This window comes from Gouania willdenowi, chromosome 15, assembly GCF_900634775.1.
Source record: "Gouania willdenowi chromosome 15, fGouWil2.1, whole genome shotgun sequence".
Taxonomy (NCBI): Eukaryota; Metazoa; Chordata; class Actinopteri; order Blenniiformes; family Gobiesocidae; genus Gouania; species Gouania willdenowi.
Genome location: NC_041058.1, coordinates 19343050 through 19487228, shown reverse-complemented (window position 1 = coordinate 19487228; position 144179 = coordinate 19343050). Strand labels below are relative to the sequence as shown.

General features: G+C 37.5%; 6 protein-coding genes across 9 annotated transcripts in view; 3 read left to right on the top strand and 3 right to left on the bottom strand.

Annotated features, from left to right (window-relative positions):
* Positions 1 to 6458, top strand: part of fam83b (family with sequence similarity 83 member B) — an 11316-nt gene extending 4858 nt beyond the window's left edge. The window contains exons 3-5 of the mRNA XM_028468969.1: positions 793 to 957; positions 1779 to 1903; positions 3948 to 6458. Of these exons, the coding sequence (XP_028324770.1) occupies positions 793 to 957; positions 1779 to 1903; positions 3948 to 5967 (2310 nt within the window). The 3' untranslated portion in view covers positions 5968 to 6458. The remainder of the gene's footprint in view (positions 1 to 792; positions 958 to 1778; positions 1904 to 3947) is intronic.
* An 11145-nt stretch (positions 6459 to 17603) lies between these two features.
* On the top strand, positions 17604 to 45857 carry hcrtr2 (hypocretin (orexin) receptor 2). Its single transcript, XM_028469189.1, has 7 exons — positions 17604 to 17910; positions 38047 to 38225; positions 39634 to 39877; positions 43375 to 43490; positions 43570 to 43790; positions 44803 to 44924; positions 45151 to 45857. Exons 1-7 carry the CDS (start codon positions 17691 to 17693, stop codon positions 45318 to 45320), a joined length of 1272 nt encoding a protein of 423 aa, XP_028324990.1. The 5' UTR covers positions 17604 to 17690; the 3' UTR covers positions 45321 to 45857.
* A 5957-nt stretch (positions 45858 to 51814) lies between these two features.
* Positions 51815 to 60032, top strand: gfral (GDNF family receptor alpha like). The gene is made up of 9 exons (XM_028468968.1): positions 51815 to 51914; positions 52209 to 52337; positions 52723 to 52878; positions 53024 to 53077; positions 53169 to 53487; positions 54260 to 54519; positions 54613 to 54693; positions 54808 to 54886; positions 59969 to 60032. The coding sequence occupies exons 1-9, from the start codon at positions 51875 to 51877 to the stop codon at positions 60030 to 60032; spliced, it is 1182 nt and encodes a 393-aa protein (XP_028324769.1). The 5' UTR covers positions 51815 to 51874.
* A 782-nt stretch (positions 60033 to 60814) lies between these two features.
* Positions 60815 to 78019, bottom strand: hmgcll1 (3-hydroxymethyl-3-methylglutaryl-CoA lyase like 1). The gene is made up of 9 exons (XM_028469563.1): positions 77772 to 78019; positions 75428 to 75505; positions 75015 to 75122; positions 73862 to 73957; positions 73554 to 73702; positions 72699 to 72762; positions 72418 to 72606; positions 61789 to 61914; positions 60815 to 61440 (listed from the first exon to the last, which is right to left on the bottom strand). The coding sequence occupies exons 1-9, from the start codon at positions 77865 to 77867 to the stop codon at positions 61336 to 61338; spliced, it is 1011 nt and encodes a 336-aa protein (XP_028325364.1). The 5' UTR covers positions 77868 to 78019; the 3' UTR covers positions 60815 to 61335.
* Positions 78020 to 93585: 15566 nt separating this feature from the next.
* On the bottom strand, positions 93586 to 105897 carry bmp5 (bone morphogenetic protein 5). Its single transcript, XM_028468373.1, has 7 exons — positions 105013 to 105897; positions 102100 to 102292; positions 99063 to 99211; positions 96254 to 96451; positions 95451 to 95527; positions 95235 to 95345; positions 93586 to 95164 (listed from the first exon to the last, which is right to left on the bottom strand). Exons 1-7 carry the CDS (start codon positions 105524 to 105526, stop codon positions 95015 to 95017), a joined length of 1392 nt encoding a protein of 463 aa, XP_028324174.1. The 5' UTR covers positions 105527 to 105897; the 3' UTR covers positions 93586 to 95014.
* A 5202-nt stretch (positions 105898 to 111099) lies between these two features.
* Positions 111100 to 141525, bottom strand: col21a1 (collagen, type XXI, alpha 1). Of its 4 annotated transcripts, none has more exons than XM_028469036.1 (29): positions 141393 to 141482; positions 132591 to 132718; positions 131906 to 132466; positions 131559 to 131724; positions 131261 to 131489; positions 129317 to 129490; positions 127917 to 127994; positions 126697 to 126780; positions 125913 to 125975; positions 125482 to 125535; positions 125330 to 125383; positions 125203 to 125256; positions 122949 to 123002; positions 122805 to 122858; positions 122661 to 122714; positions 122321 to 122374; positions 119481 to 119525; positions 119350 to 119403; positions 119214 to 119267; positions 118437 to 118490; positions 115728 to 115799; positions 115340 to 115375; positions 115196 to 115240; positions 112930 to 112962; positions 112696 to 112842; positions 112535 to 112589; positions 112266 to 112457; positions 112112 to 112189; positions 111100 to 112028 (listed from the first exon to the last, which is right to left on the bottom strand). In XM_028469036.1, the coding sequence occupies exons 2-29, from the start codon at positions 132685 to 132687 to the stop codon at positions 111841 to 111843; spliced, it is 2883 nt and encodes a 960-aa protein (XP_028324837.1). In that variant the 5' UTR covers positions 132688 to 132718; positions 141393 to 141482; the 3' UTR covers positions 111100 to 111840. The 4 variants fall into 4 exon arrangements, with proteins under 4 accessions (XP_028324837.1, XP_028324839.1, XP_028324840.1 ...); XM_028469038.1 differs by having other exon boundaries at positions 129317 to 129487; XM_028469039.1 differs by having other exon boundaries at positions 132591 to 132611; positions 141393 to 141471.
* Between the last annotated feature and the right edge of the window lie 2654 nt (positions 141526 to 144179).

Here is a 144179-nt window from a genome sequence, read left to right as displayed (position 1 = left end):
CTGATCTAAACCACAAATCTGCAGCATCTTTAACAAAATCCTATCTATAATGCACATTTTTTACAAGTAAGAAAGAAAATAACCATTAAAGATAATTAATTTAATACAAAAACAGTAAATAACACGACTAAGGCACTGACGACATCTGTCATCTGTATTAATCAAATTATTCAAGGGATTTTTGGATTGTCATCCGTGCTCATCTGAGCATGTACAGAACAAATGAATGTACCCGAGCTGCCCGTTAAGCCCTTGCCATGCAGGACAAAGGCTCTCAAGGAGCATTTAGTGATATATAACACGGTCAGGAGGCCTATAACTTACAAGTCTTTCCACAAACAAATGGTTGGAGTAAATCAGAGTACCCAAGGTAAAGCCATGTACGAGAAGATGCAAACTCTCTCCAGAGGCTTAAATCACTGATCCCCATGCATTAATAATAAGATGCTCATTATCACAACATTGGACACAGCTGTAGTATTGTGTAGCAAAGGATGAAAAGGAGACAAACTCTGACACACAACAAATAATCCAATTTAATCTAAATTTTATCTGATTTTTAAAGGCTGCCTCACTTTTGTTTGTATTTTCATGTTTTCACAATGTAAGCCAGAGTAATATTGTAGAAGAGTTTGTGAGTTAGAAGTAGAATACTAATCAAGTGTTGACTTTAGAATAATAAATGCTTGAATTTATTATTCTCTTCTGATTCATGCTCACAAAACTCAAAGGGACACATGTTTTCTATACTCTGTTGGCATTTTCAATAACTATATTTTTTTCCACTTGCAGGTCATCGCCATTGTCATGGACAAGTTCACCGATGTAGATATATTTAAAGAAACGGTGGACGCTTGTATACGTGGAGTCCCAGTTTATGTGCTTTTGGATGACTTTCATTTGAAATGTTTCCTCAAAATGGCTGAAAATCAAGATGTAAAACTTCAACAACTCAGAGTGAGTTTGTAATCCCAGGCACCCATTATTAAATATAGTGCAAATGTCCTTGAATTACAGTACATTAAATATCTTACACATTAAACTCTGTATTGGTTTGTATATTCTGATTAGCTTCAGTACATTTGTTAAAAGATCTGCCTTTACACAAGTCATTAGTTTGTCATTGTGCAATTAATGCATTTAATGAACATGCAGATGAAGCTTAGGATGAAGCTATAATAATGTTTAAGTATTAAAGTTAGATTAGGGTCTTAATGAATTGGTTTCGGGCACTTGACTATTGATCCCATTGATTGAGAAACACTTAAAAAATATATATTTTAATTGCAGATTTTCTACAGTATATATTTCATTTATTATTTAGATTTTTGGTTGGTTGATTGATTGATGTCTTTATTTCGAACATTTAAAATTATAAAAGAACAATAGTTTTAAACAAAAATAACAACAAAAAATGAAAAATTATGAATTACAACAGTAGAAATATACCACCTTGCGAAACTAATTTCTTTACACCTATCTGTTTTTTATTTTTTTTTATTTTTAAACTCAATTACAGTGCGCTATTATGGTTGTACGGTCCAACAAAACACTTCATCAAGTCTTTTGGGGACCTAGTTTCTCTTGTTAGGCAGGTAGTGTAAAGTTTATTGGCCAAGATGACAACAGACACACCCTTAAAAATTCCCCTTGTGTACAGAGAAAGTTTCAACAACAGAATCTGAATCATTGCCACTGTAGTTTTTTCTCTTTGGGGTGTTTCTCCTCCCAGAAGTTCATTGAATAATTGATTGACTTTTATTTCTCCCTAATCACAGAACATGAGGGTGCGCACAGTAAAAGGTCAGAATTACCCCTGTCGATCAGGAGCAAAATTTAATGGCGCAATGGAGCAGAAATTTCTTCTGTTTGACTGCCACACTGCAATCTATGGATCATACAGGTACTTATTTTTATTTTTTAATCTCTGTACATTATTATTATTATTATTGTTTTTTGATGCAAGACATTTTTCCAGGATGGGGGAACACTGCACAATCCATAAGAAACTTAGGGACCCATTTTGATGACAAAGAAAACAGCATTTTTTTGTAGCCTGTCATCACTGTGATTACATTAAAGGTCCCATATCAGGGTCCAGGTAAAAGCCGGAACTCGGAATTCCATCACATACACACACAGTATAGCCTCGGAATTCCAACGGGACACCATGTCTCGCTCGCACACACACACACACACACACACACACACACACGCACACACACACACACACACACACACACACACACACACACACACACACACACACACACACACACACACACACACACAGCTATAATATATGTATGAAAAAAGAATCCATAAAAGTGTAACAATGGCATTTTATTGAAATCACGAGCCATTTATTCAAAATTAGCCTTTCAGTCGGAACTCAAACATTACAGGACGTGTGTCCGTAGGTGCTTTAAGTAAAAAAAAAAAAAAAAAATCAATTTTCATCCATCTTCTGGAGATAAAAAAATATAACAAAATTGTATTACATTTTTTTAAACAGTAAAAACAAAAAATGAAGTCATGAAATAATACTGTGTGTGTGTGTGTAGCGGAATTCCGAGGCTATACTGTGTGTGTATGTAGCGGAATTTCGACGGAACTATACTGTGTGTGTATGTGACAGAATTCCGAGTTTCGGCGGAATTCCGGCTTTTACCCGGACCCCCTATATTATGCTATTTTTCACCCATCTCCATTTGTTCTGAGAACCCCAAAAACATAGTATTTGAAGTTTATTTACCAAACTTGCTTGTTTTCCAGAGTTTTAGCCTCTGAAAAGTCACTATCTGAGCAACTCTACACAAACAGGCTGATTTGCGTCCTACTTATGCATATTCATGAGTAGGCGTGTCAATAGACGGGACACTGACTTCCTCCTTCCCGCATGGTGATGTAGGGCCAGAGGACGGCCCGCCCTCCTGCCACCCACTCTGTAGCCGAGCTCATGCTGCTTTGTAAACATGAGACAGAGCGTGGGGGGGGGGGGCGTTCACCGGTACATACATAGACTGTAGAAAATACATACATAGCACTGCGCGAAGGACGCTGAAATTTTTGGACGTGTCTGTTTACATGTCAATCACGGCTGAGAGCTTCCTGGAGGCGTGGCTTCTCCAGCTCAGTGCCGCGTCAAATTCGTCATCAAAGTGGGAACGTGTCATCAAATTGGAGCGAGGTGTTTGGGCTCACCCTCCAGTAAGAAAGGAGCAAATCAGCCTCTAACTAACAATTGAGGGAATCAATGAAAAAAACACATAGCACTTTATGATGTTTTAAGCACAGAAAAGTCGATTTAGCTTAACATGGGCCCTTTATTGAAAATAATAACAATAATTAGCTTTAAAGCAGTTTAATAGTGGAATGTTGTAATAAAGTTGTCACACTTGGCTCAGACAGTGGTGGAAACATGATTTCTGCTGCCCAATGCCTTTTAAAACATGTTGCTGCAAACATTGACAATCACACATAATCCCCACATCTCTGCATAACAATATAGTTTTACACAGTAGAGACTTGCTTCTTGTTTGAGTTATTCCATGACAGAAAACAGATTGCAATGTTTTGTTGGTCGTATTAAGAAAAAGTTACATGTTTACATCATGTTTAACCCTCATCATGGGCGTTTTAATACTGGGATCCATCTTTTAATTAATAGCCAAAACTCAGTTACTATTGCCATTAATGCATTTGTTTTTATTTTGAGAAATTATAAAAACGTGTTTTACTCTCACGGGCAAAGGGAAATACATGTTTTTAAAAGCACCCAACAAAAAGTTTGTGCATTTTTTTTTTATGTATAATGAATGTATTTATGCTAATAATTGCAAGTTATTACAACCCCACACCGATTATAATGATTATAAATGTGCTGATTTATCGGCACTATTGTAAACATTTGATGAAAATCTCAAATTGTTTTTGTTTGTTTACAGCTTCACTTGGTCATTTGAAAAGATCAATCTGAGCATGGTTCAAGTCATCTCAGGCCATTTGGTGAAATCCTACGACGAGGAGTTTCGAACTCTCTATGCCAGGTCGACTGTGCCGCTCGAACTTTGTCCCCAAGATAGTTTGTTTCAACACAATGGGATGCAAAGACAAATATCTTTAACAAATCCTTGTGTTACACAAAAAATTGATCGCAAAGATCAGCTGAGACATACCCTGGACACTGTCTATCGAAAAACGTGTGAGCAGAATCTTAGCACAAGAGATATCAATGAGAGATTCCTAGAAGAGGAAAATATTCCCCTTAGACCATCCATTGAGAATGATATTTCCAATAAATATCACCTGCCCCAATATTCATCTCCAGAAGCAATGGATTTCCTCAAGAGGCATAGTTATGCCGGGGAGGGACAAGATGGAGGCATATTGGAGAATATTAGGCCGAGAGGAAGCAACTGGAACATACATAAAGATTCAGCATATGGACAAAACAGCTACTCTAAAAGCAATTATTTGCAAGTGCCACAGCTCTACAGGGGTCAAAACATGCGTCAGTCTTATGGTGGCAATGAAAAACCAATTCTGCCGCCACAGTCGAATATGCCAACTTTGGAAAACACCTCCAAGGCATTCATGCGCAACTTGAGGATTGAAGCCTATCTTAAAAACCGGGATGGGCCTTTTGGAGAGTCCTGTGATTACTTAGATCAATATGAAACACAGGAAAATCCTAACTCATTAATGCACGGACGACTGAGATCATCTCTTGTTCTTAGGCAAACCATAACTGAACAAATGGAGCCGAACAGATACACAAATAGCACTTTGCTAGGTGTGTTAAACCCCTCTTTACGCTATTCATCAATGCAGTGGAATCCAGCATCTGAGAACGAAGTCAATAATAAACATTTAGCTATGAGGAGACAAAGTTTTCAGAATTTTGATGAGAGTCGCAGTAATACAGGATACGGTCATGGTCGAAATGCCTACCCCTCTACATATGCAAGCTTAGGCAGACCTAAAGGTACACGTATAAACAACCCTGACATACTGCAAGACAACTGGCAGAAAAGGCATAGTGTGGCAGATCCAAGATCAAACAATGAGAATGCACAGGACCCAGGTCCCACGTATGGAGCCGTTGCAATGACAAATGGGAACAAAAGCACAATTGGGATTCGTGCCCAAAATGAATGCTATGGTTCTCATCTAAATGAGGATCAGAGATCTTTATCTCATTATGATGTCAAATGTATCACAGGCACAAAACACTCCAGTTCACACAATTGGCAGGAGCCACCATCAAGGACATATTCTGCTATTGCTCTAGAGGGAAATCGAAAGGTTATGAATGATTTTTCCAACAATGTAGACTCTCTTCCACTTTTCCAGAGCAGTTCAAAGATTGTAAAGTCTTTGTTGAATATACCAGAGAAAAATGAGGACTCAACCAGAAGCATTGAAGCAAGAAGTCTCAAGTCAGCTGCGAGTCAAGACACATTAACAGGTGAAGATGAGGAAAGGACAATGGGATGGAAACATCATCAAAGTTCAACCAATTTTATCAAATCCTCCACAGAGAGACAAAGACAGATTGTAAACACAAGCACTTTGGAGGACGATCATGTGAAATCTTCAAAACCACGATTTAGAATGGAGGAACACCTCAATCCACCACAGATATCCCTCCCAAAGCCACGAGCACAGATGGAACATGACAAAAGTAAAAGGCCTGGAGAGGACACAAGCATTCATAGCAAGGGTCCAGGAAATGAAAGTCGCCTTTATAACAAACATGAGCCTTTCACACTTTCATTTGACAAGAAAAACAAACGCTTTGGCCACAGTTTCAGAAACACACACTCACTAGAGAAAACCAAAGGCTTTCCTAAAAGTGAAACAACTACTGAACAAAACCTCACGAGAGGAGCGCGGGGGCACCATGAAAATAAGCTGGAGAAATTCATTCAAAGAATGGGAAATCTCATCAACAAAAACAAGTGACAACTGCTTTTGCATCGAACAGATGTTACTTCATGCAGCTCAGATGAGTCAGATAGATTTGTGTTGGTCTTTTTTAGCTGACAATGGCCTTCAAGATTTTCATTCTGTTGTAGGAAAGCACACAGCAGGAATATCTGGCACTGTTATCATTTGATTTCATACTGATGTCCTTGAATTCAAATACTGCAAATACTCGCGATGGCAGCAGATAGTCAGGTCATATGTACTATATGTAGTTTATTGTTAAGGTGTCGGTGCACAACACACATTTATTTCACTGTAAGTTCGTATGACAGAAAAATTTCCTTCTGTGCGGTAGGTGTAATGAGTACTGTGGAGGCTGTGATGATAACACTGAAATACAGAACGTGTTGTTTTGATTTTATATATATATACTGTATATATATATATATATATACAGTATATATATATATATATATATATATATATTTAACTGCATCTCAGGACAAACAAGAATGTACATTTTCTTTAAAAAAAAAACAAGGGATTTCATATTTCAAAGTATGCATTAAAGTTATTTATGTCTGCTGTAAGGGTCATTAGCCTAATTCATTATTAGTTAAGCATACAGCCTCGGTATGTTTGAAACTTTTTCTCTAACAAAACCTTTTATCTTGACAACCAATTTGTTAAAAGAAAGAAATTAACATATTTTATTTCAGGTCTTTATGAAATTCAGAGGAAACTTTCTTTTTAGCAACACAACATCAATATTTCGATGGGAATGTTTACATACTGTATGTGAAGTCAACAATTACGGTACTTCTTCGTTTTGTCAAAGCCAATGTTCTTCCCAAATCTAATGGTTTTGGCAATTTGAGGAGTCAGGCAAAGTAATGATTGTAAAAAGAAAGATACAAACCTTAACACTGAGAAATTATGGCACGTACAGCACATACATAAGAAGAGAAAGACTGCATAATCACAGCCATCTTTAAACACAAGCATTTAAGTATTTTTCAGAGTAGAATAGTCAATTATCCATCCATCCATCCATCCATCCATCCATTTTCAAACCCACTTGCTCCTGTTTTACAGGGTGGCGGGGATAGCCAATTATATTCAACATTTTCTTAAGTTATCCAAAGCTTTGGTGTTTAAAATGCAACAGCAATTATTATTATTCATATTATAAAATCACAGTGATACAAGTGTTACTAATCCATCTCAAATAATGATAAATAATTATATTTTAAAATGATTAACTTAGTGGTGCATAGGCAGCTCAGTGAAAGTGTTTAGCTTATTAGACATTGAAATGTTTAACTGAAATAATCAGAATCAGAAATACTTTAATGATCCAAGAGGGAAATTCAGAATCAGAATCAGAATCAGAATCAACTTTATTGGCCAGGGTTGAATGAATACACACGAGGAATTTCTTTTGGTGACCTGTGCTCTTTCAGGTAGTATAACATTAAATAATAACAATCAACTAGAATAAAGAAAAATAAATAAAATAGAGAAAAATAAAAAGAAAAAAGAAGTATAAACATAAATATAAGAGAAGTTAGACTAATATGTGCAAACTAAATAAAAAATAACAAGATAATAATAATAGTAATAATAATAATAATAATAATAATAATAATAATAATAATAATAATAATAATAATAATAATAATAATAATGAAATAAAATAAGAATCCAATAATAATAATAATAAGATAATAGTGCAGTAGTGCATTGATGAGTAGTGCAAATAGGTGAACATTTAAGTGAAAAAGTTATGTCCATGAACATTCACAGTGACAGGTTGTTCCAGGGTTGATATGTTTAGTTCCAGGTTATTTCACAGTAACAGAAACAGAAATTAATTTCTTTCAGTGACTGAAGAAATATTAGAGATGAAAAGAAGCAACACTAAACAAAGGAGAGAAAGAAAATAAAAAGAAAACGTACATAAGTAAGTAAAAGACTGTTAATTAATTAAGGATTAAATACAAGTGCCACATTCCAGCAAAATATAAAACAAATGCACTTTAACACCATCCAAGTTATTCTCATATAATAGATTATATATTACATATCATTGTTAGTATTATTAATATTATTACATACACATTCTTTTATTAACTATGAGCACTACTTTCTTAATGCAGTGTAAAGGTTATCACAAGGCTACTGGGTTTTCATGCTGATGTGTCACAGCCTTGTTTCCTTTTCCAATGAAAACACTCGAGATGACATATTCAACCGGCTTCTTTTTTAAATATTAGATTATACAAATACACTCTACAGTGGGGCAAAGTACAGGAACTAAAAAAAACAGCATAGCTGCAGGAAAAGATAGATAAACACTTAATTCACCACGGGTTTAAATATTTAAAAATAATAAGTCCCAAATGAACAGCGACAACTCAAAGAGCATGATTAGGTTGTTTAGCTTGTTGAGGCAACGTGAAAACTCCTTCTGTTCATCATTCAACGTGTTGTACACAGCCTGTCATTATTTAAGAAATAACACTTCAATGTTGAAGTGGACATTCAGGTCAGACACACACTTTGTGTTACATAACAATACTCAAAAGTAGGATAAAGGTAAACAATGCTAATTGTACTTTTATCTACTGGTATATTTGCTTCAACAAATGATTTATCAAATATTCAGAAATACAAATGATTATTTTTTTTAAAATGATACGATTCATGTGAGTTTTACAGTGAAATCCAAACAAAAAGGAAGTATGGATTATTTATTAGGCATAAATGTTTAGCAGCTCTGTAGATTAAACTACAATTTGGCAGTATTTTTATGCAGATTCTTAGTCCACTGCAATTTTAATATTGCATTTGTTGGTAGTTTTTACTGGTCACAGATGTTTTTTGGATGGTTGGTCATTTTAATTCTCGCTGCACGTTCCCAGTGTTTTGAGTATAGTTTCACACCAACAAATACTTACTTTGCTTTCAGGTGTTTTACTGATAGTCCCTCATTTGCTTATTAATTAACGTTGATGGATTAGTTGTTTATTTTAATAAAACATGTTGAACACACTGCAGCTGTACATGAGTAATGCTCCGGTTATGCTGTACATTACAAAGTAGGACAAAACACAATAAAGGAATTTTCCCCCGAAAGTTAAATTAATATAATAATATAACTATTCAAAGAAATTATCCGAGCAAGCCTACAAACTGTTAATGTTGCACTTACAAAAAAAAAAATAAAATAAATAAAAAATAAAACACCAGGCTGGGTGTTTTTAATACTGTACTGTAGTTCATAGTTATTTCTTTTTATATGTACTTTTAATACCATTGATTATATTGCTAATTAGATAACTTGCTTTATTTTATCAGAGTTTTTATTTAAAAAAAAAAGAAAAAAAAAACTGCAGATGTTAATGACATTTTATAATAAATGACAAATATTTTACATTATTTCCTTTACTGTACCCAAAATGTAACACCCAACCCCAGCGCTCCACGGTTGCTCTCTGGCCAACGACTTCCTGATGATCGATCTTTTTTTGATACAGAGTTGAGCAAAGACACAGTAAAGTGAGTTCAAACTACAAAAGTCTAATGTTGCGCTGTTGCACCAAGCCTCATTGAAATGCAGCTCACACCTGCACAATGATTACAGCTTGATAGTATTTTTGTTGTTCCCCTGCAGAAAAATAGAGGAAGGTTGAAGTTTATTTCAAAAATCTATTCTGGTGTTTGCGCTCATTAAAGAAAAAAACACATTTAAAAAATAATTGTCCTATTTTATTGCATAATATGTCACTGGGGATCACTTTCACAGAACTTTCATAGAAAAACAGAGATTAACAACAACTAAGAAACTTTTTTTTTTCTTTAATGTTGCTACTCTATACATCTACCTCTGTGGAACCAGTTTGGTCTGCTCTTTACCTTAGTAACGTGTGTAACAAGAAAACACTGTTGCACTTCATAGAAACAGCTCCACAAACATAGTGTTTGAAATGGGAAAAACATACAACATACAAGACATTTTTAAATACGCCTGTAAATTCCCAAGAACTTCAGGAAACTCCATCACCAAATGTATGACAGGTGACCTTTGGCTTTGCTGGTTAAAGGTATTTTGAGTTGTATGTTGTACATGCAGTCAACCTGTTTTCACAGGTACAGGCAGAAACATGAACACAAAGTCTTATAACACCCAAAAAAAAGCAGAACACTACTAAATTAAAATAAGGAACTTTAATTAGTAACACTGTCAACATAAGGACTTTAAAGCCACTAATAAATAACAAAAGGCAAACTTGTACAAACTGTATTTCTGGAATAAAATTCAGAAAATAATAATATTAAAAATTGAATTGCTCAAATCTCAAACAGTAAACATGGATAAATTAAAAAAAAAGGCAAAATGTTACTATAAAAAACATACACACAATTCATGTTAACCTCAAAAATCTTCCAAAGGATGGAACTCTTAGTGCATCTCATTTATCTCTCTCAGACAGCATGCAGATGAAAATGCACGTGTAGATGAATTTTAAACAACATCTACAATTTTAACAAAGGTTTTACAATGTTTAGTTAGAATGTTTGCAAACTGGGTAAATTGTCATTTTTTTTAATTTTTTTTCTTTTTAATCAAACTCATTTATATTTAATTCCTGCCATCTTTTTTATGATATGATTTGCATATTTAAGTATTGACGCAAAATAATTCACTTAGATGGCCTTATTTAGTGCAACTCTGAGGGCCAGTTTCACATTCAGGACTTAAATAAAACATGTACTAAAATATGTTAGATTGCTTTCTGAGTTGAGTTATTCAGCTTCAGATTAACTAGTTCCAGACTACAAGGACCAGTAGATTAATTGTTGGAAGCCCAATTAAATAATTAATAATTTGCACATGGTGCAAAGGTGAGGGTGTTCGGAATATCTGAGGTGGTATATTTCTCATATCGATTTTAGCTGTGTGTGTGTGTGTGTGTGTGTGTGTGTGTGTGTGTGCGTGTGGAATAGGAGCTTGAACCATGAGCTATCATGGAGAAAGGAAAAATAAAAAGTTGGTTCACTTTACTTGAAGTTTTATTAAGGCCGACATTACTCCATCATTATTATGACATGACACCTGTCATTACCATGAATAAGTTGTCATGAAGGCTGTCATTAAGTGATGTTCGTTACCTTAACGCTTCGTTATCCTAACCCCTAAACCTTTGGAGAATGGATGCCGGTTGTGGTTGTAGATACAGACATTTCTTCCATTTCTGACCCCAGTGATTCTATTTACACTCACATAGTCTGCCAACAAGAGCTATCCAGCTAGGAGTGACAGGTTGGTAGTCCATCCCTCTCTCCTGTCCCCTGCTCCGTATTCACCACACTGCTGACATACCATGTTATTGATTACTGCACACTGCACACTCACACACCATACTCAATCCCATTTTACCTTCACATAGTCTATCTCCAGGGCTTGCCAAGCAGGCACAATGGTGACTGCAGTCTACCCACTACTTACATACACTCCATACGCTCCGACACTGATGCACCTTCACAAACTATTTGATGAAAGGTGTATGGAACAGAGAAGCCTGAGTAACATGCACCGCCCCGTGCCCTGCTTTTGACTCTATTCCAAACTGAACTGTCCAGAACCGTTCAGAGGGTTTCATCGAGAAAAAATAATCAATGCACCTAACCCTAACCCTTGACCCTACCTAACCCCACGAGATCCCTCCACCTAACTCAAAACATGCCAACATAGCTCTAAAGGTGTCTTAATTTAGCAAAAGGTGTCATAATTTAGCAAACATTTATTGACTGGCTTCATGACGCGTTATTCATGCTAATGACAGATAATGTCAGCCTTATGTATAAAACCTCAAGTAAAGTGTGACCAACAACTTGGTGAGATTTCATTGTATTTTCTATGATGGCCTGATTGTACTATCACATGAAATGTACAAAATGTTTTCTCATATGAGGTACACGCACACATGTTGCCATATGTCTTGTACAGGTCCTGTGGCAAAACATAAAAATACAGCTGGCAGAAAACAGTCGCAATTGCTCGTAGGGAGAATTTCAAGAGAGGTGGGGGACCCTTAGTTAGACCAGAGATGGATGACCTGGGAGCACTTGTTAACGGGGATGATTGACAGCCAACAACACTTGGAAGATATATCAGATGATCATCTGGACAGATCAGGTGGGGAAGAACTAATACTAATTTTCTATAATGTATATACCTGAGCTGGTGAGCTATAGTGTTTTGCTAATAAAAAAGAATACTAATGTGGCCTCTACTAAAGAGATCTTGTTTCTAATATATGAATCATTTTCTAGAAAAAGAACTAGGCTTGAATCTGGTGTTGGAGGAGCCAGAACAGGGTCAGGCAAATCAGCCCTCGGCATCTGTGGCAGCAGCAGCAGCCAGTATCTCCATCCCAGGCAGCACCACAAGTTTGAAAATCATTATTATTATTATCATTGAGATGAAAAATCTTCATGTTGAGTTGATTACCAAAGAGACGGAGAGAGACTTGATGCGGCAGCAGTAGCAATGCATCAGTGTTCTTTGTAACAATGCCCCTGTTGACCTTCTGCCTTTTGTGAATTAAATAGTTCAACCAAATAGAATGAATGAATAAACCATTTAAATTTTTCACTTGACAAACATATCACTTTTGGATAACTTAACACATGCTGTTTTCTCTTTTTTCCCCCCATTTTTTATTAAAAGAACTGCAAAAAAATCGGTTCCTGTAAGTATGTCCAGTTTTGTCATTGGCAACATCTGCTATGGGAACATGTGGGTCATTGTAATATTCAGCTGGTGGGCCTAAGGTATTTATGACGCACTGCTGTTGCCCCGATGACAATAGCATCTTCTTGGTTCAAAACATAACATTGAAAACCAATATTCCAGATGCCAAACATCTAGCTACTCCACTAACCCTCTGGTGTGAATATGGGCTTTGTTGTAGCATTGCTGCTCGGGTCTGACTGGATGCAGATAAGGAGTAAACAAAAACTACGTCTGTGCATAACCACCGTCACCAGAAATAATTCCACTATGTTTTACTGCTTTAAACTGAGCAAACAATGAGGAGTTTTGGAAAATCCTTCAGTTGTGTGTTGAACTGCTCCGACATGCAACAATGTTGGAAAACTGCGTAATGAAAGATCAGACACCTTTGTGAAAACCAGTTTTTATGATTCCGGTACAGTTCAGCATCTTCTGATGAAGGACACATAATGGGAACATGACATCCATCAATACAGCCAATAACTGCAGGGAAGTTCCCATATTTGTAGAACTGTATCTCATAGGTGGAGTTTGTGGGAGACACCCCTAGTGGTTACAAGTTTTCATTACAGTTTTCCCAAATTAATTTCAAATACAATTCTTAATATAATGTACATAAAATACATTTTTTTTAAGTGTCATAAAATACAGTGACTGTAAAGAAACATATATCAATTAATTTTTTGTTCTTTTAAAAATACAAGTTATTCTTTAGCGCTCGAGTCATGTGACTGTCGTCTTCTTTTATCAAACCATTCTTCTTCACAATGTAAATGATAAAGTAACACTGCCCCCAGCAGTTCGTGTATGGTACTGCAGCAAAAATGACAGAAAGCAGCTGCTGGCCTGTATTTATCATGAATTTACAACATTAAATGACAAGTTGATGCAAATTTTTGCATTATTGTACATGTTACATACATTGTGGTTGCCACAAATCTCAAAACAGTCTATATATATATATTTAATTTTTTTTTTCCTTTTGGACCCCTGGCAAGAATCTCAAACTACGCCCATGCTGTATCTTGTAGGTGGTCTGGTCAACAGCATCTGGGAACTTGATGTAATCCTTCCTCAGTTCACATATTTCTTTGCAGACTTTGTGCACTATTATGATTTACTCACGGTGGACAGTTCCTCATGCCAAAAACCTCAAGGTGATAAGTACTTGTAAGAAAGGAGGTCTAGGAGTTCCTCATACTGAGCCAAATGAAAGATTTGTTTGAAGCAAACAAATAATTTCAGCTACTTTGTCTTCGTACATATGGAAACGGTCACGGAAATCTGTATTATCAAATTCATAAAGCGGGTTACCTCTCTTTCTGAGGATTCTTCTTTCTGGTCTTGGTGGTGGTCTTTCTGCATCATTAAAGACATCAATGCATTTCTTTTTCATCATGTGTCTTGAAGCATTCAGCCTTTAATCATAAGTAAAACCTGCCCCTGGCCAGGTTCATTTTAAATTTTCATTTAGACCTGGATTAGCTCGAGTCTTCGCTCAAGACAGGAGGTTACTTAAATCAAGACTAGGACAAGTCTGAGACCATTTTAATCCATATCCAAGAAAGCTTTTTCAATAAATCCTGGATTAAAATTTGATTTAGTCTTGAACTAGGAACTAATCCCTGTACGGGAAACTGGGGCTTAAAGTTGACAATTTATCCTGCTATTTTTTTTTGCCATTCATTCAGCAAGTTAAACTGCCATTTATCCAGTTTTCTATTCATTCATTGATTCGTCATCTTTTCACTAAGAGGAAATAAGCATATGTGCATTCATATTTAAATTAAGGACAGATGAATAAAAAATTGATTTGGCATTTTTCTTTTAACTGTATATTCAAGATTTAGGTCCCTCTCCACCATCTGGATTTGTTTGTGAGCTTTAGTTTGGCAGATACATTTGAAAACGGCATTTTAAATTCATGTCACATTGTTAAGTTAACACCTTTCCTCAGTCACAAATAAAACATGACTCCTACGTTCTTTGAGAGACAGAGGAGACGAATCATTGTAATGCAGTGAACGAGGGCTTTGTGTAGCTTTTGCTTTTTTTTTTTTATTAAGCGGAATTACTGCAAGAAAGAGTGGCCTTTGAGTGTTTGGATGGATGCAACAAGATCTAAACTGATCAAGGAAATGCAGCTCATAGCCAATGAAATGTCTCAATTCAGTGACAACAATAACTTATCCAATGCCTTAATCAGAATTGATCATGCTTTTTCCCTAATAAGCCAAGAAAAGCCTGGAAAAAGAGCCACCAACTGCAAAATAAGTAAATTATACTGCTCAGACCTGAAGGGAAACAAGATTTAGCATCCAGGGATGTCTCTCACCTGTCATGTTATGCCAGATTGAATAAAAACATGTGTCATCTTGAGTGCATTTTGTATAATGCAACCCATGTGCTTACAGGAAAAATGCTAGACTAAAACAGGACCTGACATAATCAGATGACAGCTTTCAACAGCTTGTCTCCCAAATGTCCACCATGCACCCAAAGCTTTGGGTGCATGGTGGACATGGCAATATAAAAATGTGATTATTGTGTATATTTACATATTGATATGTTGTAATGTGTTATGATGGATCATACTCAAACATGCACAGAAATACTAATTCTACTGGAAGTGGAGATTTATAGTAAGTTTTGTACAAAGTGTTACAAAGTGAGAAAGCAGCTGATCCATAATGTTTCAGCACAGAGAGAGATGCTAGTGTTGTGGTAGTCGAGACTGGTCTTGGTCTCGAGACCAAATTTGAAAGGTCTCGGTCTCGTCTCGGACTCTGAAGCATTTTGACTCGTCTTGTCTCGGACTCGGGCTGCCCGGACTCGGGATTTTACGTCAAGACGGTTCGAAACCAACACTAATTTCTGCTATTTTTAATCCTTTTTATAATGGGATAACACGGAGGAGAACGGGATAAAACAATCTTTTATTCATTCTTTAATCCACCCCGTATAATGACCGCAACCTTCCTTAATGTGACTGAGTGACGTGTGTGACACACTCGTGTGTGTGTGTGTGTGTGTGTGTGTCTGGCTACGGTGTCAGTTTGGACCGCGAAGCGCAAGGGAGATAGAAACTAATCACCGGTAAAAATCTGTGTAAAACTCCAGAAAACAATCACCATGAATAAATATTATCTCCCTGGTAAAGATAGTAGCTCTAACAACTGGTAAAATGATAAACTATGGGGACGCACTTACTCTGCCTCTGGGTCCTAGTGCCAGCAGTCCGGTTTAGCCTGTTCCGTTTACCGAGGTCCGTGTGTGTTTAATAAGTCCATGTCTGTGTGAAAGTCTGCCTCTGTCCATCCACTCTTTTCATTATATCCATGTCTTTTAAGGCTTTTATTACATAGTGTCGGCTGTAGTCTGGGCCGCCGCCATCTTGGATTATGTCGTCTTGGTCTTGTGTTGGTTTCGGTGCATTCTGGTCTCGGGCAAGTCTTGGTCTCGGATAGTGTGGTCTTGAACACAACACTAAGAGATGCTTATCTCATTGTTTCTCAAACTTTTTCTGTTGCGCTATCCGTGGAGGAATTGAAAATTTTCAGCCCCATCAATCAAAATAAAATGTTAACTAAATGTGTAAAAAGTAACCATTGTTGAAAATGGTAAAAAACACAGTCATATTTTTAAGAACAGTAACAATAAAGTTCTTTAAGGGCAAATTCATTCATGAAGTGATGCAACACCAAACCATGAAATAAATAGATTAACAGTAAAATATTTATACTTCATACATTTTAGAATGAAAATTTAATGTATATTTGATTTAATTCATTAGTGACACATTTAATTAATTATTGCCACATTAATTAATTATTGACACTTTTAATTAATTAATGAACAGTGTATTTATTTATTTAATTAATTGTGGCACTTCTCATCCTCCATACATATTCACATCTATCGGAATAAATTTAAAGCGGAATTACAAGATCAAGGAATTATTCCATTTGGAATTAATTTCAGAATAAACCAGGATTTAAGTTTAATTCGGAATAGCCTTATCAAATTTGGAATTAGGTGTTTAAGGTCAGTTTAAAGAGGATTTAACTATTATTCTGAATTAAAACTCTCACATGAACATGGTCATTGTTCAGCAAGACTTCCATACCCTCCTATTTTGGGAACTACTTTAGCCAATAGCTGCCTCCTCCTAACAACACTAATGAATGCAAGTCAAACTAATGAAAAAAAGACCTGTCGTGGTGCTTCCCTTGACCTCACATCCTGGCTCAGTGCTCTGGGTATAGAATGGTGCTGGTGGTCCCATTCTGATGTTTGACTCTGATGCTGATCAGGACCGGCTTTACCAACAGGCAACACAGGCGGCCGCCTAGGGTGCCATCTGCTGAATGGGCGCCAAATTGCACCTCCCCCTTATTTTATTTTTTTTATATAATAATTTAAAAAGGTATAATAAATGTGAAATACACCCTTTACAATCACTGTACATGTTTTCTCTTAATTGAATATTAATAATAAAAACCTGTAACTATACCTGCTAATCTTCTGCCTATATTTATATTCATTTTACTTTAATTCTTGTTGTATTCTATATAATTCTATTGTGTTGTTTGCGCAATGTGTTCTTTGGTTTTAATAAAAAAAAATTTACTGACTAGTGAAACCAAAAAGGAAAGTAGAAATGTCTTGTACTGAAACTTTTATATCTTATTTTAATTTTTGATTCTACTGTTTTACATTGCTTTTGGATTTTGCACCATTTAGGGTCAAAGTCCACTCTTTCCTGGGGCACTGAATGACCTAATGCCGGCCCTGATGCTGCTGCTGCTGCTGCTGGTGGTGGTGCGCATGGTTACAGTGAACCGCGTCACACGGACAGGGAACTGTGGAGCGCTTTAATAGCGCAACATTCTCGGAGACTGTCAGTCAGTTCAGTTTCCCATTTCACTCACACGGTTTCTCCCCCAGCGATTGAAGCATGTCTGGGAACACTGGGAATGTGGATTGTGAGGAATGTTCATCCTCTGCACATGTCATCATCAACAGCACAGAGACGCGCGTGGACTCCAGGTTGGATGATGATGATGAACTTCTGAGATACATTTGGAGAGAGTATTTGCATCCAAAGCAGTACGAATGGGTTCTGATTGTTGGCTATATACTGGTGTTTTTCGTCTCACTTATTGGAAATTCCCTCGGTAAGTTACAATCTTCATCCCATTCAATCTAACAAAATAGTGACGTATACATGTGCTGCGCTTTGTTTGTAACTGGCTTTCATTGGCAGCCTATTTAGGTTATGTGGGAGTTTGTTTGGGAACCAGTGCTATAATGGTGCTATGAATGAAGGCTTGATTACTGACAGTTTAGGAATAGAACAATTTGGCTCTGGCTTTGCAACAGTAACGGAATCCCTTTCTGTGCAATTTACCTTAGTTTTATGCAAATAAAAATAAAAATGAATACATGAATAAATAAAACAATAAATAAAAAAAATTACATTTGCTGTAAGATTAAGCGACCAATATTGTGAAATAAAACAGCAGCTGTTTTTGCTTTAAGGAGCTTTTTAATACTAAAAAAAAAAAAAAAAAAAAAAGAAAAGGCTTATTGTGCTGTGCACGTTGACCCTGGTACAAACTGTACCAGCTTTTAAACTGCAGTGAACACTATTGCATTTCCTATTTTATGAAATGTGACCATAATTGTGTGGGATTTTAAATGATGTACTTTCCATATGCCACCTCAATTTGAAAACAATATTAAGACATGCATAATATATTTTTCTACTTTGAATGAAATGTCTATTGTTCAAAAAACATTATTAATGTATCATTTTAATGATAAAACCATTCTTGCACTTTCTATGGGCGACCATCGCTCTAGGTGGTAAAGGGGTCGTATTGTGATGTAGAGGTTGGGGGTTCAATCCCACTCTATTCCTGTCTATGTGTCACTGGGCAAGACACTGAACCCCAAGTTGGTCCCAATGGTTGATTAGTGCCTTGCATGGCAGTTCTGTCCCATTGGTGTGTGACTGTGAATTGGTGAATGAGGTGATATTGTGAAGCGCTATGGGGCTCTCTCAGTGGTTATAAAGTGCCATACAAATGTAGTCCATCACCATATACCATTTCTATAGGTCACATAGCAACATATTGAATTGTGTCACTGAGCAAACAAAAATGTCTGTAAGGAGTGTAAATTATAAGATGAAAAAGCAGCTTCACTCTGAGTAAGAAACAGGCTTTCTTTAATTTGACAGACTGAAAGTTGATCGCTGCTCTCACACATTATTTCCTACTTGTTTGAAAAGCTATTATTGCAAAGTCTCGTTCTTATTTTTTGGTCCTAAATCACACACTAGATCTGTCCTGTCAAAGGCTTATTCTGTATTGTATGAATCATAATCCAATCATCTTATCACACCTACCCATTGGTTTGAGCACATGTTAAACAAGGTGTCAGATAAAATATGCCATCAATATGATATGGCACTATATTGCAATACGCTGTCCCCAATATGATTTTCAACATCCAATTTTATTTAATGTTTTGGACTCAGGGCCGGCCCTAGATATCTTGGGGCCCTAAGCGGGACACTTTATGCGGGCCCCACACTGCCAATTATGGACAGTTTAGGAACACAAAAGCAGATACCGTTTTCTATTATAAACCAAATGAATTCCATTTTCCCCTTTGTAAACAAAAGTTTACGAGCTGCTCCTCTACTGTCTGAATGATCCTCAGTATCAAACATTTTAAATTTGTTTTTCTTGTTTTTGAGAAGCAAAGTCCTTCATAACATCATCCTAGGAAATCTGCCTCCCAACCTCATGGTTGATACTGATAGTGACGTTGACAGTGTTTTTTCAAGAATGGGGGTGTGTGTGTGGGGGGAGGGGGGGGTGAACTGCGCATGTGTGTCCGTCATGTTGAAAAAAGGTAAAGATCCTTCCAATAATTTTTAGGGTTGGAGTTAGAATTAGGGTTTATCGTAGTAGGACAAGTTAAGGTAGCAAAATATTGTTAGTAAACCTGTAAATATTTACTACGCTATTAGTGCGCATGCGCCTGTAGGAGGCTTCCACTCGTAGGATTATTTTTCACTACTCCGGCTCTATTTGGACTCATTGTATTTCAGTGTCCCTTTCACTGTGTGGCATTACTGTACTGGTGAGAGAGGCACATGAGGAAAAAGTCCCAACCAGAGGCGTTGCAACAGGGTGGGCAACACAGGCAATTGCCTAGGGCCCCGAGCTTAAGGGGGCCCCCGAGGGATGGCTGACAGGCAATTTCAATGACAAAATAATGTAATTACTTTGAGACGCCGCAGAGACAGTGCATCAAAAATCCCCTGCACGGGGCCCTTTCTGAGGAGTCACTGGCTAGTTGCTAGTAAGGGGCCCCGACAGACGGCAGTGACACAACTTGAAACCCCCCCGACTAGGGATGTAACGATTCACTCAACTCCCGATACGATTCGATTCACGATACTGGGTTTACGATACGATTCTCTCACGATTTTTACAAAATGGAACTGTAGACAAATTTTTTTTTGGGAAAAAAACTAGGAAATACTGTATTATTTTCCTTTTATTTTTCATTGTCAAAAGAATTCCTTGATAAACTATTCAAAACAATGCAATTTAACTAAAAATGAATCTTGAATTAAATAAATAAAGGAATAATACAATTGAAAATGAAGCCTATTATTTAAATTCTGGTTCTATAATAAACAATGCAAAACTGCATAATAGTTCTTTTTCTTTTAAAAGTGCAACTGAAAATGTATTTTGTGCCTTAACAATTGGAGTTTAAAAAAAAAAAAAAAACGTCATTGCACTGATTTACGTCACATTTGTTTGGACCAGCAGAGGGCGCTGGTAACCCAGTGGTTGGTTGGCATGCAGATATCTTGCAGTGAAGAAGAGAAGCTATGCTAGCAGACAAAGCTAATAGAATAATGTGACTTTTACAGATATTCAAGTAATATTACAGATATTCTTTCGGTGCTAAAGGGGTAATGAATCATTTATTAACATATTTAAGAGTAGAAGGCGGCCAGAAAGAAAGTATTAGCAGACTCCGCCCGCCGCCAACACTTCTGGATAGCGCCCTCTGCTGGTTAAAAAAAGTACTGCGATTCAATTGTCAGAAAATCGATATCAACCGTGATAACTATGAATCGATTTTTAACTGCCTTACGATTAATCGTTACATCCCTACCCCGGACACATTACAGTGTCGGGAACCTCCCTAATGGGGCCCCACTACTACCGGTCCCTGCATCAACGTGTTGTTGTTATCAAACACACACCGATAAAATGAAGTGGACACATCCCTCAGGGCTCATGAAGAGAAGAAAAAAACAAGAAGAGGATGAAAATAAAAAAGGTGATAGTGGTAAGTGAGAATGTGTAAGATATGAGTGTTTCATTATAAAAAAGTTTGTCCCAGTTAGTCCCAGTCACTTTGACCCAAACTCCCAGTCATCCTACCAGCACCAGAAAAGTTAACTGTACATTTAAGTCTGTGTAAAGTGAATTCAGCCATTTTATTCTAAACACATTCATAAAGTGTGTTTACATGTATATATTAATCATTCAAATTTGACAGTGTGGTTAACAACCAACTTCTGTGGTATGAGCACATATTTATTCTTACTTACTTGAACAGCTTTATGTTAAGAAGTAGTCCAGCTCATAAGTCTTGTTGCCAATGGCTGTGTACATACTGTACATTTATAGCCACACAATAAATTAGTCCTTTGCTGCCAATGATATTTTCTCCCAGAATAGAGTGTTTGTTGTCAAATGGTAAATTCATAAATGTAACATTAAATAAAATGTTAACATGAAGCATTAAAGTTGTTACTGCAAATTAATGTTCATTAGTTATTCCACACATATCTCAAATGTTTAGTGTTTGTGTAGCATGCACATTTCTTTACTTTATTTTATGCAAGACAAACAAATACATTGTGCTCTTTTATTTTTTCTTCCTCGAGGTGCTTGGTTGAAGTTTTTTGGACCACCACCACAACACCAACAACAACATCAGCAGCAGCAGCAACAGCAGACCTATCTACATGAAAGTAGGAACTTATTTAGTTTAACTTTTTAAAATACATTTTAAAGTTTAAAATATATCATGGGATCTATCGGATTGAATATGACCACACAAATTTTTGTCTTAAACAATTGCTTCTTATACTATTTTCTTTCTTGCAATATCAACCTCAGATCATGAGTGGGGTCTTGAAGAAGAAGAAGAAGAAGAGTAGGACATGATGGCACCTTCATGCAGCAGCAGCAGCATGGCAGCACAGCATTACATCACCACCTCCTCACCACACCCATGACACCGCATTACCAGAACAGAAATAATAGCAATTAAAATAATATCAGATGATCCTGAGCTGTAGCCAAATGCTATTGATGACAATGCTCGGTATCAAATTGTGAGAAAAGAACCACTCCAAATAACAGATAGCAGGTGGGAAAACCCACCTCGGGAGATTCACCACAGAAAATTACAAAATGATAATGAGAACCGGTTAGAAAATCAAATGAGAAATGTTAGTTGCTTTCCACTTCAATTCCTTGTTTTTTGTTGTTTTTTTGCTGGGTAGCCTTTTTATCATACTTAAAATTTTGCACATTTCAGTTGTGTTTGTTTTTCTTGCATTTACTGTATATATTGTGTGTAAAGTTTGCATTCAGTTTAGATAGCTATGTTATTTATTTTATATGTTAATTATTCAATAAAGTATTTCTTTCCTGATCCGTCATCCTGGACTTCATTCATCATCATTCTGGGGCCGGGAGGCCCCATAGTCCTTCTTGACTAGGGCCCCCAGGGGGTCTAGAAACGCTCCTGGTGCCAACGTATGCTTGCCAGGTGCAAACTCTCATATAGAAGCAAATGTTAGGAGGTATTTTGGAAGGACAAACCAAAATGAGCTGGACAGAGATTTCACAGTTTGTAAATTTAGTTTGGCTTCTGTCTATTCAAGGAACACAGCAAACCTGCAAGAAATCATGCCAGCACATTAGCTTAGCAGCAGCTCCCGCTGAAGCTTGTTGACAGTTATGGTAAAGTATTTTATTTCCACAACTTCAGACTTTTGCTTTCTTTAGACACTGTTACAATAAAAACTGTGAATTCCATTAAATTAACTTATTTTATCAAAAACTATTATTACTATTACTATTATTATTATTACTGCATGTACAACTTATTTTATTTTAGGCTGCACTTTCATTTTTCACTCAATTATGCATAAATGTCCACTTGAACCATGTGTGGCATTTCCAACCCTATCTTTAGTTTAACGCTTACAAATATTTGGACAATAAATAGTCCAACAGGCAGAAGTAATATTATTGATCAATAATCAATGTAAACATGAAACTATGGCAACTATCAGTGTTTGGATTAACGGCGTTTAAAATAACGGTGTTAGGTAACTGCGTTCTTTTTTTCAGTAACGGGGTAATCTAACGAATTACTTTTTACACTGTTACAACGCCGTTAACGTTACTGAACGTTAAATGCGGTGCGTCACATGCATTGATTTAATAAACTGTGATCCGAAAGCACACCTGGCTTCATACTCAGCTGTAGTGAGGAGGTGGGTTAAAAACAAGGTGTTTCATGGTAGCCAATCAGAGCCAGTGTTTTTACATATGTGCCACACACACACACACACACTACAGATGTGATAAATCAGCAGAGATGGTGAGCGTGGAGCAGTCTGATGAAATGTTGTCATTTTTAAGGTGGCGATACAAACACTACTTTAAATTAATTGTGGTCAAAGGCAAGAACGTGCATGTGAAGTGTTCATTATATCCAGGAGTGAAGACTTTGTCGACATCCGTCGTAAGCAACTCAAATTTAATGAAGCACCTCACGACGACACACGCATCTAAAAAATCTGAATTCTTTGACATGTAGCAACTTTTTTTACTTTCCTTGGTAATGAGTTACTTTTATGATAGAGTAATTAAATTACTAACTCAGTTACTTTTTGGATCAAGTAGTGAGTAACTATAACTAATTACTTTTTTAAAGTAACGTTCCCAACACTGGCAACTTTCCTAAAGGCAACAAGATAAACAGTTCATAAATCAGAATTACAGTTCTGCTATCAATAATTCTATTTTCAGGCATCACATTTTAATTGAACAGGGAAATGGATAATGTGGGATATCCTCCTATTGCTGAATACAAAGTAAAGCTTTGACGACTTAATGATACAAATGGAGCAGCCCTGGTTGGAGGCGACCTGTCCCGCCCGGCAGAGCGCCAACACTCCTGGCTTCACTTTTTGCTTGCTTTGGGCGAACCGTGCACGCTTGTGTGTGTGTGTTTATTTCAGAATTAAATTTGCATTTGGAATTAAGTGTTTACAAGTCAATTAAAGCTCCCATGTAAACATGAGTGTCTCAAAGTGTTTATTAATTCAAATGTATGAAAACCCAATAGTTGTCGCTCTACACATTTCATAACAAACTTAAATGTCCCTGACGTCCCACCTTCAAACACAACCTCATTTGGCCATCCATGAAAAAGCTGCTTAACCTCCCACTCTGTCTATAGCATTACATACTTCCTACGGGCACTGCACTAGTTGGTTTTTATTCAGGTCAGGCTATACTATAAAGTGTGTCTGTGGTGCTTATTTGATGTTGTAAGTGTTTTCATGTATTGAAAGACAACCTCTTGAGAGCTGGGCCAACATTTTTCTATGAATCATACAACATCTTAACTCTGTTGAACTTCATGTTGAAATCAGCGTGTTAACTGCATCCCAACAAGATTTACAGCTCAGGAACAGCATGTAAACAGATGACTCAATGTGCATCATAAAATAGAGAGAATATAAAATTATAAACCTATAGGGGGCATTGGGATCTCAACTGGAGTTACATGGGATTGCATGCTGTTATCATGACAAAACAAACATGCTCCTAGAGCAGGATCACGGAGCAAGCATGTTACACATGTATTTCATATAAGAGAAGCTGTTTGAAAGGCATTTTAAAGAGAAATATCTTTTGATGTTTATATTGTCGCTCTGATGAACAGAGGTCTGCATCTTTATTTTACTCCGGTCTTGTTTTTTTTGCCTAATAAGCGCAAGCTTGTTTTTTAATTGTGGGTATCAATCAGCTTCCATAAGCATGCAAATAAAGTGACTGACAGAAAACCTGGGAAGTTACGAAACAATGTGACTTTCCACTCATCATCACCCAAACACGATAGGCCCTTAAACTTGTGAGACCCCTGGACTTCAGCTGTGTGCGGCGAGGTTTTTCACTTCTTAGCTTGAAAAATGGCTTGTGTGGTGTGTGACTTCACAGAATTGTGTGTGTTTCACGCATTGATGAGAGCCCTTGATTTGTGTGTGACGCCTATGCTTCTATTACCTTTGGAGTAAGGACAGCAGTTTATTAAAGGATTATCCTCATTAAAATCAGAAAAGTTCTTCTAAACCAGGAGTTGCCAACCAGTCGATTGCGGTCTACTGGTACCTCCCAAGTCGACCGCGGGGGGTGTTGGAAAAAATAAAAAAACAAAGTTTATTTTTAATTTTTTTCTTAATTTACACTACAGTCTAGACGTCCACACAAAAAGTATATATAAAAAAGAGAAAAACCAAAAAGGTCACGTTCATTCTGACAGGAAGTTGACAGCTGTTAGCCGTAGCATGCAGCTAGCGATCAGACTCATCAGAGCGGCCAGAGCGCACTCGGAAACTTTAACATGGCTGAAGGAAAACGAGCCAAGAACTACCATTTTCACCCTGAATGGGAGGAAGATTATTTTTTGTGTATTCTCATTTAAAGATGGTTTGTTTAATCTGCAATGCAACAGTGGCGTTGGAAAAGAAAGGGAATCTGAAGCGGCATTTTAAAACTGCACAGAAGTTACGAGAAGGATTTCCCAGCAAAAACGCCTTTACGCGCCACAAAAGTGCACGAATTGAAAGCACAGCTTGCAGCACGGCTGTCAATTTTTACTAAACCGAAGACCCAGGGTAAGGCTGCATCTATTGCTTCCTATCGCGTCAGTCACGTTCTTGCTCAGCATAAGAAGCCATTCAAAGACTTTGAAGTTGTGAATTAAGCCTTTCTCACTACAGCAGATTGCCTGTTTGGTGATTTTAAAAACAAAACGGAGATTGTGAAGGCCATTAAATAAGTCCAACTCTCCCTTAGTAGCACTACAAGACGATGTGAGGGCTGTGGATGTGAAGGAGCAACCGAGGAGATATATTGACATGTGTGAGAGCTTTTCCCATGAGTCGACCGAAGTGGTGGATGTGACGCAATTGTGTGTTTTCGTCAGGATGGTTTTTGAAGACATGATCGCCAAGGAAGAGCAACTCACCATTTTGCCAGTAAAATGACAAACCAGAAGTGAGGATGTTTTTAATGCTTTTACGCGATTTGTTTGCTAGACAAAACTACCGCTCTTCAAGCTGATCTCCATCACGACTGACGGCGCGCCTGCTATGGTGGGCCGCAGCAGTGGGTCCATTGCACTGTGAAAAGAAAGTGAATCTCTCCCGGATATTTAAAACTATCATTGTATAATTGATCAGCCTATCCTTGTGTGGAAAGATTTTAATGATGCGATGTGATGGATATTGCGATGAAGATTGTGTGTTCAGTTCAGGCCAGGAGTCTGCAGAGAAGACTTTTTCATGCTCACTTGGAGGAGATTGATGCTGAGCACACAGACCTGCTGCTTCACACAGATGTCAGGTGGTTAAGCAGTGGTAATTTTTTTGCCAGATTTGGCCTGAAATCAAGGACTTCCTGCGGATTACCATACAAAGCTAGAGGACCCCCAGTGGCTGTTAGATGCATCTTTCTTCACTGATCTCACTGGCGAGCTCAATGAATTGAATTCAGAGCTGCAGGGTATGAATAAAGTCAACATGATGTCTTCCGTGAACACATTAATAAGCAAGCTACAGTTGATGTCAAGCAGACTGCAGTGTGGTAACCTGTGCAACTTCCCTCACATACAAGCAGAACTACAACGTCAAGGTAAAAGTGTAACACAGCTTGACAGTGCACGTTATGAAGAACATGTTTAGAGCATCTCGTCAGAGTTTGAGAGGCGTGTTACTGACTTTTCATCCATCGAGCCTGTAGCCAGCTTTAAGTGTTATCCATTTGGTGCAAGTATTGATGTTGATGACATTGTCGCTGAAGTCAAATCACTTTTCGACTTGAAAAGCTCTGCTCTTGAGGATATGACATTCTGACAATGCAAAAATGACATTGAAATCAAAGCCAGATCGACATCCACATGTAGTGTTCTGGAAACTACTGTTGGAGGAAAAGTATCCCAATCTTAGAAGATGTGCCTTGAACCTGACAGCTCTTTTTGGATCAACTTATTTGTCCGAGTCTGTTTTCTCGCACATGAAAATCATCAAGTCCAAGTACAGATCAACAATGACTGATGACCACTTTGCAGCCTGTCTACGCCTTGCAACTCGCTCCTACACTCCTGACTATGAGAAGCTAGCCTCCTCCTCCCAGTGCCAGGTCTCCCACTAAGGTAGAAAGTGATTTATTTTATTCAAACAACACATTCAATAAATATTCATAATTGGTGTGAGTTAGCACGTTTGCCTCAAAGCAAGAACGTTCTGGACATAGACGGATTACCGCATGGGCAAAATGGGCACGTGCCCATGGCCCTCGAGTTTTTTTTATTAATTTTTTTTAATTTAAAAGACATATTTATATTAGAATTGGGTATCACTATTGACTTGTACAGCAGTGTTGGTGTACTTGGTAAGTAGCTCATCCTTCTTTTTTAGTTTGTTGGAAAAGTGACAAATCTCTTTCAGTATATTGGTAATTTGCTTGTTGGTGCTTAGTGGTAAAATGTCTTTCTCAAACAGCCATTGTGGAATGGCGTCTCCACGGTCTGTAGATGCAGTTATCTTGGTTGCAAGATTCCAAACTTACGGAAATCATACCAAAGATGATACATAGGGTTATAGAGTCGACTGCTGTTATGAATTTCACATTTTATGTGCTTCAGACGACTAACAAAGTGTGGATGGTTACGCTGAAATCATGCAAGATTGCACCGTTAGCCACACAGCTAGACCCTCAGCCACCCGTGTGAAAAAATAACATGGACATGCATGATATAGTCCCAAAACTATATTTTTTAAACCTTTAATTACAGCCAACCTGTGAATCACCCTCACATTTTGCCACCATGGCTCAGGTGGTAGAGGGGTCATCTACACCTTTTAATGTGTTGAAGTGTCCTTGAGCAAGACACTGAACCCTAAGGTGCTACCAGTGGTTGACTAGCGCCTCCCATTGGTCTGTGAATGTGAGTGTGAATGGGTGAAAGAGCTGATGTTGTAATTGAGACTACTTCAGTGTGGCGTCACCAGGTTAACCATTAGTTCAGCTAATACACCATCAGCTAGGCCTGTCTTTGTAAAAGTGCCTTTTCAGATTTGAATGCAGTCAAGATCATTCAGAAAACACTGAGATCAAAATCCAGAAAGATAAACATAAAAACTATAAAAACAACATAAAAGAACAATCCTAAAACTATAAAAACAACATAAAAGAAAACAATCATAAAAATATAAAACAACCTGAAAGATAATCCTAAAACTATAAGAACAGCATAAAAGATAACAATCCTAAAACTATAAAAGCAACAAAAGATAACAGTAAAAACATGAAAGATAACAATCCTAAAATGAATAAATAATTAGTTAAAAGCTAATTTTAAAAGGTGGGTCTTGAGCCTTTTCTTAAAAATATGAACGTTTTCTGCAGCCCTGAGGTGCTCCGGCAGACTGTTTCACAGACGGGGGCCGTAAAGCTGGAACGACGCCTCACTGTGTGCGTGTCCTGACTGTAGGGATAACTAAGAGGCCAGCGGCGGAGGATAAACTTTGAGGAGAAAGCTGCTGTTCCAGCTTAAAACGTAGCCACAATCTTCTTTTCCCTTGTGCTTTCACACTTTTACCTGACATTCTACAGGCAGCTTTAGCTATGATCACCTTCCTCAGAACAATTCTACTTAATCCTGGTTGAAAATCTGTCCTGGACAATGGCTGTATAATTACCTCAGCATGAATGGCTGCTAATTCCTCAGTGGGTGCTCAATGAGTGAAGCTAATACTGTCCTTCAGCTTGTCTATGAGAACTGCTTACAATTATGGCTTTTGGAGGTTTGTAATTAGGTGTTCGTTGTGTTTATTTACATACAAACACATGCAACCAAAGCAGTTTGAGAATTTTTTTCACATTGCATTGCATTCACAATGCAATTTATTTTAGTCACTATATACAGTACAGTATTTGTCCTCTGAGGGGTGGCTCACTCTCTCACATTTTGAAAACCCATGCTTTACACCATCATACAGCATATATAGGACTAATTAAACGTCACATCATTGGAGTAATGAAATGTGTGGCTTTATTATTTTTCATTTCATATCTTATCAATACATTGAAGCAGAGGATGGGTAGAATGCTGAAGCATTACCTACCAGTTGGAGACGTGCTCTCACAGCTGTGTAATTTACATGGATCAACATTTTTAAAGTTCCCTATCAACCCTACTTCACTAAGTAGGGGTCAGCATTATTGCCTTGATTACTCACTCGCTTTGGGCTGTACATGTAAGTGAAACACTCCTTTCCACTGGACCTTTCACTAATAAATAGTCATATTTACAAGTTTTTTCACAATTTCAGTTTTCCTCTTTTCCAGAGAGTGACAGTTATTTGGATCAGTGATCCTGATCATGTTACTATGATCGTTCACACTTTAAAGGTTTGTAAGAAATCTCTGTCCCTACTATTAACAAAGCAGTAGATCCAAATCGTATAGGCAGCTGGAGTTTTTCCAAATAATCACGATTAATTGCGCAATCCAGATCCGATCAAGGTAAAACTCAGTGGGGTAATTGAGGAACCAACCCGACATAAGTTGAGTGAAAGTTTAAAAACTCAAAGGGGACATATTATGCCCATTTTTCACCTTTTAAAAGTTAGTTCCTGTGGTCTAAATTACATATCTGTGCTGGGGTTTGGTCAAAACATAACAAGAATCAAGCAACAGGGGGAGGTTTATGACCCTATATAATCATACTTTTTTTAGAGCGCTCCATTTTGGGGGGTGTGTCCCTGGAGTTGCAAAGACCTCCCCCTCCCCCCGCCCCTCTCCTCCGCAGGGTTGCACACACTAAAGGTGCGTTCACACCGAACACGACTGAAGTGACTAGATTACATTCAAAGTCAATGTAAATGACGCGACTTCAAGCAAACTCCCTTCAAGCGACCCGACTTGCGACCTAGTCGCTCAAAGTTGAAACGTTTTTACTTTTCAAGCGACAAATCCCCCGTCCTTTACTGTCTGTAGAGCTGAGGCAGCAGCCCCTCCCTCCCGCTACAGTGAGGCGGCTGCAGCGGCTGTACACTTCCTCAACTTACCGGGACAAAATTAAAGCGGTTAACTTCTTGAATAAGCCTACATTCTGGGTGAACTCATTCTTCAGTAACTCCATAAGTTGATCATTTAAACTGTGAAAGCAGCGATGTTAATGATAAGGGCTGTAAACGTACGGCTGGCGAACAAGTGATCAGCCCTTTCTCCCCTGTCACCGGCTACACACACACACGCACACGCACGCACGCAAGCACGCACGCACGCACACACACACACACACACACACACACACACACACACACACACACACACACACACACACACACACACACACACTCTTCCCAAGTCATCACGCCACTGGAACGATGAAAGTGATGGAGAGACCAAAAATGTAGTCTACATGTAGTCTACAAAAGTACCACTATGTTCAAGTGATTCATCACGAGCGATTGAAGTGACTGACTGCAGTCGCTACAGTCGCATTCGGTGTGAACGCACCATCACTCCTTCGCTTGCGAGAAAAACAATGGCGGACTTTCGTCAAACTTTTCATCAGGTTGGGGGTGGAGTCCATGGGTGGAGTTACCAGGGAGGGGAGGGGATTTTCTTTCCCGATTTAGCTTGTGGCGTCACAAACTTAGAAAATTTGAAACAGAGCACTTTTCTCTGTGTTGTATGACTTACACAGACCACAAACAAAAGACTGGGTGGGTTTATTTCACATTTTGTTTGTCACTCAAGGTACCTCTGTTCAAAAATACTGCAAAAGTGGATTTTTCATAATATATCCCCTTTAAAGATTGGTAAATTATGAACCAATATTTTTATTTTATTTTTTACTATGCCAATGATGAGAAGTAGGAATTTTTTGAATTTTTAAAACAGATTCAGGATCAGTATATTGATCTGGATCCCCTCCAAAATATAATAACATATTCTATGTTGTAAGGTCTATCATTGGTTAAAAGTTTTTCAAAATCCATTAAGTACTTTTAACGTAATCTAACGTATTACCTTCTTCACTGTGATGAAGCAGCTCTTGTCATCTGTCCACATAGAATCACACCCATAGAGTAATACCGTAAAAACGATAACTAGTAATTGCTGATTTAATTAAAGTTTTCAAATTAAAGTGACTCAGAAATAAAGCTTTCCATTTTCAACCTGAAAAAGCTTCTCTGCCCAACACATTTCTGTCATTGTTGTCCTAACTAAGATTTGCTAAAGAGCATAACTAAGATTATCAACTTTTGAGTGGATTTTTTGAGTGAGGCTGAGAACCTGTGGGAAACCCCATATATGACTGACGCGCGCATGCTCACGTGGACCGTCTGAACAAGTTTAAACTAGACCAAATGGACCTTCAACTGAACTTGAGCTGTGTGATGGTGGTCCGTCAACGTTTTCTGTACCGAAAACCTAAAAAAACTTGACCAAACGTGGCCAAAGTTTAATGTAAACTGGATTTTTATTTTTTTTAATTAAATTTTTTACCATTACGAATTTTCGCCTGGTCTGCAGTGTAGTGTTTGGACATTTTTTGGACAGAAGCGGGAGCTGCGGACCATTTTGCAGGTAAGCTAACTTTTCTACAAGCGCCGTTTCCAGCCCTTCACCCACTTCTATGCTAAGGTTTTAGCCCAGAGCATCGGCCCAGCGTGTTCTATCCCCGCAAAAAGTAATGTTTGATAGTGTTTAATGTCAAACACTGAAATTTTGACAGACTTTCATCACAAAATTACGGTATTTCAGACTGCTTTTTTTTTTTAACTGCACGTCTGCCTGGTAAACCGTATTAGCTTATTATATTAACTTATACAGTTTTGTAATACTTTTTAATGTTATCCTTGCGTGGAGACACAATGTTTGCATGCATTGACCAACAAACTCCCGCTGATGTAAGCAATGCCGGGGCAGGCAGGCGTCGCTTTCATGGCTCGGTGTATGACAGACATGTGCGACAATTATATGACAATGACGTAGGTAACTTGCATATGATCTAGCATTATTTTTTCTTTTTTTTTTAATAGTCAGCGTTTATCCGGTGCTGCACTGTTAGCTTTAAACATTACTGTAAATTATCTTGATGGTTTGACAGCTGGTGTGAGACCTTCACACCAGACATTCATTTAATGACTGTAAATTAATTGTAACATACAAATTAAAGTTGTGCTCTGTGTTATAAGATTGCTACATTTTCAGAGCTTTTTAAATGATGGGAAAGGAGACTGACTTTAAGGAATGACTATTGTGTGTTGTCACATTACAGATAATATTAATTTTTTCATTGTTATTGTATTTTTTATCATAGTAACAAAGACAAATGTTTTAATTAAAATTTTCCTTTATGTTACATGTCATATATGTTATCAATTATATACCTGATATAGTACAAGAGTGGCCATATATAAGTTATATGGTAAATGGACTGTACTTATATGGTGCTTTTAGCCAAAGCGCTTTACACTATATGTCACATTCACCTAATTCACACAGACTTTGGCATGTAACCTGGAATCGAACCACCGACCTTCCAGTTGATAGACGAAGCTAGCTTAATATGATTCAATTCAATTCAATTCAATTCAATTTATTTATATAGCGCCAATTCACAACGGATGTCATCTCAAGGCACTTAACAAAGTGTAATTGAAATACATTTATCCCAACATTCCAATCAGTTAAAAAGTTTCCTATTTAATGGATCCCAGCAGATTGCGTCAGTCATTGGCGAGGCTGGAAGACTTTCCAACCACAGCAATCCTTCAGCAATCCCTCAAACTGAGCAAGCATGTAGCAACAGTGGAGAGGAAAAACTCCCCTTTAACAGGAAGAAACCTCCAGCAGAACCAGGCTCAGTAGGGGCGGCCGTCTGCCACGACCGTCTGGGGGTTTGAGAAGACAGAGCAGAAACACAAAAGGAACAGAAGATCTGATATAAGAGTACTTTCTCTGTCACAGAAAGTAAAAAGATATGCCCTTTCCTTCATGCTGTCAGACACTGTAGGCTAAGCCTTGCACTCTGCGCACAGAATATTTCTGTATCAACGGTATAAATACTTACAGTATGACACAGTGAATACAAAATACAGCTGAAACTTTATTCACATCAGTTAAAAGGCAGGATTATGTCCTTGAGTCAGCTTGTTAGTAGTCAATGCATTGACAATGCTGTGCACTGACACATTGGTTTGACTATGGGCTTTGATCATGCCTTGAAGGGTTGAAGCACTCTTTCTCTGGTAGGTATTAGTTGTATCAGCATATAGCATGACTGTACCAATAAAATTGGTACACTCGTCCGTGTCAATAAGACCATACTTAACCAACATTTAGTTCTTTTAGTCTGTAATCCACAACATTCTGATGGTAAAATGGTCAAAAACCAAAAAAAAATCAAGATTCATATAGTACTTTTATTACATAATTTAAAATCAACTTCATGTTGAAGCACAGTAAGTCGTCTCAAAGCACTAATCACAAAATAGCATTTCAATATGAGTAAGCATCAGTGACGAGACGAAAGAGAACAAACAACTCCCTTTTAACAGGAAGAAACCTCCAGCAGAACCAGACTCAGATGGTTTATATAGTATACAGTATCACAAACTGGTTGAACGGCGAACCCTGGACCAGGAACTGTCAGCTCCAACACCAGGATACCTGAAAATGATAGAGAGAAGAGCTAGGAAAAAGCACAGACTTAGAAAGAAAAAATAACAGCATTGACATTTAAATGCAATATCTTTGAAACCCTATTTAATCTATTTTGGTCTGTAAGATACTGAAAATGTGAATGTATAGATTTAGGTGGAGAGTGAGGAGGGGAGGGTTTTGATGGTTGACTTTTAAATACGCTAGGGAAGTCCAGTAATCCAGCAGACTGGGAGCGACGTATTCTAACTGGTCTTTATTCTGGAGCTTGATCATAAGGAGCTTTGTATGTGAAAACTTTGTAGATAAAAGCTGCATGTTGGAGTTATTTCTAGAGCTGCTGTGTTTAAGAAATCATCAATCACTGATGCAGGGGGCACATTAGCTTCTCTCTAATTAGAATGTTGTTTGTAAAGAAGTTCATGGAGTCGTCACTGCTCAGGTTAACAGGAAAAGATAGCTGTACAGAGCTGTGACTTTTAGTAAGCCTGGCTACAGCTATAAATGGAAAATGAGGATTTTTCTACTTTTTCTTAGTAATAAGATGTTCTGATATAATAGGTTAATAAACTCTCCCTCCAGGCTATGAAAGCTATCTCCTGTTTACACACTTCCAAATTATACCAAAAAGCTACCCTTTTGTTATCATTTTTTTCCACAAAAAACACTAACATAAACAGTCTAGGGCAACAAGAACACTACATGATGAAACACACAATCTGCACTCACGCAAAAATTAAACTTAAAGAAGGGATGACTTAAGTTCTTTAATTGCACTGTCCCACATATTGGTGGTGCTCTCCTTAGGACTATGCGTCTGCGCCGTGGAGAGCTCCAGGTAAGCAATGTCAATAAATGTCATGACCCACTGTCGAAGAGGCAGCAAATAAAGGGGCATCCTCCTTATGGCGACCATCTTTTTGGCAGCCGTAAGTCCGGCCAAAAGGACTCTTTGTTTCGCCCTGTTCAGTCCAAGCAGAGAAAAGTAATTCAGAAGAAGGACCAGGGGAGAACAGGGAACCAGGCATGACAGGAAGACGGACAGATTACCGGCCACCTTCTCCCAAGAAAGAACTAGTGTGTTTAATTGAGCTACGGCTTTTTCAGACAGTGATCGACTGTAGTGAACCCTTCTCTCAGAATATGAGCAAACCGACATTTTAAATTCAAGAGATAACACAAAGTGATCAGACAGGAAAGAATTATGAGGATAAATGATTGTCAGATGATCAGTATCTACATCCTATGTTAAATGTAATTACAAATAAATAAATAAATAAATAAATAACTGTGTGAAGCTAATCAAATCTAACAGTTTGTTTGACTTTGTTCAGCTCCAGATGTCAGAAGAAGTCAGAGAATTGAGAGAGAAACTTGGATGGTAAACTGAGCAGTCCTTAGATCACTGACTGAGAGTGATTGGAGAGATCTATTTTTGTTTATTATTTGTTTTTTTCTCCTCTCCTCTGGGATTTAGAGTTTGCACCACTAAGTAGTGCTTTCTGCAGACTGACACGCTTTGATAGGTTGTAATCTGTGCCTTGGGAGGCTGACTGATCAGAGACATCTGGAGACATTCTGTTGTCCTCAGGTAGTCATGCTTGTGCAGAGGTTTCTAGGGTTGATTACAAGCTGAGCAACCTAAAAGCCCTTTATAGTATAAACTACATGCACACTCACAAACCAATCAGACAGAGCTGCCATGCAAGTTGCTATTTTACCCTTTGGAGCAATTTATGGTTCAGTGTCTTGTTCAACAACACTTCAACACAAGGACAGATTTATCCTCAGGATCAAACCCCAAAACTGAATTAGAGATTTGGTCCTACCTGACTGCCACTTTATATACTTTTTTCCCCTGTAGGGGACTTAGACAGGGTGTGATAAGTTATTATCATTAGTTATTATCATTAGTGTGATATTAGTAATTATAATGTTAATTAGTATTAATATTACAGTAATTTGCCTCAGGAGGAGCCATCTGAAATTGAGTAAATTGTTTCAGATCACTTCATTAGTTATTAATACCTTGTTATCTAGGGTTGTGAACTATTGAACTATAATCAGCTTTGCCTGTTTATTGTTGTGACGCGCGGCCTTGTTTCCGTGCACAGTTCCACATTCACTTTGAATGACAGTCGAAGCCTATTGGCGATCGTTTCCATTTGTGTAAGGGTCTATAGGACAAAGGAGAGACTTATATACATTAATGTATATGAATGACCACCAGCAGTAGACCATAGTAAAAGACAAGTATTTCAAAAGAATCATACATAAACAAAGATTTCTCAGAAACTTCGGGTATCAGCTTTAAGCGTTTCTATTGGCCAACATGTTTTTGGGTTGTGGTTTGTCAGTGGGTGTGTTCATATAAGTTTGAGAGGAACCTTCTTCACAGTTAGATTACAACCTTCAAAATGAGATGAAAGCAGAGGTTGTATTTTTCCGGTTATTCTGACACCAAACATTATATTCTTTATGCAAATTTAATCAGAGATATTCCTTAAGAACATTTCAACTGTAATAACAATTATTCTAAGGGGTTTCCTTGTTTCCTGTGAGTAAAACAATATTGACAGTGTAGAAGAATACTTTTCAAACTTTTATCAAAGGTGAAGGATCCTGCCATATGTTTCACCCCAAGAATATGAACATAGGCAAAATATGTTATTTTATTTATCATCAACAATCATAATAAAATACTTCTTTTATTTCATGATGTAGTTTAAAAGCTTGACGTACAAAAATATGATAAACATTCAACACCAACAAAACTTTACCAAACAAGCTGAAGTTTAGAAAATGAAAATATTAACAAACCTAAGGTTAGTAACTCAACCAAAAACAACCCAAACGTGAGACAAAGATTAACAAAATCAAACTAATCAGCTAAACCTCACTTCATTCAGCTAAAGTGCATGGTGCCAAGTTTAGTAAACATGATTTAAGAGCTTATTTGAATATGATTTGAGAACTTATTTGAACAACAGCGGCTAACTTCCACACTTGGAAACCCGGTTCCCACGGGGGCTCAGGGCGCCTCACAAGAGCAGCATTTCCCCCTCTATGCAAACTCCCATTGATAGCATTTAGCACCCGACAGTACAGCCTAGGAGCCCCGAACACGCAGACGCTACGGCGTGCACACCTGCTTATAATCCTTCTAATCAGAGGGTGCGGTTAAGAAAGCGTCCGGTAGACAGGGATGATGCGTTCACAGGCTATATGACGGTGGGAAACTACCACACTTTAACCGCCTGGTTACATATGACATTAACATTCAGTCTTGTTAAACCATCTTCTGAAAGGTCATTTAAAGTTGTTTTTGTTGTTGTTTTTAATGTACTGTACCTTCTGCTGGGCCTCCTGTGATATGTCATTGTATTAAATCAATGTATTTGGATCTATGTTATTCTGAGATTATTCCAATTTGTTACAGTATGATTGTAGGGAGTGTCCTGGCATTTGTTATTAATACGTTTGATGATTCGCCCTTCTCAATCAAAGGCTACTACTTCATTTAAGGACTTTTTTAAATGATAAAAAAAACATAGTTTCCTTTTATTTATGAAGCAAATGTGTAATCAGTGCTAATAAATTTGGTTATGTTCATCATTGTTTTATCGATTGCTTCATGTTTCTGTCAATATGAATTATCTGAATTGGTTTAACATTCTTAAACAAAGACACAAGACAAAAATGGCAGTTTGTTTATACTAGCAACACTTGCAGATACTTGGCGGTGATACATTTACAACATTTAAGCAAAGTTTAGGAAGTTTTGCGAGTTGTCCCAGAACACACTACTGTCCCCCACAAGCCTTTACCTTTGAACCATGCATAGAGGTGCAACAATATTTTAATGCCGGGATAGCGCCACCAAGATTTTGTGAAGCTGATGTCGTCACCACAGAGTAATATAATATTAAGCTTGCCTATGAATTTCTGTGTAAATATATCCAAATATCACACAAACTTAGTATATATACTAAAAATGTTGTGTATTTCCATTTTTTGTTTTAAACCAGTAAAATAAAAAATAACCACAACGTTTTTTCTGTATTTTCGATTTGGTTTTGAAACGGAATAACCAAAGGTCGAAACATACACGGATTATGGACATGTTGCCTCCATTTCAATAGCCCTGATATAAAGTGCATTTGTAATCAAATCGACGTACAGGTTTAAAGGTGGTGCCTGTTTGTGCCTCCCTGTCAGTTTGTTTTGCAGTGTGGAAAAACCGTCACATGCGAACCGTGACCAACTACTTTATAGTGAATCTGTCCTTCGCCGACGTGTTGGTCACCATCATTTGCCTGCCAGCGAGCCTTGTTGTGGACATCACAGAGACATGGTTCTTTGGAAACACACTTTGCAAAGTTGTTCCATATCTGCAGGTAAGAGATCAACTCTCCTATGTTCCTTAAAAAAGATCAGTCAATCAATTCTACATGTTTTTTTTTTTTTTTAACTCCCCTAAAATCTGCTCTCTTCATGAAGGGAACACATGGTGAACAGGGCACAGGGCTCAACAAAGGTATTACAATGAGTGAATTTCTTCACTCAAAAAATACAGAAATCCCTTTTGGATGATCTGGGATTACTACCGTGCATATAGCATTGCACCTTATGGCTTTAAGTTATTGATGTCCTTAAAGCCACAGGTGGTTAAAAAGAATGTTTAACTGCCTTTTCTGACTGCTACAGCGTTTGGAGGTCCATCCCCAGCTCTGGATTATCGAAAATGGTCTCTGATTAGAGTAAATGCCATACAGAACACAACCATCATGTAATTTTAACAAAGTGCTTCATGGTTTAAACTGCCAGGGGAAACAAGACAAGAGTCAATCTGATGGAAAAGACATGTTTCTGCTAGAAATGGTTTTGAAGCATTTTCTCTCTCTGTAGTTATCTGTTATTATGTTAAACCATTTTTGCTGCAATTGGCATCTTCACATTCCTATAGACCAGAACAAAAATGTGACAGAAACCCAGGGATGTAAACAGCTTACAATAAATTTTTCCTACACCAACACAGTTAGCTCATTGCGCAAAATGGCTACTTAATTTAGAAATATTCAGTTAAGAGTCCAACTATAGAGCATATGCTTTGTATCAGCTGTCTTTATACCAACCTTTTTCTCACATTATTAAGCAATTATTTCTCACTCATTATAGTTTCCATTCCAGCATTGACAACACCTTCGGGCTTTGTTTTTGATTTCTGACAACTATGGTTAGGGATGCTTTTATGTCTATGTCTCAGCATTATTTTGCCTGTCAGAAAAGTCTTTGTCAATGTGTATAAAAAGAAAATGTGCTAGTTCAGGGGGGGAAAAAATACAACACGTGTTTGTAAATTAATATAAACGCAGAAGGGTTTTTTTTAAGGGTTTTTTTTAGTTTACAGGTTGATATAAGCTGATATTTTACACCCAAACTCAATCACATAGACTTCCCTGTGGGGAAGCATTTTTAGTTAGCTTCCAAAGGGGGTTATTACGAGGTGATGAATATAAAGTTGACCATCACAAAGTCTTAAACATTTGCCTGTGAAAAAAACATCAATGCATTCATACTTGTCATCAAGGGTTGAAAAAGTTTAATATAATGCCCGTGTGTTTTTGCTGAATACTTGGGTCTTTAAAATATAGTCGATATTCATTTTCAATTTTACTCCAACTTTCTTGAAAATGTTAACTCGGCATTACTAAGTCAGTACACCAAATCCTCACATATGATGCACTTTCCTTTAAAAAGTGTTTAATCTCTATCTGGGGTATTTCTTATTCACTTTTCCTCTAGACCATTTCCGTTTCTGTGTCTGTCCTGACTCTGAGTTGCATTGCCCAAGACCGCTGGTATGCTATCTGTCACCCACTGATGTTCAAGAGCACGGCCAAGAGAGCCCGCAAGAGCATAGTGGTCATCTGGGTTGTGTCGTGCATCATAATGATCCCTCAAGCTGTTGTGATGGAGTGTACCAGCTTGTTTCCTGAACTCACAAACAAAACCAGCCTCTTTACAGCGTGCGATGAACATTGGGGAGGTTAGTATTTACAAATCAATTTTAAGACATTTCTCTTCAGAATGTTCTCAAACATCCTATATTCCAGAGATGAACAACTTCTATCATATCAGGGACCCAACAAAATGTGATTGTCTGATCCGAGGGCCAGATTATCAACATTTATGTTAGCATTTAGAATAATGACCAATGTGAGCATAAATACAGGAAAAAAAAGGGTTTTGTTTTTGTAGTCTGTTTTTTTAGTTTTTAGATATTTTGTGTGTTTTTTAATTCTATTTTTCTATTTTCTTGTCAATATGATGAATTTTGACGAGTCATTGTGTGTGTTATTGTTGTCTTCTTGTGTTTTCATGTCATTTTGTGCAATTTTGTTGGCATTCTGTAAATGCCAACACAAATTGAAGTCTTTCTGTATATGTTGTTTTTGTTTTTGGAATCATTTTGTGTTTAAGTGGTTGTTTAGTGTGTAATTTTGTACACTTTTGTTGACATTTTGTGCATTTTGCTGTTGTTTTCTGTGTTTCTGGAGTTTTGTGTGTTAGGGCTTTATATAACTTCCAACTTTATGAATTACAATTTTGTTTTGGCGGCCACACAAAATTAGACCGAGGGCCGCACGAGGTCCCCTGGCTGCCAGTTGCCTATGTCTGACTGCTATAGTCATAAGGACAAATGCTAAACTCTCGAGGTTCTTTTTTCTTAACAAAGGTTATGGATGTAAAAATATAAGAAAAAAAGAAAAGAAAAAAAGGCCAACCTAACTCTGATAAGGCAAAACATTTTTTTAAATACATAGGTTGGTTCTCCATTCTCATCAATTTGAAAGTTTGTTTTGGAGGATTTTGGCGTGTAATGTGCACTGAACCAATCAGAAATACAACATTATAAGAGGACTTGGAAGGCAGTTCAGATGATATAGCGCTAAATATATTGGCCCTAAACCCTAATGATCTAACCTAATTTACACTTTTAAAAAAATTACTTGGTCTAGAAGTGAGAAAGTGAGAACAATAATGTGTGGTAAACTGCAGGGGTGTTTTGTGTTGTGATGATTATGCATGCCTCTAGCCTTTAAAATAAATTAATTGAAAACATTTTTTTTTTTTTTAACTAAATTTGTTTTGTACAGTCAATTTGGGTCTATGATCTAAATGCACAAATAATCTTTTCCCCAGGTATAATTACTATTTATTTATTTATTTATTTTTTGGGCATATCTTGATTATTGCCCTTTATCTATTGAAGGACATTCATCTTTTTTGCGGCGTTCTGTATTAAAAATGTTAGAGCTTTTAATGATTCTTTTTTATTTTAGTGAATAGGTGATTATTGATTTCTTGACATTAAAACCTTTCAACACCTTTCCCATAATAGTAAAAAAAAGACAAGCTATTTACTAAATTCTAAATTGCCCCCTTTAATTATTCTGCTCTCATTTCTTTGTAGGATGCAAAAATAAGATTGGCAGCACAAACAAAGCATTGGAAGAGCCCAGTAAATGGTCATTGTTGTTGCAAATAGTAAACCAATGAATATTTAATTCATCCTGTCCGTCTGGTCTCACTCCCATGTCTCATTGTTAATGCATTCTCATGGATTTGATACAGGAATTAGATTTAAATCAATGACTGAGATTTAAGGGCCAGTAGAGCTCCAATGAATCACATAGTTTTCATCTGCAGTTGGCATATGGCTTCTGCTTCTGATAAGCCACCAAAGCATGTCTACGTTGTGTTTTGACCAAGCTCCTTTATCTCCATTGACCTTGCCTGTATGGCGAATGGCAAGATGGAGCTCGCCTCTATATATTAAAATCTGTTCATTATTATTCACAGTATAAGGTTGGATGGAGATAGGGCATGTCCATGAAATAGGCCCACACGGGGGACCTGCTAAATTGGGCCGTTGGGCTTCTTGCGGTAATGCAGTAAATGCAGATTTTATCCTGATTATGATGAGATGAGTTTGATTACAGCAGATATATGCATTATCTGCAGATCAGGTGAGGGCTCTTTTTTTGCAATAAAAGCCTGATCTTGGATTAATATTGCATACAAAAGCAGTCATAAACATGTTACAGTTTTCTCCTTCCTTTTGCAGATAACTCTCCTTATCGCCTACAATATTGATGAATTTGAATACCTTATAATTTGTGACTTGGCGTTAGAATGCACGTGATTTTATTTTTTTCCCTGAAGGACAATGAGTTACTTTATATGAATGCTTCATTTTAATTGAAATTTCAGAAAATAATTTCATCAGGGTGTTGTAAGATACAGTAAGGTTGAGGCAGATGTGATGGTGGAGGACAGAGTAGCAAAAATAAAGTTAATTAAATAGTAAAAACCAAACATGTTGCTGTAAAGTAAAAATGAAAACACACACTTGAACACACACTAAAAGGACATTGGGGTGTAGAATTAAACGGAATCCATTAATCACGATAAAAACACAAACCCAAAAGTTAATAGAACCCATTATTCTAACAGAACATGAACCAAAGCAAGCAAAAACCACAACCAATACTCTATTGAGGTTTAAACTCACCACACTGATCATGAAAATAATATAAGGATACCGATTCCCATAAACATCAATGAAAAGTGGGCAGCACTGTGTTAGCACTTCTGCTTCATGACAAGATTTACATTCTAGAGTCCAAATTGTCTTATGGAGTGTGTGTGTGTGTGTGTGTTTGTCTCTCTGTGTTGACCTGCAACAGACTGGCATGCTGTCCACTACAGGGTGTGTCCCACCTATCACTAAATGTGAGCTGACCCATGTGACCCTGTACAAGATCCATCCAGGGCAGAAGATAAATGAATAAAATCACACCAATTCCACCCTGACTCCATCTTCCCTGTTCCCTTCCCGCTTACCTAGGTGTATCACTGCCCTCTCTATCTATATTCTCCCTTTAATGAAGTGTTTCTTACCCTTCCTTAGGGAGGGCTGGTGATGGTCAAAAAAGGTTGCACTACATATACAGTAATCAGAATCAGAATTCCTTTATTAATCCCAGGGGGAAATTACTTATGTTACAGCCACAGAAAAAAAACAAAACACAAATAAAAACATTAACAAAAACTATAGAAAGAATAAACAATAAATAAGTGTATAATTAAGTAGAAGACACACACACAAAATAAAGTAGGATAGAAAATAATAATAATAATAATAATAATAATATACAGTTAATATACAAATATGATACAGATATTTACAAAAATAATACAAATATACAAATATGATTTAGATATTTACATACATATATAGTGTTGACCTTCCAGAACATGTACAGACAAGGCAATAAGAAAAAAAAAATCACACCAACAATTTAAGTTATTTATCATTGATTTCTTAATTAACTAATTTTTATTTAAAAAAAACAAAAAGAAAACACAACTTTTGACCTAAAAGCTGGGTTTGATGTAAAAATCAACTGTTTTTTTAATTTTTTAATTACTGTGATTGTTATTACACACTGCAATGTATATTTTATATTTGTCCAACAGCGGAGATCTACCCAAAGGTGTATCACACCTGCTTCTTTATCGTCACCTACTTTGCACCATTATGCCTAATGGTTCTGGCATATATTCAGATATGTCACAAGTTGTGGTGTCAACAGGTAAAAGTTCATCCGGTTTGTGTTTTGCTTTTACAATCGTTAGCTGAGGTTATTCATGGGATCATTGTCGCCTGCACAGATTCCCGGCAGCACATCAGGAATGCAAAGGAAATGGAGATCATTCCAGTGTTCTGGTGCATCTGCTGGGCCAGGAGAATCTACGAGGGTCAGAACCGCCACTGTTTGTGCCGAGATCAAACAGATCAGAGCTCGCCGCAAGACTGCTCGGATGCTGATAGTGGTGCTCTTTGTTTTTGCTTTGTGCTACCTTCCAATCAGCGTTCTCAATGTCATGAAAAGGTATAATTCCCTTTGCTGTTCTCGCTCAGACGCCTTATGAATATAAAGCCAAAATATATGCAAACAATGGCAGATCCTTAACCAAGAGACTCCATTTTTTTCATCTCATTTCTTCGCTCTCTGCTTGTGAGTGATTAATGTCTTGGCTGTGCGACCTCACTTCTATTGTATAGTGTAGGGGTCTGCAACATGTGGCTCTGGAGCCTCATGTGGCTCTTTGACTCTTTTGCAATGGCTCCCCATAGCTCAAAAAAACTTTTAAGAGGCTATTAATGATTAATGACAAATAAAATGAAGATATAACAATTTGTTAACCTAAAATAAATGTTGTGTAATGACTCAGCCACCTTCCTACTTCACCTCCTGGCACATCTACAGACCATCAACTTTCCTGCACCAGATAATTAAACCAACAAAAACACTATTCTGGAAGAAAATAGAGATTTTAATTGTGTGGGGACAGATTCATTAAACCACCAATGTGCTGAATCCGTGTATCATTCGTTCATTCGTTTTTTCATTATGTAACAAAAATATGAAAAAACGAAAAAAACACTCATTATTTGATATTTGTTTCCAAATCCAATAGGAAAAAACGGAAAACGCCTTGTTTTTCAAATTCAAACTCTTTTGCTTCGGTACAGAAAACGAAAAACGACAAACACCTTTACTCTCACCCGACGCTAACGGCTATGCTAACGGCAGTTCGGCATGACAAGATCGCTGCTTCCAACTGTGCATCCGAAACGTGTCCTTTTCGCTTTAGCTGGTGTTGGGCACAGAACCTCCTCACGGGCATTTCGGAGGATTTAGAGACTCCTAAGTATTGCAGAGCTAAAGATATCCTGGAATGTGTCTTTATTGAGAAGGTATTTTTTGGCTCAGGGTGAGATGAGGCAAAATGGCTCCTTGAAGCGTAAAGGTTGCAGACCCCTGGTATAGTGAATAGTCTATGAGTATAAAATGAAAAAGTCATTACCGTTTACCACATTTATATTACTTTTACCCTCAGAGTCTTTGGGACTTTCAAGAACACCAACGACAGAGAGACAGTGTACGCGTGGTTCACGTTTTCGCATTGGCTCATATATGCCAACAGTGCAGCAAATCCTATCATCTACAATTTTCTCAGTGGTAAGTTCATCACCTTTCTTATCTCTGTAAGCACAAGACTTAAGGTTTGGCAGAAACAAAGAAAGAGTTTTACCTCAGTGTGCTGAAATTCATTAAATATGTGGTTGGTTACACTGCAGAAGAATGAGAGAGAGATTTTATTCCCATCTACAAATAACCAATTGTCTGTAAGTGGAAATGAATAAAATGTAATGTTTATTCAATATTAATTCATCTGTTTTACCAGGTAAATTCCGTGAGGAGTTCAAATCTGCGTTCTCTTGCCACTGTAAAGGACAAAGTCAAAATCACACCAAAAGTTTAAGAACCAGAGCGAGCACTGACAGCCGGAAATCCCAGACAACCCAAGTGAATAATGTGGACAATTTGTCGCGCATATCAGATCAAGTTGTTTAACTCTGTTGCTCCAGGTGGACATCAAAGAAACCATTACCATGAACACAAGAACTGTGAAAACCAGTTGCTATGACGACATTGTCAGCAAATGAATGCTTTTTGGTTCAGTTCAACAATTAATCTAGGGAAATAGGGAGCTCCCAAGGAACATGTATTTGTACATAAAAGAGATGTCATGAATATACAGTAAGTGGAGTAATAACTGTACAGATTGTGTATAGCTATATTGGGCCTGGCAGAAAGTGTTAGAATTGTAAATTGATCCCTTTGGTAATGTTTTTGTAATTCTAATGGAGCACAGGTTATACTAACAGATCTCTCAGGCCGTTGTAAATGCCCATGATTGTATGATGATATGAGCATGTAAGTAAAACACCCACAGAACTGCTACTGATACTTAATGTATCCTTTATAAGGCTGAGATGCAAAGTATCTTTATCTGCTCAACACAATGAAGGGAGATTATCAGCAAAAAGAATGTATGCTAGCTGCATTTTACATCTTTTTAAATCATTTAAAATGTCTTTCAAGTTAAAGCCACACGTTTTTATATTTAAATTGAATAGACACTATATCACAATTACAAAGTGAGACCAAGATTAAGACAAATGTTCAGCCCATTGTATTTAAATAATGGCTATAATTGAGTTTGCATCTGGATTACAGATTGTGTCAAAATTAGAAACATTTGTAAGTTAATTGTTGAGCAGATGGTGATGCTATTGAGAGGGAAAGATATTTTCACAGTTAATTAGCATCATTTTTTATAGTTGAAGGTTTATTATAAGAGCACACAGTAATAAACCAAACTCCAATAAACAATGAATGGCCCAGCTACTGAGAAGCTGCAAACCATGAAGGTCAAAGAATAATACAACTTTATTTTTTTTCATTTACTTTTCAAAACTATGTTCCGAAGAAATCAATAGCAACACTTTTGGATAGTGGTTGTAATTTTCACCTTGAATCATTTTCCTGGAGTGAAGACTTGGGACCTTTCAGTGGAAATACTTCTCTTTGTGCTTTACATTAGTGTCCCCTGGACTCCAGTTTCCTTCCACAGCTGGAAGTCGTAGCTGCGACTGGCACCAGCAGCAACCTTGAACAGGGATAAGGCTGGATTAGAAGAACATCTAGTGTTAGAAGTGTAAAAAGATGGAGCTGTGCTGCAAAACGAGAGTCCACTTCAAATAAAAAAAAAAAACCCAGAACACTCAGAGAGCGCAAACCGCGCCAAACTCCATATCTCCTCTTTGCCAGATATTGGCAGTTATCTCTATGAATGATCCTGATCATAGTATTATCATCATTCACAATTGATTTCCCAATAATAACAATACAGTAGGTCCATAATTATGGAACCAAATACGATAAAGATGAAACATCACCCAACATAACTGAGTCAAACTTCGTAAAGATTGGTCAATTGTGAACCGAAATAAGAATTTTTAAAATTCCACAAATAATGAGAGATTTTTAGTTTTTCTGAAACTGATCCTGAATTAGTGTATTGATCAAGATCTCCTCCAAAATCCATGTAAAAGTGTCTTTATTAGTCTCCCCAGGGAGAAATCTGTGTTAGAAAGAGGTATCTTCTGCACAGACAATTCATTTATCACAATTCAAACAATAAATCATTCACTTAATAAAAAAGTTAAAATAAAAACAATAAAATGAATTAATGTATGTCAAAATCCGTTAAGTACTTTGATCTCGCTGAAAGACAAATAAATAAATGCCAGTGAAACTAATACTTCCTTGGCAAAGTTAATGTACTACAGTTTTACAAACAAATGGCTGATAAGATACAAAAGATAAGAATTACCATCTGTGATCAAAATCATTGTCATTATATGGTTATCAAAAAAAACCTCTGTGATCCAACTTGAAAAATGTTTAGTATTTGTGATCTGTGACCACAGATGATCATGGATGTTCATGATAATTAGGGATGGGAATCAAAAACCGATTCTTTCTGAGAACCGTTTCCCGGTAATCCAATTCCTAGGAATTGTTTGTTTGCTTGCCTGTAAATTCCACTTATCAGTTCCGCTTACGTCACAAATACGTAACGATAAACTCCTCCAGGTCCTGTATATTGTGTTTATGCTAGCACCAAGTGAAGCTCCTTCCACCATATAGTTGTTTACTGTCCACCGCGGAGAATCCACCTCCTCCACCCGTAGCTGTGCTGTTCTCCGTGCTGTGTTTGTAGCATCTCTGTTGCTACACTACTCACTTCCGAGTTCTGTACACTCGCAAAAGTTGCTTTTTGCACAGACTTTTCTTCTGAAAACCACAAACTTCCGCATGAACACACACCTCGTTGCCAGTTTATGTCCTGATAACAAGTAATCAGACACGGGAGGCGGACTGGTCCTGATTGTTGGCTTTAGTTTGCTCTTTCACATGTTCACACACACGGCTGATGATGTCACACGTAACAACAGGGACGGCGTCTCTGAAGGTCCATTTATAGAAATTAAAAACTAAAGCTTTACCATTTAAATACAAGACAATATGTGCAGCTGTACTTTTGGTTATTATGTTCTTTTTTACAGGAGAATTATTTGTTTTATGGCTGAATTAGTTTTAAATCAAGTTGTTCAAGTTCAGAAGGAGCACTGTAAAGATTCTCAAATGTTTGTAGCGAAAACGTGCCATATGTTGTAATAATAATAGCACGTTTGTATATATTATTATCCAGTGAAAACAATCTATACCTGGTTGATTGAAATAGAGCTGATATCCCTGCAGGAAATTAAAAAGACAAAGATAATATAATAAAGAGTTAAAGCAAACAAATTTATTTATATTATTTCATTCCCTCACCCAATGAGAATCGATAAGAGAATCGGTAAGGAATCGGAATCGCTAAATTCTTATGATTCCATCCCTATAATACCTAATCATTGACTTACTACGCTCTGATGTGTTCAACAAACATGTAAATGTATACTTTTCTTCATAAATGCAAAATCAGTAGACAGAAAAAAAGGAAAAGAGTTATCCTTTAATACAAATTAAATGAACAATGGAGTGGGCTAGAGTTTTTGTGTCAGTTACAGTCATAAAAAAAGCAGAGCAATGAAGCAGATAATCAGTTACTGAAGGTAATTTCTTGAGAATTAAACAAACTGGCACCTACAGCCGCTTTAGGGAGGTATTGAACATTGTGCTAATTGAGGTCCACAGCTGGAAGGCAATGAATCGCTGTGTTACTGTGAGTGAACCAGATGGAGGGAGTGCTGCAGCATCACATGGTGAGAAATTAACATCTGAGTAGGAGGATAAGAGTGGTGAGAGGACAGGAGCGTGTCACCAATGGGCATGTTGTTTGAGTTATCAGCAGTTGCAGATGGATACATGATTCTCTAGAAAATAAAACAAGACCTTCGGCGTTGACGCAGGACACTTCCTGCCTCTTCAGATAGAAGAGATGAACCAGTAAAGTGCCATCATCAGTATAGCAAAGGATAGGGGCCTTTGATACCAATGTGCATTTGACTTGTTCACACAAAGGGAACATGTATAGTGCTGTGAAGAGCAGTGACATCAAAGACAAAATTGAAATACAATAAGTTGAATAATGGTTTAGTCCCTTTGATTAGATGACTCTGGAAACTCTGATATTCTTCAAGGTGTCTTGCAGCAAAGACGAACTTCAAGCCATTTGATCAGGTTCAAGGTTTACTCATTTAGGAATTACTTCTTGTGAACTCGTTTCAAAAGGTTTTTTAAATACACTTGAGAAAATTGTACCTAAAGTAGTTAAGTTTGTGTTTGTATATGTTTGCATTGCAGAGTCCAATAGGAACACTGTGGACTTTGATAAGGCGATCAGGGTTGATCAGGGATCAGAGTTCTGTTTGATGTTTAACTTTACGTTAAGTCTAACAATATTTTTCAAAGTGCTCAATCTCATCATGTGTGTTTTTAATCAGTCTCCAGATGGTGATTAATCATCGTATTTGGTTACTGAAGAGCCATTAACCTTGAACAAGTCTGCTTTTGTACTCTCTCTCTTCAGGGGTGCGTTTATGTTTAAGTGGTGTCCTCAAGCATTATTTTTATGCTGTTCAGATGGTTGTTAAACATGATCTTGATTCAACGTCATCACTTTGGGTGTATTTTAAGAGCTGTTGAGTTAAATAAAATAACATTTAAAAAAAAGAAGAAGAAACAAAATATTTTGTAACACTGCACAAATTGCTGAAAAGTTTTTGCACATCTTTGTTGTGTAATTGTTTTGGTATTGCATTATGAATTTGTAATTGTTATTGCCTTGCTTATAATGTGTTGGATGAATATATTTACTTGATTAATTCATGAGACTCTTGTCTTGCTTTTACTATCTATCTATCTATCTATCTATCTATCTATCTATCTATCTATCTATCTATCTATCTATCTATCTATGGGTTGCACAGAGCTTTTCCACCACTTGAGGGCACTACAAACAACTGATCTGCCAAACCTTTTGAAATGAGGTCTTTAAATGTAGATTTTGAAGTAGCAGTAGTAGTGAAATTACAGCACTTTGATTTGTCCCTGCACACATATTCAAACACTGAGCTACAAATACATCAAGTCCCTCTGCTGTAGCTGTTAGATCACCAGCAGGTTTCTTATATACACCTTCATTACAGATGTCTAACGGAGTCCAAGGCCACAATGCCAGTGTTCTTTCATGTCTTTGGTTGCTCAAAAAATACGAGTACAATTTGTATTTATTTTTACTGAACAAAAATGAAAAATACATCTAAACATGTACAGATATTATGTGAAGAATGGCGGAAAACAATAACTCAAGCAATTTGCACCTCAACCTGCAACAATGTTGCAGGTTGAGGTGCAAATTGTAATGATTATAATAATGTCGTTAACTCTCTCTCTCTCCCAGTCACTTTGGTACATTTTTTGAATCATCCTGGAAATTTGCACAACATTACGTACATTACTCAAAACCATTCGAACAAATATCAAATCACCATGGATTACCAGCAAAAGCCAGTCTCTTGCTCAAAATCCTTCATTCATCTGTCAGAAATGAATATCTGTGTAGTATTCTGCGGGGATGTTTGGTTGTAAACTATGGCGTTCTGTTGATGGATTATGTGATAGTGATAAATAAAGGAAAAGACAACCCTGCATAGCACAATGAAGAAGAAAAAAAAAACTGAAGTAGAAGTGTGAACATACAAGGGCAATCTCTTGAGGGGAAACTACAGGCAGCGTTGTAGTGTTTGATGAAAAATGTCACTAATTGAAGAAACAGTTGTTCGCCCAACATTTGGCTGCACCCAGTAAAGACCACTGTGAGCCCATGATTGAAAACGTGCTCTGCAAGTTTGGCTCTTATCTCATCATCTGTCCTCAGCCACTTCTGTCTCCCAACTCCTCCACTCCAGCCTCACTCCACTCCCTCTGGCTGATATAAGCATGTCCAATTTCTTGTCCTTCTATTCTCAGACATTGTATTATTGTAGTGGTCAATCATTGGTTGACCACTTTTCCTTCATTACAGTTTTTCTCAGTCGTTTTGGTGCATTTTTCAGATCAGAATTGAAACTGTCAAAACTATCTGTTCAGTCACTTGTGCACATGAAAAAATATGTGAATATATAGAATATATATATATATATATATATTCTATATATTCACATATTTTATACACACATATATGCATATACATACATAAACATGAATGTACATTATATTAATATTATACTATACAATTTAGTGTGGCAGTATATATATTAATAATATTCTCTATCACAATATAAACATTTTAGTATTACTATATTTTATACCATTTTATACTTATTATATATTATTGCTGCCCTAGGTAAAATGGTTGCTCTTCTTTTTTATACTTACTAATGATATATGTCTTAAAATGCTTTTTAAACTGGTTTATGTTGGTGCTTTGTATTATATCATCCTTTAGGCAGTTCCATTATGTACCCTTTGTTATTCTTATACTCATCCTTTTTCAGTGTTGTTCTAGCATATTGTATCTTGAAATGTAGTTTTCTTCTTAATTTATATTCCCCATCTCTTTCTAAAAATCTGTTCTGCAACTCTTTTGGGTGTGCACCTTTACTTATTTTATATATCATTTGGGACAGTTTTGACTAGTTGGAGGAGATCTGGGAGATTCAAATCTGGTATTTTTAAGAATTAATTTGATCAACATGACATAAGAAATTGATGATGTAGGAAACAGCCGATAATTGTAGATGATCGTTTGCACAGATGTACAAAAGCATTTGCAAGTTGTTCAAAGAAAATGAGAAACTGCTTTCTTGATGTTTGAAGTAGTTTTGAGAATTTCAATTCTGATGTGAGAAATGTACCAACAAACTATGAAAGCCCCTCACATGTTTCTTACTGGTTGTTTAAGTCACTGTATCACATGGTGCAGCCTCCATTGCATGCACTACAGCCAGTTGACTGTTGGTGGAGTATCCCAGTTCAAGTGCTGACACCAAAGAGGAGGGCAGCAGATCCAATACTGGACAGCTACCCCTTCCTCCCAGTTTGATGCTGTCATGATGCCACTGGTTCATCTGGAAGCCGCAGTCATGTTTGGTGAGTCTCAGTCAACTCTAATTATATCATATTTTAATTTCAATAGAAACATTTGCATTTGAAAATGAATTAATGAGATGTGATGTAAGCTGTGAATTGAAAGTAGGACATGTCATGTAGTCTATAATGAATGCTTGTCATATGCTTCAATACGTTGCTATGACACCCATCAACGTTTTCTCTATAACTATACCTCCCATATACAGGAACAGAAAATAAGAAAAGGAAAGTATTTTTAAACTAAAACCACATTTTTGACATTGAACACCACTGTGTGTGTATTTTTTATCACAGGGATGGTTATTATTACTCTGATAACTGGCATTAGCAGTCTTACATCATTATCCTCCGGCTGTCCAGCTGCGGTGGAAACCTGCATGTCAGATTTGTGCAAACGTGAACCGACTCATTATATGTGTGAAGGTGAGAGGAATACCATACATTTCCAATGTAAAAATTGTGGCGGTAAGTTTCTACCTTTTCACACTTAATTGCATTTTCTCAGGGAGCTCAATTGGATTGCACCTCATAAAATTTGACTCAAATGTAATAAAGTGAGGCCATAGCCTCGAGCAAAGTGTGTCGAGTACAATAAATTGATAATTAATCAATCAGTGACAACCTTTGAACTATTAGCAATGACTCTGAAAAGCTTCCTCCTTAGGAAACCTGTTATATCTATGTTTATATCTGCATTTTTATGAAGGAAACCAGTGAGCTCCAAACCACCTGTTGCACTAACAAAATGAACAGCAGCGCATTGGGAATCCTGTTTTTCTGCTCTCCTCTTCTGTTTGTGATATTCAAGATAGACGGTGCCAAATAAAAGGCTCAGAGGTCTGTAACATGACCGTCCAGGCTATAATGGACCAATTTCCTTCTCTGCGAGGGTGTGTGTGTGCCTGGGAGGAGGAGCTGTGTGGCTCTATTGAAGAACTAGCCACACAATGTCATCAAAAGACAGGTGCAGAGTGCTCACTAGTGACTGGGAGCAGCATTTTGTGGTTAAACTTAATTTGTGTGCTTATTGAAGGTGATCTGATATCTGAACTCTGCTGTTTAATTAGCCGTATAATAAATACTGATTAAATGTCTAATGTTTTTAACAGGTGTGCATCAGGAACGAAGCATAAATTGGCAGAAAAGCAGTTTAGTTAAATATGGTAAAGTTCAAAATAATAATAATGGAAAAAAGCAACAGTGGGGCAACAACATATTTGAAATTACAAATTTGTGATTTTCTTTTTTTCATAGTTTATGATGCTTCTGGGTCCTGCTTGGACCAAATCAAAGTTTGCCTTGGTGATGTGGTGTGCAATAGATTACTTGTGCCCGTCCTGGAAACGTGCACGACAGCGGAGCAGTGTGACAGTGATCGCTGTCAACAAGTCACTCGCCACTTTTATAGCAATATGCCTCAGAATGTTGCAGAGATGCTCATCTTGTGTGAGTGTGAGGCCTCCGATTTCAGCTGTCTGCACATGAAAGCAGGTCTGCACAGCGGCACATGTGGAGACGAGACCTGGATCTGCCAGAATGTGCTCACACTGTGTGTTGAGAACAAGAACTGCAGGTATGTCGACAATGGAGACGTCTTCAAAAAAAAAAGTGTGATTTATTGCTTATTATTCGAATGTAGCCTGATTTACTGATAAACTGGGTAGATTGAAGAAACGTTATTACTTTTTAATAGGAATGTTCGATATTAGCTTTTTGTAGATGTCCGATACGTCTAAAATCAAATTTCCCACTTCCGATATTAAACAATACTATATACATAAACCTCTTCCTGCCCTCCCCTTCATTTTAGGTCACATTATATACTGCATAATTCCATGGAAGGAGCCTATATTTAATGTGATGTGACACTACAGGAACGTGCACAGATATTTTGGAAGGCAGGTGCTCAAACCAGGAAAAAGGGCACCCATCGTGAAAATTATTCATAAAATGATGATTATTATTATTTTTATAATAATTATAAAATTATGATTTTAATAACATTTATATGCCCCCAGCGTCTCAGAGCAGAGAGAAGTTCTTTTTTATCCATGATTTTGAAAACGAATTTGATATACTTAGCATTTTTTTCATCTTTCAAATTTGGCTCAGTGGTCAGTGACACATGTTTCTGTGGTGTGACAAACTCATAACACACATTTATTTCTGCTTTACTGGGACTTTAGGACAAAACTACCCCCACTTGAAGCCATTTAAATGTATGAACAAATAGATTTGAAATGAACAAATTTAATTATTTTATCAATATATTTTGGAGACTATCATGAATCTTAAAAGAGAAACAATGCTGTAAAGATTAATTTAGTCTCATTTCTGACTTTTAGGGCCCTCCTTGAAACTTTCCGTTCCAAATGTTGGAGCCCTGAAGATGGCCAATGTAACGACAATAACCCTGATGTTGATGAGTGTTTCACCCACCTGAACCCCGCTCTCCTCCATGGTGAAGACTCTGAATGTAAAAAAGCCTTTTTAGCCACTTTAGGCACTGTTCTTCACCATCCGTGTACATGCATTGGACTGCACAGCCAACAGCTGCACACATGCAGCAGGATTCATGATGTCTTTCATAATAGGCAGCACTTTAGTGAGTACAGATTATCAAGACAGAGATTAGATCATTTCTATATTTGTTCATGAAAAAAAAGAAGATTTGAAAAATATTGCTTGTGTTTTACAGTCCCAGCCTGGAAAAGTAAACGTGGTCCTTCAAAGTTTCTTGGAATGAATGAACCTGAATCCTCTCACCCGTGGTCTGCTGGTAAAGTTGAATTAGAAGTTTAGCAGATAATTTTGCTGATTTATTTTTATTTCAGGCCATTAAAGTCTTGTGAGCCTGTACTGAGTGTAAATAACTAGTTTTCTTTGTTTTCAGATTATTTACTGTATGCCTGTGCAACTGTATTATTGATCGGAGTCGTTCTGATGCCACTGGCTGTGTTTGGCAGAACATGGTGAGTATATTATATACATTAGGAACATTGAGAAATACATAGTTTCCAAAGATCTGTTCTTTAAGGAAACAAAATAAATCATATGAAAAGAAACTAAATCTGCAGGAAAACTACTTCATATGTTGTTAGGGTGGTCCTTAAACATGTAAAAATAATTGTTTGCTTTTTTTCTCAAGGTCTTACCCCCCAATTTGTTCCTTTGTCTCTAATGACATAACAGAAACAAACAAAAAGATAGATATTTAAGTATTTGCTGGTAGCTCAAGCTCTTCAAAGTTTTCAATATGCAGGCATTTAGACATTTACAAAGATTTCAACCACTATACATCAATTACATGTTTCTGTAATTCCACATGATAATCCAGTTAAAATAAATTATGTCATGTGTTTTCACAATAAAAATATAGACAATTAAAATGTAACATCCAAACACATTGTTGAATAGGGTCAACTATGTGTCTATGCTGCCAGTGATACTGATACTTCTACATCCAAATGTCCAGTCACACAGATCTGCTTCTCTACAACTTTTTATCGACACTTCCCATTGTCCCACGCCTTGAAGTTCAAGATGATGATGAAGAAACAACCCCAGCGACATGTGAATTGTTAACAATAATAATAATCGCTTGGATTTATATACTGGTCATAGAATCATTTCAAGGTATTTATCCCGATAAGTATATGAGACTGGAGTTCGTACTGGAAATCTGGAACAACAAGTGCGAGTGTGGATACTTCTGTGTCTGTGTGTTACTCCACTTGTACACTTGGATCCAATGAGCCCTTTTGGTATATTGACAGAAATGGAAGGAGTCAATTCTTTGCAGTTAACAGAAGTTGGTGTCTTGGGACATTTGTGGTCCAACGCAGTTCCAGTTTGCCCTGTAGCAGGAACCTCAGTTAGTTTAAAGACTGCTGTGCAGATAGGTTTGATCTTTGCCATTCGACTTGCTTCTCTGTAAACTGCTTCTTCTTTGCAGCCACCAGAGCAGAATTTGGGGTGTTATCACAGTGAGGTTTCATATGCCCATCTTCACCACACCTGAAGCAATAACCCGGCTTGGGTGCATTCTTTGTGGCTCGCTCACCCTCAGACCCTCACCAGAGTGACGGCTGGGTGTGGACTTGGATGTAGCTTTGTCGGGACCCAGGTGCTGTCTCATACGCAGAGATTTAGTAGCTTCACTGTCTTCTTCTGTTTGGAACAGCATCAGCAGTTCAGTGAAGCATGACCTTCGCTGCTTGAGTTGGAGTTAGGAGAGCAGGATATTGTCCGCCAGCCTCCACAGAACTGGTTGAGAAGATGTTTATCAATGTTAGTGTGTGTCTTGACTGCTGCATTGAGGGACACTTGCATAAGCTGAAGGTAGGACAAGGGCTTTTCTTCTGCATCCTGGAACGTATCCATGAACTTTGTATAAAGCTCATCACCATCTTGCACCGCGCCGTATGCTGAATCGAGGATTTCAATATAAACTGCTGGAAGTGTTTCAAGTTTGAGATGTTTGGCTTTCAAAGATTCTTATTGACCGCAGTATATCTGAGAAAGATGGGTCCTTCAGCATCAAGTCAACAGTGGAACATCATGTCTGATAGTGAGTTTCATTTTAATTCAGGACTGAATCATAACATAACCTAAGCGCTAGAGCTAACATGGGCTCGTCTATAAATGGTCGCATTTACTGGTTCAATAAACAGGAAGAGATTCAAATCCTAATGTCGCTGGTTATGATTTACAGTCCACAAATACAGGACTGAATCATAACATAACATAACCGGTAGAGCGGACATAGGCTCGTCTATAAACGGTCGTATTTTCAAACCTTGTGGTCTCTGTTAGCTTACCAGTAAACGGGAAGAGATTCGTCACCTTTATAATAAGTGTTAACTAGGCCACTGGGAGTGAGGCCCAAGGCCAAGGCAGGTTGACTTGATAATACTGTATCACGTTTTTCTGCAGTCAGTGCCTTCTCCTCGCCCTTCTCTCTCTTCTCTGATTCAGGTGTCGTGGAGATGGCAGTTTTGTGGTTCACGGCTCAACTCGTCTTGGACACTCTGATGTTCTATCTCTCTATCCTGTTCTGTTCGTCCTTCTGTCCAGTTGAGGCAGATGGCTCCTAAATGCTTGTTCATGTGGATCTTGTTGGGTTTTTTCTTTCTTATTATGAATTTTATATTTTGATAAGCGCATTGATATCACTTTGTTGTAATTTGCGCTATACAAATAAAGTTGAATTGAATTTTGTGGACGGGGCTGTTGACCAGAAAATGCTCTTAATCTTTGAGTGGATAAGTGAACCATTGCATCTTCATTTTTTTACAATGTGTTCAACCACATAGCGTTGGAAAGATAGTGTTGATTGGGCTTTGGGTTCTGACTGGGCACGTGGCAATGCTTCACTCAGATTTGGAACTGAGACCTTTGTGAGCATTAGCGTAGCTGAAGCAGGCACAGGCTCTATGTCTTCAGGAGTCTATGCAGGGACTGAGCCTAGTTCTGAAATAGAGTGCCCAAGTAGAGACATCACATCTTTAAGTACTAAAGCGTTGTTCTTCCCAGTAAATTTGCAAGATTTTACAACTCGGACAGATAAGTAGTCATTTTTTCTTTTTGTACTTCGGCAGCACAAATAATTGAAAGTTCAGTAATCACATACACAACTGTGTTGTTTTGGCTAATTTAAGAGTATGGTAATAACTTACAGCAGTGCAACAACTGCATCTCCAGAGTTAAATTAAATGATAGTCACTAACAAAAGCAAACCCTGGCTCATGAATAACTGTTGATGTCACATTGAGCCATATTCGCACAAAAAGCTAATTACTTCGTCATCCATTTCAGTTTGTGTGACCCCTTCAATCGCCACTGCATTCTCAATTTTTATGCCAAATTTCTCAAAAACATCCATGACTGAATATTTGGACTTTTCACCACTTTTCACAATTACATGTTCAGTACTGCCAACTCTCTCCTAGCTAGCTCGCCAAGATTTATGTAACACATATGATATTTAGATTATTAAGCAAAGTAAACTAATAGCGAAATAATAAGTATATTTTGGACGACTAAATCCAAAGACTAAGTACAACTCAAGGAGAGAGGAGCAGAAACTGAATAAACAGACAAATTGCTTCTAAAGGTACCGTGTATTATGTGAACAAAATACATTTAAATACATCAAACATTATTTTGAATGGCCATTCAGCGCATATGTACAGTGTCAAGTATGATAACTATAAATAATATAAAGTTCCTGAGAACCCTGTTCTAAATCAAAGTATAGAACACTTAGAAAACTATTCAAGATGACAATACTAATAAAGAAAAGTCAAATAATAATTCCTTGGATCCATGATGCTCCAATGTTCAAATTGTCCATTTCATTCACACACAAATTACCAGTAAATCAACCCAGGCAGGGATTTAGAGTCTAGAGATAGATCTTGTGTGTGTGTGTGAGAGAGCAAGAGTTCATGTGCTACAAGAGCCTCTTACCGCCCGGATTAAGCAGGAGATGGGGTTCCGTGCTGGAAGACTCCGTGAGTTACAGGTTCTCCTGGATACAGTGGGCTTAATGCCTTTTCCATAGCTGACCACTTTACTCCTGTTTACCAATTGCGTTGCTTGATCGCGGTGGTAGGCGTTTGGCAGTCTGCTCCTGTTCCTGTTCCTGCTTGCACTCAGAGGAGAAGGATGCTTTTTCCCTCACTCCCTCTTTTTTTTCCCGCTTGCTCTCTTTGTCTTGTTTTAATCTAACAGGAGCCTCTATCTACATCCCAATCCTAAATCTAAATCATGGAATTGATCAGCTGGTCTTTCTTTGCTTTTGGTCAAATTTTTCAACTAGGAAGACGGGCATTGGGAGAGTCCGTAAGCCCTGAGGATGTGGAAGGTACCCACCACCAGATTGAATTATGATAACGGGTCTTCTGCTGATTGGACCTGGCATTTTCCTGATTTATCACAAAACTCGGATTACGTTGGCAGCAATATTGGAAGCCAGTTGTCATTGATGGAGGGGGCCGTATTCTTAGAATTCTCTGATGGATTCCACCGTGGTGAACTCTAAAAGGAGTGGAGAGTTTGTCTTAAAAGAAAATCCAACGCATTATTATTATTATTATTATTATTATTATTATTATTATTATTATTATTATTATTGGCAGTCATGTTGTGGCCAGCCCATTTGAAAACAACTTCTCTTATCTCATTTGGCCCCCCCTGAGAACAGCCTGTCAAGGTCTGTTTTTTTTTCTCCACACTCTCCATGGACTGTATGTTGATTCGACGCTCTGACCTTTCCCTTACTTTCCATGAACACCTTCGATCAGGCTCAGCTAACAAACTCTTGAGATCATCTCTACGGCAACGCTATCCCAAGTCATCGGCTGGAGAACTATGAGAGACTGTTGCAGAGTCTCAGTAAACAGGCTTATCTCAAACGAACACTCTCACTCCCACATTCACATACACAACCTGTTTCTTCACAGTCCCCCCTGGCCCCAACCTCTCCTCCCTCCCTGCAGACATAAGGGCAGCGCCATCCTGTGGCTGATCTGCGAACTACCCATCCTAAAGACCCATTCCCTGTGCAAACATGCTGTTGTATTGAACTGAATGATGTTTGTTGCAATGTTTGCTGTAGAGTCTTTTCATGATCCCTAGCTCCGCCCCCCTCTACAAGGGCCTTGTTTGGTTTTTGCCTTTTTTTTTAAACTCTTCTTCTTACCCATTGTTTCATATTTCTCATTGAAGAAAAGGAGCGCTGCCCTGTTGTGACTTCTCCCCAGTACTCCGGTACCAGTGCATGATGCATGCACTGATTTGACACCCGTGTTACATAATGTTTGTACATTTTTCTTTATCGTTTTTGCCAATTTCAGCTCCAAAAAATACCACACATTTTAAAAACCTTGAACTACCTCTAAATATTGCTCATATTTGGCCAGGAAGTTTGTTTTAGGTATTGGAACAAATTAAGGGGGTGAGACTTGGGTATTTCCTGAACTTCAAAAATAAGGACAACCCTAATATGTTGTTTTTCTACAATGAGTAACGCATTTCTTTTGTTGTTGCAGGATGCTGAAAAGGAGAGATAAAACAAATGCTCATTGTCCAATTAAAAGACACGATGTACTTTAGGTGTAGGTGAAAGTACATTTTGTAAAAATTGAAAAAGGGTTTCATTTAATATATTATTTATTTGTTCTGCTTTGAATTTGATTTCTGTGAAAGTCTGAGTGGTGTGCAATAAACAATACAGAGTTGTTTGGTTTTTATTATTTTTAGTTTGGGTTTTTTTCTATTTAAACTGCAGTCTAATATAATGCTTCCATCTAATTCATAGTTCTCTTCCATCTTTTTCACATTGCTGGCAAATAATGATCTACTTTAGTGTAGACAAGGGGATGAACGATAAATGTAGATATTTTACAGGTGTGCTTTTAAGAATGACCTTTCTAATTCAATCCATTTGGCTCTGATATGAAATCACAATTCAATATTATAAATCATATCATATTAGGTTCATCCCCTTAATCACACTATTTAATCTGTGGTTTACCCAAACAAAATAATTACACAACTGATATCACAGTGTCATTAATTCAGTAAAACCTTCAATATGGTTCCATTTAATCTTTTCTAGCTTACAATTGGATTTATTTTTTAATTCTGTAGCAGGAAAAAGGGTTACATTGTGATATTAAGTCAAACACCAAAAGTTGCAGCTTCTCAACCAAAAATAATGTAATATTTTATGACAATGCAACCTGGATAAAGAAAGACACGAGCTGCACAGCAAGAAAATGCAATGCACATCTACACTAAAAAGAGTACAAAAGACAGAATATGGAAGAAAATAGAAATAATACACCAACTTTTTTTAATTTGTATAAGCATATAGCCTACATATATGTGCACCATCATGAAAATAATACTATATGTGTTTGATTAAAAAAAAAAAAAAGAAAAATGACTACTTGGTTATAGCTTTGCAATCTGTACAGTGAAGGTATGAGAAACAAAGAACAGTAAACTTGACATGACATGATTGATCGGTGGGGAAAACATTATATACTTCTTCTTACATTACGGAGGAATATGTCAACTCTGTTCAGAAGTTTGCATGTCAGCCATCGCTCCACCAAGCAGCTGACTACATTTATAATATTCTTCTGGATCCATAAAGCTTTCAAGGTGATTAAAAATAAAGTGGTGAAAAACCTTCAAAGGTTCATTTGATGTTTTTGCTTTTTCTTAAATGCCAGCTTAAATGATGAATAAAACCAACTAAACAATTATTTGCCTTGAGTTTTTCTTATTTGAAATCGTTGCCAATACTAACCCAACCAGTGATATGTTTAACAAAAATGAAGGCAGCAAAGATACAGGAAGCACAAATAAAGATCCACCGTCAGATATTGAAATGCTTTGCAGGAGATCATCACAGTGTCTTGCTACTCGCCTGAGCAACTTTGGAGTTTGTCTTGCGGCACAAAAAGTTGCAGATAAAGTCACCGGCCTCTACAACTTTGGCCAGATTAACACCCTGTGAAAGAAACAGAATCACATGTTAACTCTAAATGGTGATCTTGTAAAATGTGATAAAAGTCAGACAGGTGATACATACTATGGTGCAGTAAAGAAAACCCACCAGCAGAGGTAGAAATTGTTAAATAAATTGTCCCAGGAACCATTGGTGTAACATCATGGTCTTGCAAAAGTCATGTTATGCCACTGATATTGTAAAACAAACATTTATGGAAGGAGAGTATATTTGCAGAGAGATGTGTTTATGTAAACGAACCCCAAGACTGCTCTGGTTTGGTGTTTTTGGAATAATGACAGAAAATACTGCAGGTCTGTAAAAGTGCAGAGTGAAAAAAAACATACTCACTGTTTCAATGCCCATGCCATGGAGCATGTAAAGCACATCCTCTGTTGAAACGTTGCCAGTTGAACCTTGTGCATAGGGGCAACCTCCCAGACCGGCAACAGCAGAGTCCACCACCCGGACCCCCATCTGCAAAGAAAAACAGGAAGGTTCAGCACCTGCAGCTTCAGCTCAAACTAAAACCCTGAACAATGATCTTTGTTCTTGCAGTGCCTGCACCTTGCCATGCCTGCGGTTGTGTTTTATGGTGAGCAACAAGCTGAAGTCTGGAAGATGAGTGGGCACAGAATGTACCGAAACACAGCTTAGTCATCCTCTTTGTCAGCTTAAACCACTAACACCCCATAATTATGGCCTTGTTGCTATGACGTGGAACATTATGCTGAACAGAACTATTCATGTGTTTCTTATTCTCTCAGTTACTCATGTTTTTACAGGGATACATTGCCCTTAACCAGGGGGATTCACTTTCTTACCGCAATGAAAATACATGTAGTCCTTGACTGGATAGTTTCTCTCTTTCTGTCTCTCAAATTTTCAAGATGTAATATTACCGCTCAATTACCTAATATTAGAGGACAAAAAACTTTTGTCACGTCCATTAGTTCAACAGCTAATCTATGCAGAAGATCAAAAACAGTTCAGAATTGATTGATATCATGTCAGAATAATGTTACATTTGATGGAAAGGCTGCATATCAGAGCTGGGAATTGCAGTGTACCTTGTGATACTGAATACATAGTTCGCGATACCGTTACTTACACAATGCAGTGATTTTATGAGAGTCTAAATATTCCAAGAAAATCACACAATAAATTGCAATATCTCAAAGATAAAAATTTGTTGCAACTCTGTCAAGTGTAAAAATGTTCAAATCATTTGTTGCAGTTTAGTTTCAGTTTGAATGAATTAGTCAATAATGCATAAACTGCATAAAGTCAATGTTTTGTTACTATTAAAAGTGTTGTAAATAAGTAAATTGTCCTATCCTCCCTAACCCCTTTACTCTTTTACCCCCTACTCACTCCTTTACTCAAGTGTATTATAATAATAAATCTAATAATCTATATTTAGACATGGATTTATTTAATTTTTTTTAGTGCTAACATTTAGATTTTTCCATTGCGTGCGGAAGACAAATGATTATCATAATTTTGATTTCCTGTCCCACATCTCGTGCACATGATTTTATTGTTGAACGGCAAGTGTCTTACTTAAATAATAATGAGTTTACTAAACTTTGAGAGTTTTTTTTAATACCTCCTTGTAATGCCTTCGTTTGTATTCATTTACCGACTGGAAGAAAGTAAAAATGTTTAGGCCTCAATAAACTACAATATATGGAGAACTCTGCTGCCATTATCCTGATTAATACTAATTATAATAACTAATAACTAATAACTGTACAGGGTAGAAATCACTTTTTCTCTATGACAGGTATTGTATTCTTTTTACTCTAAAGATACAAACTTACAGTAACTAAGTACAAATACTTTGTTACTGTTCTTAAGTAGTTTTTTCTGGTATCTGTACTTTACTTGAGTATTTAACCTAATTTCCGGTCTATAAATACCGGTATTTCAGACCTTCAAAGATGACACTGCGGTGTAAAAAGACGCAAAATTTTGGTAGTTTGAGCTTTTTTTACGTTCGGCAAGTCCATTCGTTTTATGGTTAAAACATTTTCAAGTCTTAAAAAATATTAAACTCAGCAGCAGCTCTGGGTTTTTTTCTTAAAACATTTTATTCACAAATTTCATCTATAATGAGTGCACTTTTTTTTACTTTATTTACTTTTTTACTTTTACTCAAGTAAGGGAGCAACTTCAATACTTTTACTTTAACCAAAGCTATTTTTTATTCAAGTCTATACTTGAGTACTGAAGACTCATACTTTTGCCACCTCTGCAAACTAGTAAAGGATATTTTCAACAACCAACAAACTAAAAAATACTATTACTTTTTCTGCAATAATAAAGGACTCTGCTGATTAACGTTAGAAAGAATGCAGGGCTAATACAAGGACACCTTTAAACACCCTTTAATTTACATGGGAAACGCAGCAACTCCAACTGATCTAACATACATGTTGCACTGTCGGAGGATGCTGGAGCAGGTAAATGCACCCAAGCACTGGGAGAACACGTAAACTCCCCACAGAAAGATCCTAAGGGGTTATTTTGGGTGTTTGTGTTTTTTGTGTCGCCCTTCATAAACTTTGTTTATTTCAATTAGTTTTTTGTTGTTGTTTTGTGACCATTTTAGAAACGATCCATAAATGGAAACACATGAACCATTGGGTCTCATGTTGTTATCTGTGTCATGGTATACTCCTGCTTGAACTAAAGCATTTCCACATTTTTGAGCTCATTCACTAATTCAGTTTTACCTGTAGTCATTATGAACTACATTTTGTTAAATACACATTAAAATAGGATTATAAATGAATCAAATAAGTTATCTTATTAAAAATCATGTACATTATTCACAATATTGTTGACTCAATGTGACAGAATGGCAATAGGAGATGGTTTCTAAATAGATACTGTGTAGAAAACATTTATATCTAAAATAATTTCCTTTAAACCTCTGAACATACACATTGTGTTCTGATAATTTTCACATCCCTACAGCTTTATTCCAGCTCAAATATAATAGTTGTGGATGAGGGAGGATAAATGAACACAACGCTCGTCTTGGTGACATCGGGTCATGGCAGGGCTCCACCCACTAAGTAGCAAAGCTTAATAAGGAAATCTCAAGTGCCTTTTCACAGCAACACTGCTAATTTGTTGGTTCTCCTCAATAAAAAGGAAAACATTCTTTTCCAGCCAACTGTAATTGATGTTAGTGTTGGCAGAGAAGCAGGGGAGGTGGGAAAAAGGAAGAAAATATCTTGCCTGGTGTGCGCAGTTCACTCCATTTCCAGACCTTGGTTACAGCCAGAGCAGGATATTGTACTAGGCAGGATTTTGTAGTATAAACACTGAGTTGTAATCTGCCATGCCATTCCGTTCACTTCCAGCTGCTCTTCCCCCGTAAAAACTTTGGCGTACCGTTTCCGACTGGAGCAAACAAAACCAGGCCTTCAACGGCGTGCCCCTCACCTCTGCATCGGAACTGGTGGTCAGCAGCGTGAGCTTGCCAACGCTCGGTTATACTCGCGCCGCTCAGAAACCAGATGTGCGCTCGCTGTTATAAAGCCATATTCAGCGAGCTGTGGCTGTATAAAAACAATGCATTCCTCTGTAAAGACACAGTGCATTTTTAAGCTTGCATGATTCGGGATAAGCTTGTTGACATTCTATACTCTGAGTGGACGAGGCTGAGGATGGACATGTTCCCATTTTGGTTTTATAACAGCGTCAGAGACAGAAAGGGAGAGTGTGTATTCAGAGAGGGATATGAAGCAGCAATGCTTTAACCACCTTTACATAAACAGTAAGGCTGAAAGAAACTGTCACGGGTCCACTGTTGACACATATATCACCTCTTTCCAAGAATGTTTAAATAGGTCCTTTGCAAAGGAAGTTAACCTCGGGCATTGGAAGAGATCGAGCGACTAAAATGAAAAAAGAACGTGAGGAAAAAAATAAATGTTTATAGGCCTACAAGGTCAATCTTAGGATTTTACTATTTTTAAAAAGCCACATTGTAGCATATATCTATGTATGAAAACTCTGCTGTTGTTGAAAGAATGAATGCTCACAAATTAAAAAGAGACTCCTCTCTGTAAAAAATCATTTGTTGTAACATTCGTTGAAACTTAGCGGCCCAAAATATCTTCAATAAAATTAAAAGTGTTGATTCCTTCCCCTGGCCATTCTGCAGTATTAGTAATCCGGGCATGACATAGAAAGTGCAAGAAACGAAGAAAGAAATGAAAAGTTTTCAGATTTCAAGGAAAGTAATTATAGGTGCTGTACAGCGGTCAGGGCCAGCTCTTAGCATTTGAAGGCAGATTTCAAACAGCTGTCAAGAATTCAGTTATTTAGACAAAAATAAAAAAAATACACATATTGCATATTCAAGACAACATTGAGATGTTGGTCATTTTTTCTGAACAATGATTTATTTGCTTCAAAAGTTAAAAGAAAATATATATATTTATATATATTTTTCATTTCCAAACATCATCTACCATGACTCCAAAATGTTTTTTTTTAATTATTATTATTATTATGCAGAAAATGTATTGAGTGGCAAGTAATTACAATAGAAAACACTTTTTCAAGGAAAACACCCTCCCTGGGTGAAATGGTGTTCATTTTGGGGTTTTAAAAAAGCATGTTCATTTTTTTCAATCTTTTTAAAACGTTATCTAGAGTCCCAGACGGCCCCTTAAATCTGACAATTTTTCATGAAATTTGATGAAATATGATAATATATGCATGTAGACAACATATTTCAATTGTGCAAAATAGTAAGTAGGTGAAATTGAAGTTTAATTTGGTTTTTTCGCTATCATTGTGTTCCAAAATAGTTGTAGTTTTTACACGACAAATGATGAAATATGGCACGGTGTTAACCCAAATAAGTGTTTTGTTTGCTATAGTGCACCTACCCCACTGTCTGTACTGGTTAGTGCCATCAGGTGATAACTTTACCATGACTTATCATCTCTGCCATAGGGTCATACACCCTTTTCTCAGGTGTCCGTTGGAGATGAACAACTGAGGCCAGTGAGTGTATTCAACCATTCTCTCATAGTTATTGCCAAATCCTACACCCCAAGTGGAATATTTGTTATTTGGCATGTGAGACCCGAGAGAGACCCTGTTTTTGAAAATTTGCTTTTTTAGCGCAAAAGAAACATCTTTTCACCCAGAAAGGGTGTTTTTTTTTTTTTTTTGTTTGTTTGTTTTTGAGCCACCGTAATTTAAACCATTTACCGTGAAAAATGTTGACACAGTCGACTGAGTTTTTTATTTAATCGAAAAATCTGTGTCGATCGTGTGTGTAGGACAGTCTGAAGATGAGCTGTACTTTGGTGTCAATTGAGCAAATCATTGCGAGAGGACATAGTTTTTAAAAGTTTTATATTTTTTCAGGGAAAAAAACTGAGCGATGGACTTCATAGGTTTAAATGTGCAAAAAGTTTCTACAGCATTGAGCCCACTTTTTGTGAAAGTTGCAAATCTCTGTATTGATTTATTGTGAATTTTCAAAATGTTTCACTTTGGAGGCTTCCAGTGGCAGCACCTTTAGAAGAATAAGAAGAAGAAGAAGAAGAATGTTTTCAGAGTCCGTTTTTAAGCTCCTGCCCTGCAGGTTTAGAATTAATTGTGTTAACGTTATTGAGAAATGTGTTTTGTCTCATGAAAGGAGATGAAAAGGACTGCACATGACGTCTATTCTAACAAGCTATTCTGAACTCTCCGGCAGCAGCTGCACTAAAAAAAAAAACGTTGGAGAAAATACCTCCTGGCCAAGTCTGTGAAATTTAAGTACATATATTCACATTGTGTGAGCTGCCAGTGTAGGTTTGTTACAAAGCCCCCCACCTTCCCTCACCATGATAAAAAAAAAAAAAAACCTGGAAAGCTGCGTAGAAAAGGTACAAAGACAGAGGAATGTCTTCACCGGGAACAAAGGAGGTTACTCGGGGCATTGGGGGAATTCATTTCTCTCTCAGTTGGTGGTAAAAAGTTCTGGCACACAGTAATGAAAAACGTTGATAAAAATCATTCATTTCCTTTATGTTTATGGCTGAGCAAATAGAACTACAATTGTTTTCTGTGGTGACATAGCAGCCATGAAAACTCTGAATAAAATGTACTATCTCTCATCGGTTTCTTCTCACATTCCTAAAGTATGGTTAATTGGAATCTCTAGATTGATTGTAGGAGTGAATGTGTCTGTCAGTTGACTTCATTGTGCTGCACAGTTGCAGAAATTATACATTAATTATTGCTAAATGTAGCAATTCCCAACAGTTTTCTGTACATTTTTTAGACATAGAGTGGAAACAATGTTCCAAAGGTTTGCTTTGCAGCTGCAACACTATTCATCATGCACTCAGCATCAAGCTAATCAAAGGATCGTTTTCCACTGGCTTTTAAGCGCTGCATTGTCGGAGAGTTCAACAGCCAAGCGACAGACGAGTCAGGAGCCCCCCAGGGCCCTTCCATCCAGTTGCTTTGTCCAATAGACACTCAATAGGTGAGCCTTTGTGCTGACCCTCTCACATCTGCTGACCCACCCAGCCCCCAATGAGCTTCCTCCCCTATGGTGACAATGCGAGAACAAAGGCGGCCATATCTGTATTACCTCTGTTTTACGTCTGGAAAAGCTGGAAGTCATAGGTGTTGAGTACTGACAGGCTGTGTGGTGAAAAAATACTTCCCTCAAAACTAAAATAACCTTTTTTAAAGTCATGTAGAAACCAAAAGCAGGACTGTTTCTTTCAACAGGCCATGTCAAAAGTGATGAGAGGGCCCATTGGAAATATCTCATGTTCATTAAGATTCAGGGATTTTTTGTCTTTTCTTTAGCAGACAGTTTGTGAATCATGTTTCTTTGTAAGGATGCTTAGATCATGTTTCTTCAGGTTGTCTTCATTTTTGAATGACGGCTCCTGTGTTTCTGTGCGTCCCTTTGTGTGGACTGTATATATAACAATGAATACATTCATAATGTCACAAACTGGTACTGTCTTTACATTTTAAGGGGCAGTTGTCAAATTTTGAAACAGAATACAAACTGTTAGTCTGTTTCATCTGCCAAGAGTAAGAACAGTTTCAAAACAGAGTACTTTTCTGAGATCAGTCAAAATGCTTGTGTGATGCTGTTTTGAGAGTATTACATAACCTTACCAGGACAGAGAAATACTACGGAAGAGGAAAACATTTTGAAATTTCGAATATAAAATTTAAATATCTGCGATGGTTTAAATATAATGTTGAGATCAATGTTGAAATTTCGAAAAAAAAACAATAAAAACAAAAAATATAATATGATAAAAATTGAAGGTCTGCTAATGAAGTCAAATCTACAGAAGCAGACAAGGGCCAATTCACTCCATCAAAACTGGCTCTAATCTGTTGACGGACTGAATGCTCCTCCTTTTCCAAACAGATGAATTTTTTTGGCTAAATTTCTTCAAAGTCCTTAAAGAGATTACAACGCTGTGTTTATGAGCTAAAAGATGCACAGCATTTTGTAGACAGCCACGATCTGCTGTTTGTTGTCATATGGTGAATTGGCCAAATTGGCCAAATTTTGACTTTATTCTTGATTTGCTTAAAATTATTTTCTCCATCAAAATTGGCCCTAATCTGCTTCTGTAGAAATACACCTAAATCCATGTAAAATAAGTAATTTTTAGAAACAATGTAAAGTTAAATTCAATGTTGTTTTACCAGTCCCACTGAGAAAATAAATGTTCATTTTTAGATTTGGGTTTAATTTTTAGCTCTTTGTTCTCTGCAACAATTTAAAAAAGAAAACATGCCATCTGCAGACTGTAACGTGCTTTGAAATTCTTATAAATGATGGACTGAGAGGCTCTTAACATGTAATCATTTCCATCAGGAATGATAATCTAAAACCTTGAAAAATACGTGCGATCTCTACAATTTTGGCAGATACTTAAGAAAGCTGATAAATATCCTGGAACAAGATTCACCATCCCAAATTTGCATACACATCTGGTTGCTTCTCTTGATGTGGCCATGAGTTACTACACAGTTATATACAAACGCTGGGCATTTATCCATAATGGGCTTTTGGTTCACTACAAGAAAAATCATATTCGTCATAAAGGAAGGAAGGAGAATGTGAAGGCAAAAGTGTCCAAATTTCTTTCTGATTCACTTGGAAAGCAGAGGAGAAGCTGTCAAACAAATGAGGGGTGATACATTTGTGGATGGTCAGGGATAGAAGTGAAGGAGTGGTTACCAATTCATAACTAAAAAGTCATGAGTGTATATTCCCACCCAGGTAGTGCACTCTGGTAAAAACAAAGACTTTGTGTGTGCATAGTGTGCATGTTCTCCCTGAGCTTTGTATATTCATACCACACCGATTTCCTCCAAAAGTCAACAAACATGCAAATTAAGGTCTGTGTTTGACATAGCATACTAATGTACAACTCATACTAAGTTTGATGTCAAAATGAGTATGTAGTGTGTTCACAGTAGATAGTAGTAAAAGATTAGTATGCGAGAAATACTCGGATCTATTCCATATTGGGACATTTTTTTCAGTGTGCACGGTGAGTACACTAGTCATTCTCAACCACCCCATAATGCATTGCAAGTGGAACGTAAAATTGTCCTGGGACCGACTTCAAGCTAAAAGTCAAACATCCCCTTTTCCAGTGACGTGCAGTCAGGGTAGGCCTTGCCTACCCAAGGGTGAATCGATATTTTGATTATTTGCATTATAATTATAATTTATTTTTATATTTCTGATAGCCTAGAGCATCTATTAGTTTGAAAGTATCAGCATTTTGTGCTTTTCATAGCCCAAATGACTAAACATCACTATTTCATGGTACAGCAGAGACGCTGCACAGTCTCACTCCACTGTAAGGCAGGAGGAGGCCACACCCTCTTCTAAAAGCACAATGCTGCTCTGCCTCTGTTCCCATAGCCCGTGATTATATGTGTTTGCGCATGCGCAGTCAGTTCCACAAGATGAAAACCATTTATGTGAAAAGGCAGCTCTATACGCTGCCTTTGAACGTAACCGTGCTATGCTAATTGCCATACGTACATTCAGAGTGCATTATTGAATTTATACAGCATGGTTGCTGCTACGTTCTCTAGCTAGAAGCGGGATAAAACTACAGTCAGGGTGACAGCGCTAGAGACAATAAAGAAACTTTCTTTTGAGGAAAAAACGACAGCTTTTAAAAGATGGGAGACCAACACCTGAGCAACCAGACCTTCAGCAAAGGTATGGTCAGAAAATGTTTCGTATTTTCTACAGTGAATGGTACAAAAGGAAGAATTGGCTTTGTGGATGCGTCTCACTAAAGCTGTTCTGAGTTGTTGTTGTTGTTGTCATTTTCTCCGTTTTTCTGTGTTTCCAACACAAACAATGAATGTGCTGCCGTGTCATGAGATATATCTTGTTGGGAGAGTATGGAGGCTGCTATTGAATAATTGTTTATGTTTCTTTAATGTTTTTTTCACGATGTTGATTTTGTTAGATTAACACTTGCCAGCAGAAACATATGAAATTGTCATTGGTGTTGACATTGGTTGTCTCGACTTGCAACGCCCTGCCTACCCTACCCTAGTGCTCACGGCACGTCACTGCCCTTTTCAAAACAAAAGCCTCTCTTCTTGTCTTCCATTAGATTTTTTTTTTAACGCTGTTGTAAATAAGGCTCTTGTTTTGTCAGTAATACAATGGAGGGTCTCCGAAATACTCAAAAATGTCAGCATTAAGTCTGTTTTCGAGACTTTCATGGATCAAATGACCACATGTTGATATTTTACTTGGTCACTTTCTCACTTAAAATTATTTCAAAACTTTCAAAGGTGGCGAATCAACAGAGATACTGTATTTAGTCTCAGGGTGCTTCTGTTTTTTCTTGTAGGATCAAAATGCATCTTGGGAAGCTTAATTATAAACTTCAGTGGGAACGCTCATTAGCCTAATCGTCCTTATCATGCTTATAGTATATAGTAGATAGTATATACTCATTGAGTTTGTAGAGTATAGTACGGTGTGTGCCATTTCAAACACAGCCTAGGTTGTGGAAGTCACACACCCCACTTAGCTGGTATATGATCATTACACTTATAGTGTAAAGAAATTACAGATGGAAATAAATGGAGAGAATAATTTGCGTCTATTGTGGAAGATTTAAAGGAATCATTTTTTGTGTGGTGGTCAGCACTTACTGTAATTCTGCCTCAAAGAGTGTATGTCATGGGTTTAACTCCCCAATGGACACCTGGAATGTTCTCCCTGTGGTTGTTACTTTTCTTTGGACATTGTTTCCTCTCACTGAACAAAAAATATTTACTTTAGATTAGAAAAAGGGGATGGGTGTTACTGTGATTGTCTGGCCTGTCCAGAGTGCACGGCGCCTTAAACCCAGTGTGATCTAAGATGGACATCAGCAAATGGGTGATGGATGGTTTGGTGATTGTATCCAAAGCATATGAAACATCGGAGCACTTGTGGCTTGAGAGCTCATTTTGCCATCTTTACAGATTTCTCTCCAATCTCACCACAAACACGCCAGTGTTTTCAACCAACTTTAAAAACAAAGATGTATGATGCCAGCTGGGATTTTCAAAGAAAGAACCACTTCTCTCCATGGTATATCATGGAAAGTTCAAGTCCTTCACACACATCTTTGAAACGATCTGTTCCACTTCGTTAAATGAATATCGTGACTACAGACAGCAACTTGTTTACACCACAATACCCTCAACACAGCTGGAATATAATTGCATGTTGCAAGCCTCATTTTTACTACTGTGTTGTAAACCAAATTAAATCCATTTCTGGATTTAAACACATTTTCATACAGAATACAAAACAGCCTGACTAAAGAAACATGAATCACATCATCAGTTTTAACTAGTTAAACTTGCTTCATTTACTTTGATAGATAAAAGACTCCAAAGAGTATTTGCCTTTAAAATGACACTAGTGTGTTTACTCACCTGTAATGCAGTTAAGATATTGGGCAGTGCCTGTCCGTAGGTGTCATGACAATGAACTGCGAGAGCACTAACCGGTACTTCCTTCATCACCGTCTGCATCATTTCACACATTGACCCTGGGGTACCAACACCGATGGTATCGCCCAAAGAAATCTCATAGCAGCCCATTTCATATAAGCTCTTTGCCACCTATTAAAATACAAGAAACAGTGACATTTACCATTAATTATTCTGTATCACTATGTGAAGGGTTTTATCCAACATGATGAGGATGATTTCACCTGGGCAACTTTGGAGGGGTCAATGTGTCCCTCGTGGGGACAGCCAAGCGCACAAGAAACATAGCTGAAAGACAAAGAAATCCATGCATTTTCAATTTGGCTCAACTGCAACCAAAGGTAATCGTTTCAGTTATTTATCAGTCTATATCAGTTGAACTATTTATCTGTAAGTCATCAGACTAAATCTGACCAGCTGATTGAGTCTGTAGCAGGATTATTTGCAGATTTTTGACTGGCGCAATTGTTACTACAGAGATTAAGTGGCGTGGACTTATGACTTACAGAAGTCTTAAAACTATTCCAAGTCTGACATACACGTGGCTAGTGTCCAATAATCAGCATGTACTCAAGCATCAGGGATTTAGAAATGCATGAGTTTATTATGATAGATGTTTTATTTTGTGGCTAAGTTTAAAACTTTATCATGGATCCATCTGTTTTCTACATTTAACCAACGTAATTAATCTCACATGGCTGTCTTTTTTTTTTTTTCTTGTTAATTAAACCACATATTTGTGCTTTCCTATTCAAGGATAGCACATGAATACATTTTACATTTAGATTTAAATTGTTTTTTTCAGATTTGATTAGAGATTTACATTGTTCTACATATTACAAGAACATACCATAAAAATAGCTTTTCAGGTTTCTTGTTAGAAAGCAATTCGTGATTGTGGCTGAAGGGCATTCGAATTGTATTTTACATGCGTACTTAATTGTCTATTTTTGGACAAAGAACCTTCGATTGCAGGCACTGTTTTCATTTGGTTTTACTGACTTGTAGCTGATAATGCATTGATCTGTGCCCTTGCTTTATTGTTGGAATATTAAAGACAGAAAATGTGAAACACCAACCCTCGCACTGGAATGTGTTGCCCTTTGGCCAAGGTAATGACTTCCTTAAACCTCAGCATACTTTCATCAACTGAACAATTGATATTTTTTCTGCTGAAGGTTTCAGAGGCGGATCCAAACACGGCCACTTCAGTCGCACCTGCTGCAACCTTTAAGAAAGCACATATTAATACAATAATTATATATACTGTTTATACATTTTTTATATGTATGATAGGCCACTATGCATAGTGTATGACTAAATATGATAACTGCACTATGCATGGTGAGCAACAGCAAACATTTAGGAGAAAAAAATGAATACTTGCAGCATCCTGAAAGCCTTGCATGTTGGGTGTCAGAACAGGGTAGCGAACATTTGGTGCTCTCTGGATTCCTCTGAGTACCTCAGTGTGGTCTGACATCTAGAAGAGCATCATGAAATGTAGAATGCAGAGAAAGAAACATAACAAAGGAATGAATACATCATCCTGCACAGGCCTATTGCTCATATTATAGGGGTGTCAAACTCATTTGCTCAGGGGCCAAATACGTAAAAGTTTGATTTCAAATGGGCCAGGTGGAAATAGAGCAATTTCAACCATTTTACACCTTAGTTTGCAATTCTATGCAAAACTAATCTTTACAGAACTTTAGGCACCAACAATATCCAAGTAATAAATGACAGATATCAGTTTCCGATCCATCCATCCATTTCCCAACCCACTTGCTCCTTTTTTCAGGGTCACGGGGATCTGCTGGTGCCCATCACCAGCTGTCATTGGGCGTTAGGTGCGGGTACACCCTGGACATGGCACCAGTCCATCGCAGGTCAACACTCACAGACAGACAACCACTCACACCCATTCCTACGGGCAATCTAAAGACTCCAACCTAACAGTTATGTTTTTGGATGGTGAGAGTAAACCAGAGTACCAGGAGAAAACATATGCAAACATGGGGTAAACATGCAAACTCCACACAGAAAGGACCCAATTGTCCACCCCAGGACCTGAACCCAGGACATTCTTGCTGTGAGGCAGATGTTCACTCAATGCTAGATCTTCTTTTTAAAATTCCATTATTTTGTGACTCATGTTTGTATGAAAATAGTGATCTATGCAAATATTGTGAGCTTCATTGAATTTATGTATTTGTGATCATTTCCACAATGATTTATGTTATTTTTGTCATTTCTACTTCCTCCTGCGGGCCGATTTGGATGCTTTAAAGGGCCAGATTTGGCCCCTGGACCTTGAGTTTCACACATATGGCTTAAAACATTGTGAACGTTTTCCCTCTAAATGCAAACTAAAAAAGAATGGAGAACATGTGATAAGTTCTAATAAGTTTAATAAGTTCTACTCAGGAGAAATGTGAAGCTAAAAAGGCACGTATTCTTCAGTACTTCATTAATGCAGGAGAGGGTGGCTAATAAATCACTCATCGGTCCCTTTGCTGTGCACAAAGAGGAGTTATTACCTGCGGTACCCACTTTGAAGAGACAAAGCTGGTGGCCTCAATCACAGACAGGCCTGTTCCCGAGAGCATGTCTATCAGCTGGATTTTTACCCCCGTCGGAACAATTTCCTGGGGAAGAAGGACACCGAAACTGGATTTGATTCCATTCAAGATTAAAACAGCAACAAACAAGAACTATTTCTCAAGCCTTGCTGAGGTAAAATAATTATTCCTGTGCAATCTAAAAAACACCTGTGGGAAGAACATGCATAAGCAGCACAAAGTCAGCCATGAACCCTGTCACCTATATTCCATTCAATGCCTCTATCATAGAATGTTATAGAAAGACACAAAATAGACACCCTACATAAGTGATCATCTATATGCATTGAGAAGTCTGTAAATAATAACAGGAATCATGGATGGGAATATACCTTTTCATTCTGAAGTCCATCTCTGGGCCCAACTTCAACAATTTTCACAAAATCTGGATACTCGTGCGCTTTAATAGTCTGGAGAAATATGAAAGAGAAAGGGGATAGATGGAAAAATACCACCTGGCACAACATAGAAGAGTAAAAAGTCATTTATCCTTTGTAGGGGGAGGCTCCAGGGCATTCTATTCCCATTATGAATAACTCAAAGCCATACGAAATCTGAGAACCAAAACATAAGGTTGTCATGCCTTTGGGATGCAAAGTCAGGAGATGTGTAATGGAGCAAAGACTGATCACGGTTAGGGTAAGTCCACACAAACCACAGGGGATATTTTGACCATGTTTTGTTTTGTTTTTTTCACTTTTTGTTTTTCTAAACCATTATTTTATTTTAAAGAACATGTCTTTGTTAAACTAAAAACTAAGGCAGATTTAGAGATTCTTTTTTTTGTCTGCAGCAATATGTCCAAACAGACCACCCACGTGGCTTCTCACAAGTGTTTTGATTTTGTTCAAAGAAGCTCAAAGCTTTTACTCACCGCTGGAAATATTAGGCACATCTTAGAATATCTTTTTCAGTATCATATTGTCAGAGTATGTTATCAAAGTAGGAATAATGGAATGATTACCAGTCAGTAATCAAAGACCATTAAAGTCATATCAGGACGGTTGGTGAAAATAAAGTAAATGTGATTACATCAGCCGAATCAGGTAAAACGAGTAATTCTTTGTTTTACTTCATAACGTTTAACAAAAACGTGCTGATTTTTTCCTTGCTAGGTTTGAAAAAGTAGGGGGTCAGGTGGTTTGTTTTTACTCCTCAGTTGTTTCTACTCGCAGGGTTAGTTATGCAAACTGATAGATGCTGTCATAGCTTTTGTCAAAAAACACAATTTTACCAGAAAAAGAGAAAAATAATTAGGTTAAACAAATGCAGAATGACAAAATATTTTTTGCCGACTAAAAAGAAGACAATAACTTAGATCTCATTTAGCTTTTCAGATGGAGGACAATATAAGTGCAAACATTTGGGACATGATTGTAAATTAAAATGTAAAAACAATTGGTAACCCTTTAATTGAAGTTTTATACATAAGGCTGACATTACGCTGTCATTATTATGACATGACACCTGTCATTAGCATGAATAAGGTGTCATGAAGACTGTCATTAAATGTCATTAGTTACTGACCGTTCGTTACCCGAACCCTAACCCAGGGGTCTGTAACCTGCGGCTCTGGAGCCTAATGTTTGACTCTATGTAATGGCTCCCTATAGCTTTAAAAAAAAACTATTGAAATATTGAAATAAACAGTTTATTTTTATTTTTTACGGACGCTATTAATAATTAATGACAAATCAAGATCAAGATCAATCAAAATCATACTTCACCTCCTGCAACATCTACAGACCATCAACTTTCCTGCACCTGTGACTAACCTTAAGTTTTAAATCCCTGGTAAGATGATTAAACCAACAAAAACACTATTCTGGAAGAAAATAGAGATTTTAATTGTGTGGGGACAGATTCATTTAACCACCAACGTGCCGGTTAAATATGTGTGCTGACCACATGATCATGTGTTATCAACTTCACTTTTTGAAGCCTTTCAAATACATTAATTTATTATCATGTATTTTATTTGAAACTGTTTTTAAGTTTCCATTTACATGATCAATAAAAATCAAGTCAAATTAAATCAAACATTATTCTATATAATTATAACAGTATATGATTTAATACACTGTATTGTCTTCATTGGTAGAAGGTATTTTTTCAGCTCCAGGAGGACTTTAATCCAGGTGAGATGAGGCAAAATTGTTCCTTGTTGAGTAAAGGTTGCAGACCCCTGCACTAACCCTAACCCTATACCTAACCCCACTAGATTTCTCCACCTAACACAAACAATGCCAACGTAGCTCCAAAGGCGTCATAATTTAGCGAACAACACTTAATTACAGCCTTAATGACATCTTTATTCATGCTTATGACAGATAATGGTAGCGTAATGTCAGCCTTACGTACAAAACTTCAAATAAAGTGTTTTTTTTTTTTGTTTTTTTTAATAGTCAGCAATAGCTATTTCATGTCATGTTTACCTGTTTTGATTTTTAAGTTAAAAAATGTTTATGCCTGTTGATCAGAACACTGAAGTTTTCTCTTATCCATAAACTAAAACAATCAACTCTGCACAGATGAAAGATAAAGAGGCATCAGTGGATCATCTCTAACAACTGTTGGGCAGCATCAGTGTTGTCAGCTGTGCAGCCTCCCTGTCAGGGCGCAGTCATGTGGCAGAGCATGTGCAGCAGATTGGAAAGAAGGAAAAAGGACTCCCACCTTCTCCTCCTGCAGCCAGCGTCTCAGCCATGGGCAGTTCTCAAGGAGTTGCTCATAGCTCAGGCAGTGCTTCACTGTGGTGGGTACGTTGCCCATCCGAAAAAGCTCTGGGTCATCCAGTAAATGACCAGTAAAAACACCAACAGGCTCCAAATCATGCAGATATAAACCCGATAACACTGACCTGAGAGATGGAGGACTGTGTCTGCACGAGGGAAATTTAATTAGTAAATGTAGGGATGATTCAGCAGTTGCCATGGCAACATCATCTCTGCGAAGGAGGGGTTTAGGAGCGTTGTAAGGGAGGAGACAGAGAGTAAAAGAGAGGGAATTGTGTGCAACAGATTGGAAAATTGGGTAATATTGGGAATTTGTGCTACACATCAACTTTTATATCAGACAAATATTCTTTTTTTTTTTTTTTAAACAAGGTTCTTTTTAATTATTATTATTGAATAGCAGATAGCATCATTCAGCACAGTTACACTTCACAAGACACTTATTATTGTGTTTAGAGTCTTGCATGGTCAAGCTCCAGCTTATGTCACTGAGCTGCTGAGGCCTTATAATACCAGCAGGTCCCTGAGGTCCTCTGACCAGGGTCTGCTGGTTGTTAAAAACCAAAGGTGACTGTGCCTTTGAGGTTGTGTCCCTTAAAACTTGGAACGGTCATCCCCCAGAACTGAGAGCCCTGACCTCTGTAGACATTTTGAAAAAGCAGCTGAACACCCATCTGTTCAAACTGGCCTTTGTCTAATCTGTCTTTATTTTGCATTGTAATTGTTTTTGTATTAACTCTTTTATTTCTCTGATTGTGAAGCACTTTGTGATGTTACTGCTCTTGAAAGGTGCTGTACAAATACACAAAAAACAGTGATGATCGATACAATTCAATAATAGAAGTACATTTATATCACACTAACAAATGTCATCTTGCGTTAACATTTTCCAAATAAGTCAAAAAAGGTTGCCAGACTTCATACATTTTTTGTACTGATCCACTGGTAGAGTAACACATCTTCTCTATTTGAAGTTATGGAGGTAGATTTGTGTCTTTATTATTTGTCAAAATGAAACCTTTTCAATAAAAGAACAAAAAAACATTTTCAATCAAAAAAAAAAAGTCTTTAAATGCAATATTTGGGTCTCGAATAGTTTGTTTTGCATTTCAACACTTTTTCTTGGATTGAAAATATTTATTTTTGATTGAAGTATACTTTTTTATTGAAATTTTTATTATTATTATTATTATTATTATTATTATTATTATTATTGAATAATAAATACACAAATCTATCTCCATAGTATATGACCTCTTTGACCCAACCTACATACGTCCACTATACACAATATTAGACAAATCTTTAAACAAAAATAAGATAAAATTCCTGATCATTCTCACTATTTCTCAAAGTTGTTATTAAAAACCATTACCACACATTTGAAAATGTATCATTTCTGCTCATGCATGGCATGTTACCCCTGTTAACTCCGGGCAGCCTCACAAGTAACCAGCCATTACTAAAGCAACACAGACACGCAAACACAGTCACATATATAACAGGTTCTGTATTATATTTAGAAACTCCAATTAACATATGATTTAGACAGTGAGAGACAACCAGAGATCCCAAGGAAAACCCACACGTGCTTATTAAGAAAACACCACACAGAAGGACTGTGGCCTTCAAACCCTAAAACCTGGGGTTGCGAGTGAGCGCCGCTGCCCACCACACCACCCATAGTCAAACCAGTCTTACAGATGATATGTTTGTCTTGGTGCAGCAGGATTAGATGAACATTCACGTCCCCTGTCCTGTGGAAAATGGAAAGGTTTCGGGGAAATGGCTTGAAATGATTGATCTCCTGTGACCCAAACCACAAACGGCTTTCACTGCCAGATGTGCCACTGCTGCCAATGTCAACTGCATGCTGTAACGAAATCCCTTGTTAAGCCAGAGCAACATTTACTGGAGAAGGAGCCATTTTGAACCCAGATGTTAACAATAGAGTGGCTTAATGAAGTCTCAGCATTCAACCAGCCCACCACACTAAACTGCACTGTGATGAGAGCGGAGGAAGGTGACTCATGATCAGCCTTGAAAAAAACATTTGTTTTGTTGTCGATTGTAAGGTATAAGTCCATCTCCTAAATTTCTCTTTTTGGTGTCGTGATGCTAATGACTCAGGGATGCTGACGAAACAAAACGCAGCGTTAAAAGTTATTTAAAACAAAAAGTCTCATTTAAAAAACTTTTTTTTTTTTAAGTTCTATCGGTTAAAACTAGTTTTTGCTTTCATAAACCTAAAGACTAAAAATACATATACCTATACTTAAAACAGAAAAAAATATAAGATTTTTTTGTTATTGTCAAATATATTTATTTATTTTGCATAAAGAAAGGAAAATGAATGTTAATGGTCAACTATTAAGCCAAGAGAGCCAGTTTAATATTTGACAGTTATTCCTCTGTGTATGGTTATTTTTCCAACTGCATTTTATTTTTTGTATTTTGTTTACCTTAATATTGACCTCTATCGTTATCATGAGCCTAGTATTGTATACTGTCTCTATCAAACCTTCATATGCATGACTAACCTTCTTTTGCAGGGAAGGCAGAAGCTGGAGGGAAAGGATGTAGACCAGGGGTGTCAAACACATTTTAGTTCAGGGGCCAAATACGGAGCAGTTTAATCTGAAGTGGGCCACAGATTTTTGCGGGAAAATACTTAATTTCCGCATTATTGTGCCATAGTTTACACTTCTATGTATACATAAAATACAAAACATGTATACAACTTACTCACTTTAAATTTCCTTGGTTTTGTGGCAAATTTATATTTCATGAAAGGGAAATATTTAAAATCTAAGGATTTTGTAAGAATTTAGATTTTTTTTTTAATATTTAAAAATGACTTCAATCAAGTGACATAAGGCAAGGCAAATTTATTTGTATCGCGCATATCATACACAAGGCAACTCAATGTGTTTTACATGATCAAAAAGTGCAATGGAAAACATTTAACTGCTTAAAATCAATGAGAACATTAAAATCGGCAGCAAAAATCATTTCAAATCATCAGTAAAAGCATTTAAAATCAGCAGCAAACACATTACATCAATAACATGACCATAAATCTTCCTCTCAATCATACGCAGTGGAGAAAATAAGTGCCTTTAACTTTGATTTAAAAATGTTCACATTAGATGCCAGTGACGTGCCGTGAGCACTAGGGTTAGGTAGGCAGGGCGTTGCAAATCGAGACCACCAATGTTGACACCAATGACAATTTCATATGTTTTGGCTGGCAAGTGTTAATCTAACAAAATGAAGATTGTAAAACACTATTAAAGAAACTTAAACAATTATTCAATACAGCCTCCATACTCTCACAACAAGATATATCTCATGACACGGCAGCACATCCGTTGTTTGTGTTGGAAACACAGAAACTCGGAGAAAATGACAACAACAACTCAGAACAGCTTCAGTGAGGAGCATCCACAAAGCCAATCCTTCCTTTTGTACCATTCACTGTGAAAAGTAAGAACAATTTTCTGACCTTACCTTTGCTGAAGGTCTGGTAGCTCAGGTGTTGGTCTCCCATCTTTTAAAAGCTGTCGTTTTTCCTCAAAAGAAATTTTCTTTATTGTCTCTAGCGCTGTCACCGCCACGTTGTATCACTTCACTAATGCACTCTGAATGTACGTATAGCATTTAGGATAGCACTGTTACGTCCAAAGGCAGCGTAGCAATCTTCCTTTTTACATAAATGGTTTTCATATTGGGGAACTGACATCAAACACATATATACACAGGCTATGGGGCCAGAGGCAGAGCAGCAATGTGTCTTTGGAAGAGGGTGTGACCTCCTTCTGCCTCAGGGCGACTGTGGCTCAGGTGGTAGTGGGTCGTCTTCTGATCGAGAGGTTAGGGGTTTGATCCCAGTACCTGACTATGTGTCGAAGTGTCCTTGGGCAAGACACTGAACCCTAAGTTGCTCCCAGTTGTCGACTAGCGCCTTGCATGGCAGTCTTGTCCCACTGGTGTGTGAATGTGAGAGTGAATGGGTGAATGTGCTGATATGTAAAGCGCTTTGAGACTGCTTCAGTGTGGTGATAAAGCGCTATATAAAATCAAGTCCATTTACCATTTACCATTTACAGCAGAGTGAGACTGTGCAGCGTCTCTGCCGTACCAGGAAATAGCAATGTTTAGTCATTTGGTCTATGAAAAGCACAAAATTCTGACACTTTGAAACGTATAGGTAACATAGGCTATCAGAAAATAAAAAATAAATAATTTACAATTATATTATAATTAAAACAAATAATCAAAATAACGATTCACCCATGGGTAGGCACTGACTACCCTGCCTACCCTGACTGCACGTCACTGTTGGATGCTGACTTCAGCCCTGCTGGCAGTTTGTTCCACTTCTTTGTAGCATAACAACTAAATGCAGCAGCACCATGTTTGTGAGCTCTGGGCTCTACTATCTGACCTGTGTCCATAGATCTGAGAGACCTGCTGGGCCAAACGTATTCACAGATTTATACACCAGCAGCAGAACTTTGAAGTCTATTCTGAGGCTGACTGGGAGCCAGTGTAGAAACTTGAAAACTGGAGTAATGTGTTCTGACCTCTTTGTTCTGGTTCAGACCCGAGCTGCAGCATTCTGAACCAGCTGTAGCTGTTTGATGCTTTTTGCGGGGATTCCTGTCAGAAGACCATTACAATAGTCCAGTCTGCTGGAGATAAAAGCATGGACCAGTTTATCGTGATATTTCTGAATCAGACTCATTAAACCACTCTGGAGATGTTCTTTAGGTGGTAGAAGGCTGTTTTTGTGATAGATTTGCTGTGACTGCTGAACGTAAGATCTGAGTCAATCAGAACACCAAGGTTATTGACTTGGTCTTTAGCTTTTAAAGATTGAGACTTAAGATAATTGTTGACAGCAGTCCTCTTTTCCTTGTTACCAAAGACAATCACCTCCATCTTGTCATGGTTTAGTTGAAGGAAGTTTTCACTCATCCAGCAGTTTACTTTTTCTAAGCAGTCACACAACACCTCTATGGGACTATAGTCATCTGCGTTCAGTGATAGATATAGTTGTGTGTCATCTGCATAGCTCCGAAAATCAACCTTAGAGTTCTGTAAAATTTGTCCTAAAGGAAGCATATAAAGGCTAAACAGAAGGGGTCCAAGAACAGAGCCCTGAGGAACCCCACAGGACATTGGTAATCTGTCAGATTCAAAGTTTTTAATGCTTATAGAATAACTTTGCTCCTCCAAGTAGGACTTAAGCTATTGCATGACTTTTCCATTCAGTCCAACTCACGTTTGCAATCTGTGCAACAAAATTATATGGTCCACAATGTCAAAAGCACAATAGAATGAAAAGAGAATGCATACGGAAAACTGTGAGCCCCTGCAAATATTGTTGAGTTTCATTTACACAATGATTCATGTTTACTCTGTCATTTTCACTTTCTCCTGCGGGCCAAATTGGATGCTCCAAAGGGCCGGATTTGGCCCACGGACCTTGTGTTTCACACATATTATGGAAATCATCTGGTTATATGTTTTGTACCTAACGAGCTACCGTACTCCTAAGTTGACTCAGGTAGCCAATGGGAGCTTTCCTTGTTTGACTAGTAGTTCAAAGTCAAAGTCAAAGTCAGCTTTATTGTCAATTCCTTTGCATGCACAAACATACAAGGGAATCGAGAAGACGTTTCTCACTTCCCACGGTGAACAGATAAAGTGCTCAGGCACAACAGAAAAGACATTCCTATACTAAAGGTAGACATACAATTTTTACAACAGATAAAACATTTACTAATACCAAATACTAAAACGAATACTAATATATAAATACTAAATACTAAAACTAATACTAATATATAAATACAGTGTGTGGTGGGAGTAGCAGCATGAGTTCCTATTGTTGGATGCTAGACACTAGTTATTATGTGTTCCATGTTACCTGCCTGCTACTATAAAAGCTAAGTTTGCACAAGCAGACCTCTGCAACTTAGAACAGGTATACGCGGGTCAGAAGATGAATGAATGAATAAATGAATGAATGAGCACCCACCAGACTCTCACTCCTCCCTATAAGGCCTCAAATGTGAAAGATGTTTAACATGTAAAACTTCTTCTAACATTACATTTGTTGTGTTGCTGTTTGAATTACAAGACAGATTCCAAAGGACTCGATCCATCAATAATGTCCGTAATTACTTTTTTTTTTGTTCCATGGACCTGCAGAAATTCTCACATGCCGTTGTTTTTGGGGTTTTTGACTGTTTTTGGTCTTTGCATTATTTCTGTTTGGCATTTGTTTCATGATGTATGTATTCCATTGTGTTTGTGTTTTTGGATCATTTCTATGTTTGTCAATCGTTGCATTTGCCCATCGTCAGGCACCAAAGGTCTTTGTTTTAGTTACTGATGACATAAGTAAAGTTTCTGAGGGTCACTTTATAGAGCTGACCTTCAGGAGGTTTTATATTTACGGAGTTCAATTCATAAAATTTAAAATATTAATAATTGATTATTTTTCTTGGCCGTAAGTGTTGGAACCACTGAAAGACAACTTTGAGAAAATGAACACCCGCGTACTGATATCTAACTTCTATCCTACACCAAGAGGACTCAAGTAATTTGTTTAACACATAACAGAATTTCCTAGCTTCTTAAATGTTGATAACATTGAAGGATCTTCTTTAAAATGATGAAAAAAAAAAAAGGTTTGTATGTCATACCTTAATTAAAAAAAGGCTCCACACAGATTTCTACTTTTAGCAACCCTGAGATGTTTTCTGAGCAGTCCCCAATCTTTAGAGGAGTCTCGAGTCTACGCTAGTGTAGATTAGGCAAACAGATTTGCCCTGGCAGGAAAGGGGATGTCTCTGGGCTAGTTTGCTAGCATCTCCTGAGAGTAATATATTTAAAACATGAGGATTTTGGAGCTCAAGCAAAAGACAAATGTCTAAATATATTGAATATAATCAAGCACTGCGTGTGTCAGACTCAATTTGGGCGAGTGGAAAAAGTTGTGCATAAAAGAAAGGGATTATTCTCTGCTGAGGAAGAAACAGATGTGAAAAACAGGGTTTTATTTTGTAAGTGTTTCGGCATCACATGAAAGAAGTTAAACATACACTGAAAAGAACGCGGGCAAATGAAAACAGGAATCGGATTAAATCAATCTTTATCCTCCACCTGTCTTTAATTTTAACGTCATGGATTTAACTGAACTGAGGAAGAAAGTTGTGTTGCTCTTCATGTAATATTGCACCTTATCATTGGACTAAGGGTTTACAAAACAAAACAAAAAAACTCACCATTACATACACAAGATATGGGAATGTTTGTAAAAATTACACACCCTGCAGCAACAGGCCTCAAGGTAGTATGAATAAATCATGCAAAAAAAAATATATAACAAGATTTTGTTTGGGTCTCAAACACAAATATTCAAATGTATGCAAAAAACGAATAAATAAATCAACACATCTAAGAAATGCACAACATGAATTCGCGTCGAATCTAGCAGTGGACTCCTTAGTTTGTTCAGGAGGGGCGGCCACTCGGAGCCAACTTTCCAGAGCTTCCCTCAGAGACAGCATGTGTGTTAAAGATTATCTTTGCAGTAATCGCACCACTGAGCGCCCCACGGCTTTTAGTCACAAAAAGCCACTGACCGGTGTGTTTGTTTTGTGTATATACATAGGTTCATACAAAGGACTCGTGAGCATCTCTTTAAAGAAATGTCCTGAAAATAAAATATAAAGGAACAGTTTGGCACATGGAAGGAAAGGTAACAGGGTATAATTACTATCAGAGAAACCTTGTGTTTATTTACAGAGGACAATGAACAAAATATGCCAACGTTTGAAAAGGAAATTGGCTCATGCTTTCCTGTCAAAACAATGTTTCCAGTTCCAAAAACATCTAATAGCAATAATAACAAAAAAATAAATTAAATTGTCTGAAGGCTCTTCTCATATTTTGGGCTTGAAATTTGCTTTTAATTCCCATCTAATTAGAAAGTTATGCTTTTAAAACAAGGCCCAATGGCTCTTTCCAAGATTTTTCACTGCATATATTTTTAAATGTTCCTCACAAAGACATCGCCTCACTTTTGTCACTGATCCATCAAAGCGGATGCAGCTGAATATTTATTGGGCGGACTTTTATATTGTTCCGTGGAGATCTTCGCAGCTGGATTATGGCTTCACCTGGATCATAAAGTATGGAGATTTCCTTCAAAGTATTCTTATCCTTGGGGGAAGAAATTGAATTTCACGGTAAAATATAGAGCAGCCGCACTCCACGTGGAACGGGTTAAGTTGAGACTATGGATATATCTCCATGTGCTTTTGGCTGTAAATTAATAGCGTATTTATGCCCAGTGCTTTCATGGAGGTGTGAGAGGATGGGGATAAAGTAAACTTGCATGACAACACATTTCGAGTTAAAAAGGTTTTCCTGTCTGAATTGATTTTTTATTTTATTTTTTTAAACTTGAGATGAATTCAATTGGTCTATTTTATAATGCATTAATTTGGTAATTCTTTACTATCGTTGATGTTATATTTTCTTAAAAGCTTGATTTTGTTAAATATAAATTCCTATACAGTTATGCTGGGAATGTGCTATAATGTTATACTAAAATGAGGCTTTTAAGTACAGTCAACATGTTAGAATCAGAGGGAAATTTTTAAATCATAACATTTGTCAGGTTTTAAAATAATTTTCTTAGCAGGAATGCCCAAACTTTTCTTTTTTAAGGTTGTGTAATATGAAGAGCGTTGTTTTTTTCTTCTTTACAAGTGTTTTTTATTTCGCCAAACAAAAGCTGCATGTTTATTTTTAAGTTAAGCGTATGTTTTACTGTCTTCCTTTGTTCTTTGCTCATGTCTGTAATTGAGCCCAGATATGGCTTGAATCTTCTGATATACTTTGTTTTTGCTGTACAGTTAACACATGTTTAATAAATCACCTCATTATTACAGGATAGATGTTTGTTTCTAATGCCTCTGCTTTGGTTGGTATTTTCAGTTTCTGGTTTAGCTTTGGTTACAACTTTTTTTTTTTTATGTGTCTTTTAAAAAAAGACAACTTTTAGAGGCATAAAAAGGAAGGGAATGAGATAATTGTATGTTGGCCACTTTCAACAAAAGCGGTAAGAGTGGAAAAGAGCACGACTATATGAGGTTTAAAAAAAGTTTGAACGGGGTCAGTATTTGAAAGAGGAAAGAAAAGCAGTGATTCTGTAGTAATTGTGTCCGTTGATCGAATCATTAGATGCAAACACTGGTTCTGAAACAAATGTGTCAAAGGCTATTGCTAACTGTTGTGTGTAAGAGCTGCTACAAAGGAGATCAAAGGATCAAAGAACCTCACTATACAACTAGGGATGTATATTGATAAGGGTTTAGCGACCTTTACAGACCATCAACTTTTCCTGCACCTGTGGCTAATCTTAGTTAACTCAACTAACAAAAAGACTTCAAGTTATTTTTTTTGTAGCCCTTCAAATGCATTAACTCATAGAATTTTACACTGTATTGGCTTCATTGAGAAGGTATTTTTTTTCGGCTGAGAATGACTGTAATCCAGGTGAGATTAGTCAAAATGGGTCCTTTGAGAGTAAAGGTTGCAGACCCCTGCCCTAGAGGAACAACCAACAAGGAACGGGCAGGGCTGGGCTGATTAAACATTCTTTATCAGAAAAATAAGTATGTCTGCTTTCCCAGGAACGATGCGGGACCTTTCGGGGATTATCGTGTCCCCAGGCTGTGGAGAAGACTCTCTCAGCTGGGGTAGGGTAGAGGACGCCTGGACACAAAGTTACTTCTCAGCTCGACCTGAGAGCAGGGGAAAAGTGTCTCGTTTCTCCCACCACCACTGGGTGGCGTTGTTCTAGGAGAGGATGCAGGGCAGGCTTCTACAAAGCTGTACTTCCTGTCCCACTCTCTCTGGAAGGAAGAGTTTCTAGATCAGACTGCAGCTCATTATTGTCATCCTCAAAGAGTTCCTCCAGCGCAGTCTTCCTCTGCTTTACAGGTGGCGGTGTCTGGAATTAAATAGACAGAACCCTCCATAAAACACAGTGAAACAACATCCTTGCGTGGCCATGTTGTTGACATGAAAGTGATTGTCAAATTCAAATACCAGTGCCCGTATTCACAAAGCCTCCTAAGGCCCTGACAGAGCTCCTAAGGTGAAAAACTGTTGGGGTACGTTTGTTTACAGTGGCGGCGCAGCCCAGGAAAAATTGATAGTATAATCGTAAAGGTTTTTTTTTTAGCGATTCCAAAGACTCGTTTGACTATGACTGGTTAACGATGCACTTACACATCCCTGTACACAACCCATCCATCCATTTTCTGACCCGCTTGCTCCTTTTTTCAGGGTAGTGCTGGTGCCTATCTCCAGCTCTCATTGAGTGTTGAGTGGGGGTACACCCTGGACACTGCGCCAGTTCATCGCAGGTCAATGTAGAAACTAACAATCACGTTTTCAATAGTGGGAGGAAGCTTGTTGTTGTTTTTCTAATTTATGTAGTATTTATTTTTTTTATTATCATATGTTAATGTTTATTTTTGTTGTTTATTTTTGCTCTTATATTGTGTTGATGCCAATGTGAATTTCCACTCTGGGAATCAATAAATGTGTATTCTATTCTATTCTATTCTATTCTATTCTTGCTGTGTGCGGTGCACCCACCATACAACCTTCCTGCCATAGTACAAACGTTCAGCTTTCTATTAACACAATCTTATTCAAATATAGATAATCTGGGACAGATATTTAATTACAACAATACCGGTTAGTACCTTAACCTCATGTGGTTTTGGGATTAGGCTACAATAGATTATTCTGTGCTCACTGGATCAGCAGGAAAAATGTCCTTTTTAATCATTTGACCAACATGACAATAGCACAAGCAATTTTTACTAAAAGATTGTTATGATCTGCAGAGAAAATAATCAGTCCAAAAGTCCAAAATCAGTTCAAAACACGCTTTCTAATGAAACAATATAAATTATTATCTTAAAAATGCAAAACACAGACCTCCTGGTACCCAGACTCTAGTTTTAGAAATACTGGCATAATGGGCAGGTAGGTGGTCTTATGATTAAAATTTGTATTTTCACATGTGAAATCAGTTACCGGTAGACTGAATCCTAGAGACAAAAGTTCGTCTTTTAAATTAATTTAATGGTATGCGACTATGAAGGAAAGAACAGCAAATGGAGAAGATTTAGAAAAAAAAGTATCAGTGCAGAACATCCAGGTGCCAAAACTAATGTTAATAGAAAGTGACAGCTGTGCTCACAAACAAGCTCTCCTAATTTCAAGAGCTACGTCTTTGGATTGGAGGGCTAATGTGCATATGGGAATTACAAGCAAACATAAGCGTGTTCCAGGGCTGCCCTCTGTGAGGACACATTCCTCGCTGGTCCTGCTACAGCCTTGTCATACCAAACAACATGTAAAAATGTGACCCATATGGTCTGCCTTTTAAGAGGAACTGATTGAGCTGTATGGAAGTCACGGCCCACCCACAGAACATAAATAAGGAGAACCATATGTGGGGAGATGAATTAGGTAAACTGCACAACATTTTTATTAGATACAATTTCACTTTGCCTTGTGGATGGACTGCAAGGTGACACTGTGAAAATAAACGTTGGTCTGCCAAAAAGAAAAGAGATCTCAGGAGTAGCAGAACATTACTGATACTTTGAGTAGTATTAACAGGCTTGTATCAGACCTTGACAGAACCAGTAATGGATCACTCCTAACTAATGCACTCATAAATGTTACATTTGATTTGAAGCACACATTTACAATGACTCCCCTCAGACCTTAGTTTCACAGTTTATCAGCATATCACTGCAAAGTTCTGATTTTCTCACACAGACTCATTCATTTTTAATAACTTGGAATCACTTTTTTATGCATTTTTAATAAATAATCAGGGATCAAAGGAAGTGCTCAAGGAAGCGTCAGCTCGTCTGCACTTTCTTTTTCATAAATACATTTATTAATTAACTTCTGAAAATGACCATGATTTAATTCCTATCTTTTATGAACAATTCATTAATGATATTTTCACAAAAGTTATGCTTTGGGACATCTGGGACTCAGATGCTATTGTTACCATCAGTCCTTAGACTTTAAATTGTGTGTTGAAGTCGTGTCGACAACAGTCATTATTCAAATGAAACCAGTAAAATGCTAAGTATTACCCAGAGTTAATGTTGTTGACTAAAAAATGTTCTCGAAATTTTTTTCGACTACATTTTTTAAGTGAGACGTTTCCATCGACTCCCCTCAGACTGAGCAAACGCTTGGTTTCACATTTTATCAGCATATCACTGGAAAGTTCTGCTTTTCTCTCACTGACTCACTAATCAATTTTCAATAACTTGGAACAACTTTTAATTGAATAAATAATCAGTGTCAGCTTGTCTGCACAGTTGATTTTCACATGCAATACATTGAATAATTAACTGCTGAAAATGACCATGATTAAATCCCTATCTATAATGAATAATTAATAATGACAATATGCAAAGGTGACGAAGGACATTTTCACAAATGATAGACTTTGGGACATCTGGGACTCAGATGCTGGTCTCTGATTGGTTACTTTTCTTCTCGCAGATTCAGTCCTTACGCTTTACATTGCAGCGCGTGTTAAAATAGGATCATACTCAGTAGTCATGTCAAAAACATGTCATTATTCAAATAAACCAGTGTATAACCAAAGACTTTGAGATGACTTTTGCTGTATGTAAATAAAGACACGTCTGTTTTTAGACTGTGGGAGAATAGTGACATCCACACGAGCCTCAAACACAACAAGAGGTTCCTCACCATACACAATATGTTTATGTATTGAGCTCAGAAAAGACTTAATATTAGCACGTAAACACACACCCACACATTTTGTAAGTTTCTGCCTGTGTGTTTTTGTGTTGAGAGCATGGCGTATGAATCATTTATAGGAAAGTAAACTAGGAGAGGTTATGACCTTGTTCTCAGCATGTTTCTGAAGTGGCTGCTGGAAGTGCAGATTTGATGAATGTCAAGGCACCTCTGACTCACTGCAGACTGTTTTGGACCACGGGGGTCTCAGAGGTGAAGGGGCCACTGTATTAATCTGCCCTGAGTATGGCAATTGTTAGCCTTTTCTTTTATGTGAGCTGAGCTTTGCTGTTGGATGTGTACTTGAGGGGGAAGTAAACAGGGGCTCATTCATAGCAGACAAGGAAGAAATGTTGCTGAATTGGAGGGAATCCATGATATTTAACAGTAGATGGGATTGTTAAGTGGTGGGAGTAATCATGCCAGGCAACAGACCACAGGAATGCAAATCAGCCGTCATGCCAGGAGTCAAGTTAGCAGGTGGCCTCTTCTATTCACTGAATGTCAACACTCCTCTTAGATGAAGCCCACATAACATCTGGGCAGACCAGCCACTGCTTTTAATTAAGTGAAATACAGTCACTCAATAGTTCAGCCACGTCAGAGAAAAAAAAAAATGTTTCAAACGTAGTTGGATGGGGGTAAAAAAGTGCAACACTACATATCCTGTATTCATAGAAGGTCAACACAGTTGTGTAAATAAATATTAATCCTTAACCTAATCCCTATATTTTCACGACCGTGATGAATCCCTGTTTAACCGCAGCACTTTTCCCGAAATGGCACGTTCTCCTGCACTTTTTCTAGGAGTGATGCCCAATGAGTGCACCAACACTTACTCACTTTTGTTTATAATGGATGGACCTTAGCTTTGCTTATGCAGAAATAACAAAAATAGCAGTTTAGAGGTAGCAATTAAGTCATGATGTATAACGCATATCACACATAGTAAATAATTCATGACATTTTTCCCACATAAAGTGGGAAAAATTGACCTGAAAGTGATACAAAGTTCTGTAGTGACAGCCTCACGGTAGTCACACCTTTGGAGGAAACTTTGGAAGAATGACCACTTTCCACCAGCAGGTCAGCACGCTCAGCAAAGTAAATCAGTTCATTTATATCATACTTTAAACCAGTGATTCTCAACTGGTGGGTCGTGACCCACAAGTGGGTCACAAGTGGGCGACCCACAGCTGGTCAACATTAGATAAACACCTAATGTCTCTCATGTTGGATTTATTTTTAATTTTTTTGACAGGCATGCTGTGAAATGCATGTTGCACATGCAGGAAAATATTATTATTATACATATATTTGTGTTATCAGCAGCTATTTTGGAAACACAAAATTTGGTTGGTTGAATTCTAGAAAAAACATAGGTCGGGATATAATGACTGTGGCAAAAGGGTGAGACAAATTGAGAACCCCTGCCTTAAACATTTATTAATTTAAGACAGTAAAACAACCAAACAGTTCTTTAAAATTTACAGTTGAAAAACGTTAACAAAGTGTTTTTCAACCTTGGGTTAATAATAAATAATAATATAAAGTTAGGTTAAAAAAAAAAAACATTTAAAATAAATTGCTTAAAATTATATTTTGATTTTTTTTTATATTATTCATTTTCAAATCAACACATCACACACAATAGACATCAAACAACTGTTTTGTATACTTAAACTAATCTTGTCACTTAGTGCAGTGTTTCCCAACCAGGGGTACGCGTACCCCTCGGGGTGGAAAAGAATTTATTTCCAAGATAATAAAAAATATTCTCAGTCATTTCACAAGTACGTCAATAAAATGGTACGTGTGCGCTATGACTTGTTTTTAAAGTTTAAATGTCTGTTTAAAGGGGACATATTCAAAGAAGCTCTTTTTGTGGTAAACGCCATAACACTGATACTGTATATAACACAGGCAGGTTAATTATTTGTTTTGTATTCATTTATTTATATTACTTATTATTTTCATTTATTCTTGTTTTTTTCTAATTTCAACTTTATTATTTTTATTTCATAACAATATCATCATAATATATTAATATTAATAATACAAACGTATGACTATAATATTATTTCTTATATTTATAAATGTATTGCCTTGAAGGCAACATAATTTTATGTTTAATTTTAGGTAAATAAGATAAAGCCTGAATATTAATTGTTCAATTTAAGAAGATGAAATAAAATGACTTGCGTTAAATATTCAGTTGTGTTATGTTCTACTTTTGGAGAATCATGAACACCTATGAGTGAGGGGGTACTCATGGTATGACAGAAAGGCTCAAGGGGTACACAAGACAAGAAAGGTTGGGAACCACTGACTTAGTGTACTAATCCTGGCTATTCTATATTATTTAATAAACATGATCAAAAAGTACTTTTAGAAGAAAAAAAAAATGTCTCTGGGGTTGCTGGGCATTTGTGATGTCATAAATGGGGTCACGACCCGAAACGTTTTGAAAACCTCTGCGTTAACCGATTCCACAGAAAAAGACTGTCACAATGTAGTTTCAGAAAACAAATTAAGCGAGAAAAGATTTCTAGTCAAGCAGAGGCAAAGTGACAGATAGGACCTTTCAGTGGGTACATTTATTAAAAATACACAACACTTTACAATAGTATACGTTTCCCAGGATTATCATAGATGTAAATATGACAAAGTGCACAGACTTTATCAAAACTGTTGAACGACACCGATTTCAGAGCAGTGATGAAATGAAAACTAAAACAAACATCATTCCAGACCGACTTAATCATCATTGTTGAAAAAAAAAAAAAAATGAAATGAAGTAAAAATGTGACTTGGTTAAAAAAAAAAAAAAAGCAGCAAGAAAAATAAATGGTGACAGCTTGCTGCGTGCAGCTGGGTCTACATGTGATCCACCCAGCTTCTGTGGTAACACGGTGCTGAAAAATATCCAAACCACAATATTCACGGTGCAGAACAGGGCAGTTCCTGAACAGGTCGCAGGTCCGTCAATGGATCAAAGCACAAAGACAATCATGGACACACGGGCAGTTTTTTTAAGACACAAATTAAACAAATAACATCTTGGTTTTTGACAAATGGGAGAAAATGAGGGCAGTCAAAATAAACCAATTACTGTACTCAAAAGCACATGATCTGATTTTTTTTTTTTTTTTTTTTTTTTAATTATTGTGACTGAGTATTACATTGATACAGTCTGATTTAAACACATACAACTGCCTGTGTAAATAAATTGTGATGTTTGCACTTACTGTAACATTTCAAAATTAAGAATATAACGGGAGAATCAACAAATGACGTTTCTTCAGCCTAAAATGAGCAATAATCATGCTGCAGTGCAGAATTATGCACTACTTAAAGAATCAGCGCTGTAAACCTTTCCCAGAATTATCTCTCAGATCAACGGACACAGGTCAGATAGTGGAGCCCAGAGTTCAGTGCAAACATGATGACGCTGCTTTTAGTTGTTATGCTGCAAAGAAGTGGAACAATGATGTGAAATCCAAGTTAAATGCACTCTTTTTCTCTACTGCGTATGATTGAGAGGGAGAATTTTAATCATATTTTATACTGATTTAATGTTTTTACTGCTGATTTTAATGTTTTTATTGATTTTTAAAACTGCTTTGTGTATGAAATGTGCCATACAAATAAATTAGCCTTGCCTTGTATATTCATAACCACAGCCAAAATTACAAAATGACTTCCCAAATGTGATCTATTGGATTGAAATATTGACAATCACTTTCAACATGGATTGATACTCAGAAAACCAAATGTACAAAAAGTACTCAGATAGGCTGTGGTGTTTAAAAAATGTCTAAATCATAAAGAAAACAACCATTTCCACCAGGCCAAACCATTGATACAACGAAATATAGATTTGTGCTCCCATTTAGTTTAAAATAAATTTGAACCGTTTGGCACTGAGCAGTTTTTTTTAGGTGTTTTTGTTTTTTTTTTTCAGCTCCATCAATTATTTTCCGTCTGCACATCGAATGCACTCAATGAATCCAGTGAACATCCATATTTTACATAATTTAAAACAGAGCATATGCCAACGGACACAGAGGATTATACGTATGATATGTGATGTCATAAAAAAAAAATTATATTTTGTTCTAGTCATTTACATATCACAATATTCATCAGTGCTATCTTTTATAGGAAAATAAATTAGGTAAATAAAACTTTATATACATAATACTGTACATCCCATCATTTCCTGCATGTGTTGCTCAGCAATTCTCTCCCATGTTACATAAGTTAAAAACATTAGCCTGATCATTAATGGCACCCACAGGATCTGACAACCATATTTCTGTACTTCTTCAGTATGACGTTTGAGCTGTCGTCAAAATAAAGCACTGATATGGCGTTCAGCTTGGTTGGGGCGCAGCACGGCTTTGGCACATTGTCAGGAAACATTAGGTGAACCTACAACGAAAAAGGAAAAATGTAAATTACTTTTTTTTTTAAAGTATGGTAACATCATGTGTAGACTTGCCAGGGTTTGCACGATTGCATGATTTGTTGCGTTCATGTGCGCATTGAGAGGAAACGAGCATTCGCCGTCACAGTAAAAAGCCGCGTAACCTTCTGGTGCAATGATCCAGTCCTTAAGAACGAAAAAGGGAAACATTACGTACAATTCGATTTCAAATCTGTCACTCATTGTGGAATAAAAAGAACTGAAATATAATAATACGAGAGTTGTGGTTACCTGCCAGCCTAAGTCTCGAAAGCTGACATAAAGCTCATGCTTCTTACAGGCTTGCTTCTGTTCACTGGTGTTGAAATCTGAAATATGAATATGCTTATAATGAAATAGACCAGCACAATCTCTCTATTTCACTTTCCTCTTGCTGTATATTGTTACACAAAATTTACTGCTTCAGGGGTTCCCCGTGTTGAAGTGGTCGAGCAGCAGGGAGTCATTAATCCGCCCCACAAGGCAACTAATGTGGATTACGGCAACTCAGCCATCAATGTGTTGGAATATTATTCCAACAAATGATTAATGAAACTGTGAGATAATAATAAATAAGATGTAATCTTGTTATATATTCTACTTGCTAACGCATACAAGCGTATTTAATCCTAAGTACAGTCTGTTAGCGTTATGAGTGACACTAGCAGAGAAAATGAAATGGTTGAACAAACAGAAGGAAACTATAGCTTTTACTGGAGTCGGCCTTCTGCGGCTTCCTCCGTAATACAGACAGACAACAGAAATAGAAGAGCACCAGGAATGGAAAAGGAAAAATATGGTATATTATAAGGTTGGAACCAAACGAGAGAAACAAATCATAGAGTGGACTAGATAATCTGCACAGTATACATTATTCTATGCAAACTGAATGCAAAGACAGTATTATTTCCTAAATAGATGTTAGAGTGGCTGCTTTAAAATGCATTGCTCCAGAGCAAACCGACATGAATGAACCATGTGTGCAGATCCTTGGCGTTTAATGGTAATAACATTCATTTGAAAAGCACAAAAGTGTCCCAATAGAGGGCACATACCTCCAGCTTTAGATGCCCTCGATGATTCCTGCTGATTAGTCGATTTATTTCGATTGCTGTTCTTTTTCTTCCCTCCAGCAGCTCTGATGGAGCGCAGCAACACCCCACTAGCTTTGAAGAAGGCAACCAGGAACGGCTGTTTGGACTGGGGCCCGTTCCTCCCAATGACTCCAGCAGATTTCATGTTAATACTTCGTCCTTTAAACAAAAAATAAAAAAAACAGAACCTATCTTTTAAATACTCTTAAAATTGGTTATTTTACAATTTATTGGATTCACACAAGACGACAAAACTAAAGGCAGAATTGACCAATTTATTAAAACTCTACAATAATTTTAGGGGCTTGCATTTTTTTTTGTTTATATCACATGAATGCAGTAATTTTTTTATTGTAAAGTAAAGAAAGAACTGTCAAATTTTCCACAAATCTAGCAATTTCTCACAAACAATTGCACAAAATTCCTCTAAGTTACACAAAAATTGTTACCAAAATCAAAAGAAATGAACTGATATTGAAAACTAGAGAACAATGATGTTAAAATTGTTCTGTGTTCCCCACCTAAAATCTGCCATTTTATAATGCAATATTCTGTATTACACAATACAGATTTCAAGTTCAAACTCTGCTACCTATTTGTTTAAATACATTAGGGAGGAAAAAAGGTTTTTCTTAACATAGAGCACAGCTTGTTTTCAGGAATGAACTGACGAATGCATGAAATTGGTTTCCTCATCTGTCAAAAAGTGCTTACTCCGCTTCTCGCCTGCCATGCTGTTTCCTGTTTTTACGTGAGTTACGTCATCTCTGTCTGCAGACCTTTGCCTACATGTAAAAAGAGCTGGATTGGCCAATCGCATGAGTGTGTAAATCAAGCTGTGTATTGTCCTATTCCAGCCAAGCTAGCCTGTTGATAATTATTACTTGGTTTTGTCAAGCTGCATGTAGGGTAAATGCACTGAGAAAAACGTGAGAGACACTGAAAATGATCATTTTCTATTAGATACAATCATAGATCAATGAATCGGACATCATTTACTCCTTCTCACCATGATTTCTTGTGTTTCTTCACCAGACAAGGAGGACAGTGGGTGATTGTGACGTCATTTTTCTATTCTCGTTGGTTCCCACTATTCCCCGTGATATCATAATGAAGTAAAAGCAATTCTATGTACCCATCACTGCGACTTCACACCCCACAATGCAATGCGTGGAAATCTCAACAAACTTTGTGTTTCAGCAGCAATTTCGACCTTTTTGGAGTAAATGATGATTTTATCTAATAGAAAATGATACTGGTTCACGTTTTTAACAATGATGACTGCCATTGTTCATAATGTTGCTACTGCCTGTTCTCCCTGCTGACATGTAGGATTCAGGGCTGTAAACTAAAATAAAATGCTTGAAAAAGCCACACTTTGATTCCAGTGCTCATTTGGCTTTTTTTCTGATTTATTTGCTATAATTAATCAATGAGGAGATACCTTAATGCAGTGTTTTTCAACCTTGGGGTCAAGACCCCATGCGGGGTCACCTGAATTTTGTATTATTCTTTTACACATTAAAACAACACACAATCTTAAACAACTGTATTCTATACTTTGACTTTGTCAAATATAAATCTAGTTAATAATAATAATGACAACAAATGCAGTATAAATATGTTACTAACACTGGCAACTCTGTATTTGTAATACAGTATAACAAACATGATGAAAAACAAATTCCATAAAAAATAAAGAAATTCCTGATATAGAATGGGGTGACGATCCAAAAACACACTCCCATAATGTATCTTATTATGCAGAGGATGATGTCAGATGGTTATTAAATACACACAATATTTTCAAAAGTTTTGCCATTGTACGCTATTTTAATGTTTAAAGGTGCAGTCTGCAACTCTTATAAAAGTGAGTTTTTGTCATATTTGCTAAAGCTGTCACTATGTAAGGACAGCTTTAGATCAAACTAGTAGTTTGTCTGAAAAAAAACAAACTCATTGAGACCCCCCTGCTGCTCCTGCAGCCTTTGGCCGATTGCCAGAATGCACTGCGACCGAGCAAAAAGAACCAATCAGAGTCAGGATTGTGTTTGATGGACTGTCTGACAGCTGTTGCTCACAGTCCCCACCCCTTTCCCGGGGCTGGAGCGCCGTCTTTTTTACAGTGTATGGTCAAAAGGAGTAGAAGATGGAATTAGTGACTTTACTGCTTGAAAGATAATTACTGCTGCTTGATTTATATTATGTTTGATTTGTAATTGTTACACTAGAACTCTGTAGTGCATGTGTTGTTCATGTGCGTGCAGCAGCCTCCGTGTGGGCTGCTGTAAGTGACACTGTGTTGTTGTTGTTGCTGCTGCTGCTGAGTGCTGAGGTATGTGCACATAGAGAGAGAGAAGCGCTGCAGTAATACGCTTTTAACAGAGCATGTTATATTACTGTGATGTTGCTGTTGGACTAACGTTAGCTTGTTAGCTCCTCTGAGGGAGGGACTTTGGAAAGTTTGGAGGCAGGGCAAGAAAGCAGCGGGGAGGGAGGGGGAGAGAGGGATCTGAGAGTTACAGACTGCACCTTTAAATTGAACAGTTAGAGAAACATTGTGTCATAGACTAGTCGATAAGGAAATATGTAGAGAAGTAGTTGGCAACATCCCTTGTAAGATCTACCACAGTATAATATTATTATGAACACGGACAGTATTTGAACACATTAAATCATCTGCATAGGTCTATTGTCTGTCTGTAAACCAGCTCATGTCTGTATGGTTTTAAAATGTGTTTGTGGAGGTAACAGAACAAGCTTCACTTGCCATCGGCACTCTCCACACAGAGCTGCAGGCCCAAGTTCTGCCGTGGGTTCATCACCCAGTGGTTACTGGTTGCTGTGATGTCAAACACTAGCCAGCCCCCATCGGACGCCTGAACTCTTTTGGAACCAAGTAAGAATGTATCTGCATCTCTGAAACGCACAGCACAACACAAGCAAAGTAAATATACACACCCTGAGCAAGAAATGCACCAAAAAGTCACTGGAGAGTAATAATTTTGTAAGTTAAAGTTATGTAGTAACTTTTATCCGTTTGGTATTCAAAGAAAGCCTAAAAACAATGTCTGGAAGAGATATCATCAAATATTAAATCTATTTAATGAACAAAGCTATTTTGGGGTTAGGATTGTGTTATTTTGTTTCATAAAGAGGCTTGTCTTAAAGCTGCAGCAGTAACTTATTACCACTGAGAGACCCTAACACCCACGTGTTTATTATAGTTGTAATAAAAATCAAGGATTCTCCCACAGCTAGCGGAATAACACACAACTCATATACACACAATACAAGAAATTGCGAACATTTGGCTTTAAATAATTGGCCTAAAATGCACTTTTACACGTAAACTCACTTTTGAACCTTTAAAAACATTTAACATGACATATTTATCACTGACCAAGGTTTGAGCATTTTTTGAATAGGAAAAATAGCCAAAAGTGTCGATTAAATGTTCACAATTTGCATGTCACGATATGATATAGCCCAATACTGAGCAATACAATATACATCAAGATATATTGCAATATCAATAATTAAAAATTCTACCTTTACAAGTACAAAATGGCATGAGAAACAATTTGTCATTTTCAACTAAATGGTAACTCACTGTAGTTCAAGAACCAATATAAAAAAACAAGCAGTATGTTTATCAAACTGTGAAATTATTTTTTTCAAAAAAGTTTAATTTTTGCTTCTACAACAGATTCTGATTCTATCACGTTCTTAAAATCTTTTTTTTTTTTTTTTAAGTAACTACATACATCTATAAAAATGCCCAGAATGTTTTATGACAATAAAGTGCGGTCAACTTCCAAAATAAAATGCATTGAGGAGTGAGGTAGTTTAACAAGGTCTGACGTGGTTCATTGACACCTAGAGACCGGACGTACATATCTTAGTGTTATTAAATGTTTTTGTCGTTAAAAAAACATGATTAAAAAAATTCATTTGGACATTTTTTTTTTACGTTAATCACGCGGTGAAATATCGCAATAAATCACTGAATGGATTTTTTCTTACACCCTTAACCCAAAAATGTCCGATGGAATGGAATGTTCTGGATTAATAAAAGCTGCAAGATGTTCAAGAAAGAGTATTAATTTAATTGTATATTACTGCAAAAGTTTCTATTCATACAACCAAAGCAAGAAATTCTGCATAAACCTTAAGTTCCTCAAGACATCTGTAACTATGTGTGAGTGGTATTAGTTTGTAGCACATGCTCCTGTTTGGGTAAAAACAATCACTCAGGATTTGAAAAAGTTTTGCTTCCATTTCCAACCACTGATTTAAACTGACAGTATCTGTAAAACCATGAACTGAGCGTTCTTCCCCTTTAAGATGGCAGAGTCCATTGACTCGGACCTTACAGTCCTCAGGGGGGCCGTATCTTTCTTTCAATCACCCGCACACATTTTTGGCGAGCAATGTGGGCCCACATTTAAGTACCCCCTTGTGTATTCAACAATGCCATGCTTTAAACTTCCGGAACATTGTGAAGACGGGCAGGTGGTAGGCTAATAGTGACCGCGGGAGCATCCCGAGGGAGACACCCCCCTCCGCCGCCTCCCCCTCCACCCCCTCCTCCCCATGGGCCCTTGAGGTTTCATGTGCGACAGGCAAACTTGGCAGGCAACACGAGACGAGTGATAACTGATGGACCTTCTGTGTTTCATAAGTGGCCAACTTGCTAATGGAGTTCTCTTTATCCGCAGACTATATTTGTAAGGCAGACATAGTGCGAATGAGGGAGAGCAGAGTCTCAGATAGAACGATGTTCTTTGTGGGCGGAAAAGTTGAAGCTGTGAGGGCAAAGGCCATGAAATATTTACTCATTCAAAGTTTACATAATAATTCAACTGTTTTATTCTGTTTTCCTTCAATTTCCCAGCCTAAAAATGTTCCATCTGCCTTATGTTTGGTGAAAACCACATTGATCCAGGTCCATGAAGGCTTTTTTGGACCGACTACAGCCTCAAGGTAACTACATTAGGAACATGATCGCCCCAAAAACACATCATTTATTCAACAATTAATTAATAATTTCAGATTGACCTCATTAGCAGTTTATTTTTGTTTGTTTGCTTTCCAATAAGGGTGAACAAAAAACTAAAAAAAAACATGAATTAATTAACTTGTAGTTTTTTGCAAGAGTGCAACAGTGAAAGTAATGGATTACAAGTACTCATGTTACTGTAATTGAGTTGCTTTTATGGGTACTTGTACTTCTTTGAGTAGATTTCTAAATCAGTCATTTTACTTGTACTTAAGTACATTTTAAAAGAAGTAAAGTAATTTGTTAGATTTCTACAAGCTGCCGTTACAGAGTGAATTATATTTCTTTGTTTTAAAATGATCAACGGAAATTGTGAATTTACAAAAAGTGTAAAAAACCGGACAATAATCAAATGCATTACATCATAGCCGACCAATCAGATTAAATGTCAAAACAGCATTGAATGGTGGTTATTTTCACAGTTTTAGAGTTTATAAATGTAGCTATACGGAGAATATATTACCAAAAATAAACATGGAGGCAGAAAATAACTAGTAACTTTTACTTTGAGTACTTTTTAATTGAACTACTTTTTACTTGTACTTGAGTATTTTATGTGTGACTTACTTGTACTTGTGTACAATTTCAATCGAGAAACAGTACTTCTACTTGAGTAGAATATATCAGTATTAATATCAATCTTTACACCTCAGGCAACAGTTAAACATTTGTGAGCACAGAGAAGATCAAACTAAAGCTATGCCATTACAATGACAACAACGGCAGTGGTTAATGTGGCACTTACTTGTTTTGATATTCCTTGATGACCTGGTATACGCTAACCTTCAGAGTATTATTGTCGTAGCGAACGTGACTGCGATCCTTGTAGATCCGAAACTCAGCCGCAGTCACTGCCTCTCCATCCGGGATTTGAGTCAGATCGAAACGAAACTCCTTGTAGTGTCTTCGTTGGTGAGAGAAATCTTTATCTTTCTCCACTGGATGAGGGGACAAGATTTGATTAAAATAAACCTTTACTACAAGCAATCTTACTGTGAACAAATGTTTATAGTAAAATAAAAACATATGAGTTCACATCAAAAAAAAAAAAAAAAAACCTGCTTAAGTTGCCCAAAAGAAAAGAGTTTGCCAGCATTCACGCTGCGAAAAAGAGTCATTTATCACATCTTCTTTATACATTCAAGCGCCAATCCAAACATTTTGACTACCAACAAAAGCACTTTCCAGTTCATTAAACCAGTCAACTGAATACAGGTAGCAGTTCCCAGACAGGCCCTCTACTGTGTGTCTAACTGCAATCTCTGCCAATGATAAATGGGCTGTCAGTTAAGAAAAACAGGCTGATTTCAATTAAAGACACTTTCCTCTGCTCTTCAAGAGAAAGGAAGGACTGGACAGGATTCTTCATCATCCCAGCGTCTACTTTGACCTCATCTCTGACCCTTTGCTAACCTCTGCACTTCAATGTGGTAGTTTTTATTTAAAAAAAAAAAAAAACTTTCTAGAGTTTAATGAAGCAAAGCTGCAGAATCTGACATATTTGATGTTAGTTTAGTTAGGAACACATGTTGTTTTTTGAACATTTAAGAACAATTAAAAAAACACAGCAATGCTGTTTCACATCCTACTGCAATAAATTCCTGGATCTTGCGTCAGTTAATTTTCAGCATCAAAGAGCTGCAGTAGTGTATCAGCGTTACAAGCATGCTAACAAAGTTCCCCGGTCGCTGTCTCACGTCCCGACCTGCAGCAGAAAAGAAGCATGTGGCGGGGGTCGGCTCATGTCCTGACATTTGCTGTGATAGCGTGCAGCTCACTCACTCCCTCTGATATTTTATCGAGCGAAAACGCCTGCAGTTACTTAGCACAAGCAGGTCAAAGGTCAGGGCAAACTTTTGTCTGCTGAGTGCACCCACACAGGCCGTGTCAATGGAAGCATTTTGTTTTCAGTCAGATGTAAATAAAAAGATTACTCTGCCGCATAACAAGGCATGGGAATTTTTGACACATTGTGTGAAAATTTCAGTTGTTTTAGCAGGATAATCCCTGAAAAATGATGATATAAATTGCTCTCTGTGCCTTTTTTGAACACTTTGCACAGTAAATGTTGTAATTACAGTATTTGTGTCTTTTGTGGATGTGTGTTAAGGTCAAACGGTTTTGGTAATCGTATATCAAACAGCATGAAATGCCCCGTCGGCATTTCTAAAACAGTTGAGGTCAGTAGCTATACTCGTGTGTAGTGTAATAAAGACAGAGCCCTATTGAACACTTCATTGACAGTCCCCAGAAGGAGAGCGGAGCTTTCAAGGCTGACAATGTACATGCCCTGCTATGGTAGTAAGTGGAAACAGATGCGCTCGGTTCAAGGTGAGGAATTATAGTTTCAAGCAATGATACAAATGCACAGTTAGATGTTTTTAGAAAAGTCAAATCCTCCCTCAACAATGCAAAACCACTTTTTTTTTTTTCTTTGCAGAAAATTTGTTTAAAAAAAATTAAAAAAAAACATGTTTGAGTTTGAGCTGTGCTGTGTCATAGTTGGTTGATGAGCGTTTCCTTCAGGCAGGACTGATATTCCACCTCTATTTGCACAAAAGTAATAGCTGCAAAACTTATGTGACTAAAAAAAAAAGACAAACAGGAGCAACACGGCTACTGTCTCCTCACGGTTTACGCAGCCGTGAATACGGGCATGTGTCAAAATCCACCCTGTTTTAGCAACAGGAAATAATTAAGACCAAGGTCAAACAGTCATCTGATAAGTTGCTGTGAACTGAAGGGTTAAGGGTCGCAGCTACTGAACAAACACAATGGTTATAGAGATCAGCTGATTCACAAATAAAAAGCAACACAGTCTAATAAATTGTATTGTTTGGCTTAAACAGAAGATATTTTTGAACAAAAGTTAACCTGGAATTTGATATTCCAGCCTATTTACATTAGAACAACACATTTTAATGTGAAACTCTTTCTTTTGAAGTATTTTTCTCTGTTTTATATTGTTTTTTCCCCTGTTTTACATGAAATAATCTGCTGTGATATCTGAATTATTTAGTAAACTCTACTCTATTAAAATGTAGACTATTCATTGTGTTAAATACAGAATTTTTTTTGCACAAATCTAAACTGGAATCTCAGAAACAATATTACCTTACACAGCCTTATACATTTGTGCTGAAAAACACATCTAAATATTGTAAATGCTGTACATTTACAAATAATTATCTTTACTATTATTAACAAATAAACAAATAGATATGCTTAAATGCTATTATTAGTAGTAAAGACATTAATTATCGGAATTAGAAAAGCTCTTTAGATAGACATGCGTTTAGATCAGTTCAAAGAGTGCAATTGTTGGGTTTTTTTTTAATTTAATTTTATTTTATTTTACAAAATTATTCCTTGTTTTAAGAAAACAAAGATGGAATCAGTAATATGTAATTATTAGGCCTACTTGACAACATATTTTGGTTTAGGTTTTGCATTAACTCCATAAAAAAAGTAAGATTCGGTGAGTTTTATCAGGATAACAGATCAAATTAAATGAGTATATCCTTCAAATATAAATGTGAGGGGATGGTTGGTGTGATGCACTGGACCACTTTAAAGTTAATAAATAATACATGCATCAAACGCAATAATCTGCCATAAACTTAAGTTTTAAGGGTGACATTGGTTTGACTGATCTTACCTAAGTTGACAAAACTCATGACCATGTCTGCGTCATTGAGGAAGTTGGTGTCCTGTGCGGTGCTGAGCGCAGAGCTGTGGCCCAGCAGAGGAGCCGCACGGTAGGCCTGAGCCACCCGGGAGTACCCGGCGTGCTGCGGGCTGTAGTAGCTCTTCCTGGAGTGCCCTTGAGCCTTGGCACTGAAGCCTTTCCCCGCACCATCATCCTCCTCCACGCTCATGGCGTTGTAAAGGTCGAGCATGAAGAGCGGCGCGGAGGACGCCTGCTTCCCGGGAGAGAAGGGCCTGGGTCGGTGCGGCAGTCCCAGGATGGAGAGAATCTCTCTCTGGATCTCCCTGCGTTCGTGATTGCGCAAGCGCCTGTAAATAAAACTGGAGTGCACATGGTTGTCACTGAACGCGCAATGAGCGCAGGACAGAAGACTCAAGCAGCTCCACGCCAGTCCCAGCACGGCACGGCTCAGAGGTGTAAACGCTGTCATCCTGATAAATTGCTCACTTTGGGCTGTGGACATGAACTACATCGCAGTTTGAGATGAAATTGAAAGATGATAAAAGCACTAAGTCATAGACTTCCCATATCAGAATGGCGTTTCCTAGGTTCGCCTCTCTGGTGCGTAAAGTTCCCCCGGCAGTGTGCGCTCCTCCTGGGTCCATCCAAAGGAAAAGTTACCAAGTATTTATGAGGCTCTGACCCCGCCACACACCTTTACTGCTCGGTGATGAAAAACTCGTAGGTACGCCCAAAGGATCGAAAGATAACCCCGAGTTTCCAAATGGATGAAATGTGTTGAACTGTGACAAGAACGCATGCGGAGAAGAACTTAACTCATACTCCAGCTTTTCTTTTTTTTTCCCCCCCTCTCTCCCTGGAGGACTGGTAGTGAGGCTGGTTGCCCCTTTCAGTCCATCCCACACTGAACTTTTGTTTTTGCATCCTCCTCTAGCGGCCGCAATAAAACTTCAGCCCCAGTCCCTGATGGATGTGTGCAGTGTAAAAGGAGACACTTGAAATTCGAGAGCGCGCTTTAACGAGTGAAAGAATAATGACAGAGCCTTTTAATCACCTCAACATTATTGAAGTCTGGGTGTTTATGGGAGAGGGCTTCAGCTGCAAGGTCCTGACAAAAAGAACCCTGTTATGGACACATGCAGAGAAGTTAGTTTGTTTATGATGGCTGAAAACTGCCAAAGGTCATAGAGCAGTCATAAAACACGTTAATACCACCAACCAACCATTCAAACAATGCAGGACTAGGGCTGGGCAATATATCCAGATACATCGAGTTTTCTGTTTTGGCGATATAGATTATTACAATATTGTCTATATATTTTAGTTTTATGGCTGCATGAAAAGCACAGTTAGATGGATTTCTGAGTTTGTCCTAACCCAGACTTTCCCTTAAACAAACCACACTTAAATAACGCACTCACACGTGCTGTCCCTACGAGAAAAAGGCAAAAGTGGCACATTTTGTCCAACTGTTTGTTAATAAATATGCCTGTGTGGCGTTGTGCACCAGCAAAGTTAACCCTGAATTGTTTTTCTGGTATGACTTTATTTGAATTAAAATGATCACGATTTATATCATATATCGCCATTTTGAGAAAAAAAAATGGAAATATGAGTTTTGGTTAATATCGCCCACCCAGGACTCTACTTTATTTACTATATTGGAGTTTCAAAATGCATGATGAGGGTTAGCAAGTCAGGATAAATGATACCAACACAATACATACAGTAAATACACATTAGACAAAAGGCCTAATGCTGGAAAATAAAAAATATGATACAAATGTGTGTGAGAAATGTCTTCAAAATCAATCCATCCCCATTTTCTGACGAGCTTGCTTTTTCTTTCAGGGTCACAGAGAGCTGGTGATATCTCCAGCTCTCATTGGGCGTTAGGCGGGGGTACACCTTAACCTCCGTGCTGAGATTATAACCCTAACCCTAACATAATCCAATAAACAAACAAAACACGTGTCCGTTCACTTTGAAAACAAAAATTAATTATTTTATTTTTTAGAAAAATTCATTTTTTGGTAGTGCGCATGTGCATATATGCGCATATACAATCTCAGTACAATGTGAACTCAGTACATGACACTGGTCCCAGGACGATTTTACATTCCACTCACAAGCATGTCAAAAGTTAAACTGAAATAAAAGCATGGTTATTTTTAAATTAAATGCATGTTTTGTATTTTTTATTTCCCAAAAATATCATATTGTTCCTGTGATCTCATTATCATCTATTGTATTGTATCGTGAACTCGCCCCACCTCTAATTATTACTCCTACATATCTCTATGGTGGAATAGCATTTCGACCCAATGTTTTAGTGCTTAGTTATGTTTCGTCCAGTTCTTCGTAACGTTATGACGTTATTCCTAAGAAGAGCTGGAACAGGACGGTGAACAGTTATGGGACTATGAAAATGCGGTGTCCGCAGCATTTGGACACCAACATCATGTGGAAGACATCCTAAAACAGGTACATTTACACCACCATCACATTGATCGGATGCCTTGAAGCTCATAACACCAGTCAGCAGGAGTTACGTCAATGAAGCACATCCTTGAGTAATCACTATGTCACAGTTAAAACATGCATATACAGCTTCTAAACCACCTCTCATTCCTACGACTAGTAATAACAGCCTTTCTGTTGAGCTGTCTTTATCATTTGGGATGACTTATTTTTGAGGTCAAGGAAGCAGCATTGATTTTAACATGAAATACCATTTCTTTCATAAAATGTTCAAAGCCGTGGAAGTTCAGAAAATTGTCTCCTACCATTTTCCGCAGCAGTTGGCTGAATAAACCATTATTATGTTGTTTATCTTGGCTTGCCTTTCTCTGTGTGGGTAAACTGGCATCTTGCGTAGGGTGTGGTGTGCCTTGCACCCTGATTAAGCTGTAATACGCTGCTGTTCCCTTATAGGAAACCAGCATTCATAACCTTTCATTTCTTACTAACTTTACAATAACTGGGTGATAAATGTGCCTTTGAAGGGTGTATCACTATTACACTACGATACCAGAAGTATTCACTTACAATACAGATGTTCTAATCACTTTTAGGCCCAAGGGTGCATACAATTATGCACTAATATGTAGACAGCTTCTACAATTTTTGTAAAAAAAAATAAAAGGTTGGTTTAAGGAGCTTATAGTGAGTCAAACTAATCTACTCACAAGGACATTTCAAAGGCTGCAACCAAATATTCCACAGGTAAACTCCAGTGTTTTTATGATAAAGTGGAAGCGATTGGGAATAATTTAGCTAGTGAGATCTATGTGAAACAAGTTGCTTATGTTTTCAACTTTCTGAAGTCAATCGCTATTGACCTGGAAACATCATGTAGCCTTCAGATTAGCTTCATGGAATGGGTTTGATTGGCCAAACGCCTGCATTCAAGCCAGACATCACCTAATGCAATGTAAAGTGTCAGATGCAGTGACGTAAAGCTGTGGAGCAAAGGAGAGAAAGTAATTTGTTAAAAATTTAAAAAAAAATGGTGTGGGGGGGATTATATCTTTCAGTTCTATTTTTTTAGCACAGCAAAACATTTCGGACAATTTCATGTTACCAAGATTTTTGGATGGCACTAGGAAGAAAGGGCCAACAGAGTCCTGACCTCATATTAATACCTTTGTAATGAATTACAATTACGACAGCAAAGAAGGCATTTTCCTTTAGTGTTTAACCTCACAAGTGTTAAAAATCCCATTGAAAATTTTGATTTTACGCCTGCAAAAAGTGAGCTGATGCCAAATGAAACCCTGTGGATTAAGAATAGGACATTAGTAAGAATTAGGGCTTCCGCAGGTCATTCCTCCCAATCTGTCACAAGAATGTTTAACATTAGCATAGCTTGAAGTGTTTTTTTTTTCTTTCCCTCATCTATAAATAAAAATGTTCCTCCTTAACCTTACTATGTGTAATATTACTCAGTACTCATTGTAAAACCACACTTACCACTTATTTATGTATTTTTTCTGGACTGTTATCATGACCAATATATATTATTTATTCATTTATTTACTGTACATTTTATTTTTGCCTTCATTTTTCTTTTCTGTATTTGTGTTTGTTTTTCTTGTTTTTCTTGCTGTCTTTGGCTGCTGTCGCGTGTGAATTTCCCAACTGTGAGATAAAATAAAGGATCATCTAATCTAATCTAATCAGTCAAATTTACATACAAAACGTGAATTCTTTCAGTTACATTATATTAACAAAATTCACCAATCAAACATTTTTTTAGTTTATTTAAAAATTCTTTATAACGCTGTTGGATAGCTAGTCTATTTAGGTATAACTAACTATTATTAGATAGTATAAGTTATGTCATTTAGATGATTAACTATTATCTGTATATGGTGTATAAAATGTAATCAAAGTGAGTGTAAAACAAAGCCCTCCATAACCTAACAAACATATTTGAACAAGCCCCACAGCCCCACCTGGCGTCCAAACTCAAAAAGACACAATACTGGTGAGCTTTGAGATTCTCCACAGCTGGGTATGCCTTTAACTGTGTTACCAATGGTTATTTAGACTTTTCCCCCATATACACAGCCATGACATTAAATACATCCAATTCTAAGTAATGACACGGTCATGCGTCGGCCCACTTTTTACAGCTTTACCACTAATAGTGTTCACTCTGTTTTATTTGGTTGCAGAGACTTATCCATAGCCCAGTGCTTTTTCCTTCATGCACTGGTGCAGTTATAGTTGAATTGGAACTCCAAAATTCTTCCCACAAAGTAAGAAATATGGAATTATCTTTGTGTGCTTAAAAATGAAATATTTCACTAAAGCTCAAGGGCAAAAATAAGGCTCCGAAAAAGATTTCTACACTCCATTCCCTGGCCAGGTATTATAGAACTTAGCAAAAAGCTATTACAATACTGTTATCAGGGCAATCCCCAAATTAAAAGACACAAAGGTGTAATTTTTCACTTAATTTGTGCTCGATCACATTACACTATGCTTTACACCCCATGCATTGCCTTTGATTATATTGCTGCTGGGCTATGGATAATAATCTATCAACACTCTATATGCTCACTATTTGTCAAGAGGTCTGAAGGACACAAAGTTTGAAACTTGCAAAGAACTTTGAACCTCCAGCATATTTTGTGCATCATTTGCCAACTGTCGGATACCAATTACTTCCATTTGGGTATTGTGCTATGCAGAGTTGGGGTCAATTACATTTTTTTTTTTATTACAATTACGTCTTCAATTATCCATGTTCACTTACGGTTCACTTATGGTTCCGATTACCGGCCAATTAAAAATAAATTATAAGTATTATGTTTCCCCTGAAAGTCAATTACAATTACATTCTCAATTACTAAAGTTCAATTACAATGTTACTAACTTTTATTCATAGCGTTGTGAAGATTGTATGCGGTTTTCTATGTGTGTACGATGTTGTTTTGGCATCTTCACATTTATATGTTAGTGCATTTATTATAATATCTTATGTAAAAGCTCTACAAATAGCAATAGTTATAAACTATTTGTACAAAACATCAGTTACATTCACAGAATTGTTACTTTGTATCATCCCTATTTAAATAAATTCAATTATATTCTAACTCTAACCCATTAACCCCAAACTCTTCTATCCCACCACCTGTATGAGTGTGATAATTCACTGACAGGTAGTGAGAAAGGTTTATATGAAACATATTTTAATATTTGTTAGCTATACATGTAAGCCATAGACCTGTGATGAGTTTAATTAAATTGTAACTGACAGTTTTTAGTGAATTTCCATGGTAATTACAATTACAAAGTTAATTATCTGAACTCAATTACAATTCAATTGTGATTACAATGGCGACAGATTTTTGAAATTACAATTAGGCCATAATTGTAGTTAATTATCAATTACGCGATTATAATTCTAATTGACCCCAACCCTGGTGCTATAAACAGTTGACTAATAGTCAGTATGAAATTAAATTATATATGATGTGTTTTATATATTATGTAAGCAGCAAATACAGCACAACCTACATTGCAATCTTTGCAAGCTCACAGGCATGAGACAGTACACAAAGTGAACCAATTTTCAGGATATTTTACTTCTAGTTTTCAAAAAGAAAAGTAATAAAAAACAAAATTTAAAAAAAACATAAAATCTGAAAACATATGGATGCTGAAAACACAGTTATGACACTTTCATAAATAACAAAACAAAAACAAAAATCCACCTGGTACAGCATTGATTGGCAAGAATGGGGAACATCAATGTCACGATTCATAAATCCTTAGTAATGACTTTATACATGTTACCTCCTAAAGACTAAAGAAAAATATGTTAATATCAGCTGGAAAATGTTTTCAACAATTCTAACAATTAAAATGAATGCTTGAGGAACATAATATCACAATAAAAGGATTTCTAAAAACACAAAGGGATTTTCTAGATATTAAATATAGCACCTGGTAACTGACTCACTAAAATCACTTTGGACACTACAACATGCTGTAAAGTAACACTAGAGGGCAACATATGAGTGTACCAGCCACGCTGCTACAACTGAGTTTCTGACACTCAGTTAACATGCACAATGTTCACTAAAGCTAATTTAATTTCCAGACATCATAAACTTTGATCAGAGACGTTTACTTAATCTGAAGAATAGAACAAACGTCATGTTGACTGAAATCCCTTCAGTCGAGTCAGAGGAGGTACAGTTTGTTTCTGAGACAAATGAAAGCTGTAAAGATGATATCTTCCTGAGAATGACTGTTTGATCCGTGTCAGTTTTCAACAGGTGCCTGGAGCAAGCTCTGATCAGGTCAATAATTTGGGCCTTTGCTGTATGGATCTCGCCTCATCATGCTACCGTAGCAAAGGGATTGGTCACACACCCCGGGCGCACCAGGAATGCCAGGGTTTCCACTTTTACCCTCTGCTCCATTAGGACCAGGTGGTCCAGGATTACCTGGAGGACCTGGTTTACCATATCCCTGTGGACCCATTGGACCTAAGATAATAGGAGTACTTGCTCAGTTTGTGAAAGCAGGATACAAAAAAAAACAAAAACATTATTGTTTGGTGATTACTGACCTGGTGGACCGTGTGGCCCTTGGTCTCCTATCACTGTTCGCCCAGGGCTTCCCTTCTCACCTCTGAAACCTAGTTCTCCTGCAAGTGAAAGTGTCCCCATTAGAGAATGTTGTGCAAAACTGAGGTATTAGTAATTCATTGCTAATACTTCCACCTTTGAGACCCTGAATACCGGGGTGCCCGGGCCGACCAGGGCGGCCTGGCTGACCCCTGGATCCAGTGAGGCCGGGATGTCCTCTGAGTCCCTGAGGGCCAGATGGACCTGGTGGACCTGGAGATCCAGGTCGGCTTTGACATCTGCTACAGCTACTCTGTTGGTTGCTCAGGATCAATAAAGGCAGCTCAGCTACAAGTATTCACACAAAAAATATATCAGGCGGTAGAACAATACAGAAACACAATCAAAGTACGTCAGACACTTACCTTGAAGAATCTCTCTGCAGATTTGCCGGATGTGGCTATCAGATACTTCCCGTGCCTTTAAAATAAAGTGTCTAATAACGCTTATCTTTACTGACACACGGCTCAGTTTAAAAAAAAAAAAAAAAGGCTCTACAACATTGCACAAGTAGTTTTCTACATACAAGTCTTCCTTCAGGACCAGGTGGACCAGGTGGGCCGATGTCTCCTCGCAGGCCTCTGGGACCAGTTGCACCAGACTGACCCGGCTGTCCAGACCGACCTGCTTGACCATCCTGACCTCTCAGTCCCATATTACCAGTTGTCCCTTTCTGGCAAGAATATAACTTCAGTGTCGGCAAAATAGAGCAAAGGCAACTGCATAAAAGGACAGTTACTACTTAATCAGCCGGACATACCTCCCCTTTCAGTCCCATCGAACCAGTCAATCCCTGTGCATCAATGAGAAAGGATGAAAGGTTACATCAATTGCAAATAAGTTTCTTTTTATGTTTTCACAGGTTTTACTGGGAATTTGAGTGTGCTGAGTGAAACCTGAAACAGTGATCATGTGCAACTACAACTGATCCGATGATGCAGCAACACCCCTAGTGGCTAAAGTAATAAAATAACCCTGCATCACTTCTTTGATATGCAACCAGCAAAGGATCAAACACTTCAACAGTATCTGTGTTAAAAAGTTACACAACTTTACTTGTGGGGATTCAGCTGTCATTAATTGATGGATTTGACAGTCATTCTCATAAAAGAGTGAAGCCTGAATTTCCAAACTTGTGTCCCAGAGGACCACAATAATCCTGCAGTAGGTTTGGGATTTTCCCCGTTCCCACACACTTGGGTACAAAAAGAGGCTTTTTGTGGAACAGCAAGACCCTTTGAACAATATCTGTTGAGTCAGAGCAATGAAACATCTGAAACCTGCAGGATTGTTGCCCTACAGCAGTGTTTCCCACACGTTTTTGTCCCATGTACGACCTCATCCTTATTGTCTTAATGTGAGTAACCCTTACTTAGTTCTGATGTTTTGGTGGTAAAAATTTTGAACATCATGTTTTGATGTGGGCGCACAGTGGCTTAGTGGTTAGCACATCCGCCCCTTGACCCTGGAAACTGGAAAATGGATGGATGGATGTTTTGATGTTTTTTAAGGAGTTAATAGGAAAATGTTCATGTGCATGCAAAAAAATGTCTACTAATGTTAAAAAAGTATACCTCTAATGGTACACATACCCCTGTTTGGGAACCACAGTAGTTGGGACATGTCAGAGTTGGGACATTTCTGCCAATTAATTAGCAAATGCAAACCATGGAAATGTTTATCATCACAATATGAAGGCAGGACATCAGGGCACTGGAGCTAGTCTTTCTCAACAACAGTTGTTTACAATGTGTAATATACAGTATATACCATATTATCCGAGCCCTTATACTCCAATAATACATGATGGGGCCTTCTTGGATTCAACCTGAAGAATCTAGCTAGTGGTGAGTGGGGATCTTTAACTTGTGCAGTGGATGAGCGCATACATGGCACAATGAGACGAGCGCTCCCAAGCTGTATTTCATCACAAAAGTGTCTTTTTGTTAATGAAATTTACTTATAAAGCAACATTTAACATTTGTCTGGATTTAAGTAACTTCTGACCATGGGCAGAGACAGCCATGTCATTTACAGGACTGAATCATAACATTATCTAATCGCTAGAGCGAACATGGGCTCGTCCGTGAATGGTCGCATTTACAGACCTTGTAGTCCCTGTTAGATTACAATAAAAGGGAAGAGATTTGTCATCTTTACAATAAGTATTGACTAGGCCACTGGGAGTGAGGCCCAAGGCCAAGACAGGCTGACTTGATAATACTGTATCATGTATTTCTGCAGTCAGTGCCTTCTCCTCGTCCTTCTCTCTCTTCTCTGTTTCAGGTGTCGTGAAGCTGATGATGGCAGTTCTTGATCTGTGGTTCACGGCTTAACTAGTCTGAGACACTCTGATGTTCTATCTCTCTATCCTGTTCTGTTGGTCCTTCTGTCCACTAACCCCAACCAGTCAAAGCAGATGGCTGCCACCTCTGAACCTGGTTCTGCTGGAGATTTCTTCCTGTTAAAAGGATTTTTTTTCCCACTGTCTCTAAATGCTTGTTCATGTGGATCTTGTTGGGTTTTTTCTTTCTTATTATGAATTTTATATTTTGATAAGCACATTGAGATGACTTTGTTGTAAATTGCGCTATACAAATAAAGCTGAATTGAATTTACAAGCTGTATTATCCATCAAATATGCATACATACACATGCATCCCACAAAAATACACATTAAAAATACATCAACAAATAATAAACAACACATTAAATCTGGGCTAACCAGAAAACAGGGTTGTGAATAAATAATATTCACAAAGCTATATACAAATATTAGTCAAGCATATCTACCATATTTTTCTAGATAAACAAATAATACCAGTGGAAAATTACTCGAGTTCAAGTTTTCATTTAATTATAATGATTTGTCAGTTGAGATTAAAGATAGTTGTTAAGCTGCAACCACAAGCCACACATTTGTTATAATTCCCATTTAAATTCTAGTTAAAAATGCAATACTAGTAAATTTGTAAACATTTTGTATGTGCAGTAGTCATTCATTTGGAATACAATGCAGAACTCACTTGAACTCCTGGCTGACCCTGTTCTCCAAGGTCACCTTTCATTCCCTAAGAAGTAAATCATTGTGTCAATAACGTAACAAAGTTACAGCACATTAATGTTTGACAGCATATTTACTGATGGTTTGAATTTCCTTTTAATCTCACTTTTTCTCCTCTCTCTCCTGGATTTCCCCTCTGTCCCTAAAAACAAAAGTGAGGACAACAATCATTACATCACAGCATATTTCCTGGCAGACAATACAACACTTACGGATTTTGGATGTTGCAAAATAATATGTTGCCACAATAGATCCTCACATGTGTGTAAGTTACAGGAATATTCCTTTGCACAAGTGTCTACAAATGAGATGAGGTAATAAACTTGTGGAAACACGCTTCCTCTGTCCTTCATGAATAATAAATCTGGTGTGGAACTGTTGTTATGCAGCTTGAAGCAGCTTTACTTAGTGAGCCTTGATAACCAAGTTTATAACCAAGGGGTTTATACAAAATATCATAATAAAAGATATTATTAGAACTACAAGAAAAGTACCTTGGTTCCCTTCAGGCCTGGCATACCCGGGTGCCCAGGTTGACCTGCTTGTCCTGATTCACCTGCTGCCCCCTTGTTTGAACAACAAGAAAAAAATAAATAAAAATCAGTGAAACAGTTAAAACGAAAAAGCACTTTAACAGCACTTGGTTTCTGAATGAATACATTTTCCCACTCTCTCTGGGTTGGTTGAGGTAATTATAGCATTCGCTAATTTAAATAAAAAATAAAGGCACATGCTTTAAATCAGGGGCCACCAACTGTGAGCTACTTCATAGGTTCTGAATAATCCAAAGGGCTACCAGTTAGAAAAGCACTTCCTAAACGCTACATTTTCACGATTTCACTTTAATTAGAGACTAAGATAATGAGGAAGACTATAAGCAACTTATGAAGCTGGGAAACGTTTGAGTTTCAACATTTTAACACTTTAAAATTATAATCTTCCTATTTTCCAAGCTGCTAAAAAAAAAACTTTTAACTAATTGTATTACATAACGTTATTGTAAAATGTAACAAATATGTCATATTTTATGAAAATCCACCTTGCGTTTTTAAAAATATATCTTTTGTATCATATTATATATAACATACACCCAATCAGCAACACTTAAAAACATCTGTCACAATGTTTCAATGATAATAAACTATAAACTAATTATATACTGTAGTAGAACACCAACATTATATTCAAACACAATTCATCATCTACACATAGCTCTAATGGGCTGCAATGGGTGAAGTCCAGTCAGACAAAGTTGTGCCAGGAACTCATTGTAAACCCATTACATGCACTGCTCACACTGCTTACACACCATTTACACTGATGTCCACCCCATATTCATTCTCATTCCACTGAATTCCTGTATCATGTTTTTCTGCAGTCAGTGCCTTCTCCTCGCCCTTCTCTCTCTTCTCTGTTTCAGGTGTCTTGAAGCTGGAGTTGACAGCTCCTGATCTGTGGTTCACGGCTCAACTAGTCTGGGACACTCTGATGTTCTGTCTTTCTATCCTGTTCTGTTGGTCCTTCTGTCCACTAACCCCAACCAGTCAAAGCAGATGGCTGCCAGCTCTGAACCTGGTTCTGCTGGAGATTTCTTCCTGGTAAAAGTTGTTTCTTCCCACTGTCGTTAATAGCTTGTTCATGTGGATCTTGTTGGGTTTTTTCTTATTATTATGAATTCTGATAGTGCTTTGAGATGGCTTTGTTGTAATTTGCGCTATATAAATAAAGTTGAATTTAACTGAATTTAATTTAATATTAAAATTTTATAAGGTGCAACAATATTTAACTCTACTAAGCATAGACGGATTAGCGCATGGGCAAAATTGGAACGCGCCCAGGGCCTGAGTGCCAATGGGGGCCCTTGACGTTCAGAGATTTTTTTTTTTATTTAGAAAATATATTTGTATGAGAATTTTTGTGGTTTTGAAAATGCAGTATGATAAAAAAAAAAATGATATAATAATTTTTAATATTAGATCATTTATGTGTGATACTTGATGACGTACATGAAGAAATGCCCTCTCCCCCTCCCCACTCTCCCGTGAGTGTGGAGGGGGGATTGACCAATCAGAAGGGAGAATTGGAGACAGAACGCTGAGTGTTTAGTGCACCAAACCGGTGTTATAGGACCAAAACAAGTCATTGGTCTGGACTGTAAAGGCAGCACGCTGAATTTGCCTCCACAGTTTTGTTGAAAAAGGTTGATAGAGTCATTTCTGAACAAAAGGAGTAATGGAGATTACTTCTCTTTGATTACAGCTAAACGTTATGTGGAGATTATAGATTGAGAGCTGACAGCTGATGCAGAGGCCAAGCGGTTAATATATTTTTACAAAATCGACAATCTGTAAAATGTGACAAAGCAATAAAACAATGAACACGTATATAATCTGTCTCATGAAAATAAATAAACACTTGAGATCAGCGCAAGTCGTTTGTGCATCTGTAGTGGCAGATTTGAGAAGTTGTAGCAACATAGTTGTGGTTGTAAACGATAATTCGCACGAGCAATAAAAAAACATCTACACATTTGTGAATATTTTTTCTGTGACTTCACATTCAAATCACGCATGTGTGAATAATTTCTTTGGGTTTAAATCTTAAATCATTATTTGTGACATGAAATTTATTTCCCGTGTATATAGATTTTTTTTAGACACAAGCTCACATCACATTCTACAAGCTCTCTCATTTTGCATGTACCTTCATACTAAAGCTGAAATCATGATGCTTCTGATTCTGATGTGTAATTAAGAGGCGCCTCAGGAAGCACAGAGAGCTGCGCGTCCCCGTGGCGTCAATGTGATGGGGAGAGTTTCTCAGTGCACACACAAAAATGGTTTTACACATTGCAATTCTACATACACGGATTGAAACACAAGCACACGGATCAAGGTACAGACACACAGATTGTGCACACAAAAATCGGTTTGTTACAAAAATGGCCCAGAAGCCGCCCGTGGGTTGTGCCGAGGGCCTGTGGTCATGATGATCCTTGATCCGTCTATGCTACTAAGTACTAACTACATTTGTCATATGTATTTATCTTTTTGAGTTTGAATCCTGGAAAGTAAATCAGATTATAGATGGAGCTCATTGGTCACTAGAGCTCCTGAGGGCACCTCACATGGTCCATGCGGGCCTGCCTGTGTGCACGGGCACCGTGTTGATGACCCCTGCTTTATATTAACATGGAAATTTACCATCAATCCAGGGGTTCCTTGTAAACCAGGACTGCCGGCGTCACCTTTACTCCCCTAGATTAGAATTAAAAATGTCTAGTGTTAGCAAAAACACAAAACAGAATTGGGATTACATCCTATCATGCATCATCGGAGATTTCACCTATAATAAATTGTCATTAATAGTTGCAATAGTGTCTCAAACATTGCATGCATTAGTCTGTTTTACCCTTTTATGATGTTTTTCCAGATTCAACAGCTTGACTCTTTTTTTCTCGATCATCTTTTATTATATCTAGTCAAACACGTCTCAGTAACAACAGTCTGAATTAAAGCTATTAAATCAAAAATATTGCCTTCTTGTTCATAAACTAGACTTTTAATCGTGGGCTTCGTACCAATACACATTAGCTTGTTAATGTCTGATCAGCTAATGAAATTTAAGTAGGAGACAGAGCGTACAATCCAGACAGGCCCACACTGCTTACATTTCCCCCGAATTCCAATGACGAACCTACAATGGCTCGCTCATGGCTTTAATTAGATCCTCTGGTGTGCCAAGAGACTATTACTAGTACTGAAGTGTTCGTTAATACACAAGTGATGAAACAAAGCACACAATGCCACTAACCATTGCAGCCTTGCAAACATGATCATGTATTTGCACTCTGAAGATAGTAGGCCTACAAGCTGTACCTTATAGAACACAGCCTCAATCTGCACTTATCTATGAGTTGTTGTGAAAGACACTCAGTTATATTGACATCATGTTTGAATTTCATTCAATAATGTACTTGCCTTTGGACCAGTTGATCCTTTTAGACCAGGAGTTCCAGGTAAACCCATTTCACCCTAAACAATAGTGAAGTAGTTGAATTTTTATCATGGATTGACTCTGTTTACATGCTGATGTGTGATCATCACAGCTTCTTACAGGTGGTCCAGGCGATCCCTTGAAGCCCCTCGGGCCAGGCTCTCCTGCGTCCCCCTTTAGTTAGATTTCAATTCATAAAAGCCTTAAATACTCATTGATTGTTCACATATATAGTGTAAACAAGGTTGTACCTTCAGTCCATTGATGCCTGCAATTCCGGGCAAACCAGGCATTCCCTGAAAGCAACAAAGAGGATCATCCTATTTAATTGGCATGTGGTTCATATGTCAATGTGACTGTTGTAAATTCAGTAAGTAGGTAAGTAAACTTTATTTATAGAGCACTTTTCACAGGTAAGAACCACAAAGTGCAGTACAAACATTTCAGTATCATCTCGTCCAAAGGAAACATGGAAAGACAGTCGCAAATAACATTGGAGACAAAACGGGAGAAGTGAGAGGAAAACGGCAGGTTTTTAACTGAATTTGGAAATAAAGTACAAAACCAGGAGCATCAGATCTGTAAAACATCCATGGTGAGATTGGGACACAACCTTGAGCTGGCGTGTCGGGGGAGGCCAATTGGTGATAACGATTTGTTTTTGAATCAGGCTAGCACTCTTTCAGTAGCCTTGAAGTTTCTGGTGACAGTAAATCCAGTAATGTGGCATCAAACAGCAGTTGGCCGAGATATTCTCTCCATCCTTTCCAAGATCGATTTGAATCCATGCAAACGTTCCAAAGTAGCCTCCTGCTTACTTTTGACTTTGTTCATCGTGATAGTCTGAGAGTTCAATGCTCTGCCCCATCCTTCAGAAATGAATGACAGCGTTCCCAAAACAGCTGCCAATGTAATACAGACTTTACGATAGATCAGAATGCCGCCAGCTTCAATCAACAGCATCATTGCTAACAAGATTCCAATCATGCATATATCCTCAACGTCCTCAACGGAGAGTAAAGACAGACACACAACCTTCCACTTGTTCCAAGAATCCATTGTGCATCTGGCTGAAAACGTTCCATCCGGACACGCAGGCTCACCTCTGCCTGGTCTTCTCATTGACAAAATTTGATCAATATCATTAAGAGACCAGCTGAACAATTCCATAACTTTGGATTTTGGAAGAATCCAGAGAGAGTCTCCTATTAGTTTCATAAGACAGCAGACAAAACAAGCAGCGAGAGCAGATAGGAGAGGAAATCAGGAGCAAAAAAATATGACCCCCTTCACCAAGGAGCAGATGAGAAGTGAGCTGGGATTAGACCATTGTGAGACAGGTTAGTTTTACCCTACTGATGACGCGTTGCTGCATAGTAACCTTATTTATAACAACACGATTTTAAAGAATATAGTGTTGTTTAAAGTATTAAACAACACTAGAGTGTTTTAAGTTATCCAAATACCTTACTTATCATCGCTGTTTAAAAAAAAAAATCAAATCAAATTAGAATTATTCCATACATTATGTATATTAAGTATCATCTTGGAAGGAATTTGCTGTCATCTAGCGGCAAACCATATCTTATTGTTGAAAGCAGAAGTTTGTTAGATAGTTAAACACAAAGTATAGCTTCACAAAATGTTATTTTAAATTCATGGTCTATTGTTATTGTTACAAAATCAACAATTGACAACTCACATAGAGAAACGAGAACACAAAAGTAAATCAAAACCAACCTAAATTATTCTTGTATCTCAAGTCATCCGTGCCGGTGTATTAATGTTTCTCTCTCAGAGAGAATTCCAGTGGAGTCCAATCTCTGTTCATTCCCCCATGATAATGACACTTTATTAAGTTAGCTCGGATTGATCTAATTTGAAGTTCAACTCTGACAACATCTGTGTTCAAATTACAAACTTCAGGAAATCATTTCCGAGGGATTAGAATTCAGGCACTGAGTGTAGTTCCTCGGGTACATTATGATATTTTAATGAACAGACATAACATTTTCTGATGACTTTATTTTGGGATACATCCTTTTTTTTTTTTCTTTTACTTTTGCTTATATAATTTTCATGTTTTTGGAAAACTACATCAATAGGGCTTCATGTACAAACCACGTTACATGCCCAGATATCTTTTTAACCCTAAATCAAGAGAGTTTCCAAAAATATGCATTATGAAAATTACTTTTATTTTTAACTGCACAAAGGAAAAAGTTTAAATAGATGGCAAAGCTTTTATTATCCTGAAGTGTGTTCTGTTCAGCATTATGGAAAACCATTTTGGAAACACTTAAAAGATAAATACTTGCAGTTGCATTAAAAATATGTATTGTAAAGGGATTAGGCAGGAAGAAGAACTGCAGACAGAGTCACACAATGATGAACAAGCCCTTAAGGTAAAGAAATCCCCATAGTGAGACCAACCCTGAAGTGTGCAGCATCTTGTTTTAACTTGAGATAATATGGGCGGTATTAATCCTGTCTCTTTAGCAACTTGGCAAACTTTTTTATATTCGTGTGGGGGAAAATGGATCACAGCCTCGTGGAGCAACTGACTCATCTTTTGTAGACCCTTCAGAGCTCTTGGAGCATAAGAACGATCAGCAGGAATGGCTGCCCAGCTGAAACACTTTCTTCCTAAAACAGATTTGCCAAAACACCACCACAATGTCTTGATGGAATACTTTTGCTGCCTTCGATCTCAGCCATGAGCCTGTTATATAACAGGGTTATCCTTGGATGAACTAAAGGGAAATACCCGTAGTTTACAGGGGGGTTTCTGTTCCATTTCCTAACACAAAAATATTAGCAGAGTTTTTTCCTTTTCTGTCTGTTATGTTAGTATTCCTAAACATTTAAAGAGTTGCATGGCATAATGATTGTCTTTATTCTTGATCCCAAAATAGTTTGCCTACTTGTTGAGATCACAGCATATCTCCTCGTGCACATCCTACATGACATTTCCATCTAATCCTTAATGTGTGGAGGCATTTTTTAAGTAGTTGTGCAACATGAACCCACACATCCTGTAAAAGAGAAAACATGTGCACTCAACACAGTGTCAGAGATGTTTACGACTCACAGGGTGGCCTTGCCTTCCATCAGCACCAGGAATACCACCAGCTCCAGCGTCTCCCTTCAAACATCAGTGAAGAAGGAAAACAGTCATTAGTTTCAGTTTGATCTGAAACTCTTTATTTTTGATGCTATCTCTAAAAGACTTTCTACTGCAACAGTAATTTGTTGTCGGAAAAGATTGACGCTTTCTAGAACATTTGTGATGTTTACCACAGAGCTGGAAAAACATGAGAAGGACCCGGGGTTCACTTTCCACATAAACAGCAAAATTTCAGGAAACTTAAAAGTGTGGCCTTTTATTTAGTCTAATTGGGGTTTAATGAACCCTCGCTTGTAATACAGACCTTTTGGCCAGGCCTTCCAGGAAAACCACTTTTGCCATCCCTCCCAGGAAGACCCTACAATCACCAGGAAAAACAGATGTTAAGGACACTTATTTAAAGCCTCCGATTGGACCGTTTTTTTTTTTTTTTGTTTTTTTTACTTACAGGCTCTCCTGGATGACCGGTTGGCCCTGGAGGCCCTAGGCTTCCTTTTTCTCCCTGAAAATATTACAAGAAACAGCTATAAGTTTCATGTTTTCCTTATTGATTTTTGCATTGCAGCTGTGTCAAAGTCTCTGGCGTTCTTACCTCTGGACCAGCTTTTCCCGGTGATCCGGATATTCCGGGAGAGCCAAATGAACCCTGTTTTAAGAAAATCAAGTTAACTGGTAAACATCAAACAGAGTTGGGTTGTTTTAGCATTCACTTGAATACCCACAAAACACTTCTTTATCTTATTCTCTGTGTGGTTCTAATCAAAGATGCTTTGGCTTACAACTCAGCTTTGTTTGCTGTGGGAAACTCCCATCAAACCAAATGAAAGTATCTGTGCTTCATTTGTCTTCTTGCTGCTGTGGGATTTTATTGAATTGTGAAGCAAATCCTTGGGTTTACCAGTCTATAAGCCATCATGGATACAGTTGCTGTGGAAGCAAAGACTGGAATAATTGCTGTGCCCACATTTTAATCTGTGGGTTTGAATATACACAATGTAGCCCCAGTGACAATAAACGGATAAAAGTGAAGGATGAAAGGAACATAAGCAATAATTTCTTGTAAACTTTTATTTCCAACGGTGATAGATGATTATGGCCGCTAGAATCAGAAACTCTAAATACCCTGAGACTGAATCTTGTTTTCCAGTCTTTTCAACACAGCCAGGAAAATGAGATTGAAAAATATGGTCTATTAGGTAATGATTTGGAAATGTAGTATACGAATCCAATTTCAAAGAAAAGTCTATACATGATGGCCAGCTATAGGTGCATGGATGGATGGTTGGGCCAAACTGCCCATAGTTCATTGTATTCTCTGACAGAAACTAGAAGTGCTTCAAGGCTTCAAAGCTATTTTTGAGATTCTTGAACTCAACGTGACTTGTCGACTCAAACTGACTTTGGCTTGAAAAAATGTAGACTGACCTCACAGGCCAACAAAAAACTCCTTTTATGACAACTCTGTAACAAGCCCAGCTTACATATGCACAATAAAAATACCTTCAGGTACACCCTGTAGCACTTTTCTTTTCTTTTCTATCTTTCTTTTTTGTTGGGGTGTGTGTCTGTTTTAAAAAGCACCTTTTTTTAGCCAACATAGTATCTGTTGAGCGAAGGTGATATAAGAACGTTTAGTTGCATTAGAGAATAAAAGTTGCTTGTGTTTGATCTGTCGGTTGTAGAAATATACTCCGACATATTCAAAATGTTAGACGTTAGGTCAAACACATTTAAAAGAGGAATTTTGGTTTATACTGTATATATAATTAAAAACTCACAAAAATCAAAAGATTATTTGTTTCAGGTGATGAAATGAGTAATGGATACTTTTCTTAAAAATTACCTTAACACACATACAGTAGGTGTTCTAGTAGCAACTAAGCATCAAAATCATGTTAGTTTATGCCTTGCTTGGTGTTATTTGTCATACATTACTTCTCCTAATAGCTTCAATTACACTATATTTTACCAACGTGTCCTTTGGTACCACAAAGGACCACCAACGTGCAATTTTTTCTTTTTTTTTTTTTTTTTACTCAATCGGGGTTGAATTACTTTTGAAAAACTTCAAATAATATCATAAACAAGAATAAAAAACATCATTAAAGAGATAGTGAACAACTGGTTTGTTTCATATTTTATCAGAAAGCGTCTAAAAATCAATGACTGGATGAGATCCAGCTGTGCAACAGAGAGAACACTGTCTGCTCCCACAACAGGACACAAAAGGAGACGTTTCTCTGGCCGTCAAGAGATCATCAATCTGCAGCAGCTGTTAAGATAGTCTTACACTGAAGTCAAAGAAAGAGCTTGTGGTTTTCCAATGTTGGTAGGCGTGCCATGAAGAATAAACCCAAATAATATTTGATCACTCTAATTTTGTCTGATTACTATATTTAAGATTTAAGGCAAAATTTTAGCCAAGGTAAAATCCTTTTACTACCAAAAAGTGGGTAAAAGCACTAAAAAAATCTGGGATTCAATGTATAGAAGTTGTGTTTTTTTAGTGTCCCAGGAGAGCGTGCCCTATATTTGCAGCACATGGTTTCCAGGTTGATTGATGCAAGAACGTTCAAATGGTTGGAGCTGATGCGTCTAGCAGGGATTTCCTGTCAACCTATCATCTGATCTCATAAAAACAAAGATTCATCTTGACATTGCGTCGTACAATTTAACAACTTCTCATTCTTTTATAAATATCAGCTACTTTATTCATTTCAAGAGGTCAGAACTTTAGAGCTCTCCTTATGTTGATTTTGACATTTAATAATGTGAGGGGCATCTTTATACTATAATATTGAGCAGAATCAAGTCCCAACGATGAATAAAGAAAATGGCAGCCGCACCTTCTCTCCTGGAGGTCCAGTCAGTCCTGGTATCCCAGGAAGCCCCCGCTCACCCTGAAAAACAGGCAAGTATTTTAGATTGTATCATCTGTTTGAAGTGATGCAAAGTTGTTCTCAATCAATTTACCGAAACACCGGGCTTCCCTTGCTCGCCTTTGTGCCCATTTGCTCCACGTTTGCCCTGGCAGAAGAAACAAAGTTCTAAATGTTCTTCTCTGAATGCAAATCAATGAATTAGATGCTGAAGTAGCTCATTTGTTTGGTTCAGTGTTGCTTTACCTCAGTCCCTGGTGGACCCGGTTGGCCGGGACTTCCCCTACTCCCAGGGATCCCCTTTTGGTAAAGAAAATGAAGTTCTTATGCATAGTTATTCAAGTATCTGAGTCCCATCATCTGTTTGTATGTTCTCAGGCTCATTCAGAGCTGCGGGGATGTTTCTAATGTTTTTGATCATGCTGTAGAACATGTGGTTCTGTTTAGATGGTTTTCATCACACAAATCACTACCATGCCACAATGTTGGCATAATCAGAGCTGTTTTTGTTTACCCACTGGGAAAATTAGTGTTTAAGCATTTATACGAATCTAATTAACATGCTGAGGAAGCCCTAGCCACATTGGGGTCGATGCGCTGGCTCTAAAGAAATATGTCAGATGGTGCTGTTGGTGGTTATGACTGTATGTTTGTATATTGAACTATGTAGTACTCACAGGCTTACCATCAGCACCAGCAGCTCCAGGCTGGCCGGGCAGACCAGGACTTCCAGGCTCTCCCTGAAAAAATGTATTAACAAAATCTGTTAAAACAGATCTTCATTGGGCAAGCCCAATGAAAAAAAAAAAAAAATACTCTGGCAACAGCATGCCATTTAAAAAGGTTTATTTACGCATGAATTATATAGAAAAGTCGAGCTTATAAAATGTTAAATGTTCCAGCGCAGCAAATGAGGCTGTAACGAACATCTGCCAGCCAGGAATGAGCCTAGCAGCACATCTACGAGTAAGAAGCATATCTATGAGTAAACGTTGTGAAATCGTACCAATAACGATGTAGGCCTACATAGAAACTATTTGAAAAAATGCAGCTCTTATGAAACAATTACTTCTTCTTAAACGTCTCCCACTCTAAGGCCTTTGTCTAAAGGCTGTTTAAAGCGAGGCTGCCTTTACTTATTTGTGACCCTGTGATAAATGAAGTATAAAAAGGAGGTTTTTCTCCTGTTGGTTAAGTTTCCATTCCAGTCTGGTTTATTTTAACGAAACACTTTAGCACAATGGACTCTTACTGTGCTGACTGTTGGAAATCACACAATAACTTTCACACATTTGTGTGTCCATATTGTGTAACTAACACATGTTAAATCTGTTTAAATTGATAGTGAGCAGGTTGAGCGCTCCAGTTTAAACAGAGTACATGCAGTAAAATTAATAATGAATTCAATAATAAACATTGGAAAGGATATTATGTATGAAATAAAATATAAATTCAACTGACCTTTGAGCCCTGATGTCCAGGAGGTCCAGGAGGACAAGCACAGGGTTCTCGAGTGGGTTCGATGTAATCCGGACTATTGGAACACTACAATGAACAAATATGTCCTCACAACATGGCTTTATCCTCCACACAGTGTGTTTAAACAACATGCACATTTGTCTTTAAAATATAAATACAGGTTTCTTTGCAATATTTGTATTAGTTTCATTGAAAACATATTTCTGAGATATAGCCGTTACTTCTGTATATTCTACAGCGGATGTTCTTGATGTTCTAGGTAAGACTTGTGTGCATGCACATCACTGACAGTTTGCTAATATTTTTTCTGAGCAGATGTTTTCTATAAGGGAACCATCAGGATTTACTTTAGTTTGTCTCAATTTCATTCCTCATTCAGTAGAACTAAACCTTACACAGTGAACCCCAAATTGATGTCACATAACAAATTGGGATGCGTTGAGTTCCAATAACTAATAACATTAGTGTGCATAAAGATAAAAATTGTTTACTATCTGTACGCTCTCGTTCGTCGTTTGTGGTAAGTAGATGGCCAATATACTGTAGCTGTTAAAGTGAAATACTAAGGGCAGTTTAAGGGAGTTTTGGGGTAGAGGTGTAAATGGGTTGGACTTGGGAAAAAGTCGTTGCAATTGGCATCATTTTCGGAAATTCTATAAAATAAAAATTCCCTTAAAGTGCACATAAGGAAGGGGCCTAAACTGTGACCTTGACATTAGGAACAGCTACCCACAGTAATTACGTGGTTACACTTTTTTGCAAGTAAAACTAACAATGAACCATTGCTGCACAAACTGTAGAAAGGAAGGGAGTCCATGGGCAGTAAAACGTTTACTGCATATAAATAGCTGTTTAATATATGGCATGCAGTGCGTTTAAAACTGAAGCTAGGTTTAATATTACACATTAACAGACATGAGTTGACATACATTTGCTGAGTGTGCTGATTCTTTAATTACAATATACATAAAGTAAAAAGCTGTGACTTCATATGGTGCCATGCAGTGAAAATGTGTAACGGTTGAAATGAAATAAATGGCTGCACCACTGTTTTGGCCTCTCGTAGAGCGGAACCACACGGGGTACGAAAAGTTGTAAACTTTTTGAAAATTGACAATAATGCTTTGCCAAAGAACTCCCCAAAAACAAACAAACAAACAAACATCATAAAAAAATGACATAATGTAAAGTACTGTACTTACAACTCCAGGTATCTCGCAGGCAGTTTCTCTCGTGTTCTGTTCAGGGTCACAGTATATGCGAAGCTTCTGAATTTCAAACTAAGGAAAAAGCAGAATCTTATTTAGTAGTAGTTTCCTAATGGTTTTTAGTATATAACTGTAATTTGTAGATATTTTCTACCAATTTAAATAAGTTTTGATAGTGCTGTGTGACTAATCATTTCAAATTACCAATCATTTCAAACTGCTTAAAGTATAATGTTCTATTGACTGCTGGAAACATGTTTTTAAATAGCTTTCAAAGGGTATTGGGTTACAATGTGTGAGTAGGAGAGTATATCGAGATTCAAGATTCTATTTCTATTTCTTCTATTTTTGAGATATAAAAAATATATCACCTACAGTATATCGATATATGTAATTTTTATTGCTTATTTTGTATCAAAATACTCGTTTTAGGAGGCACTGCCTTTGCTATTTCTCAGAAAAACATGAAAAACTCAGTGAGATGGATTTCTGAGTACTTCTTAAACCAGACACAAGCCACACCACAGAACTCACTCACATGTGCTGTCCCTTATTGGAAAAAGAGACTAAAGTGGAACATATTGTGCAGCTGTTTGTCTGTGCTGAATTTTGCATTAGAAAATTTAACCAGGAATTGACTTTCTGGTAAGACTTTATTTAAATAAAAATGATTGAGATTTACATCGTATATCACCAATGTGAGAAAAAAAAAAATAATTTTGGTCCATATCACAATACAAACCTTTATCTTTATTTGTTTATCTTTATTTATTTATCTTATTCTTTATTTTTGAGAAAAACCTCACAATGTTTGAAACGTGAAAGAAAACAATTGTAATTGCTGCCATGTTGGAGGTTAAAGGGAATACAAACAAAATAAGAATACTGTGCCAACAAGCAGTCTGCTGTCAAAAAATAAATATGAAATAGAAATCCATGAAATATTATGTTGTTTCTTTTAAAAACAATGCTTGGTTCAGAAATATTTATAGCAATAGCTTTAATTTAGAATGTATTGATGTTGGATTTTTAATATTATCTGTTGTACATATTTACAGCTAGCCTATACCATGCAAACCCGTTCTAATTGTTCACATGTGCATCTTATTTAAAATGGCCAATTGGGTCTTACTTTCATTATAAGAAGTTAGATCATGGTGATAATAAACAACAACACATGTGGTGCATCAGTGTGTTTACTTCTGTATATGAGAAACAGGATCGTGTCCAGCCCTTTAGCAAGAACGTTAAAGCACCTATTTATTACAGGCATTATTCTTTTTAGCGCATATTATGCCAAACGAGACAAATAAAACTGTAAATCATTTTTCGAAGTTTACAGATGTAGTTTTCTCAGTAGTAAACAGTTTTGCCCGCCTGGTTGCTAGACTTACTGGCACTGTTGTTTCCTTGTTCACATATTTGCCAACTTGAGTTTTCCCATTGATGAAAATGCCAACCGGGGGCTCCAGGGACAACGATTCCATTTCCAGGTCGTCGACATACAGAGTGACATCCTCCTCAGTGACCAGCAGCCGCATCTGGTGCCACTTCTCGTCAAACAGCTGCTGTTTGAGGACATAAAAGATAATCGCCAGTTATCCTGCTTTAGTGTTCCATCAAAGCCAAAAGTTTCTATAGAGGTTGACATATTTATTTGGTTTATTTTAGAGCACTTTGTTAAATTATTGAATGTCAGGATGTCGGTTTGAGGAAACATTGTCTGCCAAGAAACATTTGCATTGTGTTGACCGACACGACGCTAATCACAGCTGGGTTCGTGTTCTGTTTGCATTTTTAGCTTTGAGACTGTATGGCAACAAAGGATGTTAGAGCATTCACATGTTACGCTTTCAAAATAAGAGCCCTAAATTTTAAAATGTTTAAGATACCGCAACACAATTATGACGTTCCCTATCATAGAGAAAGGAATCTTGTTTGTATGTTTGTTTCTTGGTTATTGGCGTGTCGCAACTACCTTGAATAGGTGCATATTGCCACCTACTGTACTGGAGTGTGGAAGAAAGGTATTAGAACTATTACTCTTTAAAACGAAAGTTGGTGGACACCATTTTTTGCATATTTTAAGAGAAAAAAGGGAAAACGAGTGAAAGGTTCCTTCACACTGGATACAATGTTAAATGATTAGATATAAAATAGATATAAATAGATATCATGTGGTTGTGTACAACTAGGTTTTAATTGGAATTATTTTGAAGCTAGACCAGTTCTAAGTTGGAAAAATGCCAAATTGTTTCACTCATTCTAAAATTGGACCTTACACTGCTGTCTCTGCTTTTTTAAAAGCATTAAGGTGTGTTTACACCGAAAGGGTCTTCATCGACTCTGGCGACTAGATTATGTTCAATATCAATGTAAATGACACAACGTCAAGCAATCTCAACTTCAAGCAACGTGACCCGCGCGATTCCAGCGACTCAATCGAGCGATCAGAGTCACTGTGAAGGTGCGTTTACACAGAACGCGACTGAAGCAACTAGATTACATTCAAAATTAATGTAAATGACGCGACCGCAAGCGACCTCCTTTCAAGTGACACGACGCACAATTCCGAGTGGGGACAAAGACAAAAATTTTAACTTTTCAAGTGACTTCAAGCAAAAATTCCCCCGGGCATCACTGTCTGTAAAGCCGAGGCAGCAGCCCCTCCCTCCCGCTACAGTGAGACGGCTGCAGCGGGAGCGCTGTACACTTCCTCAATGTACTGGGGCAAAATTAAAGCGGGCAGCTTCTTGAATAAGCCCTAATTCTGGGTGAACTCATCATTTGGTAACTCCGTAAGTTGATCATTTAAACCTTATCAGTGGTGCTGTCTGTGATAAGTGCTGTAAACGTACGGCCGGAGAAGAAGTGATCAGCCCTCTCGATGCAACAGCCATGTCTCTCTCCTGTCACCGGCTCTGCAGACACACACACACATCGTTCCCCAGTCGTCACACTGCTGGAGCAATGAAATGATGGAGTGACCAAAAAGCGCAACTGTGTTCAAGGGACTCATCACCGGCGATTGAAGTGACTGCAGTCAGTACAGTCGCGTTTGGTGTGAACGCACCTTAAGTCACTCAAAGAGGAAAACTTTTCAAGCCACTGAGAGTGACGCTGTGTCGCGACATTCAATCAGCAATGAGTTTCTCCCCACGTCACTTCCCCGGTCGTCATGTTACTGGGGTAGATGAAGCGATGAAGTAAGCAAAAAGCACGGCTATGTTCAAGCGACTCATCACAGGCGATTTAAGCAACTATAGTCGCTGAAGTCGTGTTTGGTGTGAATGCATCTTTTGTGTAATCATCTTTGCAATACACAATAGTGTACTCACTTTTGCCGTCTGTTGGGAAAATGTAACTGTTTGAGTTCCACTTGGTCCCCCACTGGTTGTGGTAAACATGACAGTACGATCCACACCATTCAGAGTCACCGCCATCTGAGGCCTCCCATCCCGTGTCTGGATTCTCCACAAATCCCACTCCTCTATCACCACCGATCCTTTATACCTCAGAGTGGCCACGAAAACATACGATGGAGGCAGACCATCAGGAAAGAGGGTCCTGATAACAACCCAAACAAACAATTTAGGATTTGCTAGTAATTTAGATCAAAGTATTTATTGTTATTACCGAGTGGCTGTACTCAAGTCAACACGAGAGGTCACTTCATAAGCCTTGGTACCGTAAAATGTCCCTTGGGTCTTTCTTGCTTTTTTAGCCAAATTTAAATGTAGGAGAATATCAAAGCCTTTCTCATCACGGGAGTCAATAGGAATTTTTGCCGGACAAACAGTCTCTGTAGCACAAACACGAACATGAAATCAGCTCAAACACGTTCATATTATCATAGAACAAAGAAGAAGAGGAAAGAAAGAACGTAGAAAATGGTTTGTTATATAATGTGATGTAAATACTTCAAGCAATATAGGACCTTAGTTGACCGTAAGCACATTTCCAACCCCTACGATATTGCTCACCTTCACACAACTTTTGTCGTATAACCTGTATGATCCTGGAAATACCTTTATAGTCCTCAACAGAGAAAACATAGGTTGATGAAGGTTTGTTTGCAATGTTACTCAGCTCAGCCTTTTCTGTCTCCGGACCAACACCAATCGCAAACATGATGACTCCTTTTTTCCTTGCCACCTCAGCTGCCTTCAGAACTTCATCTTGAGACTTCCCATCAGTGAGGACAACAGCAATCCTAGAAACACCTGATGGTCCGCGCTCGGAAAGGCCAAACAGTTTCTCAGTGGCAAACTGAATGGCTGTGCCTGTCCTTGTGTTTCCTCCCATGTACTGAATGGACTCCATTGCTTTGATGAGGGGTTTGTTGGATGTGTACTTTCCGAGGGGAATCTCTAAAATGGGGTCATCACTGTACTGGACCACCCCCACTTGAGTGAACTTGTGTCCGATGTTGAAGCTTGTTGTTATGTTGACCAGCCATCGTTTTACTATTTCAAAATTGACATCTTCAACACTCCAGGAACCATCTAGAATAAAAACCAGATCACACGGTGCAGTCCTGCAACCTGTAGGAGAAAAAAAGAATAAGGAGAATAACTTTGAAATGATATTAACTATCATAACAGGTTTAACCGTTTGTAACACGAGCAAAAACAGAGTGTAAGAAAATGAAGACAGAAGCATTCTTACTTCTTATGTCTTCATCTTGAGCTGCACAAAACAAATGGAGAAGCATGAAGCATAGGCATCTTAAAACGCAATGCATGGATGTTGCTTTGTAACCCATTATGCAGCAGCATCAAGTTCCAAATGTGCACCTACAGAGAAAGGGAAAACATGCTTTGTATTGCACAGGAATGGAAAAGAACAATGGAAGCATTTGTGACAATGGGTTGTGTTTCTCTTGCCTTGACTGACACACATTAAATACATTATTTATTGAAGTTATTACAATGTAATGACGCCAAAGAGCTTGAACTGCAATGTATTTTAAGAACAGTAAATGCTTAGTGCTTGAAGCAGTCAAGGCCCCTGTATGTTTAAGTTAAAGCTTCTACCTACAATAATTTTTCATGAAGTATGCCTCGATCTATGAATTCATATAATTTACCACCCCCCCCCCCCCCCCCCCCCCAAAAGGTTGAAAATGCTGCTCAAAAGTTTGTTTTGGTCTGACTCTCCACTGTAAACATTCTTTTCTTGACAACTTGGGAAGAGTTTCACCCATTGCATTGTGGGATGTGTAGTCCCTTAAAGAGGTGCACAGAAGTGGTTTTACTTCAATCTTGCTGTGATTTCTTGTGTTTCTTCACCAGATAAGGAGGACAGGGATTTGTTGACGTCATTTTTGTTGTAGTTTGTTCCTGGTATTCCCCGTGATATCAGAATGAAGTAAAAACACATCTGAATCCCACAATGCAATGTGCAAAAATGTCAAGTGTTTACGAATGAGATGAAAACAAACTTTCAAGCAGCAATTTCAACCTTTCACATATTTTTTTTTTTTTTTTTTTGAGCAAATGGTCTTCAATTTATTGTGGCCTATAGATTTACAGTATCTGAATAAAAAAAAAAGGTCATGTCCAGAAGCTTTAATGGGCTATATGCACAGTGAGACGTGACATATTTCTGGTTGAAAATAAGACCGATGAAGTACTTCCTGTTACCGCTTTTGGACAGTCAAAACAGTGGAGAAGTGAGCCGTCAAGCTTTTGAAACGTGTTTTTCACAGTTTTGTTTTATTGTGTCTGTTTGTGTGTTTGTGTGTCTACACAATGACATCCAAAAGGAGGAAGTTCACCTTCCAAACAAGAGGAGATCAAGATACACATCAAGACACCACCGTTACGTTCCTAAGTGTACAGCTTCAGCTTGATATAGTTCTGCTTTGAGTTTTTTTACGATCCCAGAAGAGGATAAGCTGCAAAAAAAAATCATCAACATCCGGGAGATAAACCCTAACTCTGACATGAAGGAGCGATCAGATGCACAAGGGCATCGGCAGAGCTGTCCCCTTTCTTTTTGAATGGAATAATTACTCCCTTCCTGCACCTCGTCCTGGTGTTTGGGAGCAAAGAGAGCGACTCGACTTTCCCACTTAGGACCCCGAGGAGGAAATGGATGTACCATGTCCTGACCACGACTACTGCTCGTCTGCTGAGCCAGGTGCATTGGACTTAGCCCTTAGTGTTATAGTGGAGACGGATGGAGGAGATGGCTATCAGCAACAAGTTTGGCTTTGAACGGTTTGCAATTTCAGATGAGGACATTAGGTTTTATACAAGGTAAGAAATGCTATCAAAACACATCTGTAACTATTAAAGGGCCCATGTTACACTAAATCAACTTTTCTGTGCTTTAAACATCATAAAAGTGCTATTTGGGCTTCATACACATGCCCAAAGTAATAATAATAATAATAATGCATCCGTTTTATATAGCGCTTTTTTGGACACTCAAAGTCACTGTACAGAATTAAGGGATTATTCTTTCACTCCACACTTAGTGGTGGTAAGCTACTGTTGTAGCCACAGCTGCCCTGGGGCAGACTGACGGAAGCGAGGCTGCGGCCCCTCTGACCACCACCAACACTCACTCACACACTACATTCATACTAGCCAATATGGTCTCCCATCCACCTACTAACCAGGCCCAGACCTGCTTAGCTTCCGAGATCTATCGGGATCGGGCAATGACAGGCCGGTTCGGCCACAGTGTTTTTTTCATTGATTCCCTCAATCGTTAGTTAGAGGGTGATTTGCTCCTTTCTTACTGCAGGGTGAGCCTAAAACACCTCGCTCCAATTTTATGACGTGTTCCCACTTTGATGACGAATTTGACGCGGCACTGAGCTGGAGAAGCCGCGCCTCCAGGAAGCTCTCTGCTGATTGACATGTAAACAGAGCATTTCAGCATTCTTTGCGCAGTGCTATGTATGTATTTTTTATGTATGTACCTGTCTCATGTTTATAAAGCAGCATGAACTAGGCTACGGAGTGGGTGGGAGGAGGGCGGGCCGTCCTCTGGCCTACGTCAGTAGGTCACAAGTCAGCCCGTTTGTGTAGAGTTGCTCAGAAAGTGACTTTTACTATGTTTTTGGGCTTCTTAGAACAAATGGAGATCGGTGAAAAATAGCATGACATGGGACCTTTAAAGTAGCATTAGCGCCTAGCTAAACATAAAACAAGAGGAGCAATAAATCTGAATAAATGGGAAAAACTGTTTGTCAGTGAAAGGCCAGTAGCTTATGCAAATGTATAAGATGCTCTCTGCTATTTACTGCTGTTGTTGAGTTGCGTAAGATTAATATGAAAATTATAGTCATTTGTCATAATACAGTAGGTTTAGGAACCGGAGGTTCTTTCTCGGTCTTCACTCAAACGTTGAAGTGAAGCTTGCATATAGCCCATTGGTTTAAAAATAAACCCTAAAAAACCAACATATGAGGGTTTTTTGTTGAGTGGCGTAAACCCTAAATATGTTCATAGTGAACATTAAAAAAAAAAGTTCTAGGATTAACTTCACACGTGTGTATCTTGTGGTCTGTCTCTTTAACCCTGTGATGGATTGTAAAGCAGTCAAGGCTCTGCACCTTTGACCTGCACTGGCTGAGATACGCTTCAAGTCCCCCTGACCCTGGTCTGGGTGAAGCAGGTGTAGAAGATGAATGGATGTATGAACGACAGATGAGATAGCAACTGTGTTGGCAAGCATGGTGGTTTTTAGAGCACCTTAGGATGATATAATAATACGTTTGTGTCCGTTTATCACATCCTGATTCACTGTAATTACTCAAACTCATTTAAAAACATGATATGATTTCTCCTGTTGCATCTGATACAAGTTCATCTTAAGTGCAGCTCTGTCACATTCTCATCTCAGATTGTATAAACTCTCACCTGACATTCCTGTTTATATGCGGACAAAAGACGCAGATAATTTGTTTGCTTTGTCATTTTTATGGAATGTTTTTTTTGAACGTTTCAAATGGAGAGTATGTTTTTTTTTCCTCTGTGTGCTTCAATTACGCAATAATTACAGTCACGTCAAGACAAATCAGCTCCTTTTAGTGATTGAAGGCAGAACAGGAAGGAAACTTTGCTAAAATTCATAAAGCAGTAAGGATCTGTTTATCTTATTTATTCTAAGACTTGATATTTGTGTTTTTGTACTATCTTTTAAATTGTTAAAAATAATACTTCAAATAGGACAATCTCGGAGGGCGTAATAATTTAGGAATTAATTAATTAAAAAATCTTAATTTATTTTTTATTTTTTTGGCTCAAAAGACATACAGTAAAGGACGCACTGTGGGGTAGTGGTGAGCACATCGGCCTCACAGCAAGAAATTCCTGGGTTCAAACCCTGGGGTGGACACTGGGTGCGTTCTGTTACGAGTTTGCATGTTCTCACTCTGACTTTCTCCCAAATTCTAAAACGTGATTTTTAGGTTGATTTGAGTCTTTAGATGGCCTGTAGGAGTGAGTGTGAGTAGATGTCTGTGTTGGACTGGCGCCCTGTACTGGGTGTACCAACGCCCAATGAGAGCTGGAGATAGGCACCAGCAAACCCCCTGTGACCCTGAAAAAAGGAGCAAGCGGGTCAGAAAGTGGATGAATGGACACATAGGAAACATACTTATTTATAATTTCTCATGGATATAATCACTATCACTACATGCTTCACAATAAAACCCATTAATATTATTTAACATGAAATACTCTGTTTCAAGGGTTACCAGAGAAAAGCGAATAATCAAAGTGCCGCAGTCTCCACGGCGATGGTGAGCACTTCTTTGAATGCAAAAGGGCTAAATGTAAACTCTGACCTGATGACCCATGAGCACAAGAAGAAGAACGAGGTTTTCAACAGGTCAGAAATATACTGAGCCGCGTGTGAAGGGCCATAAAAGTTCAACCAAAAATTCTAAAACAAGAACATGAATTGGATCTAGTGTATTCTTACTACCAGGGACCCCATTAAATATACCCTCCAAAAATGAGCTTTAAATGTGATAAAAGTATTTTAATAATACATGTAAGATGATTTTGTATCCTAAACAACATACCCAGAGGTGTAAAGAGCACTGATATATTCGACTCAAGTAGAAGTACTGATACTTGATTGAAATTGTACTCAAGTACAAGTAAGTCATACATAAAATACTTAAGTACAAGTAAAAAGTAGCTCAAGGAAATAGTACTCAAAGTAAAAGTAACTAGTTACTTTCACCCCCCCCATGTTTATATTTGGTAATAAATATTACCACATTTCCCTTCCACAAAGGCATCTGCATAAAATAAAATTATTTTTGAAATAAAATAATCAATGCAAAATAATAATAAAAAAAATTCACCATTCAGTGCTGTTTTGGTGCTGTACATTACGTGTAATCTGATTGGTCGGCTATGATGTCATGCATTTGGTTGTTGTCTGATTTTTCGTAGTTTCACAATGTCCGTCGGTCATTTAAAAACCAAAAAAAAAATCATTTACTCAGTAACGGAAGGTTGTAGGAATGTAACAAATTACTTTACTTCTTTTAAAACGTACTTAAGTACTAGTAAAATAACTGAACTGGAAATATAAAAAGTACAAGTACCTATAAAAGCAATTCTATTACAGTAACGTGAGTACTTGTAATCTATTACGTTCACCTCTGAACATAGCTGAGTTACAGGCAGTTGAGCATTTTAAAATGTAAAACATAATAAGTTATTAGTTCACCTTAGGAACCAGGAAAAATATGGCCACAAACTAACCCTAATAATCAGTGCTGACAACATGTGATCCCTGGACATTTATCACACAGCTGTACTCACTGACACACACACTTTACTCAAATAGTCTCTATTCCATAGTACAGAACTTTTTCCTTGTTAAGCCTCATCTACCACATCTTCACATAAAACTGACAGCCTCAATAAATAAACCCTTGTGACCACAGCAACCATAATGTTTCCTGTGGGATTATCAGATGTTTCCTCAAATTTACCAATTTTAGCCAAAAATTATTGGCCCTAAACACTAAAACTTCCCCTTCAGATATTTGTCCTTCTTGGTGCATCCCAGCACAGGTGATGTAACTCTCACCAATGGTTGACGCGTGCTGCTAAAGCGATTATATACAGTTGCCAGCAGGTGTGCAGCTTATTTCGCACCCTGAGAAACACTTTGTAGAATGTTTGCATGTCTGAACACAGTAGGCTGACTAAACACTGTTAAACAATTTGTATGATTAATTGTTTTCAGTGAATTGTTCACAGTGTATTGTAACATCACGGTTGGTGTCGTAGCTAATATGTGTGTTTTTGATTGGGTGTCACCAGCTTTGCTCCCTCGACAGGTTCGGATAGTTTGCAGCTGCTGGCGGATTAGGAATCACTTGGTATCAATAATTAATTAGCTCATTTCATTTTGAACTTATTTTGGCCTCACACGTCTTTCAACATCCATTTTCTCTTCCTTTTCAGCAGCGGCATCGCTCGTGATGATGTTTTGCCCTGCAGCCACATTTATATACCAATACCATAAAGTCACGCCTTTATGATTTTGCTGTACCAAAACAAAAACAAAACGGTAACACTTTAGTTTAGGGAACACCTATTAACCATATGTTAGTGGCTTATTAGCATGGAAATTATGAACATATTCACTCTTAATTAGTCATTATTAAGTACTTATTAATGCCTTATTCTGCATGGCCTTATTATACAACCAGTAAGACATTAACTAAGAGTTTTCCCTCAATAACCTCTGAATTATTACTTATTAGTAAGTAAGCAAGAAAGTTGTTATATAATGAATTACGATCTCAATATGTTAGGGTTAGGGTTAACATTAACCCTAACCCTAACCCTAACCCTAACCCTAATCCTAACCCTAATCCTAAACCTAACCTTAATCCTGTTTGGACTGCGAGGCTGCCATTAAGTGTATAATAAGGCATTAATAAGAATAAGGCATTAATAAGTACTTAATGATAAGTAAGAACCAATATGTTATTAAAGCTAATAAGCAACTAATTAATGATTAATAGGTGTTCCCTAAACTAATGTATGACCAAAAAAAACAAACATAGATACCCCCATATCTGCACTGTGTAACTGCAACAAAAATTAATTTATCCATCCATTTTTAGTCCCACTTATCCTTGTTTTCAGGACCGAGGGGGTGGTTATTTGTTTATTTATTTATGTATTGATTTATTTATTGGTTTGTTTGTTTGTTTATTTATACCAATACAATGAAGTCACGCTGTTGTGATTTTGCAGTGCCAAACCCCCTCATGGCTGCCCCCGCTTTGCAATTACACAACATCTGCACTGTGTAACTGCAACAAATATGTATTTTTTTTTTTTTTACTTATTCATTCATTTATTCATTCATTCATTCATTCATTCATTCATTCATTCATTCATTCATTCATTCATTCATTCATTCAGTTATTTATTTATTTATATTGGTTTTTTTTGGTTTTTTTTCTTAGTTTGTTTAAAAAATAGTGTTCTCAAGGCAAGGGCAACACATGACAAACATTGATTATGGCAGAAGAATGATGTGTTAAACACACACACACACACACAAAAAAAATTACTCACCAACAAGTGAGGACTAATAATGATGCATGTGCTTTATTTAGAGCTACATGCATCATTATCATTGGCGTATTGTTCATGCTCATGGAATCAGCAATGATAGAAAAACAATGGTACAGCAAATGAGAAGACACATGTCGATAAGATGAGCAAGGGCAAGAAAGCGCTTCAATCTGTTCTTTGTGCGTCTATTTATATAAAAAAAAGGACATTCTTGATTATATTCAACACATCAAAAGAAAAGCAGTGGAAAAAGAGACTATTGACGTGGGGATAGGGAAGAAGTTATAAATGAGGAACAGATTCTGACTAAATTCAAAGAACGATGCTTTGTGGAAGAAATTCACCATGAAGGAATTGACCATGCACTTTTTTTTCTTTTTTTTTTTCTAGCTGTTTCCAATTGTAACATATGAAAAACAACAAAAAATAGTGGCCGGGGTGTGACCTTTAGCATCCAAAATGCTTTTTTCTCCTGTGTGGCCATAAAGGGCAAAGTAGGGGTCACACTCTTTAACACGACTACATTTTTCCAGCATGTTCCACAGTGTGGAAGTAGCACAGTTAACGGTGGTGTTCAGTTGCGTCAGTTGTACAAATCTGTTTTTGTAAGAACGTTATTGGATCTCTTCCTTTGTAATCACCCCACCTGCATGACTTTCCTCTGAACTGAAGTCCATTTTCCTAAACTCAGTATCTCTACACCTACTCCAACCACATGGTATTCATTTTCACCAAACAGACAGTAAAACTCCCGTTCCAAACACAAGAAGGCATGAAAAGGAATATTATATTACCACTCACCAAGCACATGTACAGTATTTAAAAATGCATGTTATATTAAAAGCAAAAGGGAAGAAAAACGGTTAAAGCTTTAAAAGTCAAACGATTTGATTATAAAAGGAAAAATGCCTGATATCAATGTTTGAAAATGTTTTGCGATATTGAATGCAGGCTGCCTTCGGTTGCACAATGCTCCAAGAATAGACGCTGAATTCTTTTCAGTTTCTACTTAAAATGCTCCTAGACACTAGCTAAAAAAATGACTATTAGTATAGTATTATAGTGGTTAAGAAATCTGCAAAACTAAGTCAACATCATAAAGATCTTCATATTAAATCAACAAAAACAGATAGATATTTAGCTTTTTATCAGTACGTTATACTATCCTGCATTATAACACAGAGTGTAATGATTAATTTTATAGGTGTAAATCTGCTGGTAAGCTTGAGCAGTGGTGCTAAGATTCATAAAATGTACTGTGACCAAATTCTTTTTGCAACAATGGAATGCCCAAGCCGTGCCAGCTGTTATTTTAAGCAATACATTTTACAAATCCGAACCGTTAAATAACGCCTTATAAATCCCTAGATAACACTTTTATTTCCCCTTGGATGGAAATAACTGAACACAGTTCACTGTTTTTTTTTTTTTAACTAAATACTGTTTCTGTCTGTTTGTTTTTTAAGAAGACGACAACCCTCTACAGCACTTTACTATCCACTGCAGAGCACTTGTAAAGTCTGTTTTACAAGAAGCAAAACATCCAGAGGGAACTGTGAGTTAATTCCTTTCATTCTTTGCATGATGTTAACATAAACAAGGGACTAGTACGTTTGTAATGCCTTCAATATGCAAGTGCATCAAAGAGTCAAAGATGGATTGACTAAAATGAGCTGAACAATGATTAGAACAGCAGCAGTTGCATATAACACAATAGGTGTGACTGTAGGTAATGTTAAATTGATTCATAATCAGTGATGAATAAAGATATCGATATTTTTGTATTTTTCACATTTACATATTTAGATTGTTGTTAAAAAAAAAAAAAAAATGAAAAAAATATCACAGCAAATTGTTTTGCAAATGTCATAAAAGATAAGCCAAAAGTTACCAGTAAGCGTCGTCGGCTTGGTGTGTATTCCCATTAATCCTCTCATTGAGAGACAGCAGACAACGCTGTTCACCACAAGCTGGATTTTACATAAAGTGGAGTTGGGAAGAGGTGCACATGTTTCTCAGTTGAATGAAAGCCTGCCTTTTCCAGCAATCCACCCCCCATCCACCCCCCCCCCCGCCCTCACCCTTTTAGACATTCACTGGCCCGCAGCCACGCTCAATTACCATGGGTGGAAAAGAGAAGCAGATAAGGAAAGCATGAAATAGTGAAACAGAAAGCCAACCCCGGACACCCCAGAAGATAAATAGCAATAATAAGTACAAGCTCATTCCAAGTGTTAGAGGTCTGGATGGTGAACAAGCTGCTGAGGACATTCAATGGAAAACATGAGGTTCTGGATGCAGAAAAAAAAAAAAAGCCCTTTTCAGACTGAGATACATGCACGGTTTAATGAGATAATGACATTGCACTATGTCTGCTTAAATTCCTCCACTGTTGATAAGATTCTCCAACACAGCAACGGTCAAGGTGAGAATCTCTCCTGGTGGAGCTGTGGCTGCACATGCAGCAGCTGGAAGCCATTAGAATTGCAAAGCTGAGTCTGCTATCTGCACAACAGCCAGAATTCATTTTGATCCACTCTTAACATGTTTTATCACGTTTGGACACGGGGGCCAGTCTGCTCAGCATCCAACAACATTCACTGTCTTTAAACTCAGGCTGAAGATGAAAATGATAAATAGGAAGAGTATTTAACACTCTAACTTCTTTTATAGAGTGTGAAATTACTGACATGCTGGTTTGGTTTAAAAGATCTCAACAAGTAGCGGTCGCTAAGCTGCTGGGAAAAAAAAGGCTGGACCAAAATGAATTTACATGATATTTACTTCATAATGATTCCCATAGTTAATGTATTTTAATCCTATTAAAACAGATATAGAAAATCTGAGAGGATTGGGTAGTTTATATGTTACTGTTCAGGCTCATATTATCCGTTAGGGAAATAATGTGGTTCAATTTGAAATGCAATGGAAATAAATACAGCTGCTGTACATAACCGGACACAAAACTAATAACACAAAAGACGTTCATACACTATTTATTTAAAAAATAAAAGAGTTTTTTTGTGAACTTATAAAGGAGCCGAAACTTATTTTAAGAAATTAGTAAATTAGTAAAGAAGTATTATGTTTTTGAAAATGAAAACCCAACATAACATTAAGCCATTGCAGATTAAATACATGAAATGAATCACAATGGGTACTGTAAGTTTACATTATTCAGGCATTGGACTGATTACACAATTCTGTGATCAGAGCACATAGAAGTGTTACTTATGGACCAATTACGTATAAGTTTAAAGATTCCAGAGTGTCAGTACACATCTTACTTTAGTTAAAGCCACACCGTGGACTTTTTGACCTAAAAAGTTGATCCATATGAGTTATTTTAAATGATTCCTCAGGCCAATATACAGCGCTTGACGGTATCAATGCTGCGAGCAGGGCTTCCCTCTTGAAATAACGACTATGTACATTTGGAGGAGACGGACCGTCTTTCACCAGGTCATGTGCCCTGAAAAATGCCTGGAGAACGTTTCACTTTACGGCAGTCAGGTTACCACAGGCTTAGATATATACTGCATATAGTTCCCATGTGACGTCAAAACAAACGGGCATTTCCTGACCTGCCGCCATCACTGTGGGCAGCTGAAACGAGTTAGTCTCTGTTTACAGCCAAAAGAGAACAATATGGTAGTTTCATGTTGGGTTAATGGTGCACTAATCGCCACGATAGTTGAGGGATTCTTTAGGAGAAGTTACAGGTCAGCGACTGTCTGCATACATCAAAAGACAAAGGAGGTTGGCCCGACTGACTTTGTTGATTTTTGCGACAGTGCTGCGGCGCTTGTGGCTACTTGGGGCGCTTGCATGAAAGTTACAGGTCTAGGGCCCCTACAGTCTAATAAGACTATACTTTTTGGTAGCGTTCATTTTGTTGAGTAAAAATTTCCATCATGGTTTTAATCAATTGCATTTTTTGAAGTGACAACAACGAGATTGTGACTAACATTTTTCTTTTCTTTTTTTTTTAATACATGGGAACAAACACTGTTCTCAGTTTCTTTTTTGGAAGATCGACATCCAATCAGAACTACTTTTGTTGCATGGAAGGCGGGACAAGCCGGTAAGTGATCCAACAGGAAGTAAGCTGATTGTGTTCGCTTGTGTATTTATACCACTATATCTGCAAAATGTCTTTTACGTTGACTATAACTGAAATAGTCCTGATGACTACATTTGGATTAAAACTAAATGGCAGTTTAGCCAAAAGACTATGACTAAAACTAAATCCAAATTTGCTGTTAAAATGAACACTGTTCTTTGGTACTTGGTCATGAATAAAGATTTTTTTAAATTATCACAAGCATAATTTTAAGCTGTGAGAACATGCAAACTCTCTATAGATGGATCAGGGGAGATTGAACCCACTAACTTCTTATTACGCACATCTGCACCCACCTTGTTTTATAGAATTTTGGGTAATTTATTTTTTATAAATAAACACTTATGACTCTTAACTCCTGTTGTTGTTTTTCTCGAACACAAAATGTGTTGTAAATGTAAACCCAGCATGTGTTTTCCACTGTTACCTCTCCAAACACTCTGCAGATCAAGCATTTTAAGAATAGGAATTAAAAAAAAAACTGATTAAATAACCCTGTTGAGACCTAAAAAGCCCATGTCACATCCTAAAAATGTTGTTTACTGCAGAAATCAG

What these genes read in the sequence shown, in the direction of transcription:
- hmgcll1 (XM_028469563.1), bottom strand. Translation starts at nt 77,867, where the DNA reads ATGGGCAACGTACCCACCACAGTGAAGCACTGCCTGAGCTATGAGCAA. An exon ending in GCTGGCTGCAGGAGGAGAAG is followed by an intron (nt 75,506 to 77,771) that starts GTGGGAGTCCTT and finishes ATATTTCTCCAG; the next exon opens with ACTATTAAAGCGCACGAGTA. An exon ending in CAACACATTCCAGTGCGAGG is followed by an intron (nt 72,763 to 73,553) that starts GTTGGTGTTTCA and finishes TTTGTCTTTCAG; the next exon opens with CTATGTTTCTTGTGCGCTTG.
- hcrtr2 (XM_028469189.1), top strand. Translation starts at nt 17,691, where the DNA reads ATGTCTGGGAACACTGGGAATGTGGATTGTGAGGAATGTTCATCCTCT. An exon ending in ACTTATTGGAAATTCCCTCG is followed by an intron (nt 17,911 to 38,046) that starts GTAAGTTACAAT and finishes CCTCCCTGTCAG; the next exon opens with TTTGTTTTGCAGTGTGGAAA. An exon ending in GTGCGATGAACATTGGGGAG is followed by an intron (nt 39,878 to 43,374) that starts GTTAGTATTTAC and finishes TTTGTCCAACAG; the next exon opens with CGGAGATCTACCCAAAGGTG.
- bmp5 (XM_028468373.1), bottom strand. Translation starts at nt 105,526, where the DNA reads ATGTCCACAGCCCAAAGTGAGCAATTTATCAGGATGACAGCGTTTACA. An exon ending in CATGAGTTTTGTCAACTTAG is followed by an intron (nt 102,293 to 105,012) that starts GTAAGATCAGTC and finishes CCCCTCATCCAG; the next exon opens with TGGAGAAAGATAAAGATTTC. An exon ending in TTCGAGACTTAGGCTGGCAG is followed by an intron (nt 95,346 to 95,450) that starts GTAACCACAACT and finishes TTCGTTCTTAAG; the next exon opens with GACTGGATCATTGCACCAGA.
- gfral (XM_028468968.1), top strand. Translation starts at nt 51,875, where the DNA reads ATGATGCCACTGGTTCATCTGGAAGCCGCAGTCATGTTTG. An exon ending in GACTCATTATATGTGTGAAG is followed by an intron (nt 52,338 to 52,722) that starts GTGAGAGGAATA and finishes GTGATATTCAAG; the next exon opens with ATAGACGGTGCCAAATAAAA. An exon ending in GTTGAGAACAAGAACTGCAG is followed by an intron (nt 53,488 to 54,259) that starts GTATGTCGACAA and finishes TCTGACTTTTAG; the next exon opens with GGCCCTCCTTGAAACTTTCC.
- col21a1 (XM_028469036.1), bottom strand. Translation starts at nt 132,687, where the DNA reads ATGGGTTACAAAGCAACATCCATGCATTGCGTTTTAAGATGCCTATGC. An exon ending in CTGGACATCAGGGCTCAAAG is followed by an intron (nt 125,976 to 126,696) that starts GTCAGTTGAATT and finishes ACATTTTTTCAG; the next exon opens with GGAGAGCCTGGAAGTCCTGG. An exon ending in CAGGCATCAATGGACTGAAG is followed by an intron (nt 119,404 to 119,480) that starts GTACAACCTTGT and finishes ATCTAACTAAAG; the next exon opens with GGGGACGCAGGAGAGCCTGG.